This window comes from Theobroma cacao, chromosome 6 (genome assembly GCF_053813885.1).
Source record: "Theobroma cacao isolate CCN51 chromosome 6, ASM5381388v1, whole genome shotgun sequence".
In the NCBI taxonomy this organism is placed as follows: Eukaryota; Viridiplantae; Streptophyta; class Magnoliopsida; order Malvales; family Malvaceae; genus Theobroma; species Theobroma cacao.
The window spans coordinates 23506974-23623918 of NC_142644.1; the positions used below are offsets into that span (position 1 = coordinate 23506974).

The following is a 116945-nucleotide window of genomic DNA, read 5'->3' on the forward strand; positions in this document are numbered from 1 at the left end:
TAGCTTTTTGAGATGCAAAATTTCTAATTAAACTTTTATAATCAAATTCTCTTAATATTTCTTTTTCAATTGATAATGTAACTAGTTCATTTAATCTTTCTTAAGATATTGTTGATCTTATATAAGATTTTATTAATTTTAATTTTGAAAGATTTATTTCTACTAAAGCATCACTTACTGAAATTGTTAAACATTATTTTAAAAGTAAATGAGGAAAGAAGAATTTAAAATTAGATATTATAAATTAAAAAAATAATTAATTTTATATATAGAAAAAAAATAGTTGTTAGAGATCATTAAACACATTTTATCATTAGTTGATTGGAAATAGAAGAATTAATTAAAAAAAAGTTTTTGAAAATCATTAAATACATAAAGAAATAATTGAGAAGTAATAGTATTGTAATAATTGGGAAGTAATAAAAAATTAAAATTTATTAGGTATATAATTAGGAAAGTGATGAAATATGTTATTTTATTAATTATCGTGACTTTTACATGAGAAATGAACTAAATGGGGGAAAATAGATATTTATTAAGTATATGTTAGTTTATTGATTATCTTAACTTTTACATAAAAAATAAATTAAATAAAAAAATAGATATTTATTAAATATGAGAGAATACATAAATATTTTTTTAATTATTTTAATTTTTATATATTTTTAATATAATCAATTATATAAGATTCATATCATATCAGGTAAAATGAGATAAGATTCTAATAATTAGTACATTATTTTAAAAATTGATGCTATCAAACTACATTCCTATCTTCCTTTACCACTTCCTTCCTTACATTTTTTTACTTTAACCCATCCTTTCTGAAAAGCCAAGATAAGATTTCAAAATGAATCTTGGGTTAAGAAAATATTATGGAAAGTAATGGTAATTGTGTAAAGATTAACACTCATTAAGCTAAACTGCAACAAACTTATTTGCAAGGTTAGACCACAGAAATGATTGCATTCAAATGATTGAATTCTATAAGGCAATATTTTTCTTCCATTGTGTTTTTTGGTGGAAATCATATATGGCAAAAATTTCGAGCTAGATCATGTGTCAATATCAAGAGCCAGTAGCTCTGAAATTTGGGTTAGCTTTTGGGGGACACTGTATAACTGATGTGTTGAAAGTGACATTTCCTTGGGATAGACGAAAATGACATCAGTCTTTGCTCTCTTCTTCTGCTCCTCTCCATGGCCAACCTTTTTCCCAAACCCGCAACTGCAAATTGAATTTAACAACAGAGAAGAATAACATATTAATTAACCTGAATTCAATGAAGTCATTGTTTAATACCAAAAGAAATATAGATCAAGCATAGCTCCACCTCCACCATGTAAAAGGTTTTTTTTTTATATCATTTCAAAGCATTATTTATCAATTGAAAACTTCACATGAAAAAAGAGACTAATTCACATAGAAAAAATCTCTATACAAGTTGAGAGTTTTCACATAAAATATAGATTTTAGATTGTTAGAGTTGAAACATTTAATTTTCAAATTATTATGGCTTTTTGTCCTCTACCATTATCATGGCTAACGGAATACCCCATGATTATTGACGAAACCAAAATACTGACCAGTGGCGGACGTAACTTTTTAGTTTTTAATTTATTATTATTGTATATATAATTTAAAATATATAAATTTATGATTTTATATAATTACTTTTTACTCCATTTTTATGTAAAATTTTGTGTTCGTCACTATTCATGGTCATATTGCATGCATAAAATTTGACAAATTTTGGGTGCTAAAACAAAGAAAAATAATGCTACATTAATTTGATGTGTATCAAATGAAAAGGAAGATTCTCTTAGCAGCTAAAGAATTTGGTTAAGGGGTAACTGCTTTAATTGTTTTTCTTTTCTTTTCTTTTTTATGAGAGTTTATTTGTTATTCCTTTTTAGACAAGCGTGGATGGAATGAGTTTCTCACCAAATACAATGACATTGCCATGCAGTACTTTGCTTAAGAACTACAATTTCCTACATTAAATATTTCTGCTCTTTTTTAAAAAAATTAAATTGATTAATGAGGATATCTGTTAAATATCTACACAAGAGAATGGTAACTTTCACCTATTTTATAAAATGAGATTTTCTTTCTCTATAATTTGAGTATGATACTTTTTTAAATTTAAAATCTTAAATTCTAAACATAAGAAAAAAAAAAACACTCTTGGTGATAATAAGAGCACATCATAACGTTTCAATATGTACCATAAGTTTTCTCAAAGGTAAAATATTCTAAAAGACTTTGATTTGTAATTAAGAGAGTTTCTCCAAAATTATGTTTACGGATATAAGCAAAACAAGGGATCATCAACTTTTAATTAATAAAACGTAACCTAATTTATAATTCTAATTACATTGTTCTTGTCTTGTTAACATATTAATTCCAGTGACCTGTACCATTTCGATTTTTAGTTTATTTTATTAAAATAGTAAAGACAGAGTGGCATGAATGATCATCAAGTTGGATCGAGAGAACTGACTTTATTAATTCTGAAACAATAAGGGTCCAAATTAATTAAAGATAAGCTAGCCAGGAACATATTAAAATGAAAAGTAAAATACCAAGATAATTATCATTTTTTTATAAAAAAAAAATATAGGGCGACTGAAAATTAAGAGTTGGTGGATTCCATAAAAGTTGGGACGAAAATCATTTTCCGGATATTGAAAAGTGCCTAGACATGTACCCATTAATGAAGGTCAATTGCTTGGGATCGATGCTTACCAATTAATTAATTAATTAAAATAACACTTGAACCTAATTATTAGTACTAATAATTAACTAGGCATTTTGACCAATCGGATTCCTCATATCTTTGCTGTCTTCTTATGGCAATTTTTTTTTAAAATTTGTTGTTATATGGAAATTTTTTATTATTGTTTAATTCCAGCTTTTGAAAAAGACTTGAAGATGCTATAACATCAATTCTAGCATTAAACCATTAAATATTTCAAGTTTACAAAAGGAAATGGAAAAAAATTGGTAAATTTGCATGTTCTCCCATTAATTTGATTGAAAAACTATTCCATTGAATACTATTTAGGGTAGCCAATTAGACCACTTCCCCTATATGTTCACAAGTTATTACAATGCATAATGTGGCATTTTTTCCCTATCTTTTGACTTAAAATAAGTATATAATCATTGAGTCGTTACAAGTTGTGTAGATAGGAATCAACTTGATTCTAGAGTGCATGATTGATATTTCTCCATTGTTTTTTGAACTCTTGCCAACAAGTGCCATTAGAGCAATATTGGAATATCTTTAAATACTATATGTACTATTATATTTTTGTTCAACATTTTTAAAATATTATATTCATGGTTCAATTTTTGATTTGAAATGAGATTTGAAATTTGGTTTTTTTAAGTAGAAAAATCATGCACTACTATTAAATTAATTAAATGCTTAGATATTTCATTATTAAATAATAATTATAACATTGAATATAAAATGGTAACATTGTAGAACTTAAATATTCAATTTTTGCTGTATAGTAACAATATTGTTTTAATTAATTAGTATATAGTTTAATACAAAATGGTAAGTATGATTGAATTAATAGCTGATTGTGAGATTCATTGTCTGCGAGTTACAAAATTCGTTGGTGAAGAGAGTCTCGAGTGAGGAGTTGCATGTGTAAGAAACATTTATAACCATTTGATACGTTGCATGATTTGACGTACGTTATGTAACCAATGGACAAACAATAGATAGGAGAGGACACATGAGCCCCATATGCATTAAAGGGCATTGTCTCCAAGGGCCACCGTAATTTGTATTTCTTATATAGACGACACGAAGACATGGACTTTTATTGCAGAGTTGAATAGGGTAGATGACCCTCCATGTGGTGAAATGGAGGATTGAAGGGTCAGCTACGGTGGGTCTCTTGGGTGGTCTGTTGGTCACCGATATGTTCAATCACTCCTTTCGGCGACTCTGCACGACTTGGCCAATCTTTGTGGGGTGGGTTGCCCCTCCTTTTAGCTAGCATGGACCCCAAGAAAATGAATTTGAATAATAGTGGAATATCTAGTTAATTTCATATTTGGTATTCAAATATGATAATATGTTTAATTTAATACTTCAAATTTAAAAATTCGTAATTAGATTTTTAAATTTTACTTCTATTAAATGTATAATTTGCATCTGAAACCAAAAGTAAAAATCTGGACCGATGGTGTTATCTCTTTCTGGTTTAACCAGTTTACTATATATCCCAATCCTTTTTCTTTTTTCTTTTTTTTGAAATGGAATTTTAGTAATAAATATATATTAAATATAATAAAATGATATGAAAAAATACATTTGACTAAATGGTTAAAACTTTAATTAACAATCAAGAGGATAAGTATTCAACTCTTGCTAATTTTCGAAAAAAAAAAGTATTCAACTCTTGTCACTTTAAAAGAAAATAAAATAAAAGTCAATACTTTAATAGAAAAATCAATTTAATTAGTTCAAAACCTCAACCAAATCGATTCAATCAAGAAGTTGATTGTTTCAACTTTTCTTGAATGCCTTAGGTTCTTTTATCAAGTTGAATAGCTAAAAGTTCGATCAATTGATCCAATCACCAATCTATTTTCTAGAACGGTTTGAGACTAATATTATTAGTCAAATATGTAACATAAAAAAAATATTAATAGAAATGGATCATGTGTCAAATCATATTAATTATTTTTTTATTACGTCATTCATTTTTCTTATGATGTTAGCAAAAAAAGTAATTGATTTAATAAAATGAAAATATGAGTACTTAATTAGGAATTTATTTTTTTCAAGTATCAAATTGATAATTTTATTAAAATTGGAATATCAAATATGCTATTAATCCAAAAATTTTATGAGACTCCTTTCTTATGGCAAACCCAAGATAGCATAAAAGTTGTCCCAATACAAAAATGAAAATAAAAAAAGAAGAAGTTTGTTTACATGTTTTTAGTTAGGTGAAATTCATTTATAAAATAATGAAATCTTTAATCTTCATATTCTCAAATCTTTGAGGTAGTTTGCTGTCTCATCAATGGGACAGTCGTTGATTTCTCACTTTGCCAAACTCCAATAGAATGAAGCTGATTTGGTGGCAAAGATGGTCTTATCATTAAGATCCTAAAGCTTTTAATGGTGCCACGTATTTAATTGGAATCTTAATTGCTGAGTGCTACAAATAATTCACTCTGTAAATGCAATTCTTTTATTTATATATAAAAGGAAAGAATCTTCTGAATATTCTTTCAAGTTCCTTAATATTTAATCTCTTACATTTGATTTCAAACTTGATTCTTAAGCTGGGGATTGGTCACGATGGACTAAAGATTTTGAATGATGCTTGTGGCATTGCTTAATTTGTTGCATTTCTAGCTAGTATTGGTTTCCCTTTATTTTTATGATAAAAGAAAAAGAAGAGAGAAATGAATACAAGAGAAAATAATGCTGTAAATATTTTTGGTAAGTGAAAAGAGATTTTGGTTAGAATTTATCTATGATTTATGAAAAATGGTTTTATCTTTCTAGCAATTACTTTAATTTGATGTGATTGAGAAGTGCTTTTCAATAACTTGAAGGTGTTCTATCATTTCAACTGAAGTGGTTAAAACAAAGTGAGAATTTAAGTTAAAATCCTAATGAAGGATACAATTTAGACAGTCTGGGAATATGTAAACTTCTTATATATTTGATAATTATATTATTCGATATGTATATGAAAGGTTAGTTACTTATTTATCAGTTAATTTTTCAAGAATTTTATTTTGCTCACGATTTTAAAAATAATTATGATTTAATTATTAATGTTTATAAAAACTAATATTTTTGATCACTTAACATTAGATTTAATAGTGGTCTAATGCCATTAACGTGACTTTCCAGATCAATCGATCTTGACCATATAGTATGTTCATGTCAACTCATCCAGCATGTAGTAATAATCTACCTGTCTCATTGTCTTTGGACATGCCACATGCCCCAAAATTAACTCATTCAAAAAATCACGTTACGCCCTCATTGATTTTTAGTAAATAAGTGATCAAAATATTAATTTTTAATTTTCTATAAAATATAATAATTTTATTCTGCCAATTATAAACTTCAAATTATATCTATCTTATTAATACTTCTTGATGGATTTTCTTTCTGTATGCTTTATAAGATGTATTGATATGATCATAATTATGCATGTAATGATGTACTTCCATAATAAGACAGTGAATGTAGGATTTTTCTGGATTTGTGTAAAAAAGGAAGGGGGTGGGGTTTCTAAAGATGGATGGGCATGACAAAACAACAAATTAAATCTCTTTCATGTAGGTATTCATTTGTCAAATTGGGGGGGTTGGGTTTATTCCTTATGTGTTTATGCTTTGTGGCTTATCTCCATCATTCAAACTTGAGGGAATCATTGATTCAAATGCTTTTGTATAATAAAACAAAAAAAGGGGTCCTCTATTCATTTTGACTGCACAATATTTAATGTTATCAATCTCTGATATCATTTGTAAAATGATTGTTCAACAATTTGTCACTGTAATCATTTTGTGCATGTTTGGTATAGTTTTTTTTTTTTCAGCTTATCTACCTCTTAAAAGTAAAAGTCAGATCAAACATTATTTTGTGAGAAACTCTTAAAAAAAAACTTTTTTTTTAAGAACAAAATTTTAAAAAAAAAAGAGTTCCAAGGAGGAGCTTTTTATTCTCTTCTTTTAAAAATATAAGAGAATTTTTATTTTTTTTCAAAAATATCCTCATTTATTAAAAATAATTATAATATTACCCTTTCAAAAAAAAATACCTTCTATGATAATTTTAACAAAAATTATAACTTATAAAAAGAAATTTATCAAATAATTTTAACTTAATTTTAAAAGCTATTATTTTTTATAAAAGCTTCATAATAACTTTTAACTTAAAAAAAAGTCAAGTCAAACAGGCTCTTTGTGTCAGTCGCTTTTCTTTAACAAATAATATTGGCATAATATAGCAACTTTTCCCAAAAATGAAAAAAAATAGAAAAATAAAAGGCCAAATATATGACTTTTTTTAATCATATCTTTAAGCTCCTTTTAATTGGTATTTTTTTTTATTTATTTTTCTTTTTTTGACAAAAGTGAATAGAAAGCAAAAGGTAAAAACAAATAACCAAAAATATCAACAAAACATAACTTTAATTATATTTGCTATTAATCAATCATTAATCTTCAAAAGTACAGCTGTATAGGGGAAAGCAGCCACCTCAGAAAAAACAAAACCCCATTTCCCATGCATGTTTGAAAGCAAAAGCTAGCTTACCGAAAGTCCCAAAATTAAGCAGTATGCTGAGGTGTATTATCAAAGACTAAACCTCTTCTCTCTTGGGCTGTGCCATTTGCCTCTTAATCATCAAAGCTTGTGTTTTGCAACTCCTCAAGTTTGCTAGCAAGTGGTGGTTTTCTTGTTGAAGATTTATGTGACTTTATGCAGCTGGGCCTACATTTTGATAATTATTGTTCTATATTAAGATAGTTTTTTCAGCACAATATTTTTGTAGAAAAAAAAAAGACCCATTTCTGGTTACAAGCCATCATGATTAAATATTACTGTATAATAATTCAGTGTCTTGCTGTTGTGATGGGCAATCATTTGAACTGAAACCATTAGGAAAACCCACAATATAAATATAGATAATGATTTGATTTGAAACCTTTTTAAGTGCTTCATGATTAAATTAATCTACTGGTTTTTAAAAAATTAATAGTTGACAATAAAGTGTTTGATTAGTGTGTCTCAAGACTAATGTGACTTTTTTCAATTAGGAAGAAAAGCAGTTTGCTAACTGACACTTCTAAAAAAAACAAAATTTGATTATCTTGAATTGGAGTGGCTTCTTATCTTTTGCATAAAAGATTCAAGTCTTGTCAAGGAAATCTTCCATTGGAGGTTGGATCTGTAATCTGAAAAAGAAAGATTATCCATGGTTCTATTAATATGATTGCTGCTTAAAAAACCACTTTTGTTGGCTTGGAATATGTTTGTGATTAATGATGTCAGGCTTATGTGTAGAAGATAAAGATGTTAGAAAAGTTCCATTACAAGAAAACCAGGCAAATGCAACAATAAAGAAATGATAAAAAAAAAAAAAGAAAAAATCAAAAAGAGAAAAATAAGGAGAAAGAGAAACCCACAAGAAAAGATTTTCCATATGCTAACACAAAAACAGGGTTGGTAGATTGTTCATAAGCTTTGATATTGTTCATATCTCCCCTTAATATATTACTGAAAACTAATATATCAATCAATTTAATTCAATATTACTAGATCCATTGTAACAAGTCATACATCATCCATACATTTTGTTTTGTAAAACAATGAGTTTGTACTTTGGAAAGTTTGATATGGTTGTTGATGATTAAACAGTATGAGGGGTGGTTCTTGTGTTGTATTCAAATATCTACTCTTTTTAACATGCCCACCTTTAATTGCCAGCCTTTCTTTCATACTATTTATGGAGTTAAAGAGTTGAAATTAGCCCTCTAATTGGTGGAAACCAAAATTGCTGTAATGGTGGCTTGGGACAGCTGGGGACAGAGGCAATACAAAAGCGAGAAAGAACAAAACCCAACAAACGGTACACTTACCAAAACAGGGATAACTGAGATTAAGGAAAAGAGAATGGTAGTGGAGATTTTGACAGCCATCACAATAATGCAAATGAAGATAGTGCGCCTAAGTTGGTGAATGGATTGAGCTTTAAAACCCATAATTTACTTTCACTTTTATCTCACATTTTCTTCACTCCTACAAAGGAATGGCTAGGCCTTCACCAAAACTACTATTTCCCATCTTTTCGGAGCAATATGCTTGGATTTTTTCGAGTTTCGAGAATGTCAAAACTGGGTAAATTCCCTTTAGTTTCAGCAGTTTTTGTGACTACCTTTAGACCTAAGCCGAAATATTCTGAAGACATAATTCAATAAAATTACTTTAGCACAAAAACAAGGGTACAGATATACAAACAATTTTTTTGACTATGCTCAAATGTGTGGTACCTTGCTTTCACAGGGGTACACATGCCTGCATTTACTGGAAACATGAACAATCCTACCATCTCTAACAATGCATAATTATTAGGGGAAAAGCATCCAATCTCACTACCAGAATGAAAGACTATAATTGGAAGTTACAAAATTATGACTTATGCCTCAATGGAGAAAAAAAAAATTGAGCCTCTATAGTCTCATAAACCTTGGTTCAGCTGCTGCCATTCCGCCACTGGGACTAAAGAATAATTGTTTTCATCAATGTGCACGGTAGTTTAGTACCCATAACCTAATCACAAAAAGCAAGGCAATAGGTTAACCAACCATTTGAACAAAGCTTAAATGTTGAAGGTCAAAAGCATCAAGTAGTGCTTCCAATCAACAATAAAAACCTGAGTTATCCATAGGGTTCCCAGCAGCCGCAGGTTCAGGTTCCTTGATGTCAACAACCACAGCATCTGATGTGAGGAATGTTCTTGCAACAGAAGCTGCATGCTCCAAGCAACATCTTACCACCTATGTTTCAGAACACCATAAGATTACTTGATAAATCGCCAAACATAATGTTCAACTTGACAGCCATCCTTTTAGTAGGGCACACAAAAGATCAATGGGAAAAAAAAAGGATGTTTTCAAACAATTTACTAAAATCAACTCAATCTATATTAAATCTGAATACCAAGGTCAAATCATTTGATTATATTTGAGAAGTGCAACAGATGCACAACATTGACAGAAAAGGGTAAAAATCATAATTCTGATGCCATGTGAACAGAGCTCATTGTTTGATAACTAGCAAGCCCAGTAATTGAGAAAGTTGCCCTAATTTAGTTTAAACATGAGTTCAGAGATCCAGTTAGCATGCCAAGTCTCTGTACTAAAGTCTTAAGTAGCAGATGATGAGATCTGCCCCCATTTCATGTAACACATATATATGAGGCCAATGACTTAATCAGCCTAAGTCACACCTAATGAAAATATTGGAGAAATATATATATATATATATACTAACCAGTATAACAAACTTCGTGTGGTATAAGTATACTCACAAATACACTATATAAGAGTTTTTTGGAATATAAATTAAAAAAGGAATTTGTGGCTGTATATGGCTAAATATAATGGGAATGTAGGAGCCAGAAAAATGATTAAGAGAAAGATAGACACACCCCTCAGTTTAAATTATTCCACGTAAGATTCACAAATAAGGCATAAGATGAACATTCATGAAGCTTAATCATATGCTTATTGCCTATGTATGAGCCAAAGTGCTCTCAGCATTCCTGAGAATAAATCAATTTCTTGTTCTTCTGGACAGGAAAAAAAGTAAAGAACAGTCTCAAGCAATAAAGAAACTCACTTTCGTAGGATCAATAATACCAGCTGCCATCAGATCCTCATATTTTCCAGTTGCAGCATTATAACCATAGTTGGGATTGTCACTAGACAGCACCTGATGGCCAAAATGAGAACAGATAATGTGATGAGATTAATAACTGCTAAACGAAATATGACCAGACAAGATACATCACAATAGCATACCTTTTCAATGACAACACTCCCATTGACCCCAGCATTCTTGGCAATTAACTTCATTGGATAGCTCAGTGCCCTTTTAACAATATCTGCTCCAACCTGCCAAAAATTATTAGAAGGTGTAAAAAATGTTTCATTGCCTAATAAGAAAGTCCATAGTCCAATAGATAAGTGAAAATTTAAGACATGCATCACCTTCTGTTCATCATTGTCAAGAGTCTCTCTTACAGCATCAACTTTAGCTGCAAGCCTCAATAAGGTGCAGCCTCCACCAACTACAATCCCTTCTTCAACAGATGCCTGAAAAAAAAAATTGAGTATTTTAGAATCAATAAGAAATTGAATTTAAGCTTGACAAAAGATGTTAGGCGATAAAAGTTGAGAGTAAAATATCTTGTGCAACTTTCGTAAAAAATCTCAAACGACAAACCTTTGTTGCATTAAGAGCATCTTCCACTCTCAATTTCTTTTCTTTAAGTTCTGTTTCTGTTTGTGCACCAACCTAGAAACACAAAGAATTAATTATATAACAAAGAAAAAGACATCAATATACTACATATTTAAGTATACCACCAACACTTGCATTAAGCAAGGCCAAGGTTCACCTGAATAACAGCAACACCGCCTGAGAGTTTTGCAATTCTTTCATTGAGCTTTTCTTTTTCATAGTCCTGCTCTGCTGCCTGCATATATACTACATTTATCACTAAAGAGAGGATAACACAGGTGAAGATAGTAATATGAGGGGAAAACGGATTCAGTGGAAGCACCTCAACAAGGTTCTTGATTTGGGCAACTCTCTTATTTACTGCTTCCTGTGTGCTTCCATCACCAACAATTGTAGTTGTCTCCTTAGTGAGCACCACTTTCGCAGCTTGCCCCAGGACCTCCTTCTCAGCTTTGTCCAATGACAAACCAACCTCATCTCTTATTACAGTACCTAAATATGTGTTACATTTAAGTTTAAGAAGAGAACATTGAGCAGGTACAACTTATGTAGCTATTTTCATAAGATACCATACAAACCTCCAGTGAGTATAGCAATATCGTCAAGATATTGACTTTTGCGCTCTCCAAAACCAGGGGCTTTCAGTGCAGCAATCTTTAATGACCCTCTGAGCTTGTTCACAACAAGAGTAGCAAGAGCTTCCTGCTCGATATCTTCTGCAATTATTACAATTGGGTAACCCTCTTTAATAGCATCTTCCAAAACGTGGATGAGATCTCTTGCATTTGTTATCTTTTTGTCAACAAGTAGTAACTGCACAAAACAGCTTTAGAAGTCAGTGACATTCTCAAAATAGAATCCCTGAGGATCTGCCTACAGAGAATAACATCTTGCTTCTGAGTTGATCCTTTGATCAATCAACACTTGCCAAATACCTTACAATTTTCATATTCAACAGCCATTTTCTCACTGTCTGTAACAAAGTAAGGAGAGATATAACCACGGTCAAATTGCATCCCTTCCACAACATACATGCTGTTTTCGGAACCGCTGCCTTCCTCAAGAGTCACTATGCCTTTTCTTCCCACCTTGCCCATAGCTTCAGCAATCATATTGCCTACTTCATAGTTGTTTCCTGCACTAACGGCAGCCACATCTGCTAGTTCACTGTCTTCAACCTGCAGACCAACACCAACGGTCAAATTTGCCTTCCAGATATACATCATGAAAATTTTGAAGTTATAACTCCATTTAGAAAGTAAAATTGGTTGAGACTTTGTGAATCATGGTAGAAAGAACAACACGCTGGTTTACCTCTTTTGACATCATCTTAAGTTCAGACACCAGGGCCTTAGTAGTGCTTTCAATACCTTTTGTAATTTGAACAGGATTTGCACCAGCAGCAACCACCTGGAGAAAATAACCAAAAAACCAAAAAGCATTAAAGCAATATAAGCATAGATAGGACATCAAATTTTACAATGAGATAATAGATATGAAGTTCTCACAAACCTTAACACCTTCAGTTATCAAACCTTGTGCAAGAACAACTGATGTGGTTGTTCCATCACCAGCTAGATCATTGGTCTTTGAAGCAGCCTGTCTTACCAATCTAGCACCAATGTTCTCCACAGGATGCTCCAACTCAACCTATAAAAAGGAAGTGAAAAATCATAAATGAAAGAAGCAGCTTGCATAAAAATTAAAAAATGAAAAAAAGGAGGGTTGGGAGGGGGGGGGGGGGGGGGGGGGAGAGAGAGAGCAAATTTTCCAGTCAAACCCAGGAAAAAAAAAGTATTCTTAAGTAAACAAACAATTAAAGCTATCTGAAACCAAAAAAAAAAAGAGCAAAATATCCAGTAAATAATCCAGGTGGTTAATCATTTATCATCAACTGAAGAAGTCAAAACTTCGACATATGCAATCAAAATAAGAAAGACTGGCATGCAAGAGAAATAATTCATTGCTATTCATTTGTTGTTGATTGCTTCTATGTATCAAACACCAATAACAAAAGTATTATTAAAAAAAGGTGACCATACCTCCTTAGCAACAGTGACACCATCATTAACAATTTTTGGGGAGCCAAACTTGCTCTCTAAAACTACATTTCTCCCTTTTGGACCAAGAGTAACACCAACTAAGTCAGCAAGTTTGTTAACACCTGTCTGAAATGGAAAAGAAAAAAGAATACATAAACAAAATTGCCAAAGGAGATCAGACTAAACAAACCATTCATTGCCAACATACTTGAAGCTTCTTAATAGCAGAACCATCCTTGTTGAAATGCAACTCCTTGGCCATAGCCCAAATTTTGGAAGAGTGTCCTCTCCGTAAAATCACATTCTGTTTCCTGCCTACAATGGCACTTGAAGATATAGAATCAAATGACGATAGTCGACCTGAAGAACTCAAAAACTTTTTGTCCATTGTCCTACTGCAGGGAAATGCTGGGGAGCTATACAACAAGGCATTGAAAGATGATGTCATTTTCTTTCAGGAATCTGAAACATTAAACAAAACACAAGACATACAGATCCAATTAATGGCCACCTAAACAGATAGAGCAAAAAAACTGTATGTGTTAAAGTCATAAGCTTCAAGTTCTACAAGAAAGGGAGATATCCTTGTAAAATAGATAGATCTAAGGCCCACACTAAGGATATGAATTAACTCCATATTTCACACATGATATTGACATGTAATTTACAAGGCAGAGTTGAAATAATCTCCCAAATCACTGACAGTGATAGTTATAGACGACTGATGAGGCTATTTTAGAGGATCTCAAGGCAACATTATTTTGTTAGACCATTCATATACAAACAACATGGACTGCTTTTGGAAACTGAAAGATATACAATTGAACAAGTTCATTTTTAATAATGAGAAGCACATAGACACGTTAATATACTCATGAAAAGAATTTAAATAAAAGAGTTTCTAAAAGCAAATATTAGTCAGTTTAATGCAGAAAGTATCACATACTACTAGGCTGTAGAAACCATATGGAATGCAAAAAACACTATCAATCTTTACCAGCCGCATCTTGCTAGAATTTTTTTCAAATTCTGTACCCAAGAGTTTCTCAACAAGTACATCCAGAGTTATTCAAATTTCTTCACAAGAATCAAACCAAATTCAAAGCAGAAAATAACTTAAATTTTCCACTTTAATGACTAATAAGTTAGAATAATTTAGCAGAAAATACATGCAAAAATTCAGGAACCATGTCTGAACCCATTTACTAGAAAATATCAAATTGAAAACTTGACATGGACTTTTTATCCTCTACAACAACCAAAAACAAAGTTTTTTTTGGTTATCCCAGAAAATTCACATGACAAAAAACAAATATTAATAAGAAAAAAAAATAAGAAACTTCTTTCATCAATTCTTTTGCCTATATAGACACATATAAACAACAACCCAGGAATCTAAAATAAAAGCTTGTCCTACTTCAAATGTAGTTTCCATCATTCATAAAGCAAAACAAAAGTGAACTTTATATACACTGCAAATTTTCTCTTCTCTTCTTTTCCTTACATTTTCTCAGCATCGAGGAAACAAAAAGAAAAATGTAAAGAAGAAACATTCACAAAACAAAAAGAAAACTGGGAAAGTTTTTACCTGGAAAATGGCAGTTGATAGGATAGGTTTTAAAAGGGTTTGTGAAGATAAGGAATACACAAGAGACAGCAAAAATGTCAGCTTGGGAAACTCCGGTGAGTGAATGCAGTGGTTAAAAGTCTTAATTATAGGGAAGGGGGTTTTGATATCTGTGTCGATAGTGTAGAATTCTTAGGGTAGTCCTCATTGCTTGGAATGAATCTAAACAGTTGATAAGGAGGACTTAAATTGTCATGTCAGTCCTTGTTTTGATCCTTGTCTGTGGGCTGATGCTGTAGCTGTTTCATATGGAGCCCAAGCCTGATTTAGTCTGCGTAATGCAGGGCAGCCCAAAGGAGTAACATATTTCTACCTCAATTTAATTAAAAATAGTTAACTAGTATATATGTCAATCAACACCGATAATTTTCATCATTTTATATTGTAAATTTGAATATACAAGATATTTTAGCAACATTGCTACAAAATCCAAATTTACTTAAATTCATATCATATTCTTGTTGTGTTGCTGTATCGTATATAAATTTGTCATATCTATTTAAACTTATAAATATATTTAATTTAGATAAAAATATATATTCTTGTACCAAATGATTAACATAATGGGTACTTTTCCTTTTTGAAAAAGGAAAAACGATTGTTTGATGAGTATAGTTTGATCCTTAAATCTCTTAAAAATGAATTACCCTGTGTCAAACCATCAGTTTTTCCTACAAGTTACTTAATATATAGTTAGTCCAACATTATAATATTTGGCTAGTCAAGTCAAATCATCAACAAAAATGTCAAATGTGAGTAGTCAAAGTCCAGAAAGAAAGTGCTGTGCGCTTCCCTTCCTTCTGGACCAACCTTGGTTTGCAGCAACCGGCAGAGTATTTATGGTACTTTCTTAATCGTTTTCAATTTTTTCATATGCCATACATTTGAAAGTAGACCAAATAGTTTGTTGAATGAAGACCAGTTCCTAAGCACACAAAACCCAAACAAAAATTATGAAGACTAAGTCTCCGTCAATTCGTTTACAAATATTTAGATGATAGCTGTGCTTGAAGATTTTAGGTTCCAATTCCTGCAATTCTGCATGTCTCAGCGCATCGTTATGAAGTAAGTTTGAAGTTGACTAAATGCTACATGATATCCAATTTCTGGTACTTTCCCAGGATTATAAAGAGGAAGCATGTGTATTAGTTGAACATGGTAGGTAGGGACTTAGGAACAGGAAGAGTCCCCTAAGAACAATTTCTAGTAGATGCAAAAGCACAAGGGTCTGCCTTGAAGTGCTTTTACTAGCGAAAGGTATGAAGTTAACAAAGTCCTTTTATCTTCTTTCTTTTTTTTTTTTTTTCTCTTTATGGTAGTCTATTTCATTCCTCTTCTAAATTCTGTGATTGTTTTTTTATTCTTATGCTACTGGAGATAGAGAGTTCAATGCCTAAGGAAATGGATCCAAAGCTTTTAGAGGCAATTGCAAGAAATTACAGGCACTCCTTTAGTAGTTTAGTTCGCAAGAAAAAAGGAATTCTTGAACGAAGAGATCCCTCTTCGAACACCGCGTTACATCTTGCTGCAAGATTCGGGCATGCCGACTTGGTGAAAGAAATTGTTAAGTTGTGCCCTGACTTGGTTCTATCAGAGAATGAGAGGCAGGAGACTCCGTTACATGAAGCATGCCGTCAAGGGAACGCTGAGGTGATCACCCTGCTTTTTGAGAGCAATCCTGTGGCGGCAACCAAATTCAACAATGAAAACCAGAGCCCTTTCTTGCTAGCCTGCAGAAATGGGCATCTCAATGTGGTGAAACTCATGCTGAGAGAGTCCTGGTTGATGGAATTTGAGGAAGATAGGGTTGACTCAACTCCTTTGCATGTAGCCGTATCGGGCGGACACATAAGTAATAATAAACAGTTTCTGTTAACTATATTTATGTAATTTACTTACATTTCAAGTTCACCATTTTAGATGATCTTCGCTTTTTCAATTTGTTCATTTCTTCTGCGAATTGATGCAGATATCATAAATGAGCTATTGCGAGTACGTCCGCACTTTGCTCGAAAGACTAACAAGAAAGGACTTTCTCCATTGCATTATGCTTCTAGCAGAGGGCACCTGGAGACGACGAAATTGCTTTTGAGCCATGATCCTGACCTTGCTTTGCAATATGACATTGATGGTCACACGCCGTTGCACCTAGCAGCGATTAATGGCTATATGACCATTCTTGAAGCATTTCTGTCAAGCTCTCCCACTTCCATCGGATATTTGACTAGAGATGGAGAAACAGTGTTCCATCTGGCCATAAGATTTGGAAAATATAATGCATTTCTATTTTTAGCACGGTTTTTCAATTTTACCAATCTTCTCCGACGGCAAGACGGATTTGGAAACACCATATTGCATCTTGCCGTCCTAAGAGAGAACTACCAAGTAACTCCCTCTTCTTTTCTCTTTCTTTCTCTGCAATTTTACACACGAATTCTTGTAAACGCACAGGTTTTCACAGTTCATAATTTCATATGATCGGGGTTGAGCTCATGTAGTGGCAATTGTCATCAATTATTATACTATTATCATATACACATGAGTTGGAGAGGAAAAACTCCACAAGAGAATTTATTTTCTGTCACATATCTTTGTAATTGAATATGTTATTAATAATTTAATGTTATGAATATTTTCATTCATAATTAACAGGATATGCAGTAAATATATATATATATATATATATATATATATACATATTTGTGGAGTTTATTTTCAAGAATTACAAGCAAAAAGGAACAAATGTGCTGGCTGGAAGTAATTCTAAAGACACAGCTCAAGTTTGAGTTTCTGTATTTTTCCTCAAATATGTTCCAAAACAATAGTTATTGAGCTTGAGAACAGAAAAACAGTTTCTGCTGAAAATTCACTGATCAGATTCTGGTATTATGATATTTGTTCCCCTAGTATTATCACAACACGTGCTTGTACATTTTACTATTTAACTTCAAAGTTTTCTGTCAAGATGATTTCAGTCAGTGAAGTACATCATTGATACAACTGCCGTGGACATCAATCATCAGAATCTTAAAGGATACACGGCATTAGATATCCTTGAACATTCCGGAGTAGATGCAGAGAACAAGCAATTGAAGGCATTGTTACAGAGAGCTGGAGGTAAAAGCAGCAAGGAATTCTCACCTCTTACGCCAGATATTAAACAAATCAATCCGTCAATGGTGACACTTGAAAACCCCAGAGATGAAATCCAGGAGAAAGAGCTAAAAGTTTTTCACCCTGGGCTTGATTCAAGAAGTGTTGGTGAACATCCCAAAGACTCCAAACCTAGCATCGAGCCATCAGTGCACTTGGCTACATCAAGCACGGCACCGAACTCAACAGAGAAGTTTCTCAAGAGTCAGTTTGCAGGGTCTCTACCACAGTCCTGGAAGGAGAGAATGGTTTTGCCAACTCAATGGCACCAGCGAAAGCATCTCAGTAAATCATGTGGACACTTGTCTGCTCTAAGTACGATAGAAGCATCAAGAAAGGATTTACATGAGCATGGGTACGGTGAGAAATCTAATGTTCAGGAGGAGGGTGAGCTATCAGAACCAGAGTCCTCAAAGGAAGAGCAGGATAAACTAAGGAATCTGTGGCAATTGAAGTGTGCCAGTGAAAGACACAGGAAAGAACTAAGTAAACTTCATAGAAGTCGCCAGCATAAGCAATATGAAATGCACAGAGAAGCAGCACTAAATGCCCGGAACACAATAATACTGGTTGCCATGTTGATTGCTACAGTTACGTTCGCGGCAGGCATAAACCCTCCTGGTGGTGTGTATCAGGAGGGACCCTTGAAAGGGAAATCAACAGTTGGAAGAACAAAAGCTTTCAAGGTCTTTATGATAAGCAACTATATCGCATTGTTCACTTCTTTAGGCATTGTAGTAGCTCTAGTCAGCATCATCCCCTTTCAAAGAAAACAGTTAATGAGGCTAATATTGATCACTCACAAGCTCTTGTGGGTATCTTTGTCATTCACTACGACGGCTTTCATCTCTGGCACATGGGTGGTTATGCCACAAGGTCGAGATTGTGGGTGGATTGTGGAGTTTCTACTGGCTGCCAGTGTAGGGAGTCTTGGAATTTTGTTCATTTATCTAGGAGTTGCATTATCTAGGCATCGACGGAGGAAGTTGAGGTGGAGGGAAGAGAAAGATAAAAAAAAGGAAACAGTTGTTGATGCTGCCATCGAAGGAAAAAACCGGTCGCAATGCTCTATATTTGATTCCATTAGTGAAAACCAGTCAGAGCTGAGTCAATCGACCAACTCTGATGTCGATAGTTCCACATCCTTAGGATATCATGCATATTAAAGACAGAAATACTTCAGCAACTATTCGTCCTTTATAGTTCTTGGAACAGCTTTTGTCGGTCTAACTGTGATATTGGTTGAACACTGGTTACGGAAGTTGAAATGGAGAAAAGAAGCTTGCAGACCTCAGAAGGGAAAGTATATCTTCTGTTAATTCAGTTGTTGAGAGTTGCTACCGCCGAGGTTATCATTCATTTTGAAGGCTTACACTTTCAACCCAGAAGTTTGATTTTTCTTTTATTCAACATAAATGCATCCACAAGAATTAATATACCATGTCCACATGGGTTGCAAGTGCTTCCCTTTCTTCCATTCCATGTCTGTATTCAGTTTCTTTTTCTGGATAGAGATCTTCAATTGAGCTTGTACTGAGTTCGTTTTTAAAAGGTCTTGTTTAGACTATTTTTCTCTTTTATGGGCACTTCTATTCGGAGTTGAAACAGAGTGCTCTGTCATTGTCATAGACACTCATCTTCCTCATTTACTTAGCCTGCCTAAGTTCTTCTCGTGTTCCTTAGGACTCCAGATATACCCAGAATATCACCCTCAAGTCTTCACATTTCAAAACGATTAAAAGTATTCAAACAGTAAAAAAAAACAAAAAGAATATCTAATTGAACTCTAGACTATTCTGTTCATGTAAAGTTATCATTGATCAATTTCATAAGCACTTAAAATAATAAGCTCATCTTCAATCTATGGATTAAACTTTTCTTTTCAGTTGTTACAGTTACGTTTGGAAGGAAGAGTTCAAACTCGAGATTTCTTTCTAAATGCATGATGTGGTTGTTAGAGAAATTGCAAAACAAATAAAAATAAAATAAAGCAAGAAGAAACACTAGGAAGTATGAGGTGTGGTATCATTGTCTAGATAATTTTCACCTTTTCGAAATATATAATTCAGTACAAAAGAATTGTAACGGTTATCCTTTGGCAGGAATAGGAGAAAGAAAGAATCCAGCTAAGAAGGAAAGAAATAGAAAATAAGCAAAAAAAGCTTAGGAGAAGATGAGAGGCTTAGGTGTGGTGTGAGTGAGGTAGGGAGGCTGATCGTTGCACTCAATCAGAGAGTTGAGAAAAAGCCTCAAGGAGTTAGAGAAAAAACTTGATCAGCATGTATACTTAGTGAGATATACGTTGTAGCAAAATTAGGAGAGTCATCAGCATGGTAAAATACTTAGTCATATAGACACCGGAGCAAAATTAAGAGAGTTAGGCAAGCATGATAGAGTTTGAGCCTGATTCAATCAAAAGCTTAAAAAAGCATGGTAGGATACTTAATCAAATAGACATTGGAGCAAAACCAAGAGAGTTAGGCAAGCATGATAGAGTTTGAGCCTGATTCAATCAAAAGCTGAAAAAGGTTAAAAAATAATGGTAGAATACTTAATCAAATAGACGTTGGAGCAAAACCAAGAGAGTTAGGCGAGCATGATAGAGTTTGAGTTTGATTCAATCAAAAGCTGAAAAAGAAAAAGCTCTCCTAGTTTGCATGTATACTTTGTGCATGTTTGGCCTGACTTATTTTTGGCTTATCTATTGTTTAAAAGCAGAAGTTGGGTCAAATATGATTTCGTAAAAAGTTCTTAAAAAAAATAACTTTTTTTTCAAAGAATAAAATTTGAAAAAAAAGCTTAAAAAAAACTTAAATTAGAAGCTTTTTCTTCTCTTTTTTTTTAAAAAAAAAACACGTTAGCTTATTAAGAGAGCTATTTTTTTCTCAAAAAGATCCTCTCTATCAAAAAACTCCCTCTCTTTCTCTCCCTATCGATCTTCCTCTCCTCTCTCCTTTTCTGTAAATCATCATTCTAGGGTTTTTTTTTTGTTCTTACAAAAATTAAGAAAAAAGAAAATCCAAAATTTAAAACTGCATTTAGGTAATATTTTTTTTCTTTTTATTTTGTTTTTCATTTTATTTTCTATCGGTTTTTTTTTTTGTGCTTTGAAAACTCTCTTTATTTGTTGATATTTCTCAATTTATTGTTTGATATGATAATTATGTGATGTTTATTTATTTTTAACTTTTTTATGGTGTATATAATATTTGATGATTATGATTGAAATAATTAATTAAATAAGTCAATGGTTGTTGAGAAAAATTAGATGAAAATTGAGATAATATTTGTTGATTATGGTTGTTGAGATAATATTGTTCATGGAGGTGAACTTTATTAGTAAGGACATCAATAGCTATTATTACCACTCAAGACTTTTTTTTTTTTTGGTTCTCCTCCATTGTTAGGGTTAAGAGTTTTAGTATTCGACTCAGTGCTTTCTTTCATCTCTCATTTTTTTTTATTTGATTCAATTTTTTTCTCTTGATTTTATTTATTTATTATTATTCAATAAAAAATTATTTATGAATTATGTGTTACTTATAAATTATTTAAGGAACTCTTTTTTTATGATTTATTATTAATTATAAACTTTATGTTATATAAAAATCCTTTAATATTTTTAAAAATTTATTTCAAATAGATAAAAAATAAAGTTAATTTTTTTATTTTGAACAAAAAATTCGTGATTAATAAAAAGTTATTTATTAAATACCTTTTATGGTAATTTTAACTAAAATTAGAGTTTATATAAGTTGTTTGGCAAAATAACTTATATAAACTCTAATTTTAGTTAAAATTACGTTAAAATGTATTTAATAAATAACTTTTTATTAATCACGAATTTCTTTATTCAAAATAAAAAAATTAACTTTATTTTTTATCTATTTAATATAAATTTTTAAAAATATAAAAAGGATTTTTATATAACATAAAATTTATAATTAATAATAAATCATAAAAAAAGAGTTCCACAAATAATTTATAAGTAACACATAATTCATAAATAACCCATAAGTAAATTAACATTTCTATTTTCCATCAATACAGAGAAAAAAATTGGATCAAATAAAAAAAATGAGAGATCAAAGAAAGTAATGAGTCAACTACTAAAACCCTTAACCTTAACAATGGAGGAGAACCCAAAAAAGAAGAAAAGAATTCTAAGATGGTAGTGATAATTCAAGAAAATCACGTTTAGTTATTGATGTCCTTACCAACAAAGTTCACCTCTATGAATAATATTATCTCAACAACCATAATCAATAAATATTATCTTAATTTTCATCTAATTTATCTCAACAACCATTGACCTATTTGATTAATTATTTCAATCATAATCATCAAATATTATATACACCATAAAAAAGTTAAAAATAAATAAGCATCACATAATTGTCATATCAAACAATAAACTGAGAAATATCAACTAATAAAGAGAGTTTCAAAGTCCAAACGATAGAAAATAAAATGAAAAACAGAATAGAAAAAAAAAAGAAATAATACTTTAATGCAGTTATGAATTTTGGATTTTTTTTTCTTAATTTTTGTAAGAACCAAAAAACCTCTAGAATGATGATTTACAAAAAGGAAGAGAGAAGAGGGAGATCAATAGGGAGAAAGGGAGAGAGTATTCTTAACAGAAGATCTTTTGGAAAAATAGCTTTTCTAATAAGTTGGCGTGTTTTTATAAAACAATAGAGAAGAGAAAGTTTTTGGAGCGTTTTTTTAAGCTTTTTTTATATTTTATTTTTTAAAAAAAGTTATTTTTTTTAAAGAGTTTTTCACGAAATCCTGTTTGATTCAGATTCAACTTCAGCTTCTACTTTTAAGCAATAGGTAAGTTAAAAATAAGTTAAGCCAAACGAACACTTAGTCAGATATACGTTGTAGCAAAATTAGGAGAGTCATCAACATGGTAAAGTACTTAGTTAGTTGAAAAAGGTTAAAAAAGCATGGTAGAATACTTAGTCAAATAGACGTTGGAGCAAAACCAGGAGAGTTAGGCAAGCATGGTAGAGTTTAAGTCTGATTCAATCAAAAGCTAAAAAAGGTTAAAAAATTAAAGCTAATGTACAAATATTCAATTGGGTCTAGCCCATGTGTATATTTACGCACAAGAAAAAATATCTGAAATTTCTCAAGGTCTGGTCTAATCTTGTGTGCGGGTGAACCCACTCATATTTCCTTACTTGCAACAAGCCTGAATTTTTATATATATAAAGCATTCACCTCTCTTATTTGAACTTTATAAAATACATTATTTTCTTACCGTGGTTACCACTAATTTACTTGGTCCATATATTATTGATGAGATCTTCAATCAACCAACCAAATTATTGATTTTTTGGGTTGCCACGGTATATTGTTTATTGACTTGGTTGGATTTGCCAAGAACTTTCGACTTAGCTTCCTGGAAGAAACGAACAATGATAAAATCAACCCTGAAGAAACTAGGAAGCAAAGTCGAGAGGAATCAGCCGTATGACAATTCGAGGAAGGGGAGGTGGGGGGAATAAAGGCAAATGAGAAGAGAATTTTTGAACTTCGTTCTCCTCCTTCCACGATTCCTATAATTAGAAGTTTATAATCCCCAGTGGATCGTGGACATGCTTTTAGTCTAGAGTTAAGCTCAGAAGCATAACGAGATGGACCCCAGGTTTCTTGAAGCAATTGCAGGAAATGATGCCTTGGCTTTAACCAGTTTGGTTCGGGAGAATGAAGGCATTCTTGAACAAAGAACTACCAACTCGCTGAACACAGCTTTACACCTTGCTTTAAGGTTTGGAAGCAACAATTTGGTGATGGAAATCATTAAGTTACAACCAAATTTGGTGGCAACGGAGAACAGGAAGCTAGAAACTCCCCTGCATGAAGCTTGTCGTGCGGGAAATGCTGAGGCAGTGATGCTGCTGTTAGAGAGCAACCCCTGGATAGCATGCAATTTGAACTGTGAAAATCAAAGTCCATTATTCATTGCTTGCAGCAATGGGCGTCTCAATGTGATAAAGCTGCTTTTGAATCAACCTTGGTTGCAAGGACTAGAAGATGATGCTGATCTAACTTGTGCTCATGAAGCTGCATCAAAAGGGCACATTGGTATGCGATCAATTTTTCTTTGCCAAGAGTGTCATTGTAAAACAAATTGAATGCTAATTATCACAAATTTACATCAACTGACTAGCATGTTTTGGTATTTTTCGTTTGTTCATGACATCAAATTATGTATACTAACATATATTCCGGATCCAACCATCAGAAATAATGAGGGAGATACTAAAAATCTTTCCAGACATGGGGCGAAAGGTTGACAGAAATGGACGTTCACCACTGCACTATGCTTGCAGTAAAGGGCACTTGGATATAACCAAAATGCTTCTAAAGCATGATCTGGACCTTGCTTTTCAGTTCGATAACAATGGTTATACACCATTGCACTTGGCAGCTATGAACGATGATGTTGGAATTCTTAGAGCATTTGTGTCTATGGTTATACACATCTGTTCACTGTCTCACAGAAGATGGAGAAACTGTGTTTCATCTTGCTGTAAAGTTCAATCAATGTAATGCCTTTGTATTCTTGGCAGTGGTTTTCAGTGAGACCAATCCCTTCAACCGACCAGACTCGCATGGGAACACAATCTTGCATGTAGCTCTCTCCCAAGGACACTATCACGTATGTATTATCTCTTTCCCTTTATGTCTGTGAGTTTAGAGATACGTATATGTATTGTGGAGTAATGAATAATGATTCAGTGACAGAAACTAACGAATTAAAAACGGTAAATGATGGAAAAGAAAAGGCCATATGCAAGTAGAAAGAAAAGCTCTTTGCTACACATTTTGCACGATATAATGGGATTAAATTGGGAATTTCATTATGCAAGTTCATTTCTTAAGTTATTGTTTTCATTTTTCTTTTCCAATGAGTTCATTACAGCTGGCAGACTACATCATGAACATAGCAAGAGTGGATGTTAATTATCGAAACTATAGAGGACATACAGTGCTTGACATCCTCAACCAAGCTGGATACACTTCAGAAATCCAGCTTTTGAAAGAGAGGATCAAAAGAGCAGGTGATAGGACTGGTATTGCATTTCCTGAAATCCAGAGCCCCAGAGAAGCACTTGAACAACAATTTGAATTGCTTCTGGAGACTGGAAGTCAACATGAATATGCTCATGATAACAGGGTGCCAGAGCTTTCGCCTAGATCCGTCATGGCTACGAATTCAAGGGTGAACTTGCTGCCACGTCAAGCTCACGAGAAGCCTGAAATCGAGAATGCTGATTCATCACAGTGTGAATCCTCACAGAGAACCAAAAGAAGTCCTCAAATCAGCATGCGTCAACGCAGACGCCATAGCAGAAGAAACAGGCAAGACATGATTGAATTTTATAAATATGGCCAGCATAAACAACATAATGCATATAAAGAAGCACTGCAAAATGCAAGGAACACAATCACGATAGTGGCCGTTTTGATTGCCACAGTTACTTTTAGTGCTGGCATTAGTCCTCCTGGTGGTGTATACCAAGAAGGTCTACTAAAGGGAAAATCAATGGTGGGCAGAACAATCGCTTTTAAGGTCTTCGTGATAAGTAACAACATTGCGCTTTTCACATCTTTATCAATCGTTATCTTTCTGGTTAGCATCATCCCGTTTCAAAGAAAACCTCTTATGAGGTTCCTAATTATTGCTCATAAAGTCATGTGGTTGGCAGTGTCGTTCATGACTAAAGCTTTTGTAGCAGCGACATGCATCATTGTGCCACATGGTCATGGTAATGGTTGGCTTCGTGAGGCTTCTGCAGCTATTGGTGCTGGAAGTGTAGTACTTGCTTTTATCTGTCTAGGAGTTATGTTGGCTAGACACATGGTGAGGAAGGTGAAGTGGAGGAAAGAGAAGGGAGAGAGGAAAGAGACAAACAATGAAAGCAAAAGTCACTCTCACTCTAGTAATTCTGATCAGGAGAGTGCCAAATATCTAGGATATCATGCATATTGAACATTCGGTAATCAAATGAATGGCTATTTGTTCTGTGCCATGGAAACAGATTTTCCTTTAGAAGTTGGATTGCATTTACGTGGTGTGGTCATCGATTCCAATGTAAGCTTTCGCATAAGGGAACAAAATCATACCAATGCAAGGAAATCCCATATGCTTCCCTGTCTCAAATCAGAAAACCATGAAACCACAGATTCTTTTATCTAATTGATTAAGATGAGTTACAAGTCATATATGTGTTGCCATGGCAGTTTTCTATGGATCCAGTTATGCTCCTACTGAAGCTGTATCCAGAGAAGGTATAAACTGCCAGGGTATTAAGAAATTAGTTGGGAGTGGCCCCATCTCCTATTGCATTTTTGTTAATGTAACTGCTCTCAAGATTTTAATCCATGTTCTTGCATAATTTTACCTTTTGTTGAGAAGATCATCTAGCTACGGCTAACAATTTGACAGATAGAGCAAATCCAACTAAATGACACCAAAAACTGTAAGTTCGTGAGGATTTTGGGGAATGAAGTATAAGTGTTTGAATTTGCGCAAGATATTCTAGCATCCCAAATGCTGATGATATATCATATATACAAGAGCTCGACCGTAAGGGAGAAATCCATTCATCCAAACTGTAAATCGTAAAACAGTTGGATCAACTGTTTAACTGAATGTTTGAATCCGTGGGTAGATTTCCACATAGATGAAGCTATTCTTTAAACCTAAAATTTTAGCCAATAACGAAAAAGAAATTCTGCTACAATGATCTAACTATGCTTTTCCTTTAAGCACAAACTCTACAATAAGGAATTTAAAATTTCAATGCTTCGAGCAGGTATGGATATAAATTATTCACTAATTAAGAGGCTGGGAATGGTAGCGCCTGCTTAACATTTTCATAGCTATTAAGATTTCTCATCCCTAAATATGAAGGATTCACAGAGAAATATGCATAGGAAAGCTTAGCAAATGGTTCCAACACAGACAGTCTTTGTCATTGTCATGGACTGTCATTTTCATCACTGGGTTGGTCTGAGTCCCTCCCTTGTTCCTTAAGGACCTACAAATAGCCAGATTCCTAGAATAAGAGTCTTGATATCCTAATGTTGCAAAATTGACTGAAACTCCCACAACATGGCATTCATTGCAAATCAGATTTTTCCTTTTCTGTTTTTGGCTGTAAAAGTGAACCCTCAATAAATCAATATGAAGAAGACCTTTTAAATAATGACTTCAAATACTAATGTAACCACCATTAGCAATAGCTTCATCAGAATAATCCAACATACAATATTAATTAAATGTATAATTAAACAATAAGAAAGAAGTCCAACAGTTGGAATCTGTCCCTGAAGAAAGAAAAAAAGACTAAAACAAAGCAAAGGAATAGGTTCTGGTGCACATCATACCAAAGTTACGACTGTGACAGTAAGAGCCACAAAGACTGAACTAAGTGTCACTGTAACCACTAATCCTGAACTAGGATGTGGTCCTGGTGCTATGTCAACCCCAGAAGGTGGAGATTCAGCTCTTTGGTGCAAACCCATCACCCGGATGAGCAATTTCTGACCCTTCTTGCAGTGATCGACGGCGCCGCTGAGGAAGTAGAAGAGTCCAGGCCTATCAAGATTGATAACAGTCTTTCCATCGTTAAAGGAAGAGATGGGTTTGTTTGTGTTGCAATGAAAGTAATCCCATTTCTCCACCACCAGGACTGAGTCATTCTGATACTCAAAAGCTGCATCAAGAAATGATAAATATATAAGAACCTGTAAGTTTAAAAGTATCCTGACCTAAAGCAAACAGCAGTGAGCATTATATCAATAAATTCTTGAAAAAATTTATAAAGATAAGAATGTTAAATAATAATACTAGTTATAAAAAATGGAGGGTGTAACTAAGCAAAAGGTAAGAATTAAACTCACAAAGGGAGTCTCCAACATGAAACCTTTTGCTCCTAGCCCACTGGCTGTACACCGCAGTGTTGTTAGCGCTAGGCTGCTGCCAACCTATATGATCGCCCACTTTGAACCCTTCGGAAGCTTCAACTGAGCCAATATTCATGGCAGCTAAAATAAGAAAACAAGTGCAAACTAAACCCCGGAAAGGTTCCATACTTGAGTTGTTCATTTTTGTATTACGAGGTTCAGACTTCATACTTGAGGAAGAATTAATACTAAAAAGAAATAGAAGTTAGTTGGAGTTTAAATTATGAGCATGGCGGGTTGGGTTGGAGAACGTGTGACAGGCGTTGCGGACAGTTATGCAGAAACGTGCATGCTTGCGGTTTTTTGTGGGTTCAAATATCTCGTGTTGTTGACAGGGCCTACTGCTCAATCGCACTTCGACTTTGGAAATATTTGTTACCTATATATACTGTAATAATAATAAAAATAATAAAACTAAAAATTCCTTGAGGAGTTGGCTAATTATGTATTATTTACTCCAATCCCACATTTAGTTGGAAAGCAAAATTGAAACGTCTCCTAAACAGTAGTAGTTACATAATACTATAAGAATCTTTTCCTTTTTTTTTTTTTATATATATTTTCGTGCTAGCAGCAGCTGTCCCCGATGCCCTAAACGTCTCTGCCCATAGGCTACCGAGCATATCACAAATAAGATTAGGCTCTTTGTTTATGAACTGCTCCCTGCAACTTCTACTTTCTGATTCATCATCATTTCTTGGAACTGAGCTCGCTTGGCAAGCCTAACATCAAGTATACTGGGTGGCATTGGCTTAAGTGAGCCATGCAATTCAACAAGACCAAAGAATTCTTGCTTTGTCAAACTCTTTTTCTGGACAAGTTCATCAACCACTGCATCCATGAGCTTTCGGTTCTGCTGTAAGATCTGATACAAATAAATAAATAAATAAACAATGGATGGTGTGAATCGGATATTAGAAGCAGTTTCTGGTAAGTGCTATTTTTACAAGCAATGAAATACCTCTTTTGCGCGTTCATAACACATGTTCACAATCCGTAATGCCTCCAAATCTATTTCCTGATATTCAACAGTTTGGTCATACATTAGATAACAAGTATAGAGAACTTTAGAGAAGCAGTTTCCAAAATTTCCAATGGCATGTGCCATTTCATGCACTTCAAACTCAGCTTCAAATGCAGCCACCAGAGACTTTAACATTATTTTTCTTAACCTTATGCTTCTCAAAATTTATTTGACTAAAGAGATGCATTTGATGAAATTTATGAAGTAAAAAGATGAATCCATTGAAGTATATTTAAAGATGAATCCACCAAAAATAACTCTTTTAAAGAAACAAGCAAAAAGCAAGAGGAATGTATATTTAGCTGTACACCAAAAATATCCTTTTTAAGAAACAAGTAGAGAGGGATAAGGATGTATCCATACATTAATTCGATCTGCAACCCAGAAGTTAGACAACCCATGATGTTTCTCCGAGAGGCCACCAAGAACAAACGTCCTGGCTGCAGACCTAGCATTGTCTGCCGTTTCAGCCCATATCGTACTCAACTGAAATAATTAAGGATTTTTCAAGTGGATCAAGTTAATCTACAGAATCTGGAATGAAAGATGATTTTATACTCTCAATCTAGCTCCTACTAGAAACATAGATCTACAGCAAGCTTATTGATAAAATTTTTTAGAAAGGAAAAGAAACAATATGCTAGAAAATTTGATATTGCCAAACCAAGCTACAAACTAGAATATTGGACATGCAATGCAACCCGGTCAATATAGCATATGCATCCTTGAATCACACTTAAAAATAGAATTCAATTTTCTAAAGATCAGAAATTACTATTTTCCTTGATCTCCTTTATCTTAAATCATAAAGCTTTATGGTTTAGTCACCAAAAAATGATAGTTGGTCTAAGGGTCAACACAAGGGTCAACATATTACAGCACTCCATTAGCAGTCATGAACAAGTGAACATATGCAACACCAATATGGACTATAATAAAGCATTTAATGACCATATGAACAAACCTTGACTTGTTGTAGAGACAAATCAAAAAAAGCCCATAACTTTTACCAGTACACCAAAGATCCAATCTAAACAGTTCTGAGTAAAACTAAAAAACAATAGTCCAATCTCATAACCATTAGCTTACTCCAAAAACCACAAACTTTGAAAAACTCCCCTTTTTTTCTCCCCAAAATGACCTTCATACAGCGTTGATCAGAAAATCCAAAAACTGCAGGTGGCTATTAATCACATTGTAATATAAGAAGGTTAAACAATTAGCATTGCCATTTTAAGCAGTTGGTTACTCATTGTTAGATTTGCAATTTTTGAAGCTTCTGCTCACTTTTTAAGAATGCACCATTGAAACTCAATAATGAGGGACTTGTTTTCCATATCATAATGACTATCTTTTGCACAATATCATCTTCCAGGCATGCAAAAAGACATTAATGTACGTGTATGTGAAACAGACTTCTCACCTGACCCTCACCATACCATAGTTCATCTGCTGCACGGGGTGCTAATTGAACAGTTATGTGATCGAGAAGGGACTGCCGACTGCATGACATTATGAAATATAAGTGAACTGTCGAAAATTAAACAAAGGAGATAATTTTCCAGTGTAATATTTACAGGAAACAAGAGTGGCAAGAAAACCCTGCAATAGGCAATTGAAAGGATAGTCCCCTAATTAGTTGATCATAAGAATATGTTATACAGAGGATGGTCCAAAATTAGTTGATAAAAATATTATCTTTCACCATGTTTGACATTCTTGGCAGTTGATAGTCCTTACATTGATGCTTATAAGCATGAAGAAATGTTGCATACCTTAGCATTCCTTCCTTAAATTTGATATGATCCATTTTCATACGAACATAACCCAATTCCCTACCTGCTCTAGGAGCAATTGTAACCTGCTCAAAAGTAACAAAGTATTAATATACTTCCAGGCGTTGCATACAAGTACAAATGCATTCATTTCTTAAGGCAGCAAGCTTATCAGGGAAACTTGATAGCAGAACAACTGTAAAACCCAAAAGGTTCAGTTTTACATCAATACCCTCTATGAATCAAAATCCCAAGAAAAGGCACCAAAATTGACAGATTCTCGATGGATTCTTCTAGGATGCCTTTTTTGTAGCGGGCTTGTAATGCAGAGTTATGCAATGATTTCACATGCATAAAAAAATCCATTAAAGACAATCTATATTTATAATCTTGAGATGCTTTACAAGCTTTAGCTACCTGTTCCCAACTCACCAGCAGAGGCTCTTTTATGCCTAGACATGATGCTTTAGTACGTGACTTTAAGAGTCATAATCCAGAATGGTATGACATAATTTTGAGACCATCTCTCTGATTTTCAAAAAGTTTCTCACTACTTGTCAAATGATCTGAGGTTTACAGTTATGCAATGATACTGCATATTGAAGATTCTAGTTTTCTGATCAAGGTATATTAATGACTGAAAATCCAGAGAATCTAAAAATAATCAAATATATACTTGAATCAGTCATTAACATGCACATGTGGAAGGAGATATTCCAATCATTTTCTCAATCTGCCACTACATACAGTAAAACACCATTACATAAGAAACCAGATCTTGATATACATTTTATGTCAATATCAAAACAATGCATTGAAAGAGGCGCAAGCAACACAGATTATAGCAGTGCGTATGAGTCAAAATATATGCAAGAAATGAAAAAAGGCAAGTAAAGATCATACAAATTCAATGTTTCTGAGATCAGGAAAGTTCACAGCTACAACAGCCATTGCCGCTTCATTAATAGCTACTTGTTTCCATGTCTCGGGGCCTCTCTCCTTTCTATCTAGCATACCCCTTTCTTCTATTTGTGCCGCTTGGAGAAAATCATCGGTCGTAATCTGCAGAAGTGCAACTGCAGAAGGTCAGAGCATTGCTAAGAGCAATTAGGTTAAGGGCATTTATACCTACTAAATAGCACTATCAAACCCAATGTTACATTTTCAGATGATACACGAAGCGCTATCTCCAATTTCATTAATCTCATATACTTTGAAATCCTCTTCGTTTTATTAAACTTAATTTGTTCAAGTTCCAACTTCTCTGTTTCTAATAACTATTTCTTGTCAGCAATAGCCCCTTCATGATTTCCAGTGAACTGAGATGGTGTCAATAAATGAATAAGATAGTTAACTACTCAAGTAGCTACTACCTCAGTCCTTCCATCACGGATCATATTAATAGCAGCAACCTCAACTATGTTAGCCAGCTCGGCACCAACCATTCCATCGGTCATACTGGCAACAGCCATGTAGTCCACATCCTCAGCCATTGGCTTCTTTCGTGCATGAACCTACAACAAAGAAATGAATTGTATAGAAAAATAAAAAGCTAGCAACTAACCATAAGAATTTAATTGGAATATTGCATACTGAGAACCATTGTAATGTCATAAAAGCAAAGTTATACATTTGCAAGTAGTAAGATACCTGCAGAATTTCCATGCGACCTATAAGTCCAGGTTTAGGGATAAAGATTTTTCGATCAAACCGTCCAGGTCTCACAAGTGCAGGATCTAGAATGTCTGGTCTATTTGTGGAAGCAATAGTGATGACATTCCCTCTTCCTTCAAAACCATCCAAGCATACAAGAAGCTGTAGCACCACAATATTGAAAAAAAATTTTTAACACATTAAAATAGGAACAGGAACAAGTTCATATTAAAAAAAACAAACAAAAAAATAATTTAAAACATATATATGCAAAATGGACCCAACTCACAACAAACCTGATTCAGGGTAGCATCACGTTCTTGTCCACCAGAACCTTTGATCAAACCACGCTCCCTTCCAACAGCATCCAACTCATCAATAAATACAACTGATGGGGCCTAGAAAAAGAAGCATAAAGTGATAGCATGTTGCACTAGAGGTCAAGAAAGTAATAAGGAAGCAGAAAACAGAAAAGTGAACCAAAGCTGATGTGTTAATTCATTATCATGCAACAATGTTTAAAGCACTAACAAGATGAGACACATAAATTACCCAGATAAAAGGAACTCAATTTAGACATGGAGAAGGAAAAGAGGACACAAAGCAACTAAAGACAACACTTACATTTTCCCTGGCTTCCTGATAAAGTGCTCGGACACGGGATGCACCAACTCCAACATATATTTCCACAAATTGAGAGGCAGAGATGGAGAAGAAGTTTACACCTGCTTCACCAGCCACGGCTTTTGCTAGTAAAGTTTTCCCCACCCCAGGGGGGCCACAAAGAAGTATCCCACCTAATTAAAAATCCAATACAAACTAAAAAAAGTCAAGTGCAAAGTGCTAACAAAGCAAATAACTACTAGAATAAAGCAAACTAAGCAAGGTATACCAACAAATTGATAAAAGATGGCATGGGTTCTAAGCATAAAGAAATAAAATTGTAATTGCTATTGCCATTATGTTTTCCTAGGCATATACAGCCAAAAAAAAGTATCCAAAACTGGATAAGAAGGAAAAAGTAAGGAAAAAAAATTGGAAGGCATTAGGAACATTTTATGAATCCATATTCTCCTAAAATGAGTGACCAGCTTACAAGGATATGTTACCGGTAACAAAATAACTTTATAAGTCTGGAGCAGTTCCTGAATTTCCTCTTGTTAGCATGCATATGTAATTATATCCAAATAACAAAAAGCGTAAATTTTTTATCTAATATCGGATTAGAGGCAGAAAGCAGGAAAATGCAACCTGACTTTTGCATGAATGACTAACTGCAATATAAAATGAGAAGACCAGCCAAATTTTGTGAATCAACAATCTATGTGTGAAATGCAGGGATCAGGGATGAGAACGAGCACTTATATGGGAAATAAAACAAGAAAAGATAGAAGTAGGAGAAAGTTTCACTCTGTGACCAAAAAAGGGGAAAAAAAAGGCATAAGTACATCTTGCAAAAATGAATACAACAAGTCTAATAAAACAGAAAAGATTCATCAGATATCCAAGTCATTGCATTCAATAACCCCTTCAAGAATAGCACAATAAAAAGAACTTATAGAGCTGTATAAACTTATCATTCTGATAAGATAAGATATGCTAGAATGCTGTGGTCCTTTGAACTTTTCATTCTTATGCTCATTTAAAGTTTCCTGAACATATAGTTGGAGGATTTGCTGCAGTTTTAGTCAGCCACTGCTAAGTATGGCACCTGCTTAAGCATGTTTCATCTTGAACATGCCACTTCAAGCATCAAGAGGACTTCAAACTGGAATAAGAGAATACATATTACCGCAAGTTTTTTGTCAAATTCATTTGATTTTAGAGTTTGGTAGCAATCCCAATGGTAGAAGAAAAACAAAGGAAAAAGGAAAAATATGATTCATCCAATAATAAGATCTTTTATCCAGGCTTCCAACTTGTCATGGAAAAGACTAACCATAAACAAGACATATAGCAACATGCTTCCTTGTATGCATTGAGTACAACTTCATTGCACAATTTCAAACCAAAAGAAGAATATAAAAAAAAAAATTGTTCAGGTTTAGAAATTTTGACCTGGTATTCGCACTCCTCTTCTCCGGTACATCTCCCCATGTGTGAAAAACTTCACAATCTCCTCAAGCTCAAGCCTGATTTTGCCAAGTCCAGCAACATCCGAGAACTTCACATCCACACCTCTCTCCAAATACTGTGGCAATCTCTTATTATGTGCCCTTCGAACACGTGCACCTGATTTCATGAACTGCATAGCCATCTTCAAATATGGATTCTGTTCACCTCCCACTTGCTCAGCCTCATCGTCCTCACCCTCAATTCCTTCCATTTCCCTCTCCAACTCCCTCATCTTTCTTCTCTCCTCAGCCTCTGCCTTCTCAATCTTCAACCTGTCCTCATAATCCTTCTTCTGTCTTCTGTAACTAAGCACCACTGTCCTATAAAATATCACAAAAAACACCAATCCAAGAGCAGTTGCCACATTTGAATCCTGTGCTAAACTTGCCCACACATTTGCCATACTCTGATAATTCCTCCTAGCATCACGCAATGACTCCTCATACTTCCTCTTCCTAATCTCTTGCTTCTTTCTCCTCACCTCCTCCTTCTTCTGCACCTTTATTGCCTTTTCAATCATCTCTCTCTCTTCCCTCATCCTTGCCAACTCCTCCTTTCTTTGCCTCTTAAACTCCTCTCTCGCTCTCCTTATCTCCGCAGCCCTTTTAGACTCCTTCTTTGGCTTAAACCATGACAACATAGAGGCAGGCACCCTCCCCAAAAATCCCAAATATGGGGCAGGCACCTCAGGCCTCTTAATTGGAGGTGTATACGCATTAACACACAAAGATTCAATCTTTAACTCGTCCCATGAATCCCAAAACTTCCTATCACTATCTATTGAAGGCAAAACAGTTCTTAACACTCTAGAATCCTCTAAAACTACTAAAACTGGCTCCGCTCTTTGCTTCAAACTCACACTAGGCGGCTTAATTAAATGTTTAAGCTTTCCCTCAAGCTTTAAACTCAAAATTTCAGTATACGGAATCCTGCTTTTTACAATAGGAAGATCTTTTGACCATTGTTTTAGCTGCTCTGGGGTTAGTGCTTCTTGGGTTTTTTTCTGAGTTTTCTTTCTATCAGATACTTTAACTGCTGCAAGAGAGCTTTTTTGTGGAAATGAAGTGGAGATTATAGTAAGAGTAATAGGTAAAGCAAGAAAATTGAATTGGGTTTTCTTGGTTTTATCATCATCATCAGAATTATTACTCTTAAAGCTATAAATTTGACAAGAAATTGAAGGGTAAGTGGTGGAGAAAAATGGGTTTTGGGATTTGAGTTTTAAAGATGGGAGTTCTGGGTACAATGAAGAACCAAAAGAGAAATGGCAAGCCATGAAAAAAAAGAGGTGAAGAAAATTTTAAATGACAAGAACAAAAAAAAAAAAGACTTTCAGTTTCTAAAAGATTGAAAGAGAGAGACTTACATTGTGAAATGAAACTGAGAGAGTGAATTTAAGGTTACTGAGCTTTCGATTTAGTCGACAATGAAGCCTAAGACAAAGCATCTTCTTCTTCTTTCTGTTTAAACCCCTGCAGCTAAAAATGTGCTGGTCCAATTTCGAGGGGAAAGGAAGCCAGGTAATCTAACGTTTAAGCTAAACGACTCCGGTTCATAGTTTCAAAAAACGCTGCGTTTAAACGTTTTTGGTTACACGTTGAAAGAAAATTTTTGTGCTACCTAGCACCTATCCTATCCGTACGATAGATTAAATTGTCCATGTTGCACTTTTGTATAATTATGTTCGTTTTGAATGGCAGTATGGCACAGCGGTGTTGCATCAGGTAGTAAGCTCTTTTGCAGCAGAAGTTCGAATTTTTTTATTTTTTATTTTGAAAAATTATATTTAAATCCACTCTGTAAATAACAAAATATTATATTTATTATTAAATCAAATATTCAAATATTATATGAGAAAATTTTTAACTTGTCTATGTACAGCGAACCCTTTGAGGAGAAACGAAAAAATGCAATAAAGCAAGTGAAACAGGTTCAAACTATGATCATACCTTTTATCCTATTCGTGGTAGACTTCCTTTTATCGAGTCCTAGCAGTCTAAGGAAAAAGTAAATAGAATCTTGCAAACATCAAATGAAAATGAGATAAATCCACATATACAAAAATAATAATTAATTATAACAATAGTGCATATTATTATTATTTCACATAAATTATTAAAAATTCCATTCAACTATTACTTCTATTTTATTAATTATTTTTTACTATTTACCTTTGGTTTCTTTGGAAATTATTGGCATAAAATAAAAATAAATGATATAGAAAGCAAAATGACAGTAATTGTCATTGCTGGCCTATGTGCATGTTTAGCTTAGTTTTTTTTTAACTTATCTATATCTTAAAAGTAAAAATCAAGCTAAACATGATTTTTTGATAAACTCTTAAAAAATATAATTTTTTTTAAGAACGAAATTTTAAAAAAAAACTTTAGAAAAAAGCTTTAAAGATGAGTTTTTTTTTCTCTTCTTTTAAAAATATAAAAAAAATTATTTTTATTTCAAAAATATCCTCATTTATTAAATATAATTATAATATTACTCTCTCAAAAAAAATAACTTTTATGATAATTTTAATAAAAATTATAATTTATAAAAAAAATTTATCAAATAATTTTAACTTAATTTTAAAAATTATTATTTTTTATAAAAATTTCATAATAACTTTTAAATTAAAAAAAATTTAAACCAAACAGACTATATATATATATATGCTTAAATAGGATTTGCTCGAACAAATTGTCTCATGCAAAAAGAGAGAAACCCGATAATAATTGTCGCAATAAAGGAGATGATTTTTGTCTTTGCGAGGTTGGGCATCATTCCTTGTATTTGCAAAAGGCCGTTAACCACCCTTACTGGTTTTTATTTTATTTTATTTTATTTTCGGTGTCACTTTGGAAAACGAGGGCGTGTCCGTTTTGAGTCGATGGCCTTGAACTTGTAGGCTAGGTACGATTCCTTTTGTCAGAACGAGGCACCTAGGCACTGAGCCACAGGAACTTGATCACTGAGAGCAAAGCTCATGCTCACCAAACTACGATGGAAAAGCATCCCCCACAAGAATTATCTTTACTTTGGGTGCGGTTATCTGTAACAATCCAGGATTAACATGAGACATACAAGTTAATAACAAGCTCATGTTTGGAGCTATAATGGCTCCAAAGTAGAAACCTACGACTCCATTACTCCATTCTAGTTCATAATTTATATGCATTTTGATGAACAAAATTTCATAAATATACTACTATATTTTCCATCCAATGAGATGCCCAAATTAAGTAGAGGTGGAACATGGGTCGGGTAAACCCGAGAAGCTTGTCCTCGAAGGATGGTTAGTCAACTTAGACGCATTAGCATGGCAAAAGAGCAAGGCCGTCTTTCCTTTTTACAAACAGCACTAGCTGCCTTGCAATACCAAAATTCCATCAGCAAAACTAGCTAATTAAATAGAAGTATGTATTTCTAAGAAGCCACCATTATAGGATAAGAAGATACTACATATGTAACTAAGAGCAAGGAGTGGTGGACTGGGGACTGGGGAGATCATGAAAAATTCAGTGCTTGGAGAGCCAAATTACATCCTGAACAGCAGAGGCAGCGTACAGGACACAGCTGAAGAAAGTGAAGGCTATTGAGACCGCAACATGATCGCAGAAGCTATCCAAAGCCTTACAAAAATTAGGTAGAGCCGTATGTCGGATCCCTGTTCGATTCAGGTTGGTTACCCCTGATGCTGCTGATCCAGCACTCATCATTGCATAAGCCAAAATCTGCAAAATTTGAGAGTCAACAAAGCACCAGCCAAGTGGAAGACAGATGCATGCCAAATTCTCATGGTGGGAATCACATTACCTGATCCCCAGCAAAAGTAAGCCAAGCTTGATTTCTTGAAGGAATCAATGGAGACTTTCTCAGCAGCCTTGACCCGCCAATGAGTGATTGCAGCAAGGAGTAACCCGCAGCAGCTGCTGTAACTCCAACAAGATATCTGTTCCATCACCGAATAAACACAGAATTTATTAACAAATATTATTCAATAGTCATGCAAGTCAAATTTCAGCATTTTCCATGCCCTGGAAATGCAGTCTGATAACTGACTTGTCATAAAGAAACTGGAGGACAAAATAGGAGAGCTTGCTTCAAAATGTCAAGACCCAGAAAAGTTTACAAAGAAACAAAGGGAATAAACAAATAAAGTAGATATTAAAGTGGAAAATTAACGTTCACGGGTCTCATTCTGTTCACTCAAAACCCATGAAACTAGAGGAGAGAGACAGAGGTTCTCCAAACTTTGTTGCTACTCAATAGGTAATAGCTAACAAACAAAACTCCCCACTTTACCCCATAAAAATACCGCAATTTAAGGGTTTTTAGTCAATAAAAAGTGCCAATTTTGTATCATGAACACTGTGTTGTGCTCTGTTTGGTTGGTAAGTCAGGACATCTAAGTAGCAAAAGAAATGTTTTAACCTGTTTTTATAACACACGAAACAATAATTCTTTCTTAATTGAGTTTGGTTCCTACACTGCATGTTTTGATAGTCTAAAACTATGCACAACTAGACAAGCACCAAAATTATTTATACTAATTACCCCTAGCATTGCAAACATTATTAAGTCTTAAAAAAATGCTATCTATAACACAAGAAAACAAGAACATCCCTGTCAATAGCAAACGGGTAATTAATAAGTAGTATAACCAATTTTTATCCCCTTGGTCGGTGAGACAATATGGGGTAGAGAACAAATGAAATGAAGAAGACGACAGAATTACCCAAAGATCAAACCGTCACACACTAAACAGGACCCCATTAGGTTAACTCCACTTTCTTTTCATTTTCCTTCACTTTCTCAGCAGCCAAACAAAAAAGGTACTCTACACCATACCAAAAATTAAAACCATATACCAGAGCTAAGCGTAGCATGGACCATGGAGGAACAGTAAGATCATTAAACTAATTTCGATCTAGGAAGAAGACGTAGCAAGGTTTTGTATACTTACTCGAAGGAGTAAGAGAAAGACCATTTTGAGTGGAGCTGGAGCTGGAACCCGTAGAAGGAAGCAGTGCTAACTTGACGGGCTGTGACCATGAACAACATGGCCGTCAAGGAAGCACCCATGCACAACAGCCTGAGAATCACCAGCACCACGTCCCCTCTCGTCCAGACACCTGTCTTGGACCCTAACCCGGCGTTGAACAACCCCACGCGGGGTTCACTCTGTCCGTTCTCCGCCACCACCTTCGCCTCCGTCAGCTGCATCGGCAGTGTAGATAATGGTGGGGACGGCGGTCTCTTGTAGCCATTCATCATCATCTCTGGAAGCTCCGCGACCCTTTCTGGGATTTGGGTTATATTCTTTGTTATTGTTGCGGTGTCTCTCTAGAGTCTCAACTCTCAACAGATGGAAGAAAGTGGAGATGAGGAGGGGTTTTTAAAGGGCAAGGGGGGCGTACATTTTAACGTCAACAACAGTAATCGAGGCTTTGTTTGGTCACAGTCACACCCCTCCCCTCTCTTCCATTATGGAGGTTTAACCATATATAACCATGTAGAATTCTTCTCTCAATGATTACAAAGTATGCATTGTTAAGACTATCATCTACTTCTCAAATATATACAATGCATAATCATTTATAAGCCAGAACTCAGAGCTCCAAATAGGATTATAGCCTTGTTATAAAGAGACACGTGGCTATGATTAGGAGTTCACGTACCATGCCCGTGACTACACAGTGGCAGAATCTATAAGATGGGTAGGCAGGACTCCTATTTGGTTCCTAGTATTCCTTTGCGAGCAAATTATCAATATGCCTTGTCATTGTAGGGATCGAAGCTTTGAACTTAAAATAAATGGATGTAATTAATGTGTCTAAGGAAAGAGGTATTAAATAAAACCTTAAGCTTTAATTTCCATTCACTGACTAACAAAGCCAGCTCATAAAACTTGATTCACAGATAAATGGCTATTTGAAGTAGCCCTAGCCATCGTCATTCTTCGTAAAATTTGTGCCACACTTCTTGGAAAGGTTCATGTACACGTCAGTCGAGTTTCAGGCTTTTAGGCTTCGTGAAAATAAATTCTAATATACTAGTAATTAATTTTCCTGACCCCTATATGAGATAATATTTGGGTATGGGCGTATGGGAAATGATGAATCCTGCAATGATACTGCTGGACTGAGACAGTCATTTAATGAAATTGGAGGGTTTTTTTTTATAGATTTGAGAAAAAGAGATTTAAATTTTATTTTTTAAATAAAAAAATTATGTACCATCAATGAATCAACTGTTTAAATGTAAATAAATTGGAATTTGCATGAGGAAAGAGACTCTATTATGGCCAACTTCTGCTCTTATTTAACCTTGCTTCCTTCTGTTAAGAAATTAGCCTTATTCATCTACTTATTGGCGGAGGCAAGATTTTACATTTGTGGGGATGCATAAAAGAGGAATTGGTTGTGGAGTTTTAAGACAATGGGGCTTGCGAAAATATTTTACTGTAATAGATTTTAGCTTTATCCTTAAGTTTAACTAAATTAACTGTTGATTAATTATCATGAGAGTAGTTCACTGAATAAAAAATTTATTTTAAAGGTAAAATTATAAAATTCTTAAAATATAAAGATATATTATGAAATTTTAAAATTTTTGAAGAGCAAAGGCCCTACTAAGCCTCATTCCCTCCACCACGTCAACAACCAATGCAAATGATTAACCCCTAAAATAGAAAGAGTTACTCCACTTTAATTAAATTTAGACATAATATTCAAAAAAAATTATTATTTTGTTTAAAAAATTCAAAAAAAAATTATTTTTATATTACGTTCAATTAAATTTTTCTATTTTTATTTTGAATCAAATATACTTTTATAATTAATGATTGACTAATTATTATTAATCAAAACGTCACTTGTCATCTTATGTCACATGATACTAACTTGGTATGTTAATATAAAATAGTGGATTATAATGTGACATTTTGATGAGGTAAAATGATATGTTAACGTGATATTTTTACCTTTCACATCAGCGTCATTTGATTTAAGAAATTAACAAGTGATACTTTGACTAATAATAATTAATCAATCGTTAATTATAAAGATCTATATATTCAATTAAAAAAATATATAAAAACTTAATTAAACGTAAAAAAGATAAAAATTTATTTAAATTTTTTAAAATAAATTAAAAAACTTTTAAAACATTCTATCTTAAATTTTAATTATATCGAATCCACCAATAATATAACGATTTAAGCTCGATTTAGTGCGTAATGTGATTTAAGTTCAAGATTCAGGATAAGGACAAATTTTACAATAAATATGACGTTGAGGAGCCTAAAGCGTGCAAGCGAGCGGAGCAAATTCCAATAGCAAGTGCCATACGAAAAGGGCAACACGTTTGATGATGGACAGATAATTACATGGCACTATATAAGCTAGAGAGACAGTGCATTCAATCACATGATAATAAAATTTCTTCATTCCAGTGTTGTTGCTCATTCTCCTTCCTTTGAGGATGGGTTGACACCCAAAGATTGTCAGTTTTGGTGAGGAGATTTTTAGGATTCCGAAGCTAACAAATCAAACAAACAGCTGATGTAGGCTTCTCCTGCCACTGCACTGTATCATGGTAGCATTACATCTTGTATATATCTTACAAAGTATAAGGCAATTGGGGGAATAGTTGGAGCATCCACATCTTGTATATATATCACAAAGTATAAGGCTATCAAATAAAGTATGCTGATGTAATTTACATGGATAACCTATTTTCATGTAAGATAATCTTAAATTTATATTATTTATCAAATAAATCTAATTCAATACACTATTCAATAATATCAATATTTTCTAAAATCTTTCAAAAAAGTCTATGTTATGGTTAGTTTAAAAAATCTTTCTAATTATTCTATTCGTTATTCTATATGATGCCATATTATCTCTTCTATATGTTTCGTCCCAAAATGCACCATTGAAAGATAAAATCCTACCTCCTAAGGCTCACTAACCAAAATTATTAATCTTGAACTTAGATTAAACTAGATTAATCCAGAGTAAAAACTAGAGTTAGATTTGGCATTAAATTAAAATTTGTTTTGAGATCTAAGAATAAATACTAAAATATAGTTTTTAAACTTACAGCATGTTTGGTCGAGAGAATGGAATAACCATTTCCTCTCTATTCCTAATCCTCCTTTAACATTTTATTTGGTTGGGTATACAGAAAGATGAGGGCATAGCTAATATCAAATCTCGTTGGTATTAACTATTCCAAAAAATAAGGAATAGAATAAAAGCATTAATAAAGAAAAATGTCCTTCATTAAGTTAAAGAATTACCATATCATATAAAATACATTTTGTTCATTTTTTACAATTTCTTTCTTTCTTTACACAACTACCTCTCTCCTTCTCTTACTAAAACAAAATAAATTTAAAATATAAAAAAAAATTAAAATGAATTTAAAATAAAAAGATTTAAGTTTTAATTATACATTATAAAAAGTTAATATTTTAAACTTAAATATTAAATTAAAATTTTAATTATAAATATTTTATATTTTAATATTTTAAAAATAAATAATGAAATTAATGTTTTAATTAATATTTTAGTTTAAAAATTAAATATTATAATAAATAATATTTTTATCATTTATCATTTATTTTTTACTTATTTTTAAAACTATTTCTATCAACCAAATATTAAAATAATTTATACTAATAATTTTTATCTTATTCCATCTCAATAAATCAAACTAAATAATAACTATTCATCTATTATTCTATTCTTACGAAATAACTATTCTATTTTCACTTTATTCCTTCCTCCGAACCAAACCAAAGACACCCTTAGTTCAATTGAAAAAGAATTTTGTGTAACATATTTACAACCAATAATAGTAATTAATTAATTTTAATTTAGAGTGAATTTCTCATGTAGTCAATAGTCATCTAGATCTTTTAAGTAGGGATGATTGTATCAAAGTAAAACTGAGTTAGAGCTCATCACACAATGAGTGGTGGCTGGCATACTTTTTAATCCCACAGAAAAGAATTTATGACATTTTTAGTTCAAACTCTGTAGTCTTATACAATTGCAATTACAAATAAAAATCCAAGGGAAATTGCTGATTTAAGCCGATGATAGACTGAAACCCTCAGTAGACTGGAACACTCCATCCTCTGTATGAATATCTGGAACGAACACTGCCACACGTATAATGAAATAGCACAAGGGCAGCGGGGTGACTGAAACAGCTGTACCTAATATTCAAACAAGAACTCCATGACTTTCAACCCCAGTGATTTTGTAGGGTTTGCAATAGCACCTCCTGACTGTCGTGCATTGGTATTGCCATTTTGAAGATAGTAAGGGTGAGATGGTCGGAAATTGTTCAGCTCTGATGATCTACTTGCTGGTGGGGGTAAAGTCATGAATCCCTGATTATTCAATCTTTCATCTAAAGCCTGGCGTTGCATTGGATCCACTGGCTTCACACCAACAATCAGCACTCCATTAATTTGCATTCCATTCTTGCCAAGAGCCCTCTGAGCATCAGATCGATTCTGCACCGAATATAAAAGCAACCATTGCCAAGTATTGGATTTTAACATCAGCATTTATGATTTCATCGAGAAAATAAAAAAACCAATACATTTCCTTTTGATTCAGCTAATCCTCAAAAACTTGCACATACAAGTGTACAACACTGCACAAAATTCAGAAACTACAAAAATGGAATCAACCATTGGGCCAAAAGGGATAACACAAGCCAAGATGTCCAAATCCACACTTCAGAAGCCACTTAACTCAAACAATATAGATCAGATGAAAAGATCACAGCCCAACCATCAAGAAGCAAAAGATCTACCAGGTTTGGGATTCAGCAAAATCCATTAAGATATTTAGCCTGTAAGGATCCAGCTTGAACAAGGAAGGTGATATAGGTTTTATAATTAAACCAATGCATTACAACTCGGAAAGGTTACCAGATCATAATTATCAAAAACATCACTTTTTTTAACTAATTTTTCAGTCAACTATTTTTATTTAATCTCCAACTGGATTACCTTTTCTTGTCTTCATTAGGATTACATAACTATTTAGCAAGCAAGGATAGTATGCAATAAATGAACAAAATGATATGAACACAAATCTGCAAAAATGAACCAAAGCACATTAATACTCATCACAAAAGAGCATGAACAGATACGATAGGATAGGATTGGAGAGAAGATTGACCTGATATAGAATGTGCATCCAGTTAGCATCCCTTGGACCAGGAACATGTTTCAATATCACACCACACTTTTCAAACTCTCGCAAAACTAAATTTGTATCAGCAGGTGAAAATCTGGAAAGAAAGCAAATAATAAAGTCATAGATCTTGCATACATATAAGAGCCAGATCACAGCATGAGTATAACCCAAATGTTCAGGTACATTACTTTTTGTTTAACTAAAGCAGACAAAATGGAGAGAAGGATGCAATCACTGAGGAGGGAACAAGTTAAAATCACTGGTGAGTTATCAGAAGGTTACACGTTGCAAATCACTGATGAGTTATCAGAAGGTTACAGATTGCAGATATTGGATCAGACAACGGTAACCACCAGGTGAAAGAAACCAAGAAAGATGTGTTTGTTTTTGCCCATGAACAAATTAGAAAAAACCATACTACCAATTTCTTAAAACGTTTAAGTAAATAAGATCCAAATATTCTGTTTTAACCTGACAAAAACTGGTAAAATATGAAATTTGGAAAGGATAAAAAAGGACCTTAAACACAGAGAAGTGACTGGTGATATAATAAAAGCAAAAGTTCATCCAGCAAAATGAGGCACCCATATCACAGATAAAAGACAACTGATTGCTAAAAGATAGGACAAACATATCAATAAGTAGAACATGAAAGTATGAAGCATACCCATAAACAGTAACCCATTCTTCCTCATCCAAATTTCCTGCAGGTATGGAATTCCTCTGTATTTCTGGCCTAGCAACTTCCCTTGGAGGTGGAAGTGTGATCAAAGCACCAGGCTGAACCACACCCTCAACAGGAGAACCCTTTCCCTTGTCATCCTGCTCACTGCCACTTGCCTTTGTGGGTGACCACCAACTCAAACTCGTTGGGCTCTGCTGATTCTGCTGCCCACTTAGTACAGAAAATGAAGTGCTAGCCTCTGACTTGCTCTTTGCCGGAGTTGAGAAGTCACGTCCAGAAGTTTGGACTGGATTTCTTGGGTCTGACTTGATTTCAGGAGACATAGGATAATCCAATATCCCAGATTCAGGAGAAAAATCTGAACGATCCTCCAGGGTGTACATAGGAGGGGGCGGAAGATCTGAACCTCCAAAATTCTCACGCCATAAAGCTGAGACAGCCGCTGCTTGACCTGGACTAGAGAATTTCCCTCTCCGGGCAGAGACTGGTGATGCCAAGTCTTGGAAAAACAATGATTGTCTCCCTGATTTGGGAGTTCTATGAACCGTGGTGCTCATTTCGTTCCAAAAGATGTGCACTGAATAAAGTGTCCTGTATAGATATCAACTCATTAGCTTTGCTAAAACTTGATGTACCAACTTAACTAACCTATAAAACATTAAATTTCAGTAAGCTCAACTACTTGCAAATTTAAGATATATCAACAGAATATTAAACAACAACTAATAACTTTATACTTTCTACCACCTTTTGTTGCCAAGAAAATGAAAAGACACAAATAAATAAATCATAATAAATAAAATATAAGAAATATACTAGTTAACTAAAGCTTCATTCTTTTTCGCAAAAACAAAAGAGCAAGAAAGAAAACTAAGATTAAAACCGTTGTTCATTTTCTTTTCGGTTGATTTCTGTTAAACGTTGAAAAGAGAATACTAGAACAATCAATAGCTTAACGTCTTTTCATTTCTTTAATTCCTCTTTCTAGGAAACCAAACCGTTTTGCATTTCGGTTCCCTTAGTAAAGCATTCCATTGGCATTATAAATAAATAAACAAAATTAAACATTAAACTCAGAGAGAGAGAGAGAGAGAGAGTACCTTTGAGTTGAGCTCAGTTGGGATTTTCCCTCCAAATTGAAAAGCTGAAGAACGAAGCTCTTCTCAAGAACCGTAAAGGAAAACGTAAACAACAAATTTGGAACCCTAAACCCTGGATCCAAATTTCAAATTTTGGGTTTTGATTTTGAGTCCGCTTAAACTGACGTAAAATGTCCTTATTTTCTCGGGCATTTAAGGTTGTTTTCGTCATTTAAGATGCTTGTTTGTTTTTTCCCTTTTTTTTTAATTTTCAAGATAATTAATTTTATTTTCTTTTTTATTATTTCAAAAATAATTTTATGGAAAAAAGAATGTCTAAATTATCTTTCCATTTATTTGAGACTGATTACCATAAATTCTTTTCCAAAACCAAATTAATTTCTTAACTTTTTTTTTTTTTTTACTTTCAGCTATTCAATCTCTCACATAAATTACGTAAGAAATTTTATTAAAACAAAAAATCTACAATTGCCAAAATAAAAAATTCATATATAATAATTATCTTTTAACTTTTATCAATAAAGATTAATTCAATCGATTAATTTATTTGTTATTCGAATATTGATAATTTTTAGAGGACGAATAAAAAATTACTGTTTCTTTTTAATCTGATTGAAATTCATATATAATTATAATAGTTATTGATTAATTATTAATTCAATAGATTAATTTATTTATTTTGATAATAAAAAATTCTAAATTTAAATATTGATAGTTTTTGATTGACTAATGAGAAAACCAAACATTTATTAGAACGACAAAAACAGTTTATCAGGTCCAAAAAAACCTCATTAATATGCAGTCCAATAATAGCCCAAGACCATGATAAGCCCATTATTAACAACATAGTCATGCTGATGGTAATATACAAAAGAAAACCAATACAAATAAGAGGCATCCTAAGACCAAGGATCCATCACTAAGAAAGGGGCAGTAACAGGCTCCTTGAGATTGTTTAGAATATTGTTCGTGTCTGGGGATTCCACGTTGTTGCATGAACATTGGCAAGGTCTTTCTGTGATATGAGCCCTTTGGTTGCATTCAACTTCCTTCTCTTTATCTGTCAATTCCACCTCCTTTATTTCAGCAGCTGTTATCAATCCCTGCAACAACCAATTCAACACCATCTTTCACAAATCAACTAAGTCTATAACTTGGTTTAGGTACACATAATAGGGCCTTAATTAGTTTGTCTATTTTCTCAAGCAAACCTCAATGAGTATGGCGGAAGCTTCTCTTGGTTCCAGCTTCTGAGCTACATCAGCAGCCATTTCCTACACAGATGATAATGAAAACAGTGGTCAGGCTAAATTAACTAGATAATTATCTCGCTACTGGTCTCCTTCTTGCTTTCAACTAGAAGTATATATTAATTATTATTGATAAGACTGCATGTACGTATAAAGCAATGTCATTCCATCTTGTTACAAATAAGGTCATCATATATGTGAGGGTGGTAGAGCACAAGCCACCAACAATCAAACTAAAGGTGCCTCTCTTAACACAATTGGAAACTTCTTTTGTTTTGTAAACTTTGTTTCACATTTGGCATACTCTTCAGAACATCAGCCTCATCTAGCCTAGCTAACTAAGTCTTTCGTTTTCCTATTAGCTAATTAGGAATTAGTACACATTCATCCTTTGTTAGTTCAGTATTTCCAGTGAATCATGTAATTCTTTTGATGGATTACTCATATGCAAGAATAATTAATTTGTATCCAAATCTCTCTATCTTCATCTTTGATTCTGTTTTGATCAAAGTATGAACAGTGATGCTGTATTTAAGTAGTGATCACCAATATCATATCTAAGCAGAAGTAGAAAAAAAGAAGCAAGAGTAAGAAGATACAAAATAAAATGGAAAGAAATGAAAGCAGTTAATCAAGATTACCCTGGCATGGTTGAGTTGCCCTTGGTTCAATGTTCTAGGCTCCGTCTCAATGGAGCAACACACATTAGCCATAGAAAGCACAGCAGCAGCAGCCCAATTGCAGTCTTCACCTCATAAATTGAGTAGCAGCCCATTACCAACAACTTGCCACCTCTAATTAATTGCCTTGATGCAAATACTTGCCTATAAATAGCCAAGCATAGCATTAGAGACACCAATTTTCATTGGTTTTTTTGGTTCATTTTTACTGCTGTCACGGACATCGTTGAAAATTGAAAAGAAAAAAGCCTGAAGCTGGGGTTGCAAACTGATTGTATTTGTGGCGCTCATTCACATCCCGTGGCCTTAAAAGGGGCTTTTGAGTTTTGCTGCGCACGCTTGTTTGTCATTTTCTAGTGAACTTTTTGTTTGTTTTTCACGAGGTCAATGTCATCATCCAGCTTCATTTTCATTTTCAACTGAGATGATCAGATTTGTTTTCCAAAGTGGGTAACGCAACAGCATTTAATATCTGATTTAGTGATGTCTATGAGCTGTAAGTGGTTAGACAAAAAAATTAACCCAGACTCCAGAGTCCACATATATATATATATATATCAAATCTATTGAAATGTATGTGGTAGTAATAAAAGGCATTTGCCAGAATGGCGAAGCTACCCACTGCAAGCAAACTTAAAAGCTATTGTTGGATTAATTTTCTCCTTGGCCAGGCCACGTGAAGGAAAGCAAGCAGTGTTCCCATGGAAGACAGTGACTACTAGCTTGGCTTATATATGCAAAAGGAGCTTTGGCCTTTGACTCCAACCATGCTTATCGATCATATCATTTGCTACTCACATGCATCTCCATGCACCTGGTCAATAAACTTTGGGCGTTTACTGGTCTCAACATATACCATATTTTATTATTATTATTATTATTATTATTATTATTTATACATATACTATCCTCTTTATAAGTTTATGTAAATTTTGATTTTTGAGAGTACCCAATAATATATAAGTGCTTGATTTCTTTAATTCTAATTAAATAATTTGAGCTTGTATCTTAATAACAAAATCGAAAGTTGGATATTCAGATTGTGGGATTTTCTCCCTCAACACTAGCCCTCCAATCAAGGTTTGACTATGTATTCTTTGATTGTGAGTATGGGTTCCACAAATTGCAGCATCTGCTAAGCGAGGATTGTTAGACTACACCATGATACGAGGTATTATCCGATTTGAAGCTTAGCTTATCGGTTTGTCTTTAGAGAAAAGACATCTAGATAGGAAAAGGGTAAGCTTAGTTACAAGGCATAACCCAATTCTTGGTTATTAAAAATATGAGATGTTTCTCCCTCACCATTAGCCCCCTTATTAAAGGTGGATTGTGCATTTTTAAGGGCCAGTATGGATTTCCCCTAGCCGGAGCTATCTATTGATGCGAGGATCGTTGAACCGTGCCTGGCTTTTGAGATATTGTATATGCTTCAGAACTTGCTCTCACGGTTTTGTCTTTTGAGAACAGACATCTCGTAGGGGAAGCATTCATACCTTGCTTATAAGTCACGATCAAATCCATGACGATTAAAGATACAAAATCTTTTGCACTTGAACATTTGGTTCATTAGTTGATACATTATTCCTTATCTAAAGAATACGATTCAAACTCTCCCTCTCTCAATTATAAAAAAAAAAAAAATCTTTCTTCTTAACAAAACTAATAATTAAATAGCATATTTGAATCATTCAAAAAGTAATGTCTACATATATACTACTTTTCGCTTGAAAATCCAAATTTTTTAATATCAACTTTAACTTTTGATATTATTGCTATAATTCAAAGAAACAAGTTTTTAAAGGAATTAATATTTTATTTACATATATAACGTCGCGATGTTGTAAAGATACTGGGACGTGGTGAGGTTAGAAACTCTATTAAAGTGAACGTCAATCTTAGTAAGGTTAGAAAACCTTACTAAGGTGAATAATGGTCAAAATCCCATTTTGGTTGACCAAACTAAAAATATTAAAATCTCTTACTTTTTTGAAAAGAGTATTGAGAAAATAAGTACTCCTGCTTATTAAAAAAAATTCTTTATTAATTGTTAACTTCAATATGTCTAACAATTAACCTAACAGGGCTTTATATAATATTTCTTAAAAAAGAGAGTCTTCTTACTTTTAATATGTGAGATTATTACGATTCCTAAATAAAATAAATAAGTAAACTAACCTAAACTTCCTTGGAGTACAAGTAAAAGATAACTACAAAAAGATAATTATGAAAACAATTATCCCCAACTTAACGCGTAAATAATCTAATAACATACTCCTGTATCATTCTCCCTACATTGGAGAAAAATCGCCTCCAAGATCCATGTCGTCTTCGTCTTCTCCATCGTAAGCAGAGAGATCAACTACGTTGAAGGTAAAAGAAACTTCATATTCTTTAGAAAGTTCGACCTTGTAAGCATTCTCATTAATACATTCCAAGACTTGAAATGGTTCATCAACTCAAAGAGATAATTTGGTAGGAGACTTAGGAAAACGTTATTTCCCTAAGTCAATCCACATTGTATCTTTCCTTAAAACTTATTGGCTTTTTGTGCTTGTTGGCTTATTTTTGGTAATTGGTAATTTAACAAATAATCTTCTCTCAGACTTCTTCATGAAGCTTCTTGATTTGCTTAATACGTTCTTCAACATCAGTACTAAATTCACTAATAGTTGGTAACGTAGGAAAGTCCAAAAGATTGAGAGGGCGTTTTCCATATACTACTTCGAATGAACATCTTCCAGTGGTTTGGCTCACAAAATTATTATAAGAGAATTCTGCTTGTGATAACAAAAGATCCCATTGATGAATGTGGTTACCCATAAAGCTTCACAATGAGTTTCCCAAACTTTTGTTGACCACTTCTGTTTGACCATCCGTTTGAAGGTGACTTGCTGAACTAAATTGCATGTGAGTCTCCATTTTTCTCTAGAGAGTTCATCAAAAATTACTCATAAACTTCACATTTCAATCTAACGTGATGGTTTTTGGAATTCCATAGAGACGTACAATTTCTTTGAAATACAATCAACTATGTGAAAAACATCATCTGTTTTATGGCATGACACCAAATGAGCCATTTTAGGAAATCTGTCGACGAACACCATTATAGAGTCTTTTTGCCTTTGGGTTCTTGGTAAACCCAAAACAAAATCTATATTCACATCTACCAAAGGAACTTCAAGAATGGGTAATGGTTTATATGTACTAGTGTTTTAATTTCCAAACTTGGTAGTGCAGCCAGTACAATACCTTTGAATATGTCGGATAACATTTCGTTCTAGCTTGGGCCAATAAAATTTTTTTTCACAAGAGCCATTGTTTTATCTCTCCCAAAGTATCCAGCTAATCCTCCATTATGAGCTTCCCAAATAATAGATTAGTATAGAGAACATTGAGGGATGCATAGTTGGTTACCTTTGAAAATATACATTTGTTGTAGGTGAAATTGTCAATAAAGATGTTGAAAACTAGACTTCCATATCTCACCAAATTTAGGATTTTACTCCAAAAGTTATTTGACTTGATGTTGTAACTCCTTATGCTTTTGCGGACTCATATGATAAGAAAGCTTGTTTGGAATTACAAAATTAAAGATGAAATTGATGGCATGTTGAACATCTCACATTGGTGGCAATCCATGGGGTACCTCATTAGTACAATATCATAGAACTCCTCAATTATGGGCTTGACATCCTTGGATAAAGATGAAGATACTTCATTCTCCTCACAAACTAATAGAAGGTATAAGAAGCTCGACTCACGATAAGCTTTATTTAAGCTAGATAGTGATAAGTGCTTTATCTTCCTCGTCTTTTTCGCAGTCTTTTGGCTTTACTAGAGTCAACATAATTTTCACTCCATCCTTGATGAAGGAATAAGCATTTTTGTATCTATCATAGTGAGCTCGACGATCATATTTCCATGTAGGGGCGGAGCTAACCAATTTTTATTGGGGGGGCCAAAGGTTAAGAAGAATAAAAGTTAAAATTTTTTAAAACTAATATATTGATCTTAACCATTAATAATCAAAAGATTTATAATAGACAATAATTTTATATAACATGTAAATCAAAAGAAACAAAAAGAAAAAAAAAGAAAAAAAACATATAATAGTGCTCTAAAAAAGTTTTGTTCGACAATGGCAATATATTTTTTAATATAAATAAATAAATTATTTGTAAGAAACTTATCATCCATTTTGTTTCAAAGTTTTATCTTTCTCGATATAAACGACTAAAAAATTAATGTAGTCAACATCCAATATTCTTATTTGATTATATTTAAGTTTATAATACTAAATATTAAACTATAATGCATAAAATATAAATAATTAAATATGACATACAAAATTAATAATTTCTTCTTACACTCAAAAGAATTTCCTTTCAACTAAATATAAAACGTAAAGCTCATTAAAAACATATACTTAAGATAATTTTTTCTTATATAATTAAGATTAATAAAAAATAATATATTAGTGAAATTTTAAACAACAACCAATAATGCAACCCTTGAACTTATATTTGAGAATTACATATACAATAATTTTTTAATTTTTAAAAATTAAAATTCTTAAAAATAAAATCCACATAATAGAAAAAAAACCATGACAAGTAGGAGATATAACCTATATAACAAAAAAAAATATGGTTGATGATTCGTAGAAATTTAAAAAAGAAAATCTATAGAAACTTAAAATATATGAGCAAATAGAATATAATTGAAAAAACTAAATAAATATATAATAATAATAATAATAATATAAATAGAAAAATTAAATAAAACCTTTACTTCTTTATAATTTCACAATATAATGACAGAAAAGAAAAGAGAGAAAGATGGGTGGAGAAATTTAAAAAATTAAAACAAAATTAAGAATTTTAGTAAAGTTGAATAGGGTTTGTAAGGTCATTTTATTATTTTTTTAATTATATAAATTATTTAATAAAAAATTATTTTGAAAAATCATTAAAAAATATATAATATATAAAAAATTTCAAAAATTTTTGGAGGGCCATTACAAAGGGACGTTCCGCCCCTGTTTCCATGGGCGTCCTAACAACAGATGGCATGTGACCATTGGGATAACATCACATTGGACTACATCTTGATACTTATTTCCAATAAAGAATTGAACACAACAACGCTTTGTTGCTTTAACTTCGTTTCCTTTTCACAATCATTGTAGCTTGTAAGGATGAGGAAATGTTTTAGTTGGAAGCTTCAACTTTTTCACCATATAGTTGGCAATAACATTCTCACAACTTTCACTATCAATAATGACATTTCCAACCTTCCCTTGGGATATGCACCTTGTATAGAAGATGTTGTGGTGAAGCCAACTTTCATTTTCATTCATCATATTAGTGTTGAGATTATGGCGAACAACAAGGGTTTCATCATGGTCAGCAGCAACTTATTCTATCTCATCCTTGTTGAATATTGCTAGCTCATCCTCTACTTTTTCCATGATAAGTTCTTCCATAACTTTTTCTTCTATTAAGAAAATAATTCTTCGATTTGGACAATCAGAAGCAATATGTCCAAATCCTTAGCATTTGAAGCACTTTTTGTTGACATTAAAAACACGAGTAGAAGTAGTTTCCTTATCATTATTGTTTGCAGTTTTGAAAGAGTTTACCGTTGGAGGTAAAATGGTTATCGAACTTTGTCTCCCACAATTTGAAGTAGAATCTTTTTGTCTGGATGAACTCACTGAGCTTTTCCATGATTGTTGTTTCTTAACCTTTAACGCTAATCTGATGACATCATTTAAGTTTCAATATGGTTGTAGTTGAACAACATCCGTGATTTCAACATTGAGACCTTCAAGATAACGAATTACAGTTTGCTCTTCAGGTTCACAGGCATCGCATTTCATGTGAAATTATTCGAACTCCAATGCATGTTCCTCTACTAATATTGTTTTCTACCTCAAGTTATAAAATTTAATAAAAATTTCTTATCAATAGTGCTCAAGAAAAAACTTATATTTGAGTTCTTAACGCATCTTATCTCATGTTTTAATCTTGTTACGACCTTTTTTTTCTCGTTACCGTTTGAGATTTTGCCACCAAATAGAGGCATGCTTTTTTAATTTAATTGCAGCAAGTTTCAAACGTTTTTCATCAGGAACATCTTTAATTTCGAAAACTCTTTCTATTATGTAGAGCCAATCAAGAAAATCATCAAAGTGAAGCCTTCCTTCAAACTAAGGAATGTGTACCTTGATTCCTAAATCTTTATTAACAGCAGTTCTTAAATGATGTATAGGTGCTTCTTCATCATAAAATGATTCTTGATGGAAAGGATTGGTATTATCCTCTTCATCACTGGAGCTACTGTTGTTGATTTGAGCATCATCATGTCTTACGAGTTGCTCTTATAATTCTCAAATTTGACGACGTAATTCCTCAACCTCGATCTTGTGAACATCTCTTTGACTATTTGTGTCTTGACGACATTTTATTATATGGTGATAATTATGTGGTGATGTAAAAAAAAAATAACGACCCAACTATAAAACAATGAAAGAGACAAAATTACCCAAACAAGGAGGGTCAAAACTCGACAACGACAAGAACCCAAACTATGTAGCAAACAATGATCCTCCCGCTCTAATACTAAACTAACGTCAGAGCATTATAAAGATACGGAATGTTATGAAGACACTAATCGTGGCAAGGTTAGGAATCCCACTAAGGTGAACACTAATCTTGGAAAAGTTAAAAAACTCCACTAAAGTAAACATCAATCTTGACAAAGTTAGAAAACCCCATTAAGGTGAATAATGATTAAAACCCCACTTTGGTTGACCAAATCAAATATACTAGAATCTCGTACTATTTTGAAAAAAGTCTAAAGAAAATAAGCACTCTTACTTATTAAAGAAAATATTCTTTATTAATTTTCAACTTCAATGTATCTAATAATTAGCCCAATAGGGTTTTTTATAAGTATTCCTAAGGAAGAGAATCTTTTTACTTTTCAAATATGGGATTATTACAATTCTTAAAAAAAATAAATAAGTAACATAACCTAAACTTCCTTAGAGTATAAGTAAAGTAAAAGATAATTATGAAAATAATATTTCCTAACTTAATTCGCAAATAACCTAATAACAGACTCCTGTATCAATATAAACCTACATCTCTCATTAATTTTAGAATTGAAAAGATTTTATAAGTAAAGTTATGAAATTTCAAGTTATGTTTTTTTTTAAAAAAAAATTATCCTTTTGATCTCTAAACATTTCAAAAAATTTTGTTTTGGATCACACAACTATAAAAGATATGTTTTGGTCACCTCTTACGTAAATATATATGTTACCGGTCTACGGTATATTTAAAAAAAAAAAAATCCAGTCCAAGATATACTTATGTAAAATTCGAGGTGGCAAGACTATTATTTTTTAATAATTATACATTTTGTTGGTGATCAAAGCATTATATATTTTTTAAAATTGAGTGGCCAAAATAAAAAATGTCTGAACAAGGAGATTGAGAATCACTTATTTGCAACTCTAAACGCCAAGTATTAGGCTGCACAGGTTCTTGCTATTTTTTATCAGTGAATTTAAGCCAAGAAAATTTTCTTGACACAATCAATGTGAATTCCCTTGTATAGGAAAGTAACATATACCTTCTTAATAGATGTGTTGTGACACTTTGCAAAACATGAGCGGTATTAATTAATTTCTACATTAAGTTTAACATTTAAATGAATTTTAAAATTGACATTATTTTCCATTGTGGGAAGGTTGTATTAAGTTGACCTCATGTTAATTATTTGCCATGACAGAAAATTAAAAACTAAAGGATCATTAAGAATAAAATAAAACAAAAATAATAAAAAAAAAAAAAAAAGCAGCACTTGAATTTGACTGATCGGCCTTAACTTGGCTGCAATGGCATGTATATATGTCCCTCACATGGGCAGGGTTTGGAACAAGATCACTAAAATGAAAGAAGAGTACCACCCAACAATAATTTTCCATTAAGCCAAGCAATCTTTTAACTATCATCTGTCATTACCTACCGATGAATTATGACCCACCAATATAATCATATATAAAAGCATATGAATATTATAACAAAATATCTCCTTAGTCCTTACTCAAAACCTCAAATATATGCATATTAATTGTTGGACAATAAAAAGGGGAATTATATATATATATATATATATATATATATATATATATATTATAAAAAAAAAGTCATATAAAGAATGAGTAGAGAAGAGAAAGAAGAAAAAAGGTTTATGGGTGGTGGGGGGGGGGGGGGGGACAACAACCATATCATGTGGTTTAGAAATAACATGGAAAGATCCCTAGACAAAGGGCAGCAATGCAGAAGCCATTCTGAAAATTTTGGATATATTATCTTAAACAGCAGCAGAAGCAGTCATGCACGTCACGTACCGCATGTGCTCTTCTTTGATAATCACATGCATGTTTTCTGTGCTTTGCTCCATCGTATGTATATCCACATGCCTATGCTTCATTCCCATGCACATTTTCAAATACATTGTACAAAATATATATATATATATATATATATATAGATACGGTGTACTTTTTCTGTGTCCTATTTTGTCTTTATTTATTTACTTCTTTTAGGCTTTTAATTTGTAAAATAACAAAAGGCACCTCAATTCATATATTCTCGCTTTCAAAAATGAAACTCAACCATTTTGTATCAATATTTATTAAATTACTTGTCACTTTAATTTTTAAAATCGTTTTTTCTCATTTAAGATTATTTGAGGCCTTTTTTGATTTAATTTGACTATATATATATATATATATATATATGATCCATTTAGCCAAAACAAGCAAGATTTCCTTACAAAGGCCTTATTTTCTAAATTTAAGGCAAAATGCAAATTATATTGAGCTCAAGTCAATATAAAAGTACTACTTATATAGGTATAATATATATCTTCTATTGTTTTGCTACACTATATATAGGCTATAGCTAGTATTAATCTAACTTTCATTTACTCCCTCTGTGGACTTCTATACCAAACGCTAAGGCATAAAGTCAAAGCAAGACAACCAAACACATTGAGTTTTGTTCTTGCAATTTGCCCATGAGATCGATCAACTTGACAACGAAGCATATTTCCTTTCCATTTTTATATTGGGTTTTTAACATGGTGAAACTTTTGAGAATCTTTCAGCTCGTTTGAGACTTTTTTGATTAAGAATGATTTCAATATAAAAAAAAAATCAAAGTAAATACAGTTTCAATTTGAAGTAATTGTTAGTTAAAATTTTTAAAGGGAAAATTACCATGAAGTTGCCTTACTCTACCCTAAATTTTGGTGCCATTAAGATATATTTGACACTGAAATTGAGACGGATATCCCTGTAGTCTATCACAATAACAAGCAAGTTTGGTGTAGATTTAAAAAATTCTAGTTTAAATCTACAATGATTACAACCTAGGAAGAAGAATATCATGGATTTCACTGAATATAATCATTTTAAAAAATTTAAAATTTTTTAAAAGTAGAGTGGGCCAAATGGAAGAGCAAACGTCGAGTTACATATCAAACCCCCAATGAAACACGTAATTCTGATTTCACACATGACTTTGATGCAGCATTGGGCAAGCTAGCTATGCACCCAAATTCTGGCTTCCAGAAAAGAAAAGAAAAACTTAATTTCCTTTGGCTCTCTCAATGTATCTTGATGTCTTAAGTTTTTTGACTTTTACCCCTATGCAAATGGTACGTACAAGAGACGGTGTCTAACTTGGCTTTAATTTGATTTGATGATACTTCACTGAAATGCATGCCCAATAATTTTGGGTCCTTTGGAGTTCGTAAATTAATTAAATAATAAAAGAGCATCCTCGTTGCTCATTACATATATATATAGTGGGATTTTTTTTACATTCTTTATTCGATTTTGATTGCCTGAACATTTCTCTGGATTAAGTTACCCTTTTACTTTCTTTTTTTTGTTATTATTATTATTATACCAACAAAAAATGACATTACAACTGAAGCTTCGGATGATCATCAATGACTTTACTAAAATGACATTTTATTGGAATTTGCGTAAGTTACTTAACCTTCCTACATAAAGGAGTGAAGTTGCAGCCAATATAAAAAGGAAATTTTGTATGGTTGTGCTTTTGTTGGGTTGTAATTCACAGCCAAATGAATTCAAAATTTGAACCTCAAAAGAAGCAGAAAAGGGCTAACGGAAAAAGCATGAAATGAAATGCAATGCCCTCTCATGTGCATATGCAATTTAAGAGTGGACGCAACATCCTGTCTCTCACCCTCTGGCTCCACACAAGTGTCTGCACCCATTTACTTGGTATATTCCTAATTTGCCTATCCAACCAATAAGATTTTATATATTTATATACATATAGTAAGAAAAATAATTTAAGAGAAAAATCATTTCTAAAATCTGCCAATTGGGCAAAAATCAATTAGGATTGTAGGACTACAGTTTCCCACTTTTTTTGCTTTTTTGGGTTCAAAATAAAACTACAAAATTCAAATTCTTTTTAAGTTCAAAACTTAGGAAAGGGCTACAATTCTTTGTTAAGCTCTTGGTTTTTTTTCCCTCCGTTTTTTTTTTTTTTTTTTTTTTGAGATTCTATCTAAATCATGTGCCGAAAATCGGGCCCACCATGATGGATCAAGAAATCATCCCCGCCACCACCGTTGGATATGCCGAAAATCGATGTTTGACTAAGAAACTGTTGCTGCTGTGCTCTTTGCAAATCCTTTTGCCTCCTAAGCTCCACAACTTTCCTATGCGAATTGGAATGCTTCGTCGACATAAATGTCGGGCTGGAAGCGGGTCGGTATTCGGGTACCAACCGACCCGACTTGTACCTCACCCCACACGCATTACAAAGCGTTTTAGGACCCATCGGCCCGGTCCTCCATTGTGGGGTCTTCTCCGCCGCACAATGTAAACATTTCCGGCCCAAAGACTCCGAATTGGCATTCGGATTATCCCTTTTCTTCTGCCCCGTGGATTTCGGGGTGAGGTGGAGGAGTCGGGTCGACCAATCGCACGGGGCTGCCCGTGAACGCTTGGACCGGGCTTTACCCGGGAGCGGAGTGTCGTTTTGGAAAATTGGGTTGGTTGGGCTCCGGGTTAAGGACTCGATTCGGGTGGACGACGAGGAGGATTCGGGTGTGGGAGATTTTGACGTGGCCAAAATCTGGAGGTTGCTTTGTAAATTCTGGTCTGTTGAGAACGAGTCCTCAACGAAATTTGAGAGCCATTCAAGTTCCGCCAAGTCATCATACTGAAAAAAAAACAAATTCATTTTCCAAAATTCAATTACAAATTTAGTTAAAGAAAATTTGTAAAAATAATTTAATTATCACCAATAGGTAAAGGAGTATATGTTTAATTTTAAAAATATCGACAAAACTATAATTTAAAAAATTTTAAAAATAATTACGTTAATTTAACGTAAATCAAAATTTCACCATGCAAAAATAGGAGAAGTAACGAAGTTTTCTTTTTAATTACCGGGACGCAGAGTTCGCCGGAGAACTGAGAGGAGTGAGGGAAATTGGCAGAGGAGAAATGGTTATCGCCTCCAGAAACGGAGGAATTGCAGGTGACAGTGGAGGAATCGGTAGAATTGCCGGCGACATTGTCGAAGAAACCGTCGCTGATAATGGCGTCTTCGTTGGAGAAGTCAAGGAGGTCGTCGACGGTGAAATTCTCAGCGAGCTTTTGCTCCGCTGACATCCTCATCTCCGACGAGAAATCACCGCCAGCTGCGCCTCCGTAATATCCTCCGACGAAGAAGTCCGCTGCCTCCATTTAGCCTTACAATGTAAAACTTCCTATATGCGTATATATGGGAAAATGTATAGTTTATAGTGAAAGGTTTCTGGTTATCTAGAGAGATAAAATGAAGAAAAATTTAAACAGATTTTAGAGAGAGAGAGAGAGCGGTTTGGTTTGTGAGAAAGAGAGAGACTGGAGAGTGAAGAGGTAGGGTGGGTTTTGAGGGGAGAAGGAAGGGCGGAATTGTAAATATGAGGAAATTGGAGCATCTTTTTACATGCAAGCAGGGAATTAATTTAATAATAATGGGAAGTGACTTGCAAGTTCTGTAAAGGGTTTTTTATTTAATATGATTAAATTAAACTACGGTTATTTTTTTTTTTTTCTGTTTTTGGCAAGTAAAATAGTTTAAGTTTGTTACGTCAAAGTAGTATCTTTTTTTTCGGTTTGGTTTATGTTATGATTTGGTGAAGTAATGAGTTGGCAAATGGTAAGCTTTGGCTATAAAGTAAAGGTGTCATTGCTTTAAACAAAGGTAAACAAATTTGAATAATTGAGTAATTTAGACCTAAAAAGTGATTGGTCCTAACTTCAAACCTAGGCAATTCAAGCTCCTCTTTTCTTTTTTTTTTTTCTTTTCGTGCACAAAATAATTTCAAAACTTACTAGGTACTAGTACTAGTACTTTTTTTTATTTTTTAAGGTTTTAATTTTAGTCTTTTAAGACTGTTCAATTAATAGGAAAGCAGCAGCATTCATTCACTTCAAATGATATGGCAAGTTGAAGTAACTTACAACAACTTAGAACAATAGAAACCATTTAGAAGCCAACAAATTGTAACATCATTGCTTATCGGAGACTCTATTCCATAATTCATGACTAGATTTTTATACCAATCATGTCACAAAATATCACATTATTAGATAATATTTACAAAAATGTTCACGTTAATTGATAATTGATCCAAAGAGTCAAAGCAACAGTGTAAGATGTAGCTAAGCATAATTGTGGCAGCTGTCACTTAAAAGGGCAACAGCTAGGCCAGACAACTATTACGCTGCCTTCACAATTCAAGCTACCTTCCTTCATGGCAACTTCATTTCCCCCCCCCCCCCAACTTAAAAACCACCCTCTTTATTACTATTTATTAACCGATAAAACATATATATATATATATATATATATATATATAAATGTTCCAAAAACTATAGCCCCAATTTGAGATTTTCAATTTTATTTTAAAAATTTATATTAATTGAAACTAATATCCCAAAAACACTATTAAGTATTAAGATACTATTTATAGTAATTTTTTGCATTAAATATAATAATTGACAATTAATGTGATCTTTTTTACTACATGGATGAAAATAATTCCTTATATAAGTGCTTTAGAGAATGTTGAATGAAGATTTTCTTTTGTATAATTATCTTAAAAAATTGGTCTTTGGAGTACTTGTTGTAAAAATCTATACATTTTGCTATTATATTTGAAAAAATATTACAAATGCTTATAAGTACTTATAGAAATGGTAGTTATTGTCTCTTCTTAAATTTAGTGACAATAGTACTTTCATAAAAATAATTAATTTATTGTTTGTCATAATATTTTTTAGATTAAATACAGTAATTGACAATTAACACATAAATTTGAGAACATTAAGAATATATCCATATTTCTTGTACCGAAATTTAGTGCATACAAAAAATTGAAAGCATTGTAGTTGTTAGTAGCAATAAATTAAGAAAACATTAATTGTAATTAATGAAGTAGTTAAAGTAAATTCAACCCCCAAAAGGATAAGGAATCGATCTTTTTGCAGGTTTTGTCGCTGTGATTCCCCCCCATTAGTGTCCAAGTTTACAGCCGGATTCCCTTCTGCACTTCGGGAACTGTGTATTTTCTTATTTTAGTTTTCTTGTTTTTCTCATAAAACATTTGTTTTTTAGCTTAATTAATTATGCTTTTCTACCTCCGGTTGCCCAATCATAACCTGTCCCCTTATTTTATTCCTTTGCCCACGTTTAAGCACGATGCTTACAGCTCAACTTAATCAAAAAACGGTCGTGATCTCATCCACGTGGCTACATTTTTCACCTTTGAACCCCCCCCCCCCATCCCCCACACATACAAACCAAAATGTTACCTTAACTACACGTTTAGTACGGAGAATAGCATAACTATTTCCCCTTTATTCTCAGCCATAATTTGTAACATTGTTTAGTTTAAAAGTAAAATGAGGAATAGAAATTCTTTAGTAATTTGTATTCTTTAAAATGAGAGAAAAGTCTGCTTTAAATATTCTCGACTCTTCCCTTGATTTTATTTATTCCGTGAATCATGGAATAGTTTTGAAATATTTAATGACTAAAATACTCTTATTAGATTTACAAAATTACAACTTGATCCATATAAAATAATTTTTTCTCTCTTATCCTCATTTCCCTCTTCTCTCAGCCACTCTTCCCCTCTTTCTCTCAACCGCTCTTCCCTGATCTTCCCCTCATTCTCTTCGCCACTTGTCCCCTCTCTCTCTTAATCGCTCTTCCCTTCTTTCTCTCAACCGCTCTCCCCCTCTTTTTCTCAGTTGCTCTTCCGCTCTCTTCCCATCTTTCTCTCCGTTGCTCTCACCCTTTTTCTCTCTGCCGTTCTTCCACTATTCGGGTTCTGGCAGTAGCACCGCCTCTCTCATCAAACTTTCCAGCTACGTTACTCTCTTTCATAGTCCAAGTACTTGCTTATTGTGCTATTGTTTTCTGTTGAAGGTGTTCTTATTATGCTAGCTGTGATTTGGGTTTGCTGTGAAAATATTTTGAGTTTGCTGTGATTATGCTTAATTTGTTACATCGGTTTTCAAATTTAGTGTTTGCTGTGAAAATATTTTGGGTTTGCTGTGATTTATGGTTGAGGTGTTCATTCCCTTATAATCAAACCCATCTCTTCCATCTGTTCTTCAAATCCTTTCGACAACCAAACATATAAAAGAAGCAGTACTCAATTGAGAGATTTTCAATCAAGAAATTGCCAGAAGATCGGCTTACACAAAACAACCATGGTCAAAGCCTTGAGAAACAAAACATCACACAGCATTTAAGTTCTCAATTCACAAGAAAATGCAATCAAAATACACAAAAAGCCTACAAATGACCCAAACCAGGAATCCATCAGAAAACCTCAGGAAAACAGGACATGTAAGAAAAGTAAACAAAACCTCTCGGACTACTATAATATATATAAACAAAACCAAGAAGCTAGTGATGTCTTTTTTGGTTCTTTCTTAACATGCAAAGGGGTAAATAAATCTCAAATGAAAAATACTATAGCAGTTAAAAATCTGAGGCTTCAACCTGAAGAATTCAAGATCAATTTTTTTAAAATAATGTATGAGATTTATAAGATAAGAAATGATCACCTTCTATATATTATGTAAATCCAAATCATACATATCAAGAAAATTTATGGAAGGATAATATATGTATGATGGGAGAGGCAATGATAAAATGCTATGCATGAAAAGATTTTTTTTTCCCCCATCTCATAAGTATAAGGTGATGTTTAGTACAAAGAAACTGCTACCAATAAATTAACAAACCTAAAATTAGTGGTTAGTACTTTCTTATTTTATTTTGGAATTTTACTATAAGAAACTCTTGTTAAAATACAAATGCTCTCCTTGAATTTAAACTTTTTCTATGCAAAAGCAAATAAATTTACAAAATGTAAGAACTTCATTATGACTTGTGTGGACAATCTCTTTGCTCACAGTCAAATCACATTTACAACGGCCTCTTAAGAGATAATACTATAATATATATTGATTTCTCATACTTTATGATACTATATAGCACTACTACATACTAATACTTATTATGTTAGTGTCAGTTGTTCAATTTTTAATAAATCTTGGAATGAAAAACATTTTTCTAATTTAACAGAAAAGGAAAAAATAAGCTTTTTTACATTAAATTTGAAGTAGATTCACTTAAAAGGTCTCTAAACTTCATATATTTTACTTAAAACATTTTGGCATTTCAATTTGAAGGAAAGATAATTTTAATTAATTATTTAATTAATTCCCTAAACCCTAATTTAAATGAAATATAATATTATGCATCATATTACTCATTTAATTAATTTCTTATTTACTTAATTGTATAATAACACGTTCCATTACTTAATTAACTAAATTATTTTATTAACTCATTAAACCCTTAATTATTTTAAATATTTAATTCATTGCTAGATAACAAATTAAAACATGTATTCATTAATTTGATTGGTCAAATTCTTTTTATTACCCTAATACAACCTTAATTAAATTAACTAATTTTTATTTAATCTAAATTTAATCATTCAATTAATTGCTTAATTACCCTCAACCTTACTTAAGTTAAATAATTTTGAATTTTTCTAAATTTACTAATTTAATTTATTGATTAATTACTAATACATGATTATTTTTATTTATTTCAATTATTTAATTAATTCCCCAAGCCCTAAACCCTAATTTAAATGAAATATATTATTATGTATCGTATTACTCATTTAATTAATTTCTTATTTACTTAATTATATAGTAGCACGTTCCATTACTTAATTAACTAAATTATTTAATTAACTCATTAAATCCTTGATTACTTTAAATATTTAATTCATTGCTAGAATACAAATTAAAACATTTTTTCATTAATTGGATTAGTAAAATTCTTTAATTACCCTTGTACAATCTTAATTAAATTAACTAATTTTTATTTAATCTAAATTTAATCATTCTATTAATTGCTTAATTACCCTAAACATTACTTAAGTTAAATAATTTTAAATTTTTATAAATTTATTAAAAATAAAACATTATACACTAAACTACTAGAACTAGCCATCCCTCTTTTTCCTTGTCTATCTCTTTAACCCAGCCGCACCATGATTGACAATTTTACCATATGGCTTACTTATGCGGCTGAAACGTGCTTTTGATGTTACTTACTTTTTTTGTTACCATATGACTTTAATATTTTTTGTACATAATAAAATAGATTAGAATATTTATTTTTTTGCAGTCATGGTTCTTTTGTATTTGAGAAAAGATGTTGAACGACGAAAAAGGCTACTAGTTATGTTTAAATTTTATATGGAGATTTGTTGTGCTATTAGTTCATTCTTGACTATATTATCTGCAGCGTCGACTTTATGTACTTATAGGCCAAAAGTAAGATCTTATGCATTAGATTTTGCTACAATCGAGAGTATGTGAGGCGACTTGTGTATGATAATGATATTTCATGTATTTCACAAATTATGATGAATAGGGAAGCTTTTTTTTTAATTATGTGAAATGTTAGAAAGTATTTGAGGGTTGAAGTCAATAAAGAACATGCTTGTAGATGAGCAAGTAGTAATATTCTTACATATTATTGCTCATCATGTTAAGAATCGAGTAATTGGTTTAAATTTTAAAAGATCAGGTGAGACAATTAGTCGACACTTTCATAATGTTTTAAATGCAGTGCTAAAATTGTAAGAACATTTGTTTACAAAACTGAGCCCATTCCAACAAACTCAACAGACAATCGGTGGAAGTGGTTTAAGGTAGATTATTGATCTTCTTATTTTTTGTAACTATATATATACAAGACATTAATAGGTTTACTTATAAGTAATTCATTACATTGGATTTGTAGAATTGTTTTGGTGCTCTAGATGGGACATACATCAGGGTTAAGGTGCCAAGTGTAGATAAACCTAGATATCGCACTTGTAAATGGGATATTGCAACAAATATATTAGGTGTATGTACACTTGACATGCAGTTTGTCTTTGTTCTTCCTGGTTGGGAATGGTCTGTAACTGATGGCAGAGTTCTTCGAGGTGCACTAAGGAGAAGAAATAGACTTAAAGTGTCTCATGGTAAGTTTTCCTATGATAATGGGAAGGTATAATAAATTATGTACTATATGATGATTATAATTAAATAAATAAATAACTTATTTAGTTTGTTTTATATAGGTTGTTACTATTTAGTTGATGCGGGCTATACAAATTGTGAGAGCTTTCTTGCACCTTTTAAGGGTCAACAATATCATTTGAATGAATGGCGTCAAGGACATGAACCAAGCAGTCCTGAAGAATTTTTTAATATGAAACATGCTGCTGCTCGCAATGTTATAGAGATGTGTTTTGGGTTGTTGAAAATGAGGTGGGGTATCTTTAGGAGTCCATCATTTTATCTGATTAGGATACATAACAAGTCTTTATACTTTTATTTCGTTTAATTAAGTTGTACTTTTACTTTGAGTCAAATAAAATTTTAAACTTTTATTTTAAGTCAAATAAACTCTTTTATAGCTAATGATTAACTTAATCAAAATGTCATTTGTCATTTTATATCACGTAACGCTAACGAGACATGCTAACATGTTATAATTGATAATGATATGGCATTTTCATATAGCATAATTTATGATGATGTAATATGTTAATTTAGCATGATAATATAATTATGTGACACTTTTCATCATCCACATCAATATCATGTTAAATGCTATGTGGATATAAAATGACAAGTGTTATTTTGATTAATAATAATTAATCAATTATTAATCAAAATGACTTATTTGACTTAAAATAAAAATATAAAAAAATTATTTAAAATTTTTTAAATAATTTAATAACTTATTTAAATATTATACCAATATTAAATTTATAAATAAAAAATTTTATTCACTCAATAGACATATCTTTTTCTTGAATCAATAATCTTTATAATGTAGGCAAGACATTTAGTAGTCCAATCATGCCTTAGTCTTCCTGCATGAAGAAAATTCACGTGACCACAAGAGAAATAATTCTACCTCTTTTTCCTAACACCTCTTCTTAAAATTATTTTTCATTTTCCCTCTTTTTACTTTACTAATAACAGTCCCAATAAATTCTCAAAACTCGCCAACTATTTTATGCCTCCCAAAGCTTATGAACGACATTAATTTGTTTCATACAAAAGGGTACAGGCCGAGTCAGACGAGCTCGACTCATTCCACACTAATCCCAATGTTAAGGTTAAAATACCCATTGGTAAAATGGATAAGGTTTGTCCAATTTGTATTGTACTTTTAATTTTTACCTAGACTATTTTTTTTTTTTTCCAAAAAAAGCCCAAGTCTCTTATTTTTATTCTTTTAATGTTAAATAAAAAATATTTTGATTAAGTTAATGATTTTTAGAAAAAGGGCTGTGGGGTCCACGGAGCACGTGAGAAAGGAAATGGAGTTGTCAGTGATCATGTGAGTTTCTTTGAGGGGAGGGTGGGGTCCAATTCCACGTGGCTTCAAATAATTGAATTTTGAGGGTGTTTAAAAGTCACCCACCACATCCTTTGATGCTTCTTTCTTCCCTCCCACACGTGCGATATTCCTTCCATGTCTATTTGAAACGAACATGGCAGCACGTGCAAAGTAATCACGTGGATGGCACGCTTCGCACGTGCCACTCTTTCTCAGCATTGATATTTTGGAGTGCCTCCCTCCCTCCCTCACCTTTGAAATGCCTCAATTATTGAAGTTTGTCATTTTAAAATTGTAATAATGAGTAGCCCTAATTTTTATTTAAATAATTAGGAGTAGTGGTTTTTGGATCTAAACATGGAAAAGCAGAAGATAGAAAGACCAAAGCAAAAACAAAATATTTGTGTTGAATAATGATTAACGAGTTGCACGTACATTATATACATATTTTGCATATAAAATACTTATAAAGGAATTATTAATATTAGTCTAAGCGTAACTAGATCATGCTCATAGTTAGCATAAAAAAGGACCACCCTCATTCTCATACTTAACTAGCTTTTGATCTGGTCAACTATATGTATCAAATGCCATATGTCACAAATTGTGTGAGATAAAAAGAAAATTTTAAAATCCTTAGTAAGGAAGGATTGTAAAGGATTCCAATTCCCTTGTATATTGTATGTGAAAATTCTATTAATTGATCTTTTTGATTATCAATAATTAAGACTCATTTTGATTGATGTTTCTATTTATTTATTTATTTATTTTTCTTTTTCTTTTTCTTTTTTTATTAAGAAAACAAAAATATCAAACAAACCAATTTTAACTTATCAAGAATAATTTTCTTAGCTAATTGCGTAAAGGTGACGACCATGAACATATATATTAGGATGTAAGGGAGAGGATTGGTGAAACCATCTTAAAATTTCATTTAAATAAAATGAACATGAGAATCCTCTTCATTTCGGTTGAAAACCAGTAGCAAAGCCAAGTTCTTGCGACTCAGTTAGATGGATATCCTTCACGATAGGAGTGAACATTCGGTTAAATCAATCAAAGAATATAATTAGCTAATTAAATCGATTTTCTTAAAAATGTAACCGAACTGAACCGATTTAATACTTTAATTAACTTACTTTAGTCTGTTAAATTGGTTTTAATCGATTTAATTGAGTTTTTTTATTTTTTTAAATTTATTTAATAATATATTTTATGTTACTGCATATTACATTATCATTTATAAATTTCCAAATATAATAATATAGTACATTGTTAATATATAGTTTTTGACTAATTAGTATATGTTAATTAGTATACTATTAATACACTTGTTACGCTATATGTTGACTAATTAGTGTATTAATAAGTATACTATGTATGATGTATTAATATATTACTATATATAGTTAATATATACTTATATAGTATATAAATATAATAAGAAGTCATATAATATATATACTATATAATAGTACATTGTTATATATAATAGCAAATTGTTATTGACTAATTAGTATATTGATAAGTTTACTATGTAATATATATAATATATTATTATATATTATAACATAGCTAATTATTAATATAAGTTATGTTACTATAGGATACTAATATTAATATAAGTTACTTTAGTAATTTAAGTTATACTATAGTAACATTAATATATTAATAAGTTACTATATTAAATTATTAATATAAGTTATACTATATTGTTATAATTTATTAATAATTTATAAAAAAAATAAGTTACTATAGTCTATAGTCTATATAGTATAGATTATATTTTGTATATTAATAAATATACTATACATAGTATAATATATTAATAACTTAATATAAAAATAAATTAATATAATAAGTTATATTCATTACTTAAGCTTAATGTATAGTTTTCATTATATTTTGTATTAATTTTACATTAATTTTTGTATGATTATATTCATATAAATATTTAATAATATTCATATCTAAATAAAGAGTATTTTATTTTTTATTTTTTGATGATTAAATCTAAGTTATTTATTCATAGATAAATATAGAAAAAATGGGTGAGTTAATACATGTAAGAAAATCCTTCTTAATGATTATATCAAACCATTCATATTTATATATATATATATATATATAGAAAATCTGTGTGAGTGCATACATGCAATAAAAACCTTTATATACTTATTTCAAAGTTGCTTAATTCGATTAATCAACTTCAAAGTTTTTTAACCGAACTAAACTGATAAAATCGATTTAATCAAATTAATTGAATCAATTAAATTGGTCGGTTAATTCGATTTTAACCAAATTTTGCTCACTCCTACTTCACAAACCAAGATCAAGCAAGCATCTATGTCACGACCTGAGTGTTTAAATCAAGTAGGCCAGCATGACTAACCCCATACATAAGAGGCGCAACCCATTTAAAAGTTAGAAGTAAAAGTGTTCATGTACCTTTAGAATAGTCTTTCAGTTTTGAACTATTTATTACTTGATGTAATTTCAACTTAAATGTCAATAAAAGTAGTATTTAAATTTGAATTATGTAGATATGGTGAATCTTAAAATTTGAATGTCTTAGTCATTTATCTTAAATTCGAATTGTAAGTAAACTTTATCATGCTTATAAATACTTTTTTATGTTCATTTGTAAAGCACACTAAGTTCATTAGAAAAACAAAAACTCATTTCTCTCAAGCTTTTTTCTCTTCTTTCTTTTATTTTTGCAACTATTGTATTGTTTCAAGAACTTTTTTGTTCTTTACTAGTTTTCTTGGTTTTAGGGTTAACTTAAGCTCAGTTAGTAATGGTTTCAAAATGTAAGGTTACATGGAGTTAAAGCTAAAATCTCAATATGTGAAAGTTGGTATCAGAGTCAAGAAAGATGAAAAAAGAGATGGCTTCAACAGTTCACTAGTTTGCACCCATTTAAGGAAAGTGGGAAACCAGAGGTTTAGCCAAGTGAGGTAGGTCAAGTTTGAGGGATATGTTGTTCGCTCTGGAAGGTCAAGTATCCAAAATGGAGGTGGTCATGGGCGAGGTGAAGGATAGATTCAAAGAGTTCAAAGCCAACATCAAAGAGTTGAGGTCTCGAGATGGCAAGCTTTATGGAAAGATGCAATCAATCCTAAATGAGTCTGTGGACATGTTGAACCAACAAGATGTGATGCTAAAGAATTTGGTCAAGGTGTTGAAACAGAGGTATAAGGGCTTAAGGATGAGCTTCTCGCACTTAAGGTAACCACAAAGGTTGGTGTGCCTATTATCCAGTTGGGGGCCTAATTGAAGGTGCTTAAGCCCAAGGTGTTTTGAGATCAATGAGAGGCCAAGGAAATGGACAACTTCAATGGAACTTGAAACAATATTTATGAGCCATTAGCATTATGAAAGATGCTTTGTAGATCAATTCAATTGTTATGTAATTGGTGAACACAACCTTGTCGTGATGGCAACGTAGATGTGATGAAAGCTTAGTGGAATGGCCATTAGCACATGGATGAAGTTCCAGAAGCAACTTTATCTTAAGTATGTCAATGACGAGACTCGAGCGAAGCTCAGGAGGTTAACCCAATGACATGAGGCAAGATAATATGTGAAAGAATTTTTTGAGTTGTTTGTAAATTGGTGATCTCAGCGGGAAAGAGGCATTCTTAGCGTTTTTGAATGACTTGAAGCCATGGGCCAAGCTAGAGCTCTAATGATGGGGTGTACAAAAACATCACGCAAGCCATGATCGTCACTTAGTCGTGGGTGAGTTTGAAAGTTGGACAACATGTCAACATCTTTCAAGCCTAAAGACAATGGCAAAAGTGGGGGAGATCAAGATTGGCATTCCATGGAAAGCAATGATAAGGAAAAAAGTTAGTTGAAAGAAGGTGGAATCAACCAAGGACGAAGAGAAAAAGCCATGATCCTGTTTTTTGTGTGACGTCTTGCACTAAGTGAAGAAATGTCTAAAAAAGGCCAAGTTAGTGGTTATCGTTCAAAAGGAAGATGAACGATTACAGATGTTGCAAAGCTTGGCTCGATGTTGTTGGGTGCACTCAAGGCCAAATGATTTGGCCGAGCTAGAGGGCTTACGCTCGTTAACTTGATGGTAATTGGACAAAAGGTAGAAGCCCTACGTTCATTTGTAAAGCATACGAAGTTTGAGAATAAAAACTCATTTCTCTCAAGTTTTTTTCTCTTGCTTCACTTATTTTTGCTACTTTTGTGTTACTTCAAGAACGTTTGTGTCTTGATTGGTTTATTGATTTTGAAGCTCACTTGAGCATAGTGAGTGACGTATTTCAAAATTCAAGGTCACACAGGGTTGAGCTAAAGTCTCGGCACATGAAAGTATTAAAGCACCTTGTTTACTTCCTTTGAAACATTTTCCTTAACATTTTCCTCCACGTAATCCAATGACGCCTTCGTCACTATCAACTATTCTACTTGCCTCTCCTTTTGAAGTGCTTAGCATGGATTAGGTCTAGTTCGAGTTGGCTTTAAAACCGTTTTGTCGCAAAGTTTATTTCTGTCTCTCCAAAAGAATAACGTAATAAAATGTGTTGTGCCCATGCCTATAAATTTTCTAAAATCTCCTCCACTTGTTTGATGTGAAGCACCCCACTTGTTTCTCTTGAAACACTTAACCGAGATTCCTTGATTATAGATCTGTCTATGGGCCTAGCTGCCCACTATGCACCACGAGTCCTGCCTGACCAAGGTTGAGTAAGGTCTTCAACATGATTTTTGAAACACGGTCTAGAACATTATTATAATAATGATTTTTTTATTTAATTTTACTTTAAACTATTTAAAATATTTAAGTATTAATATAATTTATTAATATTTTAAATGATAAATATAATTTAAACGAATATATTGAACCGAACCTGAATTTTAATTTTAGAAGTGCCAACCGAAATTTGAGCCGACCCAACTCATAAATAGCTTTTGGAATGAGAATATGCGTTGAATATCTAGGAAGAATTTTGGGGTCTTACAGAATGGGCCTTTGGAAGTTAAGGAGAAGGGCCAAGGGTCTTCACTCTTCAGCGTTCAGACATCGAAATGGACGCAACTATCTTGCGTACGAACCCACGCCGAATTCCTTGTCCTAACATCCATTCTTTGGGTCCTTGCAGTTGCTTGCTAGAGGAAATGCAGCAAGCCAACAAGGCACATTGTTGAAGGGAAGCAAACAAGCTGCACACAAGATTTGGCTGATTGAGGGAGAAATAATTATTCCAAATTTTTAGAGCAGTATTTACTGATCTAATTACCATATTTCTGAATTGCTATTATAATCTGTTCTTCTAACAGAATAACAAGTCAACAACATGAGTGCAAATTTTCGCAAAAGCTAAAAGCTCTTAAAATGTTCATATGGAAAAAAGAATTAGCAATCATAGAGCAGAACAATATTTGTGTGAATTTTGTTGCTATTTGGGAATATCAATGTCCAAATAACATTTTCATTTTTAGAGGTTTGGTATCAATCGTGCAAATAGCAAAAGCATGGAACAAAGTTGGAGACATAGATTAGGGAATCTAACTCCTATAGGATCCCAGCCCTGCTCTACAAATGCTAAATCCTTGTAGCCTATGCACAGAATTGGCTGCTGTACAGCACCCTTAGGAACAGCTATCTCGAACCCACATTATGTGCACAAGTCACAATCTGCACCGATCTTAAACTCCAAATCATGCTCAGAATACAAACCTTAATAGTCACTCATCATATGACACCAATTTATGATCTCTGCAAGAGTTTCTAAGTTCATATCTCATTCAATTACTATTCTTCTTTTTTGGGCCAGCATTCAATTACTACTCAGATCATGCTAATAGAAACTTTGTTATGTTCTAGTCAGTGTGAAAAGAGAAATACATTTGATAAATTACAAAGGACATTTTTTCCTGTTTGGACTAACCGATGTTAAATCACAACGTAACTTTTGATGGGCAACCTAGTAAAGGAGAGACCTACTATTGTTCCATTATATTACCAAAGACAAGACATGGCCAGATGAACAGATAATCAATCGCTATACTATTCAACATTTCCCTAATAGATATAAATGAATCTTCTTAAAGCTCCAACCTTAACTTAAAATCAATGCCTTAGATCTCAATGATGCTACATGTCAAGCTACCCCTCAAGACACCCAAAAGGACCACTCTAGGACTAGAAATTTGAAATAATGCAAAAAGAAAAGAGAAAAAACTATTTGCTTACTCCAATATTACAGGCCTTACCATTGCTACATTAAACACACATTACAATGTTAAAGGTAAAATACAGATTTTCTAATAGCAAACATGCATTGAGAAATCTAGAGAGATTAAGACCATCATAAGCAAGGTAAACTCTTTCAAGCATAATATAGGGAACAGCAATACTATTCGGTGCTATAGATTTTCTAATCACAGATAAACAACTAAACGTTTGAAGCATTTTTTTTTTTTTTGGTAAGTAGAAATATATTCTTTACCATCTTTTGACTTTTGTGGACTCTATATGTTTGGTAAAAACATGTGTTGCAGCAAACATCTCACTTCTGAAGCACACCCTGAATTCCATTGCCTAGTTATAACTTATAAAAAAGGCAAATTCCTAATTTCTCACAAATGATGCTATCTAAAAAGTACTGTGCTTTCATTTTGATTCTTGCCATATATCAATCTCAAATTTAAATATTTCTATTCAAGATTCATCTCCTAATGTCCTTAAACCAATAAAAGACCTTCTATTGCCTTATCTGTGTAAATCTTCAAAACATTTAAACAAAAATAAAAAAAACAACTGACCAAAGAAAATAATTTCAAAAGAAAGATTTATAACTACATTAGCATGAGGTAGAAAGTGATGAATACCTGGAACAAAAAGTGATGGATGCATACAAGTAAATTACACTCACAAATGAATATACCAATCAAATTGACAAGATCAATAAAACATATAAAAATTATGGGACATTGACAATAGAAGTCGATAGATAAAAATACTAAGAATGGCTCAACCATTTCTCTATTAAGAAGAACATCGCCCGTAAAAACCATTAACCTTCATAATTAGCAAAGACTTTTGATAGAAGCTTGAGCTCAAAATTTGAGTTCTATAATATCCGACACAACAACTCAACTATGCGGCTTTGTAAAATGGTAAAATCTGAGAGTTTTCATACATGTAACTAAATGGGTTCTAAAACATGGCCAATATTACAAGAGAAAAATAAAAGATCAGTTCTATGGCTCAACAACTGTCACCTGTTGCCACTCTCCGTCTACAGCTTCTTTCCACAAGGTCACATTGTTGTTCCCATCAGCTACAGCTAATATGTTACCTGTCAGTGACCATGATACCCTCCAGACAGGGGTATTAAAATCATGCAGTACTTTACCTTCCCACTGATCCCCTTCTTTGGCCACAGTCCATATAATTACTTTCCCATCCTGTGATGCACTTGCAATAGTAGATTTTGGCAACCCCAAATTGGGTGCCCAAGCAACATCCCGTACCCAATCAGTATGCATTTGAAGAGCTGGAAAGCAGTCCATCTTCCAGATTCCATTGTAGAGCTTCCACACCTTTACAGTGTTATCACAGCCACCTGAGCAAAGTTTCTGAACAGGGTCAAGCAAACCAGAACCAACAAGAGCCCCAGGTGCCGTTGATGGAGCCCACGAAACAGAAGTTACACCAACCGGGTGAGCCTGGTCAATCCTTGAAGTGTCCCAGCCTCCGTCTGCCCTTGCAGTGAAAACTGATATATTTCCATCAGAAGAACCACATGCCAAACAAAGTCCCAGTTCATGAGGAGCCCAAGCAATTGAATTAACAGATGACTTATGGTCCTCAAAAACATGAGCCTGGCTCCATTCATTCTGATTGCCTTCCTTCCATATAATCACACGCCCATCATAAGAACATGAAGCAAGTAAGGGGCCAAACTTTGGGTGAGCCCAAGCCACCTGCCATACTGGTCCTTGGTGAGCCGACAAAGTCGCTAAGTGCTGATGGGTATTGTTGCTGACCCCAGCTATCTTAATTGTGGTGTCTGATGAGGCACTGGCGATTCGCTTACCATAGTAATCCATGGCCACATCATGGACCGTGTCCTGGTGGCCAGTTTCGATCTTTTGTGGAGGCATTCTTTTTTATCTGTGAAATATCCAGTTTCAATATCAAAAACCAGAGTTGGGTTTTCCAATAAAAGTCCAAATATTTCAAAAAAGAAAGAGCGATCTTTATTCTTCTGGCATAAATTTTCAGTTTTAATTTCTTAATCCAAACGGAAAGAATAAAAAAAATTAATACAATAAATGTTTTAAAAAATGTCAATATAAAAAATAAGAGCAAAATTTAGTGAAAAACAGATCTTATGGTCTCGCACAAGCAAATTCATCCTTAATCATTTTTCATACTTTTCAAATTCTGCGCTATTGTTCTCAGCTTAGCTAATATACAAAACAAATCAGATTTAAAAAGAATCTCTAGAATCTATAGCTCAAATCGAACCCTAATTTGAGATCTCCGATTCATTTTTAATTTAGCATCAATCTGAGCAAAATCGATTGATTACTAAAGCATCAGAAAATGAAAATTCAATTCAAGATCAGAAATTAAACTCTTTATTAATACAAAAAATCAAATCACGAAAAACGGAAGGAAGACATAGCCATTTTCAACGTTCGTTAGATATACAGAAACGTTTTCACGACATCCATGTATGTATCAGGGAAGGAAGATCGAAAACTTACAGAAACGACGTCGTTGGAGGACGACCGGACGCGGACTAGCTCCAATCAGTTGGCAAAGGAATTGAGAAAGGCTTTGGTGGATTTTCAGTTCCCGGTTTTTGATTAGGTGTTTTTTTAAGAAAGAGAAGGGTAAATTGGGGAATTCGCTGAATGGGTTGGGGAGGCCCATTACAATTTTTATTTGGGCCCTTTTAAGTTTTGACGTGGGCTAGGACCGTCATTTGTTTGGGCTGGTTGAAACTTGCCAGCCCCTTCTAAAGGGTGGACTTCTCATAATATTGGGCTCTAACGAGTTTATGAACTAATTACAATTTTTTATTTTAATTTTATAATTATTTAATTATAATATTGAATTATGTAAGAGTTTACACATTTATGCATATAAATGTTATCTAATATTATTTTGATAAATTTCACACCTACTCATGATTGTAAATAAAAACTTGTACATAAAAAAAATATTAATAGAATAGAATAGAAGTTTTTGTTTCTGTTTTTGTATATTCAATAAAAAATTTCTTGTTAAGGATTGGTTTAAGGATTATCTTTTAGAACCAATTGAAAATAATATTTTTATACTAAATTCAATAATTAAAATTAATATGATAATTTTTAATATATTAATATAATAGTTTAAAAATGCTAAGAGCAATTGCTAACAAAATAAATAATATAATTAAAGGTAAAATACTCTTATCTTTGATTTTTAACTGTAATTTTACGTAAGTTCATTAATTTTTAAAATTAATAATTTATCTCAAAAAAATATTTTTCATGAGACACGTAAGACTAGAGCTTAGTTAATTATTAACGTTTCTATTAATTTAATAATATAATAAAATTTAAAAAATAATTTTATTTTTTATTAATTTTAAAATTTACTTTATATAAATTATAATTTTTTATATAAAAAATAAAATTTGGGAGAGGGAGCATCGATTTGATGCTATCAAAGGTGCTCCCTTTTGATGCTCTTTTTCTTGGAGAGTATTTGTCATGGGATGGTCGATAAGCGAATAGAAGCATTATCGACCGGTCACGTTGTACGAGAAAAAATGAACGAGAGAATAAAAGGTATTTTAGTTATTTTTTATTTTATTAATAATATTTATATTTTTAAATTTTATTATTTATTTATAAATTTAATAAATAGATATGAAATTATAATTAAAATTTATCAAATATTAAAGTATCTGACTTGATTAATTTATTATGAAGTTAAAACGGAAACATTAAAATTGACATATATAATTAAGCGGGAGTGAATGAAGTTTCAAAAAAATGGCAGCCTAAAAAGAATCGAGGCCGCTGCAGCTGCACGTTTCTGGCGTGCTTTTTACTTCCCGAAACACTCCATTGGCGCTACCAAAAATAAATTAAAGCCGGTGACGCCGCCGAGAATAATATACTATATTCGCCGAACGGAAACTGCATAGGAAAAGCCATCATAACAATGGACGCCACGTCACCTCCCAGCTCAGCACATCAAAATCATTCACGGACCCCACCAAATTTCTTGTCGGGTCATGCCTGTCTCCTACCTACGTACCTAAAACGTAGCGGCATGTGCGTGTCTCGTGCGGAGGATTTCATGTGCATGACATCCATGGATGGTGATAGTGCCTTTTCCCGCCCCGATTGCCCCTGCTGCACCACCTACTTCGACTACTTGACTTAAATACGGGCGTGGTACGTGGCTGATGTTAGGGTCGTGATGATGATCTAAAAATTGTCAGCATGATGAACGGTGGATAATGATTGCACCTCCCAAGCCTTGAGGAGAATCGTGGGCCCATATTAACCAAGTGTACAAGTAAAATAAATGCCAGTGGATGGGCAGAGGATCCTTTGATTTCATGACATGAGACACCTTGAGGATATATAGCGTTACTATCATAGAATCATGTTTAACAATAATAATTTCACGTATGGGCATACACCCAAATTAAAAGATTTTAAAAAAAAAGAACTAGTAATTGAATTGCCAAAAGTTAGTAAATTAGTAGTATTATTATGTTTTGATCCTCACCAACTGCAATGATAATGGTTTTATGATAATACATACATGTACATGTACATGCAAGGATGCAATGGCATAAGCAATTTAAACGAAAGGGAAGTAAAAAGTCATTCATGTGTTACGAAGTCAAAAGTTGAAATCTATCAATTTTATAGATTGCGGCTAACTAATTAGAGGTTGTCTTTAATAGTGATTATATATCTTTTTCGAGTCCAAACATTTCGAATTTCAATTTTTCGTTATCTTAATTATTAAGGAGAAAACAATCATAAAAATTGTTGTTATTTACATTAATGATAAAATATAATATTCTATAATTTATTTGTGTATGATAAGATTAAAATTAAAAATACGGTTTGACATTTTAATTGATAAACTCCTAGGCATAAATGGATGGATTATGTAGAATATATGGTCCATGCTTAGAGAGCAAGGCTTTTATTGGATCCTAATGTGCTGGGGAGGGTTAAAACTTGCATGGAGGGAGAGGTTACAGGTGTGGTTTGGGTTGGGTTGGGTTGGGTTTCATGCTAACTAATGATGCGTGCAATAAGTTGATTGCACTAGGCAAGGAGGCATGAATATTTGTGGGGCATTTCGATGTACCAAAATACTATGAATTATAGCACTCTTCATTATTGCCTAGGTTGGTAGAATTTGACTTCTCTATCATTACTATTACTGTCTTTATATAACTAAACCATCCGTACTTTATTTATTCTATAAAAATATATACGTGTATTCAATTTTGTTGAATGCCATTCATTTCAGCATAATGGTTGAAGAAGGTTTAAGCTTTTGGAAAACATGGGTTTTTATATTTTTACTGTTTAAAACTTTTTCCATTGTATAATTTTATCTCACCTAGTTAATCAATGAACACATGAATGAATGGCTTTTTATAATTAAAGGTTTGATCAATAATTAGAAACAAAAATAATATGTATTGAAGGTGAAAAATAATCGAGGGTGCAGGTCGAATGGAAGATGTCTGTCTTAAATACTTAATTATCACACTTAATTCATATATGAGAACATCTATGACTGATTAATGATTTCAATTTTCATGATAAATTATAGAGTGTTATATATATATATTTTCAGTTATTTATACTATTTGAAAATTCAGTGTCTGCCTGCATTTGTTTCACATGTTTTCTTATGTTCTTTTCTGTCAATAAATTCATTCCAAATGTAACCCAAAGAACATTTTAAATAAATTACAAAATTCAAAAGTAAAACAAACAAATTCTTACATAAAATCGTGTATGGAGAGAATAAAATTGTACCAGAAGCAGTAGAGCTGAGTCAAGAGGGGAAAAACTGAAAAAAGGATCCAGGTGCTGGTCGTGGTAAGCAGAAAGAAAGGCTTTTTAGATCACAAAATGGGCATCAATTCCAAGTGAAACCTGTGAACCGTAGTTCTGATAATAAGCAATAGAATATATAAATAGCAGAAAATGAGCAGAAGAGACAGAGACACATCCGACGATAAGGCCTGCTAACACCCAAAATGTCCCCACCCGCTTACCCTCACAAATATTCCATCACACTCACGCACCCACCCATCCCATCCCGTCCCTCATGTCTTCTCAATCTGTCTTCTCTCTTTCTCTCATCTCATCACCCATCCCACACAACCTTTCATCATCTTTTCTTTTTCTAAATTTTACTCTTCTCATTTCAATTTAATAGGAATAATTTCTAAATCCGTTAGATCATAAAATTCTTTATTATATAAATATTTTATTCTTTTTTATTATCAAAATTATAAGAGTTTGATATTTTATTAATTAAATTCAATAAAATTATAAATATGCTTTTATATTCTAAAAATAGTTTTTATTGACAACTAATAGAGGATACTTGTATAAAATTGTTAAATGAAAGTTATGAGATAACTCGTCATATTTAGTTATTAGTATATAATAATAATAGAAATGATCAAATGATATACAATGGCATGTGATGTGATGTTGTGTTAAGTGATCATGAGATGGAGACCATCTAATCTAATCTAAATTCCAATTATTTTTAAGCAGAGTATTTATTTATTAATCAGTAATAAAGAAAGTGGTTGTTTTATTCATACTATATTTATTTATTTTAGCCAAAAGTTTTTTTTAAACAGTGGTATCGGCGTATTAAATAGAGGGAGAGAGAGAGAGGTGGGGGGTTTGAAATCGAGACGCATGCAAAAACCTCATCATGGTGTCCTCTGTGACCCACGCCGGTCCCTCTCTTTCTCTCTCATGCCTTGGCCTTCCTGTATTTTATTTTATAAGCTTTCTCAAGTTTCTCATCGCTCCCCGCACTTTCTACCCCTTGTTTCTTCCTTTTTTTACGCTTTTGCCACTTTCACATTTTTTATGCCCTTGCAGGGGTTTCCCTTTGACGATTTTGCCACCCCTTCATGTTCTTAGTGCCTCTCAAGTCTTTCATTTTCTATTTACAAGTATGTTTTTTTCAAAATCTATTCTCCCTTTAAACTCGTTTATCTTTACGAATAGGATAGTTTAATGGCTTTTATGAAATGGAAGGTGATTGATTACTCTGCAAATAATGTTTATTATTATTATTATGAGACTTGAGATTGTTGTTTGAAAGTTCAAAATGGCTTTTTAAAACATTCCTTATGGAAAAAATAATATTATTTGTCCATAAAATTGCTAAACCAAAACCATTTTCTTTTCTAATGAAAATGTATGAGACCTTAAGTAACATTATAATTAACGTTACTTTTATTGTAATCGGCAAATTCAATCACATAATCAATTTTTTTTTATTGAGATACATTTATTTATTATGTATTTTTTTATTCATAATTAAAATTACTTTTAATCATATTTGTTAACATATCTAACTAGATTTAAAAATTTGAGATTTCCAATGGTACTTTTTAAGTTTTTATTTTGTTTTACATAAATAAACTTTAATCATCCCAAACTGAAAGAGAAATATTGAAAATTTTTTATAATTATATTTTTCTATACTATGTAAAATCATTCGATGCTAAACAAAATTTTAAATATTTACGGAAAGCCCAAATATGGGAGGGAAATCGACTGTAACTAAAGCATTGAGCAGCTGCCATGCCAGCAGCACCTCCCGGCGACAATAATAATAATATTATAATAAGAAGAGTATTCTGCTTGAAGCAATCGAAGGGCAAAGAGGCCATTTGCATGAAAACCAATGTGAATAAAGAAGTATTAAAAAAATTCTCGTACTTTCCTCCATTGGTCTGCGCAGTGAAGTGGAAGGCTCTCTGCCTCACTGTGTTTCACAGTGAAGAAGCCGAAAGTGACGAACCAATGAAAACCCTCACACAGATAGGAACCAAAAATACAAAAAACGAAAAACGAAAAACCAAACTCTAATAAGTTGAAAAAACCCCTCCAAAAGCAACCAAAAGCAAAAACCCATCAAGGTACTACTGCCCATTCTTACTTTTTCCTTCTGCAGACCACCACCACCACCAACAATATCCTTCACTGTTGTTTTTCCCCCTTTTCTTTTTCCTCTTTCTGTTGTTTTCTAAATCCATTTCTTTTTTATGCTCTGTTCAAAAAAGAAAAGAAATAATCTCATGCTGAAAACTAAAGCTCTGGTTTTTGGTGATTGAATCCCCAGAAAGAAAGAAACGATGTTTCAGAGGTTAGGGACGATTTGGGTCTTTCACGAAATGGAGATCGGCGAAACGGTGTCGTTGGAGATGGTTCTTTGGCCTTAAACTGGAGAGATCTCTGCTTTCAAGCACCAGAACAAAAGAGAGCTTTGAATCTAGCGAAAGTCAGGCCTTCAAACGTTTCTTTTGTTTCTTTTTTTTTTTTCTCTTTTTGGCCGTTTAATCTTTAAGAGGTTTCTTGGTGACTCAGAATCGGTAGGCTGGCTGAGTGGAATTGTTGGTAACTTGTTCCAAGGAGAAAGCTTTTCTATTTTTTGTTTGGAGCAAACAAAAAAATGGTTGGTTTAATCAGATCGGTTTTTTGGGATAGGAAGCTCTGATCTCGAAAGATTTTAAGAGATTTTTCTTGGTGTTTGGGGCTGTCCTCAAAGAGTGCCAAAAGAAGTAAGGTCCAAGGATAACACTATCCCCAATCAGGATATCGTTGTCCCTTGTCGGGTTTTATCTTTCTCTCTCTCTTTCCTTTCTTTAGCCTTTAACATTTCACAATCAAGCATTGAACAAGTCCACTGTTGTAAGATTTCCGGCACTTATGATGAAAACCTAGTAGAAAGCAAAAAACAGATTTCCCTTTGTGTCGTCTTCACTTTCAAGCTATGAAGTAACCTAAGGAAGAGAGAGAAAAAGAAAAAGAAGAAAAAGAAGAAGCCTTTTTTTAGATTTTTTCTGTTGGGTGTATGTAGAAATTGTAAACTTCGGTTATTAGATTGAGTTTTTGTACTTTTGTTCGGTTTCTTGTGATTCAAGGGAAGTTGCACGGGTTGTGGTTTTAGTAAAGGGAGGCTATTTGGGCTATTACAGAAGTTTTGAGGGTGAAGTTTGAAAGATGGCAATGTCCTGCAAGGATGGTAAACTTGGGAATCTTGATAATGGGAAATATGTAAGGTACACACCTGAGCAGGTTGAGGCCCTTGAAAGGCTTTATCATGAATGCCCCAAGCCTAGTTCGATTCGTCGTCAGCAGTTGATTAGGGAGTGCCCTATTCTCTCCAACATTGAGCCAAAACAGATCAAAGTTTGGTTCCAAAATAGAAGGTTTGCTTTTGGTTTTCTGAAGTGTCTGTGTTTAGCGCAATTTATTTGCTTCAAGAATTTGTATTCAGTTTTATTAATTACGATGATGGAAATGAATTAGAAGGCAGCAATAAAATGTGGGATTTTAAGCGTTTATTTGTGGTTAAAGAAAATGTAAAATTTTCTCCAACCGAGTATAATTAGTACTTGAGCCTTTGAGGCTTGGTTTGTCAGAGTTTTTCAGTTGAAATATCATTTTTTAATTTTAATAATAATGCATGTTATTATTTATGTTTGTGATTTATCAGATGTAGAGAGAAGCAGAGGAAAGAGGCTTCACGCCTTCAAGCTGTGAATAGGAAGCTGACTGCGATGAACAAGCTTTTGATGGAGGAAAATGATAGGTTGCAGAAGCAGGTGTCACAATTGGTGTATGAAAATGGCTACTTTCGCCAACATACTCAGAATGTGAGAATTTATGCTTTTGGATTCTGAGTTCTTTACCTCTAGTTATGGTTCTTCTCAGTGGCTTGAATTTTGTAGGATTGGGGAAAGAAAATTTGGAAGTTTTAACTGTTCTCTAATTCAACTTATATAATGCCAAAAATCAATTGCATTCCCACAAATAGGCGACTATTTGTTTTATTTAAATTTTTATCTACTTGGATGAATATTGAGTTCCATGGGAATTGAGAGAGAAGGGTCATTTACTTACAGGCGACACTTGCTACCAAAGATCCAAGCTGTGAATCGGTGGTGACGAGCGGTCAACACCACGTGACACCTCAGCATCCGCCGAGAGATGCTAGTCCTGCAGGGTTAGTGGGGTTGTGGTTGTTGGGTCCTTTTCTGTCATCGTGCTTTGTGACCACTTTATTGTGTGTGTATTTGTGGATTATAAATTGATGTTTGTATTTTTTCCAGGCTTTTGTCCATTGCAGAAGAGACTTTAGCAGAGTTTCTTTCAAAGGCCACTGGAACTGCTGTAGAGTGGGTCCAAATGCCTGGAATGAAGGTATCTCTTGACCTTTTTCATTTCTTTTCTAATATTTTGATATTAAATTAACTATTCTTTTCTTATTATAATAACATAAAATGTTAATAAAATTTGTTGTTTTGAAGTTAAAAAATTGCAAAGCTGACAGGGTTATTTTCTCCATTGCTAGACCCTTGTATATTTTTTAATCAGTTTGCTGAGACTGGGTTAGAATGTAATTTTGTTTGGGTAAATTCTGTTAAGATAAATTGTTTCATTAAGCAGCAACTTTTGACTTCTAATCCAGTCTCTTCATCTTTTTTTGACTTGAACAGCCTGGTCCGGATTCTATTGGAATCGTTGCTATTTCCCATGGTTGCACTGGAGTGGCAGCACGTGCCTGCGGCCTTGTGGGTCTCGAACCTACAAGGGTAAGTCTACTTGTCTTGTAGCCTGCTACAAATGCCTCTTCATTTTGAGTATGAACTTTGAAGTTCAATAACTATGTTCCTTCCAGGTTGCAGAACTCCTCAAGGATAGGCCTTCGTGGTTCCGCGATTGCCGAGCTGTGGATGTTCTAAATGTGTTGCCAACTGCCAATGGTGGAACCATTGAGCTGCTGTACATGCAGGTCAGTGCTCATTATTATGTTGTGGTTGTTAGCCTTTTTTGGTGCATTCTTATTTAGTGATCTTTTCAAATTTGTTGATGATACAGCTCTATGCGCCAACAACATTGGCGCCTGCTCGCGACTTCTGGTTATTGCGTTATACTTCTGTTCTAGAAGATGGAAGCCTTGTGGTATGTGGTTTGATAATTATTCTGATTTTTGGAATCATCATGGAACCAAATATGTTGTAGCTATTTTATTTCAGGCATTAAACATTCGAAGACACTAATGCACCTATTTTTATCTCATGAATAAAAGCTTTTTTTGTAATGATTTTTGCAATGCTTAGGTCTGTGAGAGGTCGCTTAAAAATACTCAAAATGGCCCTAGCATGCCAGCAGTGCAGCATTTTGTGAGAGCAGAAATGTTGCCGAGTGGGTACCTTATACGACCTTGTGAGGGGGGTGGTTCAATCATACACATCGTTGATCATATGGATTTGGAGGTATACCTGGCTTTTTTACCTAACTGTTTTCAATGTTTTGAGCTATATATATGACCAACATGTTGTACTTAATTTGGAACGCTTATTATCAACCAGCCATGGAGAGTGCCAGAAGTGTTGCGCCCACTTTATGAATCATCAACAGTGCTTGCTCAAAAGACAACAATGGCGGTAAGATTGTTTTGCCAAGTTAGCATGCTACATATCGCTGCCTTATTTCTTTTGGTTCCAGTCGCAAGCATCTGACTCTATTTGGAGGAAGGCTTTTCTACTCAAAATTTCAAAATTGTAGCTTTATAATTATAAAAATAATGAGGATCTTATTTTCTGATTTTTTTTAGGCTCTAAGACAACTGAGGCAGATAGCACAGGAGGTTTCGCAGTCCAATGTGACTGGCTGGGGCCGACGACCAGCAGCCTTACGAGCACTTAGCCAGAGGTTAAGCAGGTTTGTTTCCAAGTGCTTGTAACAATGTAATTTCTTTCTGTTAAAATTGTTTTGCTATTTATAATTTGAAAGCTGATTCCTGACAGGGGTTTTAATGAGGCTCTCAATGGTTTTACTGATGAGGGGTGGTCAATGATGGGCAATGATGGCATGGATGATGTTACTATCCTTGTGAACTCATCTCCCGACAAGCTAATGGGCCTTAATCTTTCCTTTGCTAATGGATTTCCTTCTGTTAGCAATGCAGTCTTATGTGCTAAAGCATCGATGCTTTTACAGGTGAGAATGTGCACGTGTTTTAGTCTTGATGGTTAATGGGAAACAATTATGGGAAGTACATAACATTGTTTCTGAATTGTTCGTAAATTATGCTATTCTTATGTTTTTGTGGTTGCTATGATGCCATGTTACTCACATTGGAGGGCTTTTCCTTACTGCACCTCACATCTTTTGTCAGCCTGCAAGTGGCTACATCTTGTTATGATATTCTGTTGTGTCTTTTTATTTAAGCATTTCCCAATGTTTGTGCCTGCCCAAGTTGCTTTTGGTGTTTGCCTGTCTTAGTATGTACAATTTTTGCAACTTCCTCAATGTGACAATAAGTACTTTGTATAACCCGGATGACTCAGCACTTGTCAGTCATCTCATTTTTGCTAGCTCTACAGGATTGAATATCTAAGCATTTGTTATTATCATAGCAAGGGGGGCCAACTACATTGTTAAGCACTTTGGTAGTTCTAAAAAGGACCTGGTATTGAATCTTCTTTTCACCACAGATTGGAGTAGTTAAGGGGGTAGCCCATCCATTTGATAAGGAAAATTGTATTATATTTTTGGCCTAGAAGGAAAATTGTTTTTACTTGTAAAATAATTATATATAAATAATTTTATTATAGAACATTTGCATAGTTGCAAATAATTTTATTAGATCAGCATCCTGTTACGTGGTCAACAAATTACAATTTTTTCTCTTTGTACTCTGCTGTTTCTCTTCTAGAATGTACCTCCTGCAATCCTTCTCCGGTTTCTGCGGGAGCACAGATCAGAATGGGCTGACAGCAGCATTGATGCCTACTCAGCTGCAGCTGTTAAAGTTGGCCCCTGTAGCTTACCAGGGTCTCGAGTTGGTGGGTTTGGCGGTCAAGTTATACTTCCCCTGGCACATACCATCGAGCATGAAGAGGTAAGAAAATGAAACTTAATGGCATTTAAAAATGTTTTGTGTTATATTGTTATTAATATCAGTTTTCTACATTGATGTAATGACCTTTTGGCTTTTTTGCTTATATGTATTAATTAACATGTCACATTATTTATGTTATTATTAGTTCTTAGAGGTCATTAAGTTGGAGGGAGTTGCACATTCTCCTGAAGATGCAATAATGCCACGAGATGTTTTTCTCTTACAAGTACGTATTCTTTACTTCTCATCAAGTTGATCATTCTTTCCTGCTAATATACGTTGGGTGGTTTTAGCTTCTACTCCCTCTCTTTCTTTTCTTGAGTTATTTTTACCATTGCTTAACATGCTACTTGAATTGTGATGATGTATATTTCTACTGCATAGTTTCATTGCAAGTCTTTTTTATTTTAATTTTTGAACTAGAGGAAGGGGAACTTACATAGAACACACTCCACAAGTGAGGTTCAGGGGTTGACAAGCGTAATATGATGTTATTTGGTTTTGATTTTGGCTTAGTGAATGGGAAGGGTGCTTATTTTTGGATATGTGATCTCCTGGTTTGTAATAACAGCATGTTTCTATGGGTAGTATCTTTAGGCAAAGAGATACATTCCTTTTACTTAACCCATTTTGCTCTTTCAAGTTTCTTGTAGAACAGCTGGACTGCTAGTTGTAGAGTTGTGTATTTGCAGCTGATGCTACAATCGGTTGGCTGCATTTTGTACTTCATTTAATGGAGTGCAGATCCGGTCTTAACATTTGGAATAAAGCATGATGGACGTTAGATTTTTCACTTGTAGTCGTATGGAGTGCTACTAGCCTTTCATAGCATTTCTTCTTGTTTTTGTTATTTTTAATATTGTCTTCTTGCATAATTATTGTGGTACTGTTTTATAGCTATGCAGCGGAATGGATGAAAATGCTGTGGGCACCTGTGCTGAGCTTATATTTGCTCCTATAGATGCTTCTTTTGCTGATGATGCACCTCTTTTGCCTTCTGGTTTTCGCATCATTCCTCTCGATTCTGGGAAGGTTGGCATCTATTTATTATGTTAAGCAGGGTCTTTTGTTAGTTTTTTCTGCATCTTTTGTTGAGTTTCTTATTAAGCACTGGAGAAATGATGCAGGAAGCGTCTAGTCCAAATCGCACTCTTGACCTTGCTTCTGCTCTTGAGATTGGGCCAACTGGAAACAAAGCATCTAATGATTACTCGGGAAATTCTGGCTGTATGAGATCTGTGATGACCATAGCGTTTGAGTTTGCCTTTGAAAGCCACATGCAAGAACATGTAGCATCCATGGCCCGACAATATGTCCGCAGCATTATATCATCTGTTCAGAGGGTGGCATTAGCACTTTCTCCTTCTCACTTAAGTTCACATGCTGGTCTCCGAACTCCACTGGGCACTCCTGAAGCACAGACACTTGCACGTTGGATCTGTCAGAGTTATAGGTACATCAGCCCACCTTTCTTTCCAAGGATTTTATCCATTGTTATTTATTTTGATATTAAGCTGGGGAGGGGAATTCAAACTCATTGGCTTGTTTTGAGATGAGATGTGGTTACCAACAGGTTATTGCCTAAACTGTAAACTGGAGCATTCTAGAAATGACCTCTTATGTAATGTCAAATAAGAAATGCTTGCTGTCATCTTGCCTGGGTTTATTTTTCTAGATTTGGTTTTTTGGGTGTTATGTATATATATAAATATGTTTTTTTTTAGTGAATCTCTTGTTTTAAAACAGAAGTGAAAAAATGGTTAGTAGTTGAAACATTGGGCTCCAAGAAGTCATTCATAACAGAAAGCATCAGACTTCAATGCTTGTACCTTTGTAATGATAGATTGGAGAATCTGACTCATTGAATTTGGTGTCTGCCCTTGCCTTGATGTGACCTGTACATTGCATGCGAAAGTGTTGCATAAGCTGGATCTTTGTGTTAGAAACAACTGCTGCTATATTTTGAACCATGGATAATTTGTCTCTATTTTGCAGGCTTTACATGGGTGTTGAGCTGCTCAAATGTGGCAGTGAAGGGAGTGAAACCATACTGAAGACCTTGTGGCATCACTCGGATGCTATAATGTGCTGTTCTCTTAAGGTATGTGTGAAGTATTTAATACCTCACTTCCCCGTTCTCATTCCCACCTTTCCATTATGTTGTAGCTTGTAATATGAAATATGAATTTTTCTCTTGGAATAGTATGGGGCTGACACCATATCAAATTGAACCTATATATTTTTGGCAGAGGATGTTTGTATGTTTATGGTAGAAAGTGCTTGAATTAGTGTTAAATGCGAGATACACAACAAAAAACTGTGCCTCGATATAATTTAGTAATCTATCAAGAGAATAAAAATCCTGGAGCCCTTTTTCCCCTTGTGATTGTTCAATTGAACCATTAAACGTTTCTTTGCATAAGCACCAAACGTCAAATTACTGTTGGACTGAATTCCCTTGTCTCCCTCTTTTCTTTTTTGGCCATTATATTTTATTTTTCTGTAAATGCTAATGCTAGCCTTTATTTAAATCGGTTTTATCTAAAACTAATAGTTCTTGCAGGCATTGCCCGTTTTTACCTTTGCAAATCAGGCTGGTCTTGACATGCTGGAGACAACCCTGGTTGCTTTGCAGGACATAACTTTGGAGAAGATATTTGATGATCATGGACGAAAGACTCTCTGCACAGAGTTCCCGCAGATAATGCAACAGGTCTAGCATCATTTTGTTCTGATTTCTAACTAGAGAAGTGACATATTTGAATACGATAACCAATGAATGGATATCAAATATATTTAAATGGTGCTTTTAGGTACTTGAATTTACTGAATTCTTGGCTTTGTTCTGACTTTGTGTTTCTGCTGGTAGGGTTTTGCTTGTCTACAAGGCGGGATCTGTTTGTCAAGCATGGGAAGGCCAGTTTCATATGAGAGAGCAGTAGCTTGGAAGGTGTTGAATGAAGAAGAGAATGCTCATTGCATCTGCTTTATGTTTATCAACTGGTCTTTTGTCTGAACATTTGGACCAGAAAAGAGAGACAAACTCTAGAATTATGGTTTAATATTTTGTTGGCTTGTTTATCTTTAGTCCGTAAAAACCTTGTAATACTCCTCAGGCCTGTTTTTCCCTTGTACTTTAGACTGCCCAGGGTTACTGGAATCTTATGCTCGAATCAGTTGATTGATGATGCATGTAAAACTGTATTCTCGAATTGAGAGTAAGCTCCGTTAGGGCTGGTCTGGACCCAGGACAAGACAAGCTGGTAGGGTCAAATTTTCCTAGCCATAAGCAGTCAACTGAAGAGTATGCCACAACACATATGGTCCACGTGAAGTATGTGTTGGTTTGAGGGTCATGTTTAAAGTATTTTCTTGTGTTGATTATGGTAGAAGAGCTAAAGGAAGCATACTATATACTATTGAACCGGTTAAAATTGTGGGCCAATCGTGCATCAAAGCTCTCAGGTAGCTTGAATTGGTTGGGAAGCCGTACATTACGATAGCTGGAGATAATGAGGAGTCAATTGTTATAAGGCAATTCGAATGAATAGGATTAGCCCCAAGAAGGTTGGTGTCATCTTTAAACTGCTGACTGCCAGAATCTAACATCTCCAAATTAAGCTCAGCCAAGTAATTACGTGCTGGAACAGCTTTACGTAATATCTTTTTAAATTACCAAATTAAGTCAAAGTTTAAGAAACCTATTACTATGTATCTAAGTTTATTGAAAGAAATTAATAGTTTATATAGCACTTAAAGAGAACGGTAAATACACACTAAACCTAATTCTGTTAATCTTATTAGTTTGTTTAAAGCAATTTAGTATCCGTTGTCGTCATCCAATGTAAGATATATCCACTTAAAATTTGCTTTAATTTATATAGAAGAATTAATTACCCAAGTTCTTGCAATTCATGACTGCTGTCTCTCCTTGTTCTTGTTTTTTCATTCGAATTAGCAGAGAATTGTGTGTTCAATTTGACTAATAAAAAAAATGGTATTATAATTTAAGAACAAAAAAAAATTGAACTGTTTAATTTGTTTAATCATGAACATCGAGGAAAGAAAGGTATTATTAATAGAAAAACATGGTAGAAGAAGATCGAGTTCATTTATTGAACTATACATATATATACCTCCAGATACATGGATTTAGTACATAAAAATGAGTTTCAACTGCTTCCTACTACAACTATAATAAAAGAGCTCGTGGTTAGAGTAAAATGAAGGAGCAAAGGATGCCATCTCCCCTCCACAAACATTATTCAACGTCTAAACCTAGCCAGCTCTTTTCCCCCAGCAATTACAAATGGTGAACTTCTGCTAGAATTCACATTGACAATAGTTGAACCTACTGTATAAAAATAAAACTAGCAGCATATGTGGGGGAAATGGTAAAGGGATGGAAACAAAGGAGGCATTTGAACCAAGCTGTAGCTTAAAAACCCTAGCTAGCAAGAAGGTGGTTAAGTTTTTTGTTCCAAGAAACATACCCCTGGAAATGGGGGATCAAAAGCAGGAAGAATTTTCTGCCCACCTATAAAAAAAGATTATAATCTAAAGCGAGGAAGGCAATTAGCTAATTATACGAATCAACCGAGGATAGAAAAATAATACTCCTTGAGTTGATTTCATAAAAAAGAGGGAGTTTGGACCGAACCCAAAAAACATTCCAAGTAAAAAGTTTGGTTCATACGAGAGACGCCATGGAAAAAAGAGTTACTACTAAAGCTTGAGGGAGGAGGGATTGAAATTCCTGCCGAAGGCTAAAAAAGGAGAAACGATCGAAAGCTTAATTTAGGCCAAATCAGTTTGCTACTGTGAGGTTATTCATCTCCCTTGTAATGGCTGGAATGCAACTGGAACTCCTAGCGATGCCACCTTTCTTTTGAGCACCTCGAATATCCCTAGGGCTGATAGATTTGGACCTAAGAGTACCTTTCCCTTCCAGTCTTGAACCCTTCCTCAAAATCTCCCTCATGGCTTCAGCTGTCAACAAAGCTGGATAAGCCCTCCCGAACTTGTTGAACCTGGCACACGTATTCATGTGAGCACTCAAAGCTTCATCTATCTTCCCTCCATTTTTCTCCATCTCTTCTTTCACTGCCTCAGCACATAACCCGCAGATCCATTTCCCCAAGAACTTGTTCCGGACACGCTCGATGTACTCCGGGGTGCACTCTTCACTCATGCCGCAACACTCGCACTTTGCATCCTCGACTTCGGATATGGGTGGGAGCTGTTTCTCATCGGCTACTGCTGCTTCTTTGTAATCAAGCACTTCCTTGCTGATGAGTTGAAAAGAGATATCCGATATGGTTCGATGGAGGTTGTCGTTCGAGAGTCTTGGTGGCTTGGGGAAGTTTTTGCTCCTGGTGTAAGTGCTAGTGATAGCCTCTCCATGCGGTGCCATGTTAAGAGACAAAAACCCAAAGCAGGATTCAGGAGATGATCAGCTAAAAACTTTGAGATGGTTATTGGGACTGGAAGTGAAAAACCTTGCAGAAAAGCTTGGAAGATTTCTTTGTCAAATGGTGGTAGATAGAGGGTTAAGTAATAAGTGCATGAAACCATCTTATTTATAGCAGGTTGGTTCCCTTCTCGGGTGTCTAACAAGTGATATTATGTGTGGATCTTGTGGACTCACGTGTCAGTTATCAGCAGCCGCATGCAGGGCCTGTTGCCTTTAAACATGCTAGATTTTTCAAGAACGGTTTTGAAAGAAATGCCAACTTGTGTTTTTTGCTTTTGGGTCTAAAGGATCTGTTCATCAAAATCCAGAGAAGAGCATCATTGTCATTTCATGGAAAAGTTTGTGGATATTTTTTCATGCTCACCTTCTCCACTCTCCCATTGTACAGTTGCTTCATCACCAGGGTGATGCAATTAATAAGAAAAAATTTTATGTCCTTTAGTCTGTTGAAAAAAGAAAAGAAAATAAACCGTAGCTTAGAGCCTGAGGAGAATTAATGTTGCCTAGTCATTTATGCGAAGGAGATTTTTTTTTTTTGTGTCTCAATAGTACAAACAAAGGAAGCAGAAACTTCAAAAATTAAGAAAATTAAACCTTATTTTCATGTTTAATTTGGTTAGAAATATGTGTATCCCAAATTATGCAAATGGAATATATAATTTTACAGGTCATCAGTCTATATCAGGGAAGATGAAACTGTTCTTAGTTTTTTACCATCAAAATAAATGATCAATAAGTTGTTCCCAACATATAAGGCAAATGAACAATGAAGGGTGAAATCTTGTCCATAAATTACATCAATTTAGTTTGTTGAAATGATCTTTTCCTCTTTAACTTTCGAAATATATATATAATTTGTCTCTAAAAAGTAATACAAGCTGGGAATTCACGTGAAGGCCTATGTTAGCCATATGCCCCTAGCCAACTGCCTTTTTCATTAGAAGACAACATTAAACGAAAGGAGGTTTCATTTTATGAATCAATCTCTGCACCAGAAGAACCTGAGAGCTTCACGAGAGCAGCAAGCTTAAAAACAAAAAAGAAAAGCAAAGAAGAAACGAAGCAGTAGCCACACGAGGGAGTGAGAGAGAAAGGTAGTTGAAGTTAGGTATTTGCATAAGGAAAAAAAGGGGCACACTAATTAATTAAAATTCAATTAAAGTAATGATATAAATAAATTATTCACATTTGTTTTGAAAAAGAGATGGAAAACGAAACTAGCTTTGGGTTTGTGGGTTTGATTGAGCTTCTACCCTGGATAATAGCGATGGGTGCATGGCAGGGGAGGGTTGGTTTTGTACTTTGGATAGATTTTGAGGGTTGACACTTTGCACGGTTGTACATGGCTAGACATACATGTGAAAGACAGTGAGATGATACAACTTCATACTGCTACTTCAAATAATATATGCAGAAGAAGCTGGCTTTCAGTTTACGAGTGGGTGTGGGTAGTTGGGCAGGCCATTGAGTTTTTATTCTTTTTCAATTTATTAATTTTAATTTAAACCGGTTAAATTTTTATTTTTAGATATATTGACATGACATTTTGATTAAGCTAACATTTTATTGATTGAGATAATGTGTTACTTTTTTATTAATGTAATATTGATTATGTGTTAACATGTCATTTATCATATTGATGTGGCATTGATTGGATTGATAATAATTTGTACTGATGTGACAAGAAATGTTGACATGATAAGAAATGTTTTCTTATTTTTGATAAAAATATAACAAGAAATGTTGACATGGTATTTTTTTTATAAATATGAGTAAGTAATTTAAGAATTCAAAAACAAAAAACTACATCTATTTATAAACTAAGTGTAGCAATTATCATCCATATTGCTAAATTAACACTAGTGCGTCTATTTGACACTAAAACATATGCCTTAATATTGCCCAAAAAAGTGTTCATTTTTTTTTTGTTCTTTTTTTCTTGAGAGAATTATTCACAATTTTATAAACAATATGAATAATATCCGGCACAATATCCACACAAAGAACAAAGAAAGAATGCAGAGGGAAGAACAATACATGAGTATTTTCAATTGGGAAGAAGAAAAAGACGTGAAGACATTCATACAGTTGCTAAATCATGAGAATCATTTAGAAAATTTACATGAGTATTACCGAAATGACTTCTCAAGAATGAATTTCCTTTGCTTGCGCTTCTGAGTTTCCTCATAAGCCCGCTCATATTTCTAACCCAACACCTCTCACCGCAATAGACATGAGCCACCGTGAAGACCAGTCATCAATTCTCTATCCTCCTTAGGACCCATCATTATGTTCATTGCATGAGAGAACAAAAAGGCTCGACACTTTCAATCCTGAAAAGATTTCGACAACCACAGCATAATTTAAGTTAATTTAGGATTAAAGTGTTTTGGATGTTTAATTTGAGTGATTTTCCAGCAGTAATCCTGTCAACAAATATCATGTCAACATTTCTCTTCATGTTAGCACGTGCCATTTTAACATAAACTATTATCAATCTAATTAATACCACATCGTCTGCACGATAAATGCCATGTCAAGACATTATTAATCACATCGTCACAATTAATACCATGTCATTTATGTTCAAATGTCAAGTCAATATACTTAACGGTGGTATAATATAATTTTTATAAATTAACACTCGATAAATTAATAACTTTAATTAAATATTATTTTTAGTCGATCTTAACTTGGGATCAATGTAATAAATTAATAATTTGTTAAATTTATAAGGTAATACATTTAAAAAAAAACACATAGGTCTTACTTGATATATAAATTAATAATCTTCTTATATATCAAAATTATATATATACATAACTCAATTAATAGGCTTTTGTAAAATATGACTCCAATATTACTTGTTTTCTCTTAAAATTGATATGTCTCCTTAGACCTCATCTCTAACTTTTCTTAATGCATTAAAAAGCTTTGATGTAATGTTTTCGTATTATAAGAGAAAATTATGCACAATACATGTATTGAGTTCAATGTTTTAAAAAAATATATTAAAAAATATCATCATAAATTAATTTTTTATTAATTGATATATAAATTAATAAATTATTAATTTATTGATTAATTAATAAATTTTCATGATCTTAAAAGTATTAGTTTATACAGATTTATTTGTATTTAATGATTTTAGGATTTAAATTAAAAAAAATATAAAAACTCAATTTATATAAATTATTATATATGAACTAAATCTATATATTTTTTTTTACGATACAGGGACTAAGACCAAAATTTTTTCAAAAAATAAAGTTTTCCAATAACCACAAATCATCACAAGGTACCACAGAGAAAAGGTGAAGAGGAAAAAGAGTTTTTTTTTAGTATTTATATTAGGTGGGCTGAACGGCACCATTGAATTGGAGTGGCAGGTAGGGAAAAAAAAAAAAAAAGAAAAGAAGGAGGCGGGCCGTATCACCTCGGCCCAATTTGAATTAGCCTTGAGTCCATCAAATTGGTGACACCCGATTAGCAGTTCAAATACTTAGCCCGTTTTTATATATTTTATTTTGTTTTGTCTATTTAATTTCTAATTTTTATGCATGAATTAAATAAATGAAATTAGGAAAGGAAGTAGGAAAAGAAAGAGAGAGTGAGGGCAAAATTTTATTTGTTTTATAATATGATTAAATAAAATCATTTAAAAGTTAACCTTTTTCTTTAATAATTAGTAATAGATAGTTGTTTATTAACAATCAAATAAAAACTTTTTAATAAAAATAATTTAATTTTTAAGTTCATATCTTAAATGATTATTTGAATTCAAAATTACATTATTATCATTAAAAGAATTTGACAACATGAAAATTAATATATTTTTACCATGAATATTAATATATCACTACAACATAAATGGGTTTTAACTACACTATTTTAGCTGCATTTTCATTTTTACATTTAAAGAATTTAAATTTTATAATTTAAATACATTTTTTATTTTACAAATCATAAAAAATTCAATACGTTTTATGTTTCCTTTTTTTACTAACTCTAGTCTCTCTTTCTTTTAAATTTGAAATCTTTTGAAATGTAGCAAAAAATGTTGAGTCAAAACTTTTCAATATTTAAACCTCGAAAAACACCAATTCCTTCGAAACCTAGACCCCAAATTCTATAATTATTTGTCTTCCCCATAATCAAAACCCTAATCCATATTCCTTTAAAAATTCCCCTTTTGTACAACAAGATGTAGGGTTCTTTAAACATTAAAAGTGTCTTTATCTAAAAATTGACAATCACATAAAGAAAGAACATTTACCTTCCCTTTTCTCGCCGCCATTCATGTCGTCGGCTATTGTTGAAAACCCTTCTTTCTTCTCCTTTCTCTGCCTTCTATCTTTTTACCCATCTTTCTCCATATATTTTTGTGGATTGCGGATTTACTTTACTTTAAACTATGTTCTTTATATCTTTTTTTTTTCATCAATCTCTCTCTCTCTCTCTTTATTTTCTACTTGATGGTAGTTAATGTTTTCTCTTTTATTTATTTGATTGTAGTTAACGTAGGTAAGTTTCTGGTGCTTTTGTCCTCTGATTTCTTTTTGTGTTTTAGTCATTTTCATTTTGTTACTTTGTTTGTTAAGAAAAAATCTTTTGGATTCTAAATTGAAGTTCTCTGAAGAATTAATATTATTCAACATTTTATGTCATTTTTTATTGTAATTTTAGTATTTAGGTTTTTATTTAACATTTTACATATAAATAATAGGCTTAAAGGTGTTGATTTGAAGTACCTCTGATTTTTTAGGTTTTGGTTACTTACTCTATTATTAATAATTAATAATGGTGATTCAAGTTGTAGATGTTATACTTTTAAACCCTGTAATGTTTTACAATTCAAATTTTTGTAACTTGCCTAGTTTTCAAGCATGCTATTGAAGTTTGAATAATTGGTTTTATGTTGCTATCTTCTATAATACAAACTATGCATCATATATTTTTGTGTTTATATATACATATTATATGTAAGGATTTATAATTGATGTACTGACAGTCTATAACTTCTATAAATTATCAGCTTATTAAAATGAGCCACCTCATTAATGAGGTAAAATAAATCACTTTTAAGGACTTAGAATTAAATATTAAAAAATTTATAATAGTTAATTAAATAAAAAAATAAAATATTTTTACTTTTCTCTCTCCCAACCATTCTTTTTCTTGTCTCGTCTTTTCTATTTCTTTCCAATTCTGTCATCTTTTTCTTCTTTTAAAATTAGGTTTTGCAAAATTTTATAACCTTAAGAGCAATTTTTAGATTTTTCTCTTATTCTTTAGAGATTGAGAAAACAAGATTTAAATAAATAAATAAATCTTATTAGTAGAATTTTGTTTAGTCAACAATTTTGCTTCTAAATAATAGGATTAAGTTCAAAATTGTTCTTTTTCCGCTAGTATTATGTTTTTTTCCCTTTGAATGCACTCATAAAACTCCAAATTTTTATCAAAACCAAAATTCTTTTGAGACGTTACTTAACCATTTTAATAAAACCCAAAATGCTAATTAATTTAAACCTATGATGTTAAACTAAATCACATGATTTTTTATATTTAAACCAAAATCATTGTTTATATGATATATTATATAAAATTTTAATTTTTAATTAAACCCCTCGTTTCAAGATATTCAAGATTTTAAATGAAGATCAGTCATTTTTTTGATGGGATGTTACTAACCATTTTACAAGGGTTTCAAAATCAAGTATTTAAGCGAAAGTGAATTTTTATTTTCAACGTTATGATAAAGGAGGGTGGGATATGGCTTATAGGAAAAGAACAATTTTTGGCTTAATCTTGTTAATAAAAATTTGCTTATAAGATTTATATATTTAAATTTTGTTTTCTCATTTTTTTTTGAAAGATATGTTTCCTCAAATCTCTCTTAGGGTTTCAAAAAAAAATAAAAAAATAATCTAAAAGTTGCTCATGAAGTTGTAGAATTTTGCAAAACTTAATTTTAATGGAAGAATAAGAGGAAAAGGAGATGATGGAGTGGGGGAGAGATAAAAGAGGAAAACAAGAAAAAGAATTATCTAGAGAGATATAAAAGTGAAAATATTTTTTGATTTAATTAATCACTATAAACTTTTCAACATTTAATTTTAAGTCCCTAAAGATTTTTTATTTTACCTCATTAACAAGGTGGCATATTTTGGTGGGTTGACGGTGTATAAAAGTTATACATTATCAGTGCATCAAATATTAACCCTTATATGTAAATATGTGTAGGGATTGAGGGAGGTAAGGGATGTAGTTAAGGCCTTGGCTATATGTATACAAATTTTCATAAACAGATAATTTTAGGCTATTCCATCTATTAGCACTTTGCTTTGTTCCTTAAATACTGTTTGTGATATCTTTATAAATTTACATTTTCTTATTATCTCTTATTTGATTAAAGCTAAAGTGGAAATATAGTTTGGCATGTCACTTTCAATGTTTTAGCATTGAAATATTTAATTAAAGTTAAGGGGTAATTTAAAGATAATGTTTTACTTGGTATATTGTTAAGTAACTTTGGTTTAAGTAATTTAACTAGAATGTTACAATGGAAACAAAAAGGTAAGGAAATGATAGAAGATTAAGGGGTTATATTGCTGTTAACTTGTTTTGATAGTATGATCCAAATAAATACAACCTTATAATTGATTTATGATGTTGCTTTTCCTTTACATTTTTCCCCTTCTCTTCCATTATATACTTGAGTTTTTTTTTTTTATATGGTAGAGATTACATATAAAAGTTGCTGTCTACATTTGCAGTTTTTAAATCTAATTTGATGGCTAAACTTAACGAAACTGTTAAATCACTGGATGAAGATAACTAGAGGTTTGAAGGTCCTCATTCTCGCATCCACCTTATGTCAAGACTGGGTTAGTTCTTCAATTCATTGGACATCAATTGCCTTCTCACTTTTGTTACATCCTGTACATTCCTATGGATTATTACTGTCGTGACGTGCGGGTCCGGGAACCCGTCAGCCAGACGCGGGCGAAAATTAAATCTCTTTAGGAGTCGCCACCAATCTTTTTTATCTAAGGTGTGATTGGTCATCTATTAACCCGATTCTAATCGACGAAGTCCTAAATTAATTTTAGGCCCGTCGAAAGAACGAGAACTGGTCTACATTTTTAGAGATGGGTTAGCGAGTGCGGTTACGCACGGAGAAGGGTTAGCACCTCCGTGGCGCCCGTTCCACGAACGGTATCATTTAATCTTAAGTTATCTTAATATAGCCTTTTCTTAATTTAATCCATATTTTATTAATTAAATTTTTATTAAATTGACAGACTGAGTTTTTTATTTGGTTTTACGTATGCACATGATGCAAGCGTAAAATGATGTTATGACTTGTTTATTTTAAATGATGGAGTCGGTAATCTTTTATTGGAAAATTATTCGAAGACCATCCCAACGCTTTGGTGAAGTCTCGAAATTCTCCTCACCTATAGATATCCCCGGAAGAACTCGTCTCTACAAGCTCCCCGGGGAAATCCCATCATCGGGATTCCCGCGCCATTTGCAAAATAAGAGTGACATGCAATGACAGTATAAAATGATGGAATCTATATGACCGTATTTATTAATTAGTTGATTGGTAATAATAACATGTTTAATACTTTCGGGCAATTTATTGACTTATTCATATATTTATCATTATTATTTATTATTATTCATCATATATATTTTTTCTTGAAACAAACATTATTCGGATTAATGGGTATAAGGGTATAGAATCCGGATTTATCTCGACGCTTCGGTGAAAATCCGTTTCGAACTCCGCACTTAAGTGACCCACCCGAAAGAGACAACTCTTTGCCCTTCATAGGTGAAATTTTTTTTTTAAATAATCATTTCATTTATTTATTATTATTATTATTATTATTTTTTATTATCTTTACTATCATTATTATTTTCTGATTTTTTAATATTAAAAATAAATATTCATATTATATATATATATATATATATATATTTCTTTCCTAAAAAAAATAAATGCATTTTAATTAAAATGGGCTAGACCCAACACTAACTAAAACAAACCCAAGCAAAATAGAAAAGGGTTATACCTTGTTGGGCTGCGATTGGCCCAATTCGGTGGCCTGCAGAAGCCCAAATCTACTACGCCCGGCCTACTTCTGGAAGCCCACGAGGTAGGACTCAACACGCACCGTTTGGTGCCTGCAAAGCCACTCAAAACGACGCCGTTTTGACACTCTCCCCTTTTAAAATTCTGACTCTACAACGGGACCGTTTTGAAACCTGACCCCTAAGTATTTAACCCCTTTTTCTCTCTTTCTCTCTTCATTTTCATCCCTCACTTTCTATCTCTAGCGGCGGCACTCTCCACCTTCTCTCTAGCTCCAGCCGTCGGTCAACTCCCTCTCTTCTCCTTTTCTTTCTCCGACGCCTCTTCTACACTTTCCTTACTGCCGAAGATCGGCGAAACCAGATCTCGAATCCCCCTTTCTCTATCACAAATCGGCCGATCTAAACCTCCAAAAATTTCCCTTTTTGTTCTACCGGCCACCCACTACCTTTCTCTCCTGTCGCCGGCTGCCTACCGTACCAGCCAAATCACGATTTTTCACTCCCCCTAAACTCCTTCCTCCCTCATTTTTCAAATCTAACTCCTTTTTCTTTTTTGCTTTGTGTTTGTTTTTTTTTGTTTCTGTGGTTAGGTATTTTGTTTGCTGGTAGATCTAGGGATTTTTTTTTGTTTTTGTTGTCTGTTGCTTGTTTGGATTTTCCAGGTAGTTTTTAAAGAGCCGGGTTGTCCAAAAATTTGGACAACCCGGCGAGGGGGTTCTGGCATCAGGGAGTTGGTGGCCAGAACCCCATCACGCGTGGTGGTTGGGGAAAGGATAACCCATTTTTTTTATATTTTTTTTATATTTTTTCATGTTTTAGTTTATTTTATGAAAATTTATTTATTTATTTATTATTACACTTTTTTTTAGGTGTCTACAGTTGCCCCTTTTTGTACATTCTTGAGAATCAAGGATAGTGCAAAGACGTAGACACCACATTTGGCTTATCTCAAAGCCAGTTGGTTTAATCAAATCGATCTAGACTCGACTTATTTCAAAATAAGTTCGATTTAAAGAAAAATAAAATTTCTCGACTTGATCTAGGCTTGACCCATGTTAGAACAAATTCAATTAAAATTCCTTGGTTTAATCTAGGCTCGACCTATCTCACAACAGGTTCGATCTAAAAATTGAAATTCCTAGACTTAATCTAGGTTCGACCTATCTCACAACAGGTTCGATTTAAAAATTAAAATTCCTAAACTTAATTTAGGCTCGACCTATCTCACAACAGGTTCGGTCTAAAAATTGAAATTTCTAGACTTAATCTAGGCTCGGCCTATCTCACAATAGGTTCGATTTAAAAATTGAAATTCTTAAACTTAATTTAGGCTCGACCTATCTCACAATAGGTTCGATCTAAAAATTGAAATTCCTAGACTTAATCTAGGCTCGACCTATCTCACAACAGGTTCGATTTAAAAATTGAAATTCTTAAACTTAATTTAGGCTCGACCTATCTCACACAGGTTCGATTTAAAAATTGAAATTCCCAGACTTAATCTAGGCTCGACCTGTCTCACAACAGGTTCGATTTAAACATTGAAATTCCTAAACTTAATTTAGGCTCGACCTATCTCACAACAGGTTCGATCTAAAAATTGAAATTCCTAGACTTAATCTAGGCTCGACCTATCTCACAACAAGTTCGATTTAAAAATTGAAATTTCTAAACTTAATTTAGGCTCGACCTATCTCACACAGGTTCGATTTAAAAATTAAAATTCTCATACTTAATCTAGGCTCGACCTGTCTCACAACAGGTTCGATTTAAACAAAAATGAGATTCCTAGACTTAATCTAGGCTCGACCCATCTCATAACAGGTTTGATTTAAATATTGAAACTCCTAGACTTAATCTAGTCTCGATCTATCTCACAACAGGTTTGATTTGAACAAAACTAAAATTCCTAGACTTAATCTAGTCTCGACCTATCTCACAACAGGTTCGATTTAAAAAATTTCCTTAATGCAAACTTAATTGGATTAACATGAAATGAAAAGACTCAAATCCATGCGTTAAAGTTTTACAATCTCAACATTTTAGGTCGAGTGAATTTCGACCTTCAACGCTTGGGACATGAATTAATTTTGATTCTTGTCGAGTGCATGGCTAGGCATGTATGCATGATTGACATGATTGAATGCTTTTCATGTTTATGATTCATTAAGGTTCCAAGACCTTCTCGCTTCATCCGATTTTTCACTATAATTTTTAATCTTCTTTGCCTGTTTTCTTTCCTCCTGTAGAATTCAGGTAACTCCAGATTTTCCCTAAGTACCCTCTCTTTTGACATCTGACTTTGTCTTAGGTTCAGGGCTCTGCCATTCCTTTTTTTATCATTAAGTCTTTTGCTGAACAAAGAGTGTAATTTCTTGCTTAACTAGTTTATTTCTTTTACCAATCATCATTCATTTATATGACAACTACTATGTGAATCATGGGATGATAAATAACGAAAGGGTTAAAATAAAGAGGCGAAGGAGAATTTCATATATGAGAAATCAAATAATTCAAGGCAAAAAGAGTTTACAGGGTAAACATTAGATCTTTAAGTAATGAACACTCAGACCACCAAGAGAAAACAATCTGATATTCGACTTCAAGAATTGTCCTTGATTGATGCCTTGAGCAAATCTGTAGGTTGCAGATTTCCTAGCTTCCCCTACTTTGCGAAATTGTGGAAATCCATTCATGGTGTATTTCTACCTCAATCTTGTGTTCCCTATAGGTTGACATCCTCAAATTCCATTCTAACTTCCTGCTTTTCAGTCTCAAGCCGCCCTTTTCGGGTTTTCAGCATGAGCCTCCTCCTTTAGGTACGAGCTGCCCTTTTCGGGTTTTCAGCACGAACCCCTTCCGTTTTTTTTTTTAAGCATAGTACTTCTTCACTGCATCTGCATTTATCGGATTAGGCAAATCTCCCCCATCCATGTCAACCAAGATCAAAGCTCCTCCTGAAAAAGCCTTCTTTACCACTTATGGCCCTTCCCAATTCGGCATCCACTTTCCCCGAAAATCAGTTTGATTAGGGAGTATTCTCTTAAGAACCAACTCTCCTTCTCGGAACTGCCTGGGATGAACTTTTTTCTCGTACGCTCGCATCATCCTTCGTTGGTACATCTGACCATGACAAAGAGCCGCAAGCCTTTTCTCCTCAATCAGATTCAACTGTTCGTAGCGGGAGCGGACCCACTCATCACCTTCCAATTCTGTTTCCATTAACACCCTCAATGATGGGATTTCTACTTCAACAGGTAGAACTGCTTCTGCACCATATACTAATGAGTACGGAGTTGCCCCGGTGGAGGTACGCACAGAAGTTCGATATGCATGTAAGGCAAAAGAAAGTTTCTCATGCCAGTCTTTATAAACTTCAGTCATCTTTTCGACAATCTTTTTGATGTTTTTGTTGGCTACCTCTACCGCTCCGTTCATCTTCGGACGGTAAGTTGTCGAGTTATGATGCTTGATCTTGAATTTAGCGCAAACATCCTTCACCATCGCACCATTCAAATTGCTTGCGTTATCCGTAATGATCCTTTCTAGAAGCCCATACCGACATATGATCTCCTTTTGGATGAACCTGCACACCACCTTTTGTGTCACATTGGCATAGGAAGCTGCTTCTACCCATTTCGTGAAATAATCAATGACCACCAATATGAATCGATGTCCATTAGAGGCTTTTGGCGTAATAAGTCCAATCACATCCATTCCCCACATTGAAAATGGCTAAGGTGCTGTGAAAACATGCAATGGGGCTGGTGGAGCATGGATCCTATCAGCGTATACTTGACACTTGTGGCATTTTCGAGCAAAGTTTATGCAGTCTGATTCCAACGTCAACCAATAATAACCAACTCTCATAATTTGTCTAGCCAACATATGTCCATTAGCATGAGCTCCACAAGTTCCTTCGTGGACTTCTTTCATTATTTTGTTGGCTTCCGTAACATCCACACATCTCAAGAGTACTTGATCTCAACTCCTTTTGTAGAGCACTTCTCCGCTAAGGAAGAAACCCATTGCTAATCTTCTAAGAGTTCGCTTGTCATTATTCGTGACATTCTCAGGATATGCCTGGTGCTTGATGTATTGCATGATATCATGATACCACGGCTTACCATCAACCTCTTCTTCAACATTCAAGCAGTGTGCGGAGACTTCGCGGACTTCTAAATCAAAAGGGCGTACATCAGCCGCCTCTTTTATTTTGAACATCGCTGCGAGGGTGGCCAAAGCATCAGCAATCTGATTCTCTTCTCGAGGCAAATGGTTGAAGCTGATTTCTTTGAACTGTTTGCTTAATTCTGTAACCAGCTTTTTATATGGAACTAGTTTAGGATCTCTAGTTTCCCATTCACCTTTCATTTGGCATATCACTAAAGCCGAATCTCCGTAAACATCTATCGCGTCAGCCTTTATCTCAATTGCTGCTTGTAATCCCATTACCAACGCCTCATACTCCGCCATATTGTTAGTACAATTGAAATTCAATCTCGCCGTGGCTGGATAGTACTTTCCATTTGGAGAAATCAACACTGCCCCAATTTCGTGCCCCAAAGCATTGGATGCTCCATCAAAATACACCTTCCATGGATTAAGTTCATTGGGACCAACCTCTTCTACATGCAAAACGGCCATCAAATCTTCATCTGGAAAATCGAAAATTACAGATTCATAATCTTCATTAGCTCGATCTGCAAGGAAATCGGCCATGGCGTTCCCTTTGATTGATTTTTGGGACACATACACAATGTCATACTTAGACAATAGCACTTGCCATCGAGCTATTCTTCCGGACAGGCAGGGTTTTTCAAAAATATACTTGATGGGATCTAATTTCGCCACCAACCATGTTGTGTGATACAACATATACTGTCGGAGCCTCTGGGCGGTCCATGCTAGCGCACAACACATCTTTTCGAGCGCAGAATATTTGGACTCATACTCCATGAATTTCTTGCTCAAATAATATACGGCTCGTTCTTTCTTCCCAGTTTCATCATGTTGTCCCAATACACATCCCATAGAATTCTTGTTCACAGTCAAATATAAAATAAGAGGTTTTTCGACCGTCGATGGCACCAACACCGGTGGATTTGTGAGATATTCTTTGATTTTATCAAAGGCTATTTGACATTCTTCATTCCACTCTCCTGGGTCTCGTTTTCGAAGCAGCTTGAAGATTGGATCACATTTGTAGGTGAGTTGGGATATAAATCGAGCAATGTAATTCAACCTCCCTAAAAATCCTCTCACTTCTTTTTGCGTTTTGAGAGGTGGTAGCTCTTGAATAGCTCGTATTTTATCCGGGTCCACTTCAATTCCTTTTTCACTGACTATGAACCCCAACAATTTCTCAGAGGTTACACCGAAAGTGCATTTTGCAGGATTCAACTTGAGCTGAAACTTCCGCAATCTCTCGAACAGTTTCTTGAGATTGACAGTATGATCCCTTTCTGTATGAGATTTTGCAATCATGTCATCCACATATACCTCTATCTCTTTATGCATCATATCGTGGAACAAAGCTACCATTGCCCTTTGGTAGGTGGCGCCTGCATTCTTCAATCCAAATGGCATTACTTTGTAACAAAACGTTCCCCACATGGTTACGAACGTTGTTTTTTCCATATCTTCGGGTGCCATCTTAATCTGATTGTAACCAGAAAAGCCATCCATAAATGAGAACAAAGCATGTTTTGTTGTGTTGTCCACAAGAGTATCAATATGCGGCAAAGGGAAGCTATCCTTCGGACTCGCTCTGTTCAAATCCCTATAATCGACGCACATTCGAACTTTTCCATCCTTCTTAGGAACTGGAACTATATTAGCTACCCATTCAGGGTACTTAGCCACCTCTAAAAATCCAGCATCGAATTGCCTTTTTACTTCCTCTTTAATCTTCAGCAACATTTCTGGCTTCATCCTTCTCAACTTCTATTTAATAGGCTTGCAATCTGGTTCCAAAGGTAACTTGTGAACAACTATGTCAGTATTAAGACCTGGCATGTCCTGATATGACCAAGCAAACACGTCCACATATTCACGGAGCAATTCTTCTAGCTTCAGCCGTTCATCGGATGACAGCGAGGTGCCAATCTTAACCTCTTTCTTCTCTTCTCCATTTCCGAGGTTAATCATTTCTGTGAGTTCCTGATGAGGTAAAATCTCATTTTCTTCCCGTTCCAACATTCTCGACAAATCAAGGGGTAAGCTATAGTCATCCACCTCCTCTTCATTTTTCAATTCATCAATGTTCGAAATCATCTCAAAATCGATATTCAAATCGTTGTCTAGATTGTCTTCGTGTTCATTATTTAAAGACCTGCAAACAGGTAAAGTTGGACGCGTGTATGGGTAAGTATTTATTGGCTAAAAGAATAGATGAAAGAAAATATGCAAAAAGATTGATGAATTATGAAACACATTATGCATTGTCATTTATTCAAATGATGAAGGTAACAGAAAGCCCTACTTAAACAGAAAATTACTCTTAACACCCTTGGGCATAGGCATTTAGATAAAATTGTTCATTACATTTCGGAAGGCTTAAAGATGATGGGCAATTCCGTGGCTATCCAATTGCTTAGCTCCTCTCCTGGCAGTACTGGATACACCACAGGGATCTTCTCGTGAGGTTCTTCATCTTTGATCATATGGATTGATAGCTCATCAAATATCCGTAGAACCTGATTGACCTTTGGTGGTGCTTCGGGATGAATGAAACCTGCAGAGCGAAAAGTCTCATATAGGTGTGGGATTGTCCGTTCTTCGAAATCTTCTTCCTTTCCCTCAAGTTGAGCCATCCTTTTAATCTTCTTTTGAGCTGTCAGTTTCCTTTTTTCTTCTTTGGTAGGCTTGTACCCCAAACCAAATTTTTCTTCATTCTTTATTGGAGTTAGAGGACGGTTAATTCCTTGTAAATTCTTTCCTAACCCCAAACCGGCACGGCATCCTTTACCCGCAGTCTGCTTAACCCCCATTTTAGTGGCTACTGACAAACGAGGGGTCGGTATCACTTTTCTTTCCCCCACATAAGTAGCATTAACAAATTCAAAAGATCTGAAAGAGCATTCTGGGACTTCTTCTGTTGCCTCTACATAGAGAACAGATGATGGTTGAATAGCCAGTATGTCTTCCTCTGAACAGACACTTATCAGTTGGCCTTCAGCTATGAATTTAATTTTTTGATGAAGGGAAGATGGTATGGCTCCAGCCATATGAATCCATGGACGCCCTAACAAGCAATTGTATGACGGGGCAATGTCCATGACTTGAAATTGGACCTCAAAAATGCAAGGGCCAATTTTTATCGGTAGTTCAATGTCCCCTACCACCTCCCTTGTGGTCCCATCGAAAGCCCTTACAACCATGCTGCTGGTTCTCATATACGACACATCTACTAGCAACTTGGTTAAAGTAGAGCGAGGCATGACATTTAAAGCTGAACCATTATCGACCAAGACCCTAAGTACGGCATGGTCCTTGCATTTGATGGTAATGTGCAGCGCTTTGTTACTTCCTCGACCACCCGATGGTATTTCTTCATCATTAAAGGCAATGAAGTTCGCCACTGTAATGTTCCCCACGATGTGGTCTAACTTTTCCACTGATATATCTTGTGCCATATAAGCTTGGTTCAAGACTTTGAGCAGCGCGTTCCTGTGTGCTTTCGAATTCAATAGTAAGGACAACAACGAGATGCGAGCGGGCATCTTGGTTAATTGTTCTACCACGCTGTATTCACTGTGTTTGATAAACTTGAGAAATTCACCCGCTTCTTTCTCGGTAACAGGATTTTTGACCTCATTGTTCGGAGCCACTACAGATTCGTCAACTTGGTCCTTAGAAAAGGTATCTGCTTTCTTTAGGCCTCCCTCTCCCTGTGCTGGTTTCCCTTTTCCAACTCTCTCCGCTATCTCAGGGGAATAACATCGCCCACTTCGCGTTATACCCCTCACACTAGTTAGATCTTTAGAAGATGCTTGGGGGGCGGATGAAGCTGTGCCCAAAATATTACACTCATAATTCCATGGGACAGCCTTATCGCTCTTGTAAGGGAATAGGCTGGGGACTTCGATGGTAATACCACTTCTGATCATAGTTGGGGATGTATCATTCATCGGGCTTCTGTTTTCTTCATAGAAGATGGTGAGAGGTTTAGGTTTGTTCCCCCCGAATGAACTTGATGCCGCTTCAGCTGGGGTGTCTCCATTTATGGTTCCGACCAAATTCTCTTCGGCTTCTTCATAAAACTCAATTATCGATGAATCCATCAATTCTTGCAACTTACGACGAAAGCTATCACAATTTTGAATGGAATGCCCAATTGCCCCCATATGAAATTTGCAAGAATAAGCGAGATCATGCCCCAATTCCTTTGTGTCGATGGGTTCTGGAGTGATGACATTTATCTTGGACAACGCCTCAAACACTTTATCCATTGGCGTTTGAATCTCATCAATACCCTTTTTCACCCTTCGAATCATCCCTTCATGTATGGCATTCACAGTCGGTCTTCCATGATTAGGTAACGGGTTCCCATCAATACTCGAACTGTCTTTTTTGATAAAATTTAAAAGTCCTGTCTTAATGAGCGCTTGAACTTTATGTTTTAAAGCAGTACAATTCTCGGTGGAGTGCCCTTGAATTCCAAAATGGTAATCACAATGCGCATTCGGGTCATACCATTTCGAGAAAGGTGGTCGGAGTGGTTCTAAAGGGGTTCGAGGAAAGAGTCGATTTTCTATGAGTTGTGCTACCAAGGTAGTGTAGGGGACTGGAATATGATCAAACTTTGATTTTTCTAGGGTAGTTCTAGGTCCTCTTTGACCATGACCAGGATTATTGGTTGAAGCTACCGGTCTTGGTGGTGGAGTTTGTGGAAGAACATTGGTTTGAAATGTTGGTTGCGGGGTAGGTTGGTACACATATGGGTTTTGTGTGATGTTGCCTATGTTTGGATAGAAGGGTTGGTATGAGGGGTATGGGTAATATGGGTTAAAGTTGTGGGCTTGTTGGCTATCGTGAGCAACTGCTTGCACATCCCCTTCTTTTCTCTTGAGCGCATTCCCTTTCTTTGAGCTGGCAACTTCATGCCCTTTAATTTTTCCACTTTTGATAGCTCATTCTATTATTTCTCCTGACAAGACCAAATCTGCAAAGTTTTTCGTGGCATTGCCGATCAAGCGCTCATAGAATGGAGCTCGGAGTGTATTTATGAACAAAACAGTCATCACCTTATCAGTGAGAGGTGGTTGAACTTGCGTTGCTGTATCTCTCCACCTTTGGGCATATTCCTTGAAGTTCTCGCTTTGTTTCTTTTCCATAGTCTGCAATGACAACCGATCAGGGGCTAATTCAGCCACATGCTTGTATTGAGCTATGAAGGCCCTTGCTAAGTCTTTCCAAGTCTTAATACGGTTTCGATCTAGCTGTACGTACCACCGAGCAGCTGACCCAGTCAAGCTGTCTTGGAAAAAATGGATCAGTAACTTATCATCGTGAGACTGTGCAGTCATCTTCCGACAATACATGGTAATACGTGCCATGGGACACTTTGTTCCGTCAAATTTTTCAAATTCTGGAACCTTGAACTTGGCAGGGATCAATACATCCGGCACTAAGCATAGCTCGGTTGCGTCCATGGTACCAAACCTATCAACTTCTTCGATAACACGAAGACGTTCTTCCAACAGATCGTACTTCTTTTGATCTTTTTCATTTTCTCCCGTTTGTGACGAGTCCTTTCTCAGTTTCTCTTGCTCTTTTGGATCGTCTAAATCTGGAACGTGTATTGGTTCAGCAGGGTTTATCCCAAGATATGGCCCAAATTGCCCATGAGTCAGTTGATGGCCCATCGGAGGTGGTGCATTGTAATAAACATATGGCATCACTTGAAGGTGGACCCTTTGAGAGGTTTGGGCATGTGGTGGAGTGAACCCTGGGGGATAGGGTGGATCCTCCCTTTGATTTCCACTGTCTTGAGCTGGTGGGTTTTCTGACGAAGCTGGCTCTTCGATCACTCTTTTTTCTTTACTGAAACTCATCATCAATTCCATCATCTTTGCTAACTGTTCTCTCATTTCTTCCTGTGCTCTTTCCATTCTGTCCATTCGCTCTCTTTGTTCTTCTTCCATGACCCTTGCTCGCTGACGAGTATTATGAACACGTTGGTCACTTGGCTTAGGTGGTCGAGCTATTTTTGGAACCTTATTGTAATCATAAACATGAATTAGATGCGTATTCGATGCATGAATGAACCCATTATCTTTATTTTTAGATGAAAATATTTATTGTCATGAAATGATGATTTATGCATGTATGAATGATTATGTACTAAAAGTATTCATCACATGACACCCAACAACAAAGTCATCCATTGCATAGGTATTTGTCTTTGATTACAACTCAGAAGCCATCTAGAAATATTCGCCAATCTTATTATAATGGCTATACACCTCATCTAAATGCTTGATCAACTGTTGCTCTTGTTTTCCAACTGGAAAGATCTGGCTTCTTAATATGTCCGTCTTCCAAGCCATGCTTCTCGCCTTATAAGCCACCTCCCTCATTTGCCAAACCAAGTAATCCATCTGGTCGCATTTCTCTGTATAAGCTTGTTTGTAAGATTCACCCCATTCTTAAATTCTGGTGCTCTGTTGCTTGAGGCGTTCATATTCCTGTTGATAAGTCGTCATGACCCCTTCGAGCTCTTCATACTCCTGTCTTAGTAATTGGATGGACTCTTGTTGGAATCGCACTTGTCTTCTTAGCCTATCATTGTGCGTTTGAAGTTCATTGCCTCGATTTTCTCTCACCTGTATTTCCCTTTGAAGTTCACTGGTTGTGGCAGAAAACTTATCATTCAGGCTCTCATACTTCCCTTCCATTTTTCGGACTTTCTTTCTTTGCTCACTTACTTCTCTTTTCATTTTCTCACACTCTTTTTGGAGGTCTTCATACCGTTGCTTCCAACTAGCATTTTCAGCTTCGGACTTCTTTCGAGCCAACTCACTTTCGAGCAAAGCGTCTCGTGGTTCTGGATCAACTGGGCCACGTAGTGCATCTTCTTTCGGATATACCACATCCTTAACTCGTTGGTCATGCCACATCTGATATCCGATAGTCACTTCGTCGGTGTACCTCCCTTGATCCACTCGGCTGGTTTTCTTCCAAGCTTGCGCAATCTCTTCAATCCTTTTTAGAAAACCCGGCTCTCCATAAGCAAACTCCAAAGTATTAAGTCGGTGTGTCATCGGCACAAACTGCTCTGACCTAAATTGTCTTCTCACCATAATTGGAGCGTAACTGATGGCTCCCCATGGCCCCATTAACGGTACCCAAGGTTCATTTCCGCATTTGTACAAGACAGGGTGATGCGGCATCCACGGGGCTCTCCATGTTACTTCCACACTCATGAGTTCCCGAAGTCTAAAGATCCATTGTTCCTTTGTCCTATTTTCTGGTCATTCACTCTCACAAAATTCTCTGATAGGGGCGGTTTGCGGATGAAATGGCTTTCTGAACTTATCGACCTTGCATTCAAAGTGGCTCACTATCCAGATGGAAAGAAACTGTGCACATCCCACAAATCGTCCCTCACCTTTTCTTCGACAGTAATTTAGTGATCTGAGAGTTTCCGCTAAAATAGAGGGCGAACGATTGGCCTTGTTGATGACTTGCTCGAAGAGGTCTATAATTTCGACTTCTACATGTCCCAAGACTTTGGGAAAGATCACTAGCCCGTAAATTCCCAAGGCCATCACAAGCTGTCCATGCTCGGTGTCCCGATGCTTCATGATATAGCTACGTAGAAAACTCCACGGGATACATTCATTGTCCCCTTTTTTCCTTAGATTCTGATCAACTTCCGCCGAGGTAATACCCATCATTTTGGCTAACTTTCGCCTGTGTCCGGTCTTCTGTCCTCTCTAATATATCTTGTCCGGATTATCAAGATCAATTTGTAGGAGAGTCGAGTACTCTTCGATTGTGGGAACCATATCCACTTTATTGAACACGAAGCATCTATACGACGGATCCCAAAATTGCACAATGGCCTTCAACAACTGTTCATCTATCTAGACCTTGAGGAGTCGAGCTATGTGGCCATATTTCCTATCAAAATTTGGCCGAGTGGTAGCCCCCCACTTATCCCATATGTTGAGCAAATCGGTGAAGTCGTTCTGTTTGAGATCAAGGTGGACCCTATCAGGTAGTGATGAGAAGTGATCCTTTGACAAGCAATCTCCTTCACTTTGTTGGGCACTCGCCATATGCTGAGTCACTTGATAAATTCCATCGTAACTTGAGGATGGCCATGATGACTCCATGTATGCAACTGGATCTACTCTGTTAATGGTTGTCAGGTGACAAATACTTTTCCTATTATGATGCAAATATGCATATGACAAAAAATTCGAGTTAGCACTATAAACAAAAATTCCAAAAGATGAATGAAAGTAATTAATAACCTGATACCTTTATTATTTCACGGAGAAGAATTTAGAACAAGGGGATTATGAAAATTCCTTCATGTGTACTTAGTCAAAAGGTATATTCTCACGGGTGAAGCTCTACCTAAGCAAAGGCGACTCTCAGTATTCTACATGCTGAGTTTGGGTTGAAAATGGAGCTAAAGGTTCCCAAATCGCTCCTCACTGTCGTCCACACGGACTAGTAAGGCACCCCGGTCCTCACCCATTACAGGTTTCAAACGGACTAGGTTCGATTTGAGTGGGAGTCTTCACTAGCCCGTGTGGAGGTTATCACCTCACGAGAGCATAGCTACTTAACTCCCTCCTAATTAAGGATAAAGCCCGGGTGGAAGGCTTATGCATGAATGCAAGATGTGTAGTGTGTGAGAAGGAATATACTGATCTCGGACCAACAATTTCACGCTCCCCTTATCCAAAATTTCCCGCAATTATTAAAAATAGTGAAGTAATAATAGCAAAATAAATGAGTGCATTAAACAAAAATATGCAAAATTGATGCTAGAGAAAACAACAAATTATTCAAGGCTAAAGATAACTTATGATTAATTAATGGCTTGAATCTCGAGGTCCCCGGTGGAGTCGCCATCTGTCGTGACGTGCGAGTCCGGGAACCCATCCGTCAGACGCGGGCGAAAATTAAATCTCTTTAGGAGTCGCCACCAATCTTTTTTATCTAAGGTGTGATTGGTCACCTATTAACCCGATTCTAATCGACGAAGTCCTAAATTAATTTTAGGCCCGTCAAAAGAACGAGAACTGGTCTACATTTTTAGAGATGGGTTCGGGAGTGCGGTTACGCACGGAGAAGGGTTAGCACCTCCGTGGCGCCCGTTTCACAAACGGTACCATTTAATCTTAAGTTATCTTAATATAGCCTTTTCTTAATTTAATCCCTACTTTATTAATTAAATTTTTATTAAATTGACAGACTGAGTTTTTTATTTGGTTTTACGTATGCACATGATGCAAGCGTAAAATGATGTTTTGACTTGTTTATTTTAAATGATGGAGTCGGTAATCTTTTATTGAAAAATTATTCGAAGACCATCCCAATGCTTTGGTGAAGTCTCGAAATTCTCTTCACCTAGAGATATCCCCAGAAGAACTCGTCTCTACAAGCTCCTCGGGGAAATCCCATCATCGGGATTCCCGCGCCATTTGCAAAATAAGAGTGGCATGCAATGACAGTATAAAATGATGGAATCTATATGACCGTATTTATTAATTAGTTGATTGGTAATAATAACATGCTTAATAATTTCGGGTAATTTATTGACTTATTCATATATTTATCATTATTATTTATTATTATTCATCATATATATTTTTTCTTGAAACAAACATTATTCGGATTAATGGGTATAGGGGTATAGAATCCGGATTTATCCCAACGCTTCGGTGAAAATCCGTTTCGAACTCCGCACTTAAGTGACCCACTTGAAAGAGACAACTCTTTGCCCCTCATAGGTGAAATTTTTTTTTTAAATAATCATTTCATTTATTTTTTATTTTTATTATTATTATTATTATTTATTATCTTTACTATCATTATTATTTTCTGATTTTTTAATATTAAAAATAAATATTCATATTATATATATATATATATATTTCTTTCCTAAAAAAAATAAATGCATTTTAATTAAAATGGGCTAGACCCAACACTAACTAAAACAAACCCAAGCAAAATAGAAAAGGGTTATACCTTGTTGGGCTGCGATTGGCCCAATTCGATGGCCTGCAAAAGCCCAAATCTACTACGCCCGGCCTGCTTCTGGAAGCCCACGAGGTAGGACTCAAAACGCACCGTTTTGTGCCTGCAAAGCCACTCAAAACGACGCCGTTTTGACACTCTCCCCTTTTAAAATTCTGACTCTAAAACGGGACCGTTTTGAAACATGACCCCTAGGTATTTAAACCCTTTTTCTCTCTTTCTCTCTTCATTTTCATCCCTCACTTTCTCTCTCTAACGGCGGCACTCTCCACCTTCTCTCTAGCTCCAGCCGCAGGTCAACTCCCTTTCTTCTCCTTTTCTTTCTCCGACGCCTCTCCTACACTTTCCTTACTGCCGAAGATCGACGAAACCAGATCCCGAATCCCCCTTTCTCTATCACAAATCGGTCGATCTAAACCTCCAAAAATTTCCCTTTTTGTTCTGCCGGCCACCCACTACCCTTCTCTCCTGTCTCCGGCTGCCTACCGTACCAGCCAAATCACGATTTTTCACTCCCCCTAAACTCCTTCCTCCCTCATTTTTCAAATCTAACTCATTTTTCTTTTTTGCTTTGTGTTTGTTTTTTTTTTGTTTCTGTGGCTGGGTATTTTGTTTGCTGGTAGATCTAGGATTTTTTTTATTTTTGTTGTCTGTTGCTTGTTTGGATTTTGCAGGTAGTTTTTAAAGAGCTGGGTTGTCCAAAAATTTGGACAACCCGGCGAGGGGGTTCTGGCAACAGGGAGTTGGTGGCCAGAACCCCATCACGCGTGGTGGTTGGGGAAGGGATAGCCCTTTTTTTTATATATATATATATTTTTTATATTTTTTCATGTTTTAGTTTATTTTATGAAAATTTTTTTATTTATTTATTATTACACTTTTTTTTTTAGGTGTCTACAATTACTCTAGTTATAATATGGAGCCACATAAGAATTCTGAGTTCCACATATAATAAGGCACTTAAATTTTGGATCTTTTGGCTCATTTTCTTCTCTCAAAGTCTTACATCAGAAAGGAGTAGCAAAGTTACTGACATGTCTTGGATATTAATATTTCTTAGTATCTCTTTTACTAAGTGTTTTTGGTATTGGAATCTAATGTTCAATTGTTCATTGTTACAATCTACGTTCCCTTTTGCAATTGCATTGTTTTCGTATATTTATGTAATTTTTTTAGTCATTTGATGTTACGGACTCCAACCCACTATATTCAGGTGGACTTCTATAAAAATAGATGGAATTGATAAAGAATTGGAGCATGGCACCACTAAAATGATTGAAGATTTCTTGAGGATGGAGTTCATAAAGTGTAGAGATTTGAATTCTTTGACTATCAACAACTTAATTACATTTGTACACTAATTGTTGAACTTCATTCTGGAGGCATATATAAAATTTTTTTGAAATCGGTGACATTTTTCGTTGATTGTTGTACAAAGCCTTCTAATAGTGCTTTATTGTTGTTATATGATTTAGGATTGTAGCCAAATAATATATGATTGCATATTGATTTTGCAGTCAAATTCCATTAAAAATATGCAACTAAACTTTTCTATCACTTATGGCTGCAATTTTTGTTACAGTTAAAGGTAAAAAATGTTGTAGTGTATGCTAAGTTATACAATGTAATATATACGAATTACACTTACAAATAAGTTTATGATATAAATTATGTAAGTTATGAATAATTACTTTCAATATATTTATTTTTCTTAATTTTAATTTAATTTTGTTATTAGAATTATCATAATTAAAAAAATAAATATATTAAGTTTTGTAAAAAAAATAAATATTTTCAAAAATTAATATTTATTCAATGAAAAAATTTTACTCCAACAGCAAGGCAATGGACAAATATTTTAAAAATCTGAATACTTTAAGATAATTGTCTTTGCTTTACTATTACTACTATTAGTTATAATATTTTTTAATTTAATTCTTTTTGCTATTATTATTAATATTTTTAATAATATTTAATTTAAAATTATTTTTTTAAAATATTAAAAAAAGATGACCTAATGCAAGCAACGAAACTATTTTGGTAAAGGTATCATATATACTTTTATTTTGAATCAAATAAACCTTTATTACTAGTAATTTACTTAATCAAAATATTATTTGTCATTCTATACTGCATGATTCTGAATTGGCATAGTAACATATTATAATTGATAATGACTGTGACATGCTCATTTGGTGTAATAATATGACCATGCAGTATTTTTTACCTTCCACATTAACGTCATGTCAGTGCCATGAATTTATAAAATGATAAATGATATTTTGACTAATAAAAATTAGTTAATTATTAGTTATAAGAACTTATTTAACTTAAAATAAAAGTATGAGAGTTTGATTGAAGAAAATAAAAAAATAATAATTTATTTAAATTTTCTTAAAAAATTTAAGAACTTATTTGAACATTATGCTTTTTATTTTTTTTTATTTTAATTAGATGGTAGACATTTTTGACTATGAACACTTTATCATCAATTTATATTTCATATTTTGTATTCTTTTTCCATTCAATTTCTCACCAGACATTTAC

The 116945-nt window shown here is 33.9% G+C and overlaps 11 protein-coding genes, 1 long non-coding RNA gene and 1 pseudogene across 16 annotated transcripts; 4 read left to right on the forward strand and 9 right to left on the reverse strand.

Annotated features, from left to right (window-relative positions):
• Positions 1–9010: 9010 nt before the first annotated feature.
• LOC18595992 (ruBisCO large subunit-binding protein subunit beta, chloroplastic-like) lies at positions 9011–14802 on the reverse strand. Of its 2 annotated transcripts, none has more exons than XM_007024201.3 (15): positions 14657–14802; positions 13277–13530; positions 13069–13194; positions 12539–12676; positions 12341–12436; positions 11962–12204; positions 11605–11839; positions 11349–11518; positions 11184–11261; positions 11009–11080; positions 10774–10878; positions 10585–10677; positions 10403–10495; positions 9435–9558; positions 9011–9331 (listed from the first exon to the last, which is right to left on the reverse strand). In XM_007024201.3, the coding sequence occupies exons 2-15, from the start codon at positions 13514–13516 to the stop codon at positions 9318–9320; spliced, it is 1827 nt and encodes a 608-aa protein (XP_007024263.2). In that variant the 5' UTR covers positions 13517–13530; positions 14657–14802; the 3' UTR covers positions 9011–9317. The 2 variants fall into 2 exon arrangements, with proteins under 2 accessions (XP_007024263.2, XP_088663616.1); XM_088807490.1 differs by having other exon boundaries at positions 13277–13484; positions 14657–14773.
• Positions 14803–15495: 693 nt separating this feature from the next.
• Positions 15496–19475, forward strand: LOC18595993 (uncharacterized). Of its 3 annotated transcripts, none has more exons than XM_088807090.1 (4): positions 15496–15952; positions 16073–16547; positions 16665–17080; positions 17671–19475. In XM_088807090.1, the coding sequence occupies exons 2-4, from the start codon at positions 16085–16087 to the stop codon at positions 19012–19014; spliced, it is 2223 nt and encodes a 740-aa protein (XP_088663216.1). In that variant the 5' UTR covers positions 15496–15952; positions 16073–16084; the 3' UTR covers positions 19015–19475. The 3 variants fall into 3 exon arrangements, with proteins under 3 accessions (XP_088663216.1, XP_007024264.2, XP_088663215.1); XM_007024202.3 differs by having other exon boundaries at positions 16077–16547; XM_088807089.1 differs by lacking the exon at positions 15496–15952 and having other exon boundaries at positions 15970–16547.
• Positions 19476–23290: 3815 nt separating this feature from the next.
• LOC18595994 (uncharacterized) lies at positions 23291–26265 on the forward strand (annotated as a pseudogene). The gene is made up of 3 exons (XR_016027004.1): positions 23291–23947; positions 24108–24524; positions 24789–26265. The product of XR_016027004.1 is annotated as an uncharacterized LOC18595994 (transcript).
• Positions 26266–27068: 803 nt separating this feature from the next.
• On the reverse strand, positions 27069–28162 carry LOC18595995 (early nodulin-like protein 7). Its single transcript, XM_007024204.3, has 2 exons — positions 27776–28162; positions 27069–27588 (listed from the first exon to the last, which is right to left on the reverse strand). The coding sequence occupies exons 1-2, from the start codon at positions 28005–28007 to the stop codon at positions 27254–27256; spliced, it is 567 nt and encodes a 188-aa protein (XP_007024266.2). The 5' UTR covers positions 28008–28162; the 3' UTR covers positions 27069–27253.
• An 85-nt stretch (positions 28163–28247) lies between these two features.
• Positions 28248–35901, reverse strand: EMB2083 (AAA-type ATPase family protein). Its single transcript, XM_018123644.2, has 11 exons — positions 34349–35901; positions 32915–33087; positions 32587–32688; positions 32288–32452; positions 32011–32151; positions 31541–31699; positions 30638–30723; positions 30286–30364; positions 29226–29348; positions 28800–28856; positions 28248–28703 (listed from the first exon to the last, which is right to left on the reverse strand). Exons 1-11 carry the CDS (start codon positions 35679–35681, stop codon positions 28488–28490), a joined length of 2634 nt encoding a protein of 877 aa, XP_017979133.1. The 5' UTR covers positions 35682–35901; the 3' UTR covers positions 28248–28487.
• Positions 35902–37648: 1747 nt separating this feature from the next.
• LOC18595997 (CASP-like protein 3A2) lies at positions 37649–39826 on the reverse strand. Its single transcript, XM_007024208.3, has 3 exons — positions 39366–39826; positions 38216–38351; positions 37649–38133 (listed from the first exon to the last, which is right to left on the reverse strand). Exons 1-3 carry the CDS (start codon positions 39677–39679, stop codon positions 37918–37920), a joined length of 666 nt encoding a protein of 221 aa, XP_007024270.1. The 5' UTR covers positions 39680–39826; the 3' UTR covers positions 37649–37917.
• A 3574-nt stretch (positions 39827–43400) lies between these two features.
• Positions 43401–46573, reverse strand: LOC18595998 (mitotic phosphoprotein N' end (MPPN) family protein). Its single transcript, XM_007024209.3, has 4 exons — positions 46414–46573; positions 45296–45904; positions 44611–44722; positions 43401–43934 (listed from the first exon to the last, which is right to left on the reverse strand). Exons 2-4 carry the CDS (start codon positions 45868–45870, stop codon positions 43632–43634), a joined length of 990 nt encoding a protein of 329 aa, XP_007024271.2. The 5' UTR covers positions 45871–45904; positions 46414–46573; the 3' UTR covers positions 43401–43631.
• Positions 46574–47128: 555 nt separating this feature from the next.
• On the reverse strand, positions 47129–48473 carry LOC18595999 (uncharacterized). The gene is made up of 3 exons (XM_018122963.2): positions 48305–48473; positions 47625–47687; positions 47129–47516 (listed from the first exon to the last, which is right to left on the reverse strand). The coding sequence occupies exons 1-3, from the start codon at positions 48374–48376 to the stop codon at positions 47313–47315; spliced, it is 339 nt and encodes a 112-aa protein (XP_017978452.1). The 5' UTR covers positions 48377–48473; the 3' UTR covers positions 47129–47312.
• A 10309-nt stretch (positions 48474–58782) lies between these two features.
• LOC18596000 (GATA transcription factor 9-like) lies at positions 58783–60327 on the reverse strand. Its single transcript, XM_007024211.3, has 2 exons — positions 59862–60327; positions 58783–59631 (listed from the first exon to the last, which is right to left on the reverse strand). The coding sequence occupies exons 1-2, from the start codon at positions 60159–60161 to the stop codon at positions 58972–58974; spliced, it is 960 nt and encodes a 319-aa protein (XP_007024273.2). The 5' UTR covers positions 60162–60327; the 3' UTR covers positions 58783–58971.
• A 4966-nt stretch (positions 60328–65293) lies between these two features.
• LOC108662446 (uncharacterized) lies at positions 65294–66337 on the forward strand. Its single transcript, XR_016027162.1, has 3 exons — positions 65294–65716; positions 65809–66034; positions 66134–66337. It is a non-coding gene; the product is annotated as an uncharacterized LOC108662446 (long non-coding RNA).
• Positions 66338–74438: 8101 nt separating this feature from the next.
• Positions 74439–76244, reverse strand: LOC18596002 (protein transport protein SEC13 homolog B). Its single transcript, XM_018123991.2, has 2 exons — positions 76150–76244; positions 74439–75550 (listed from the first exon to the last, which is right to left on the reverse strand). Exon 2 carries the CDS (start codon positions 75538–75540, stop codon positions 74635–74637), a length of 906 nt encoding a protein of 301 aa, XP_017979480.1. The 5' UTR covers positions 75541–75550; positions 76150–76244; the 3' UTR covers positions 74439–74634.
• A 5145-nt stretch (positions 76245–81389) lies between these two features.
• LOC18596004 (homeobox-leucine zipper protein ATHB-15) lies at positions 81390–89875 on the forward strand. The gene is made up of 18 exons (XM_018123593.2): positions 81390–82892; positions 83180–83339; positions 83589–83689; positions 83796–83886; positions 84183–84278; positions 84365–84478; positions 84565–84648; positions 84807–84962; positions 85059–85133; positions 85304–85410; positions 85497–85689; positions 86408–86593; positions 86739–86819; positions 87491–87625; positions 87721–88046; positions 88589–88694; positions 89157–89306; positions 89463–89875. Exons 1-18 carry the CDS (start codon positions 82684–82686, stop codon positions 89607–89609), a joined length of 2517 nt encoding a protein of 838 aa, XP_017979082.1. The 5' UTR covers positions 81390–82683; the 3' UTR covers positions 89610–89875.
• Positions 89876–90685: 810 nt separating this feature from the next.
• On the reverse strand, positions 90686–92138 carry LOC18596005 (CASP-like protein (DUF1677)). Its single transcript, XM_007024219.3, has one exon. It carries the CDS (start codon positions 92004–92006, stop codon positions 91401–91403), a length of 606 nt encoding a protein of 201 aa, XP_007024281.2. The 5' UTR covers positions 92007–92138; the 3' UTR covers positions 90686–91400.
• Between the last annotated feature and the right edge of the window lie 24807 nt (positions 92139–116945).

What these genes read in the sequence shown, in the direction of transcription:
- LOC18595992 (XM_007024201.3), bottom strand. Translation starts at nt 13,516, where the DNA reads ATGACATCATCTTTCAATGCCTTGTTGTATAGCTCCCCAGCATTTCCC. An exon ending in CTGCTATTAAGAAGCTTCAA is followed by an intron (nt 13,195 to 13,276) that starts GTATGTTGGCAA and finishes TTTCCATTTCAG; the next exon opens with ACAGGTGTTAACAAACTTGC. An exon ending in TTGACAATGATGAACAGAAG is followed by an intron (nt 10,678 to 10,773) that starts GTGATGCATGTC and finishes AATTTTTGGCAG; the next exon opens with GTTGGAGCAGATATTGTTAA.
- LOC18595993 (XM_088807089.1), top strand. Translation starts at nt 16,061, where the DNA reads ATGCTACTGGAGATAGAGAGTTCAATGCCTAAGGAAATGGATCCAAAG. An exon ending in CGTATCGGGCGGACACATAA is followed by an intron (nt 16,548 to 16,664) that starts GTAATAATAAAC and finishes GAATTGATGCAG; the next exon opens with ATATCATAAATGAGCTATTG. An exon ending in TCCTAAGAGAGAACTACCAA is followed by an intron (nt 17,081 to 17,670) that starts GTAACTCCCTCT and finishes AGATGATTTCAG; the next exon opens with TCAGTGAAGTACATCATTGA.
- LOC18595995 (XM_007024204.3), bottom strand. Translation starts at nt 28,007, where the DNA reads ATGAAGTCTGAACCTCGTAATACAAAAATGAACAACTCAAGTATGGAA. An exon ending in TCATGTTGGAGACTCCCTTT is followed by an intron (nt 27,589 to 27,775) that starts GTGAGTTTAATT and finishes TTCTTGATGCAG; the next exon opens with CTTTTGAGTATCAGAATGAC.
- EMB2083 (XM_018123644.2), bottom strand. Translation starts at nt 35,681, where the DNA reads ATGGCTTGCCATTTCTCTTTTGGTTCTTCATTGTACCCAGAACTCCCA. An exon ending in ATCAGGAAGCCAGGGAAAAT is followed by an intron (nt 32,689 to 32,914) that starts GTAAGTGTTGTC and finishes TTCTTTTTCTAG; the next exon opens with GCCCCATCAGTTGTATTTAT. An exon ending in GTCGCATGGAAATTCTGCAG is followed by an intron (nt 32,152 to 32,287) that starts GTATCTTACTAC and finishes TCTTTGTTGTAG; the next exon opens with GTTCATGCACGAAAGAAGCC.
- LOC18595997 (XM_007024208.3), bottom strand. Translation starts at nt 39,679, where the DNA reads ATGATGATGAATGGCTACAAGAGACCGCCGTCCCCACCATTATCTACA. An exon ending in TCTTTCTCTTACTCCTTCGA is followed by an intron (nt 38,352 to 39,365) that starts GTAAGTATACAA and finishes GTGATGGAACAG; the next exon opens with ATATCTTGTTGGAGTTACAG. An exon ending in TTACTTTTGCTGGGGATCAG is followed by an intron (nt 38,134 to 38,215) that starts GTAATGTGATTC and finishes CAAATTTTGCAG; the next exon opens with ATTTTGGCTTATGCAATGAT.
- LOC18595998 (XM_007024209.3), bottom strand. Translation starts at nt 45,870, where the DNA reads ATGAGCACCACGGTTCATAGAACTCCCAAATCAGGGAGACAATCATTG. An exon ending in GAATGGGTTACTGTTTATGG is followed by an intron (nt 44,723 to 45,295) that starts GTATGCTTCATA and finishes CTTTCTTTCCAG; the next exon opens with ATTTTCACCTGCTGATACAA. An exon ending in GGATGCACATTCTATATCAG is followed by an intron (nt 43,935 to 44,610) that starts GTCAATCTTCTC and finishes TATTCGGTGCAG; the next exon opens with AATCGATCTGATGCTCAGAG.
- LOC18595999 (XM_018122963.2), bottom strand. Translation starts at nt 48,376, where the DNA reads ATGGCTAATGTGTGTTGCTCCATTGAGACGGAGCCTAGAACATTGAAC. An exon ending in GGCAACTCAACCATGCCAGG is followed by an intron (nt 47,688 to 48,304) that starts GTAATCTTGATT and finishes TCATCTGTGTAG; the next exon opens with GAAATGGCTGCTGATGTAGC. An exon ending in CTTCCGCCATACTCATTGAG is followed by an intron (nt 47,517 to 47,624) that starts GTTTGCTTGAGA and finishes TGGTTGTTGCAG; the next exon opens with GGATTGATAACAGCTGCTGA.
- LOC18596000 (XM_007024211.3), bottom strand. Translation starts at nt 60,161, where the DNA reads ATGGAGGCAGCGGACTTCTTCGTCGGAGGATATTACGGAGGCGCAGCT. An exon ending in CCGGCGAACTCTGCGTCCCG is followed by an intron (nt 59,632 to 59,861) that starts GTAATTAAAAAG and finishes TTTTTTTTTCAG; the next exon opens with TATGATGACTTGGCGGAACT.
- LOC18596002 (XM_018123991.2), bottom strand. Translation starts at nt 75,540, where the DNA reads ATGCCTCCACAAAAGATCGAAACTGGCCACCAGGACACGGTCCATGAT.
- LOC18596004 (XM_018123593.2), top strand. Translation starts at nt 82,684, where the DNA reads ATGGCAATGTCCTGCAAGGATGGTAAACTTGGGAATCTTGATAATGGG. An exon ending in CTCAAAAGACAACAATGGCG is followed by an intron (nt 85,134 to 85,303) that starts GTAAGATTGTTT and finishes GATTTTTTTTAG; the next exon opens with GCTCTAAGACAACTGAGGCA. An exon ending in TAATGTGCTGTTCTCTTAAG is followed by an intron (nt 88,695 to 89,156) that starts GTATGTGTGAAG and finishes TAGTTCTTGCAG; the next exon opens with GCATTGCCCGTTTTTACCTT.
- LOC18596005 (XM_007024219.3), bottom strand. Translation starts at nt 92,006, where the DNA reads ATGGCACCGCATGGAGAGGCTATCACTAGCACTTACACCAGGAGCAAA.